This window comes from Peromyscus maniculatus, chromosome 18 (genome assembly GCF_049852395.1).
Source record: "Peromyscus maniculatus bairdii isolate BWxNUB_F1_BW_parent chromosome 18, HU_Pman_BW_mat_3.1, whole genome shotgun sequence".
NCBI lineage: Eukaryota > Metazoa > Chordata > Mammalia > Rodentia > Cricetidae > Peromyscus > Peromyscus maniculatus.
In genome coordinates, this window is record NC_134869.1 from 18,404,746 (window position 1) to 18,548,924 (window position 144,179).

Here is a 144,179-nt window from a genome sequence, read left to right on the forward strand (position 1 = left end):
AAAGCGACGCGCACGCAGACGAACGAGAGCGGCGGCTGCGGGTCTCTCCCGAGCGTCGTCGTCGTCCTCCCCCTCCGCACCCCCGCGATCCAGCCGCCCCGGCTCGGGGGAGACCCGGTTGGGACTGAGCCGTCCGTGCGGCTCCCGGCGGCCCGGGGAGCCATGTTGAGCGGGGGGCTCGGCCACGCGTGAGGCGGCCGGCGGCCCTCGCGGAGCGGAAGGCGCGAGGAGGAGGCGGAGGGCGCGCAGGGAGGAGGGGGGGTGGTGGTGGTGGAAGGCGGAGAGGCCTGAGCCGGAGGCGCCTCCTCTGCGCGGCCGCCGCCACCGGACCTGCATCCGCTCGCCCTGCGCGCCTGCCCCGGAGTCCGGGTCCCCCCGCACTTGCTGGTGAGTTGGCGGCCGGGGGTGGGGTGGGGTGGGGTGGGGGATCGGCCGGGGATCGCGACGCCTGTCAAGCCGGCGGCTCGGGCGGGCGGCTCGGGCGGGCGGGGACGGTGCCGATCGCGAGTCCGCGCGCCGCGGCGTGGGCTGCGGGAGTGGCGAGCTGGGGGAGGCGGAGGGTGCGGTGCGGTGGGGTAGGGTAGGGTAGGGGGGCGATCCCGTCGCCGCCGGAGGTCGCTGCCGCTCGGGACTCTGCCTGGGCGGCCGGTGGCCCCCGCCGCGGAGCGAGGGGAGAGGCGGAAAGTCCCCCCCCACCCCCCAGCTTAAGACACAAAGGTCCCCGGGGGGCCCCCGGGTGGAGGAGGCGCGGGGAGGCGGGAGTGGGCGAGGACGCGGCGGCGCTGCGGGCTCCTTGGAGACGCGGAGGCTGCGCGCCGGTGGGCAAGCCAGCTCCGCGGGGGAGGAGGAGCCCTCGCGTGGGGATGGGGGGCGCGGGGGGGCGGGGAGCGGGCCGACACAAAGCTCCCCCGGGCAGCCCTCCGGCGGCGGCGGCGGGGCGGGTCACACCCCTGAGTGTCGCTCCAACCGGAGGCGGAGAGGGACTGTGGGAAACCCGGAGGACCCGGGATGGAGGAGGGGGCCGGGGTGTGTGTGTGCGTCGGGGGGCGCGCGGGGGGGGGTGTTGTTCCACCGTTGTCTCGGGCTGCAGTCGCTTTTGCTCCGTGTGTTTTATGTCCCGTTGCTTCTGCTCCCCATCTCGGCTGGGTGGTAGTGGTGGTGGTGGTGGGGAGCCCAGGTTTTTGTCTCCCACGTAACCCCCCTCCCCCGCGCACTGCCACATCGCGCCTTCTTTTTCTTCTTCTTCCCGGGTGGTTTCCCATCTCCCCCCACTTTTCACCCACTCCTCCTGGGGTAAGCGGTATTTTGCCTTCAGCTAGGAAGGAGAGCCTTTGCTAATGACAGGATGCCTGACTCGTTCTGACCCTGAACTGCCTTGAACTCTACTCTTTCTCCCTCCCCCCCCCCCACACACACACCCTTTCCTTTCTGGGATCTTTTCTGTGTCACATGGCCATTAACAATTAGCTTTTCTTCTTCTTCTTCAAACATGGCAAAAGCGTTGAGCTGGAATCCGCGGTGCCTCTCCCTTATGGAGAGGCCCTCCGGAGGGGCCACATTACCGTCCCTGGTCCCGTGTTATCGCCTCCCCGGCCAAATTCGTTTTCAAGAGACAAGTGGCAAAATTTGTTTTGAGTCTTGGCCGCTGCTGCTTTGGCCAGCAGAGTGTATTCCTGGTAGCAGACCTGTCTGTCACTTGACAGGAAATGCTTGACTGAAAGGCAGACAATTCTTGCCTCCCAACTTCACTGTTTTCTTTTTCCTGAACCTTTGTTGGCTTTCTTTAAAACGACATTTGTGCAAGAATATCGTTGTAATAAATCTGAGTGACTGTGTTGAGATTCACTTTGTTAACCCCAGAGCAGATGAAAATGAATGAGACCTCTGATCAGTGGCATCGGACCTAAACCTTTGAATCTAGAAATACATGTAAACTAAATTTTATGAGAAAAAATTGCTAGCGATAATGTAATTGGTTTTATTTATTTATTTTTATGAACCTAAGGAGTTGGCTTATAGACTAAATGTAGTGTCGCCTTGTTAATGAAGTCATCTTATTTTTTGTCGTTCTAACATCTGCATTTATCAGTGGGTTCAAACAAAAGAAGACAATATGACTGAGGACTTGTCTTTTTTTTTTTATGTTTTGAGAGTGGATATAGGAATGTGAAGAGTGTTGTTCTTTTATCTGGCAAACCATCTCATAGGCCAGAAGTATTAACTGTTTGAATGCTGGGCTTCAAAGAAACGCTGCTGAGCCTTTGAATTTAAGCTGCTTTAAAATTTTAATGCAAGGGCTGGCAAGATGGGTCAGTGGGTGAGGGCGCCTGCCCCAGGGCCTGGATTCAGTCCCTGGCACACAGGCAAAGATCGAAAGAGAGAACTAACTCCACGAAGTTGCCCTCGGACGTCCCCCACACATCATGCAAATAATAATAATAATAGCAGTCATAATACGTATTTTAAAGTTCCTATGCAAATGGGAGCTTTAACTATTTTTACAGAGAAAATGAAAACCTCGCTGAAACTATGAATGAGAAGAAAGTAAAAATAAACCTGTTTAGTGTAGGTGCAAAAATGTTACTGTTACCATAAGAATCATCGTATCTTACAATTTGCTGTCTTTAAAGTATTGACATTAAAATTTTAGGTATTTCAGCTAGGGATTAGTCTGCATTTTTCAACTTCCTATTCCCACCCCCGCCACCAAAATGTTTTAGAAACCTTTGTGAAATTAACAGGTCACATTATTAATTGATGCTTAATATACTTATCAAGCTGGGCGGTGGTGGCGAATGCCTTTAATCCCAGCACTGGGGAGGCAGAGCCAGGCGGATCTCTGTGAGTTTGAGGCCAGCCTGGTCTACCAAGTGAGTTCCAGGAAAGGCGCAAAGCTACACAAAGAAACCCTGTCTCGAAAAAACCAAATATATATATAATTTGTCAAAAAAAATGTACATTTTTTCCTGCACACTTAATACCTACTTAGATAATTAAAAAATTATGTTGCTACAAGGAAATATATCAAAAACCTAGTAAGTGTTTCTGGATTGTGGGTTGTTGTTGGTTTTTTGCCTCCACTTTTTAAAATTTTCACATTACTTTTGCAGCCTGGGAAAATGCCGAATTAAAGTCTTGTTAATATCATAATTTTCCTATTACTAAAATGGAGTTTTGTAAAATAGTTTATCCCCCTACTGGGATTTGGGCCTAAGAAAGTAACTTGATGTTAACTATGTAACATAGTATATAACCTGCCCTATACAAGTTGGTTATCAGAAGGACATAGTAAGGAAAGATGGAATTGGAGGAATTAACTAGATATGTTTATGAGCTTTGATGGTGCTAATGGCTTATAAGTCACCTGGTTCTGCAAAAACTAGAAAACGGAAAATCTTTTTGTCCTGTATCATAGCTTAGCTGTGTTGACTGCAGGGATCTTAGTGTATGTTTTGCTACATTGAGTTTTCAGATACTGTCTTAGGATGCTGCTTGCAGGTGTGGTGTATAAGATCATCGCTTTGCTCCGGGAAGGCTTGACTTCCGCCCGCTTTCAGCTTTCCAGTTTCCTTTTCCTGCACCGCTGAACTAGGGCTGTGAACCAAAGCAGCGAGGTACCTTACCGTGAACCGTGCGAACAGTGCCGTGGCCGCAGAGGAAGATGCTCAAAAGGGGAGGCGATGACGTCTCCTGATAGTCAAGAGCTATCTGAACACAATAGTTTTTGCCCTTTCCCTTTATTATTGTCTCGTAGTCTTGGCTATTTAAAAGTTGTTACATTCTGAATCTTTATTGTTGTTCTTCAGTCTTTGTAGTTTTTGCCCTTTCCCTTTATTATTGTCTCGTAGTCTTGGCTATTTAAAAGTTGTTACATTCTGAATCTTTATTGTTGTTCTTCAGTCTTTGTACAGTTACAGCTCTGTGTTCTGACAGTCTTCTACATGGGTTTTCTACTTCCAGGGTGGATAACTACTGAATAAATATGCTTCTGTGTTGGTGGGAAAGGGCCAGTATATCTTAAACCCTACTCACACAGATAGTCTCTATTGTGTTTTAGAAACGATCTCTCCTTTTGTGCATGTACAGGAACAGCAATTTTGGATTCTTTTGAATTGGAAGTGAGTAGTTTTGCTCAAAACTTTTCAGTGCTCATTTGAAGTATATTTTATAAGATGATTATGGTATTTTTCGTTTTCAGTGCTGATATAATGGTATTTAAAATGTGCTTTCCATGGCACTTGTAAATACTAGAAGACCCATCCCGCAGCTTGCCATCGAGTTTAACCTGTCAGGTGGCCAGTTTCTTTGAACTAGAGAAAGGACTGATTAGACTGGCCTTCCAGGGCCCTTCTTGTCCTTAGTGGATTTGTTGTAATTTTGCTCAGTATAATTAATTCGTGTTTAGTGGTGTGTGTGTGTTTACTTTTGATGTCTGCAAGATATTGACCCGGAAAAAGGAATAGTCAAGGGCCTGAAGAAATGTCTTGTGCATAACTTTCCCTTTCTGCCGTGTTTTGCTCTCCCTAGGCCACCTTGGAAAATCAATAAACATCTACCAGTGAATCTAATGTTTTATGGTCCACAGTAACAGACCATCATAAACACTTGTTTTCACGAGGTAGATTTACAGATCCACAGCGTATCAGCATAGCTTGCCTAGCAGAGGGCACAATTAATATTTATTTTTTTTTCTCATAGATCATCTTGTGTACTGAATGATTGCATGGCCCCCCAATTCATGTGTTGAGACCCTTAACCTACCAGTTAAATGGTTTGGAGATAGGTTTGGGGGAGCTAATTTAGATTTAGTGAAAATGATCTTGCTTTCTAAAAATATTTTTTGATAGACCTTATTTTAGTCTGTTTCATCTTCCATAACAAAATATCACCCATCGGGTGGCTTTTTAAAACAGTATTTTCTCTCTCTTCTGCAGTCCAGAAGTTTGAAGTCAGAGTGCTCCGTTGGTCAGATTCTGGTGAGGCTCTTCTCTTTGTTTCTAGACGCCTCACTCAACTGTGTGGTTGTGGTTTTCTGGCCTCTTGGTTGATGCCTGCAGGTGGAGAGGAAGGATGAGAGAAGCAGGGGGGGGGGTGTGAGAAAAGGAGGGAGGAAAAGAAACATGGGAGAAAGAGGTTCAACTACTGTTATAAGGCCCACCCTCTGGACCCTGCTTAAATCTAATTAGAGCCCCCAAACCCACCTCCGCCGGTAGGGGAGAGTCAAAACGTGCATTTGAAGCCACTTAAACATTCAGTATGTAATGTAAACTATGAGAAAGAGATTATCATTCGCTGTTGTGTTCTGGTAGACACTATTGTTTTGTTAAATCCTCACAGGAAACCTATTCTATTAGGTAAACTTTTTTTTTTTTCTTAATAAGGAAGCAAAGGTCTTAGGTTAAGTCATTTTCTTCAGCGTCCGACTACTACAGCGACCCGGGATTCAAGTTTAAGCATTCAGAAAGGCTGTAGTCACAGTGTGTCTACTGGGTGGTGGGGGATGCTAACAACAGCTCACGGACAGCCCTGTGAGCAGGCGTAAGTCAGAGAAAAGCACTTTCAGTGTCTGGAGATCTATTCCACCATCCCCCCCACCCTGCTTTCTGTTTTGGATGTTTGAGACAGTTCTGCTGTGTAGCCCACGCTAGTGTGAACTGCCATGGCTAGTTTGTAGATTTATTTCCAATCATGAATTTATCCATGTTTTCACACACAGAAGGAATTATGAATGCTGAAAAAAAGCAACACAAAAGAACCTCCCCCTGAATTACACTTGACATACACTCACTTTCTTTTCAAAATGTCTGTTCCTTTACTTTGATTTTACATGTATTAAAATGATTGAATTTGAATCATTTAAATGATAATGTGTAGATGTAACCAACCGTCTTATTAAAATAAGAAACACAGAACCAATGTAAAAGAGAAAGGCGAGAGGTCAGAACACAGAGCTAAAATCATACCTCCTGCAGTGCTCCTAGCTTCCCGGAAAGAGAGCTACTTCCTGTTTGTCTGTCTTTAAATAGTCTTTCTGTTCTGCCTTCTCATTGGTTGTAAACCCAAACACATGACTGCCTCGTCACTGCCTGTAAGTACCGCCCTCTAGGTCTTAAAGGCATATGTTTCCAATGCTGGCTGTATCCCTGAACACACAGAAATCTACCTAGCTCTTCTAACCACCATGCTCTTGCTATGGCTCTAATACCTCTGACCCCAGGGCAACTTTATTTATTAACATAAAATTAAAATCACATTTCAGTACAAATAAAATACCACCATAATAATGCTTTCATTATTTGAGCGTATGCCATCTGTGTTGGCCAGTGTTACAGTGCTGTGACAGAATATGGGAGAAAAATCACCTTCTAAGAGGAGACAGTTACGTGGACTCCTGGGTCAGGGGCCTCAGTCCATGGTTATTTGGCTCCGTAGCGCATGGGCCTGTGGTCAGGCAGAACAGCACAGTGAGGAGCATGTGTGTGGTGGAGCAGAGCAGATAACCTCCTGGCGTCTGGGAGCAGAAAGAAGACAGAAGGGCCGGGTGGTGGTGCACACCTTTAATCCCAGCACTCGGGAGGCAGAGGCAGGTGGATCTCTGTGAGTTCGAGGCCAGCCTGGTCTACAGAGCGAGATCCAGGACAGGTACCAAAAACTACACGGAGAAACCCTGTCTTGAAAAACGAAAAAAAAAAAAAGAAAAAAAAAAAGAAGAAGAAGAAGAAGACGACAGAAGGAGGAGCGAGATAGATTATATCCCTCATGGTCATGTCTTCCAGAACCTACTTCCTTACCTAGACCTTCCTCCTGAAGTTTCCACTGCCTCCCAGCAGCTCGCTAGGTTATTAATTCATAAATAGATTAATCTGTTCATGAGATCAGCGCTTTCATGATCTAGTCACCATCCGAAGGGCTCACTGTCTGAACACTGCTGCTTTGGGAACTGAGCTTTTAATGCTTGGACTTCTGGGAATGTTTGGGAGCCAATCCATGATACCATCAAAGGGATCCTTTGACTGGTATTGGTAAAAACTTTAACACACACCTACACACACACACCCTACACAAACCCCATCTATTGGTTTTTGATCTTGATATATCTTATAAGCAAGGTATAAATTTTGCATATTTTTTATTCAGCGATCCACTAAAAATAGAAATATGATATTTTTCATATTGAAAATTGATCTTTAGGATAGAAAACTGTAAGTTAGTATTGTTAACAGATGTGGTCCATTAAGATGAAAAGGAATTTTCCCCCGTAAAGGTTAATAATAAGAACCATTTGGCTGGTCATCTTGGCACATACCTGTAATCCCAGTGCTGGGGTGAGTGAGGCAAGAGGATTGCAAGCAATTTTAAAGCCATTCTGAGTTACATAGTGAGATTCTGTCTCAAAAAAAAAAAGAAGGAAAGAAAGAGAAACTAAATGAAAAAGACAAGGTTGGTTGGTTTGTTTTTTGGTGTGTGTTCTATGTATATGTACGTGTGACTCTGATGCATGTACCAAGGACAGAGGTTGGTGTGGCGGGCGTGTGCTATTGATCTCCACCTTTTTTCTTTAATTTTTTTTCCCCCCAAAGAGTCTGTCATTGAACCTGGAGAGTTCCGTGTTCAGGGAGACTGGCTAGGCAGTGAGCTGAGCGCCAGGGATGCTGTCTGTACCTCTCCAGCACTGGGATGCAGGCAGGTGGCACCAGGCGCGGCTTTTTTGCCTGGTTCTGGAAACCTGCACTCAGGTCCTTATGCTTACGTAAGCATTTCGCCGACAGCTCTCTCTCTATCGTTCTTCGTAGCGTGTTCTTCATTTTACGTTCTTGCTACACTTGTAAGATTTTTTCGGTTCTCTGCGTATGTTTGTAAACAGCGAAGCAAATACCCAAAGGTGTTTTGTCACTATATCATCCTAGATTATTTACTCACTTGATTATTTTTTTCAAAGCATGTTTTTAATGGTGCAGTATTTTTCATTGTCAGCAAATACTTGTTTTTAGTATATGTTAATGTTCAGTAGTAAAACAAAGGTTGGTAAAAGCTCTATATTTGTGAGAAATTACCAACTAACAAACCAGAGACAGTTCTCCTTTTTAAATGAATGCATGGTTTTTCATGGTTATTTTTTTCCCCAAAGGATCAGAGGAAAATGGAAATGGATATTAGAGCTGGGGTTCAAAGATGAGGAAACTTGGGTGCTGATATTTTAATGCCGTGGTGCTTACTTGGAGAGGACTTCTCAGTTTTGAGGCCCAAACGTCATTTCCTCCGACGTCTTCCTTATTCTGCTCTGACAGCGTTATGGTGTTTATGTTATTTTTAACATTTATGTCCGCTGTGGTGCTGAAGATATTCTGCTGTGGGGAGCGTCTGCGTCTCTCTCTTTGACTTTGTGCTCTGTTTTTCCTTTCCGTGACCTCATCTGCCCACCCCATTTATGTATCGTCCTGTTCAGGGGACGGGTGGGACTTAGGCAACACCACACCAGGCTTGTAAAGTCCAATCAGGGTTGGTGGCCTAGACACAGTGAACAGTAATTTCAGGTTTCGAATACTGGAGAATACCATGTTGTCAGTGTTTGTGGGAGAGTGATCTAGAAGCCGGTCATGGAGGGGTAGTGATTTGGCATTGTTGAGACTTTTTAATTACGTGCGAGCTGCACAGACTTGTTAGAGAAAGTGAGGAGAAAAGCCTGTGGCCCTCAAACATGGTTGTCTTTTAGACAAATGAAAAATACAAAAGTAGCCTGTATACATTGAATACTCACTTCTAAAGGCCTGAAACCAGTGGTCAGGATCAGAGTAATTTTGCTTCACTGAAAACCTTTCGTTTCTTTTGAAATCTAGCTGTTCAGCTGGGTAATACCTGAATGCACGTAGGACGTACAGAATTGTATCGGAAGGGTTGGACAGGGTTTTTAGTGTTGTTCCTGCAACCCAGTAGTCAGTGTTTATAATTGATCGAGAATTTGTTTCCCAATATAATTAAAAATGTTTCACTTTCAAAATTAAAACTGAATCTTATATTATACCTGTGCTGGTGTAAGGTCTGTTATAATTAATGCATTTACTTTACAAACCAGGGGTTATAGCTTTGTACTATCATGTTTAAAATGTTAGCATTTACAAGTGAACTTTCACAGTTCATGAGATTTAGAGCTTTTCAAACATCTCAACTTGTAGTTGTAGATGGTCTTAATCCATTAATTTTTCTGTGTCGCATTTTGAGAATAAAATTACCTACATGTGTTATTTCACAAATGATGGAGTAAGCATTGTATTTTATAACATAATGGAGATCTGATCTGTTTTTTCAGGTTGATCAGTGATTCATAAGGACAAAAGAATCAAAATAGTATGGATTTTTAAATTGTACATGCTTCTTGGATTTTCTTTTCTTTTTCTTTTTCTTTTTTTTTTTTTTTTTTGGTTTTTCGAGACAGGGTTTCCCTGTGTAGCTTTGTGCCTTTCCTGGAACTCACTTGGTAGCCCAGGCTGGCCTTGAACTCACAGAGATCCGCCTGGCTCTGCCTCCCGAGTGCTGGGATTAAAGGCGTGCGCCACCACTGCCCGGCACTTCTCAGATTTTCTAAAATGCCTCACTGCTCTTGCCCAGTGTGGAAATCACTGTGGTAGTGAGCATGTGTATAAGACTAAATCACGTGGGACACTCAGTGTTGTTTCTTATCTAGCAGTCTTTAGGAATAAAGAGGACATTGACCTCATGTATGCTTGAAATCTTCATAAGCATTTCTGTAGGGCCAGGCAAATTTTCCTTACAGTAATTTCCAGCCTTGTGGGTGGCCTCCTGTTTGGCATCTACACATTTGAGACAGTGTGTATTATCCTTCTTAAAGACCCTTGTATGTGACTCTCAAGGTGGTGGTGGTGGTGGTGGTGGTGGTGGTGGTGGTGGTGGTGGTGGTGGTTTTTAAATAGAATAATTGCTCATGAAACCTTTTTTTTTTTTAAAAAAAAAAGCCTGACCTTTTATTCTTTGTCATGAAATCTTCTTGGATGGTGCTGCCTTTTGTACTCTTGTTTATTATCTTTTGCTCTAGGCCAGCGGACTTAACCTGAACTTCAAAAATCTTCTTGTTGTTTAGAAACAAAAAGTCCGTGTGTGTGTGTGTGTGTGTGTGTGTGTGTGTGTGTGTGTGTGTGTGTGTATGTGTGTGTGTGTGTGTGTGTCTGTCTGTCTGTCTGTCTGTCTGTCTTGCCTGCTGCCCTTCATCTGTCTGTCTTTATCTCGAGGGCAATCGCCAGCTCTGCTCCAGAACAACTGAGTCCAAATTCCGGCTTGGATTTCTAGTGGTCTATGTAATTCTTGGCGAGTCATGAATTTTAGCATTGTGCTAAAATTAATAGAACAACTACTAATATACAAATTAAATTTAAAGACAACATGATTTAAACGGCACTTTTCAGTCGTTTATTTTCTCAAAACTTCCAGTTTTGCCAGTTTTGGGGGCAGCGAGAAGAGTTAGGATCCTTGTTTATGTATGAAACTGTTCCGTTTATTTTATCTCGCATTCTTTTAGTGGACAGGCCCTTGCTCACTTAAGTTTGTTTCTTATCAGTGTCCTTCTGTTTCTAGCTGCATGATCTTAATGACTACAGTTTTGAAATTTGTTTTTAAAATGTACGGTAATGTAAAAACTAGGTAATCTAAATTCCCTCATGCACTGTTTATCATCTTCAGATATTCCCAATTGCCGTCTGTTCACAAATAGTTTCATATTTTTAAGATAATTTTTGTAATGTAACATTTTTTAAGGTAGCAAATAATTCTGAAGACTGTGATTTTTACTGTTTGCATTGACCTATCAAAAGAGGTCTAACCATTTTATAGGGTGTGACAATGCTTACTTTTACTTTTCCTATTTTACTATTTTAGATTTCGCTATGATAAACTTGAATGAGTGACACCCCCTCCTCCCCCCCACACACACATTTCCTTAGAGCATGTAAATATCCAGAAGTGGGATTCTCAAATGAAAATTTATTAAATCTTTTTTCAGGTATTTCCTTTTTTGTTTTTGTTTTTTTTCCTCTGGAGCTGAGGACCGAACCCAGGGCCTTGCACTAGCAAGGGCTCTGCCACTGAGCTAAATCCCCAACTCCTCTGGTATTTCCTATTGTACCAGTATCACCGGTGATAAGCCATATTAGTGATACAAATGTTGCGGTTAATCTTGTTTAGATTGAGAGCTATCAAGAACATCGGTAGTGTGTCTGTCAGTGTTTCCAGAGATGGTTAGATCTTGAAGGCTTTGACTTAATGAATGAGTTGAATCCCTTGATAGATTTAAAACATTGGGAGGTAGTGGAACTGGCAAGTCGTGCCTAGTTGGAAGAAGCAGGCCACTGGGGGCATAATTTAGGGTACCCTCTTTTCCCTGACCACTTCCTGTTACGTGTGTACTCAGCTTCTAGTGGACCTCGATGTGAGCTGTGCTCCATTACACCCTTCCTGTTGAGATCTAAACTTCTGAAACCACGGTTTTAACTCTTCACTCTCCTTGGTTGTTTATGTCAAGTCTTTGGTCACAGTGATGCACAGTCTATCATTAATATAGCAGGTGGTTTTTATTGAATAAAGCACACGCCATGTAAGCGTGAGGACCTGAGTATGAGTCCTCAGACTCCATGGGAAGCTTGGCCCTGGAGCTTGCTTCTGTGATCTCACTACTGCGAGGTGAAGTGGGAGGTGGAAACAGGAGTCCCTTGGAAGCTGGCAGAGTAGCCAATCTGTTTACTTCTTACCCATGTCACACAGGGAAAAGGTGAGGATGACCCCTGAGGGCCTCTGACCTCCACACAGGTAACATGGCACCCCACAAACCTAGGAATCCACCGACACACATCACACACACATTTGTTTCTCACAATTGGCGAATAGCAAGGGATCATTGATGTTGGGATGTTGAAATTTTTTCCCTTCTTCAATCCTTGAATTTACTTTTTTTTAAAAAAATTACTCTGTATTTTGCTTTGTTTCAAACGGTGGCATATATATATATCTTTTTAATTGGAGGCAATTATTTTAGGGGATTCATCTACTTTTTAAAAAATTTATTTCACCTTTTAAAGTTATTGCCACCTTAAATCTTCCTATCTGGTATGGCAAGACACTTCATTTTATTCCACCTGATCTTTTGATGTTCTTATTGTTTTTATTCCACTTTTATAAATGGTAGACAAAAAATGTAGCCTGGGGAGTGGTATGAAAGTTTATGGAAGGGAAACTGCAGTTGACTCCTTAGCTCCCTAGAATATTGATCTCTATTGTTTTTCTCAAAACTGTCTCTATTATAAAATTTGAACTCTAAATATGTCATCCTGTCAGTAAGAGTTGCTTCAGGATTGGAATATATTTTCTAGGTATTACTACTTAAAGAGCATCCCAGTCAAATATCAGTAGTTTATTTAGAGAAAAGAAGCCCTAAGTAGGAAGAAGGAAAGTAATTTGTGAGATGATCGGTGGATGAGGTCAAAGAGAGACCTTGCCCTTTGTGTTACTTGGTTGCAGAGATAAAATACCAAGAACAAGGCACTAGAGAAGAAGAGTTCATCTGGGTTTATGGTTCCAGAAGGAGAGTCCATAGTGAGGGAGGAGGCATGGTGGAGGAGGCCAGAGCAGGGAGCTGAGAGATCACATCTTCAGCCACACAGAGCAAGCAGAGAGTAAACTAGACCTGCAAAACTATAAACTCGGGAAGCTCACCTCCAGTGACATACTGCCTCCAGCGAGGCTGCACTTGGTAAAGGCCCCATCACCCCCTGAACGACCACCAGCAGGAGACCACGTGTTCAGATACCTGAGCCCGTGGGAGACAGTTTCAGTTTAAACCACCACACCCAGTAAGGAACTTAGATTGTACTCATTGGTTGAAGTGAGCTCCATATTAACATTCTTCGACAGTGAAAGTCTTGGGCCACTTGCTGGCCGAATGGATAATGTTTGTAGTATGTTGATGTTCAGAAGCAGCTTCAGCCGTTGGCATTTTGTGTGGAGAATGCTGTTTGCTTCACCTCAGAGACACGAAGACTGTTAACTGTCTCTCGGGAACACTAGGGAAAGAGAATTTAGTTTGCAAACACGGCCATTCTTATCTTCCAGTAAGATAATGTTTCTCTGTGTTGGAAGTTGCTGTTGCCATGGGTGGGGGGGGGGCAGATAAGAGATATAAATAATAGGTTTACAAAATATAGAAATTGTGGGTCCTTCTCTTCAACTATAAACGGCCTACTTTATAAGTAAGAATACACATACTGTGTCTCTGTGAATGCTTTTGCAGTCCTTAAAACTTTGCCTCCCGGCTAATGCAGATGGTCGAGCAATACTATTCATTTAGGAGTTGCTCACTTAAATTGTATGCAGGGTCTGAGAATCAGCTAATTATACCATCTGTGTGCATGCCAGTATTTAAAACTCAGTTTGAGTTTTCCTTGAAATGCCTCTGCCGTGTTCAAGTTTGTGAGGAATGTTTTGGGCACACGGCATAAACAAATGAATAATTTACGCTGGAGATCTTTGCATATTAGATAATTTTTTATGTTTAATAGCGCTGTAGTATTTCATTACGTAGCTGTGCTATGGTTTTGTCCTTTGTACTTCATGATTCTGAGCTGTTCCCATTTTTACTTCTGTAGGGTCAAGAAAGCAGCTCTGTATGTATGCGTTAATCTTTGAAAGAGGCTTCAGGGGGCTGGAGAGATGGCTCAGTGGTTAAGAGCACTGGCTGTTCTTCCAGAGGTTCAATTCCCAGCAACCACAGGGTGGCTCACAACTCTCTGTAATGAGATCTGGCGCCCTCTTCTGGCCTGCAGGTGTACATGCAGACAGAACACTGTATACATAATAAATAAATCTTTTTTTTTTTTTTTTTTGGTTTTTCGAGACAGGGTTTCTCTGTGTAGCTTTGCGCCTTTCCTGGAGCTCACTTGGTAGCCCAGGCTGGCCTCGAACTCAAGAGATCCGCCTGGCTCTGCCTCCCGAGTGCTGGGATTAAAGGCGTGCGCCACCAACGCCCGGCATAATAAATAAATCTTAAAAAAAAAAAAAGAAACTTCAGAAGGTTGCGTTCCATATTGAGAAGGCTGTTTTTACTCTAGATCTCTCTCTCTCTCTCTCTCTCTCTCTCTCTCTCTCTCTCACACACACACACACACACACACACACACACATACACACACACACACACACACACTCACCCCCAGGGAATGTGTTTGAGAAAGAGAACCCATGTATTCCTTTGCCCTGTCGGTTGAAATGATGTAAGAGACAGTGACACTCAGGATGAATGGGCGCACTCAACTAATAACTCGCTCTCAGTTCTTAAGACCTGGCCAGTAAAAGGACCCAGGCCTGTTTGGAGAAATGGCTGAATTCTTGGGCTAGGGGAAGAAGTGAAAATTTCAGGTGACCCTGTGGCATTATAGTGCTGACCTGACATGACAGTAGTTTGTCACAACCTGCTAGAAGAGTGCATGGTGGCTCGTACCAGGATAATGGGGGCACCAAAATAAATTAGATGCAGTTAATCAGAATATAAAACAATACTGTGAGTTCATACTGATGTAGATCTCTAGAGCAAAATGGAGTTATGCATGTGTAACATCTTCTTCTTCTTCTTCTTCTTTTTTTTTTTTTTTTTTTGAGACAGGGTTTCTCAGTGTATCCTGGCTGTCTTGGAACTTGCTCTGTAGATCAGAGTAGCCTCAAACTCAGAGGTCCACCTGCCTCTGCCTACCAAGGGCTAGAATTAAAGGCATACACCAGCATGTCTGGCCTAATTCCTTACTTCTTAAGTGTAAACTACACATAGCAATTTCCTTCTAAAGAGTGCAAGTGTAAAAATTTGGGGAAAGAATTTTAATTTGACTAGGAAAAACCTGAGAAACACTACCGTAGTCATGTGGTCAAGATTAGCATCAGTAATGATAAATGTGTTGATATTTAGTTGTGAGAATGCACTTCATGTTTGTGGTTTTCTGCCCTGTAAATTATGACCCTGGTTTAGCCGTGAGAAAGTGTTAGTCAGATCCTAATTGAGGAACATTCTACACAGACTGGAGTGGTACTGGTCAGATTGTCTGTGTCATCAACAACAGGGAAGTCAGACCCTGCCATGGCCAAGAGTAACCTAAGGATATGTTATTATTGCAGAACAGCGTAAACTGGACAGGATCCCGGGACACAAAGAGTACATTAGATTAAAACTAAGGAAATGGAATTAAATGGTGGACTTCATTTGATAATAATGTATTACTATTGGTTCATTAACTGTGACAAAGGTGCCACTCGAATGTAAGATGTAAAAAGTAGGAACCTGAGTGTGGGGTGTAGGGGAACGCTGTGTCTTGTATTTGTAACTTTTCTGTGAATCTACATTCTAAAAAGTTTATTTAAGAATGATAAATTCGCGGGGCGGTGGTGGTGTAAGCCTTCAATCCCAGCACTTGGGAGGCAGAGCCAGGCAGATCTCTGTGAGTTCGAGGCCAGCCTGGGCTACAGAGCGAGATCCAGGACAGGCACCAAAATGACACAGAGAAACCTTGTCTGAATTTGAATTCTTGCGTATTTTTGGTGGGTATTGCTTTATTGCCATTTCGTACTTCTGCCTACGAGTGCCAAAGTCCTGATCTGTCTGTAGCCGCCATACTTTCTGGAATTTTACCAGTTGGGTAGATGAGAACAGGTGGAATTCAGGCTATTGTAGTTTTCATCTTATCAGTGATGTTGACTAGTTTATTTCGTAGGCTTATGGGTTGTTTTGCCCCCTCCCCCGCCCATGAACCCTTATGATCTTTAGTTTTCTTCTTGGTCATTTGTCTGTTTCTTTTTGGTTCAGTACTCTAGAAGATTAGTCCCTTGTATCTGATCTCAGCTTTAGTTTTTGGGGTTGTTGTGGGTTTTTTTTTTGTTTGTTTGTTTTTTTAAAGATTGTTTATGGTCTTTTTAAAAATTGAGATTTTTTTTTGTTTTCCTGTACTTTATATGGTAATGTTTTTCTTTCATGTTTGATTTGTAAATACAGTTAGAAGACCTTCCATCACAGCCAGTTCTTAGGTGAATTCTATGTCTTTGTCCTAGATAGTGAGGTTTCTGTTTTCTTTTTTTTTTTTTTTTTTTTTTTTTTTTTTTTTTTTTTTTGGTTTTGGTTTTTCGAGACAGGGTTTCTCTGTGTAGCTTTGCGCCTTTCCTGGAGCTCACTTGGTAGCCCAGGCTGGCCTCGAACTCACAGAGATCCGCCTGCCTCTGCCTCCCGAGTGCTGGGATTAAAGGCGTGCGCCACCAACGCCCGGCTTTCTGTTTTCTTTTTAAAGTACACTTTCTATTATGGAGGGTTTGAAAAGTACGTAGACTATAGTTTGGTCATAGCCACCTCCACCTACCTCTTCCTTCCCCAATCCCTTGTTTCTCTCTCTCTCTCTCTCTCTGTCTCAATAGCGCACTGAGGCCGGCTTGTGCTGCCCTTTTAAGCATGGGTGTGGCCCATCCACTGCGGTAGGGTGGACCTCCCAGGGGCCACACCCTTAAAGTAAACCAACTGCGGGTCGTGTGTCCGGTGTCGTGTCATGTCGTCCGTGTCCTGTCCCCCGTCCCCCCGTGTCCCCCCCCCCCCCCAGCAGGCTTCACCTGTTAGCGGCCCTTCAGCTAACAGTGGGGACCGTTTCTGTTTTCACATTTAAGTTCTAAATACTTCATTTAGCACGTTGTAGCACGTTGTAGTCCTCGCGGTGTTTTCATTTTGTTATTATTACAGTTGTGTGTTTGTGGTGGTATGGGGGAAAGAGGGGCGTGTGTGGAGGTCAGAGGACAACCGGGAAGCTGTTTTCTCCTCCCATCATGTGAGTCCCTGGGCTATAGCTTAGGCTTGGTGCTAAGTTCTTATTGCATTTTAAATACTCGGGCATTGACTCTTTGCTTTTATTTTTAAACTATGTGTATGTTTGTGTGTGTGGGGGGGGCGCGGCGGGTATGTGCATGTGAGTGCAGGTGTCCAGGGAGGCCAGAGACATTAGATACCCCTGAGGTTGTAGTGACAGCCAGCCACCTCACTAAACTTGGATCCTCTGCAAAAGCAGTATGTACTCTTGACCAGCGAGTCTGTCTAGCCTCATGGTTTGGTTTTTGAGATAAAGTCTCCTGTAGTAGCTCAGGCTGGCCTCATGGCGGTCCCCCTGCCTCAGCCTCCCAAGTGGGGTTACAGGTGTGTAACTCACCACAGCCGGTTCTGTTTCCTCTCGATGGGTAAGAATTGTTAGCATCTGTGGAGATTTAAGGGGGACCACTCTGAGTTGTGAGTCAGTTTTTACAGTTTCTTTCACTGTTAAATTGTACCCTATTTCCTAGGATTTTTCTTCTGTTGACTATTATGATTGATGATTATTTCTTTTTTAAAAAATTTTATGATTTATTTTTATTTTATATGCACTAGTATCTCATCTGCATGTGTTTCTGTGTGTGGGAATCCGATCTCCTGGAACTGGAGTTGTATAGACGGTTGTGAGCTGCCATGTGGGTGCTGGGAATTGAACCCAGGTCCTCTGGAAGAGCAGCCAGTGCTCTTAACCGCTGAGCCATCTCTCCAGCCCCTGGTGATTATTTCTGGATTCAGTTTTCCCTATTGTGTCTCACAGATTATTTTTCCTTAGATGAGTAAACTTGTCTCTGATGTATTTCTCATCTTTCTTGTAATTTCTCACTATACATCATATCCATTCTTGGTAGTGTATTTGATAATTAGAAATTTAATCGGTGGACCAGTTAACTCATTTATCAAGACACTGAAGCTAGTTGTGTGAGTGGATGCCATCTACGTTCGTAGGGTGGTGATTTAGCATAAACTTTTACAAAGGCGTTCATATTTTCTGACAGGGCTTGTCATGAATCTGGTATCGCTGAACTGAATGTTTAATAGACATTTGGGAAATTGTCCAGTAGTGCAGTACAATGCTTGCTCCTGGAAAATGTTACCAAAACTAAGCTATTGAGTTTATTACTTACACCAGTAAAGGAGTGCCATCTTTCCAGGGCTGGAAGTGTCTGTGTGGCTGGGGTGGAGCAGGTCAGAAGATGATGGGGAGATAGTGGTCGTAGTGACCCGATTGGTTTTTTTGTTTATTTTTTTGGTTTTTCGAGACAGGGTTTCTCTGTGTAGCTTTGTGCCTTTCCTGGAACTCGCCATGGAGACCAGGCTGGCCTCGAACTCACAGAGATCCACCTGGCTCTGCCTCCCGAGTGCTGGGATTAAAGGCATGCGCCACCACCGCCCGGCTTTAGTGACCCAATTGGAAGGGACAGCAGAATTGGAGTGTTGACTGTTGGGAGGCTGGTTACAGTGTGGACTGACCAGATTGGGTAGATAATGGAATATTTTCTCTGGATTTGTCAAATGCAAATGGACTAGACATTGTTTAGATATTTATTACTTGTATGTATTGTATATAGTTATTGTACTTATTGTATATAGTTTTTCTTATATTAGTTATAACTTTTTTCTTTTTATAAGAATAAAAAGGGAAATATGGCGATGTTTTATTTGTGCTGAAATGTGATTTTATTTGTATGTTAATAAATAAAGTTGCCTGGAGATCAGAGCTAAGAGCAAGCCATTTAGCAGAAGTCTGGCAGTGGTAGCACCTGCCCTTAATCCAATCACATGGCAGGCAGAGTCTCTGTGTGTTCAAGGACACAGCCAGCATGGAGATACATGCCTTTAATCACTGTACCAACCATAGAGACCTGGAGGTCTGCATAGACAGGCAGTGACGAGGAGGTCATGTGGTTGGGTTTAGAACCAATGAGAAGGCAGAACAGAAAGGCAATTAAAAAGACGGGTCACACAAGAGAAGGTCTGTCTCTCGGGCAGGACGGCAGCATCTACAGAGGCTGGTTACAGTGTGGAGTTCAATGCTCGGCTTGATGGAGGTAGTGTAAGGCTCATGATGGAGTTTAAAGGTTAGCGGACGCAGCAAGGCAAGCCTTTTTGGGTAAGACAGTCCAACAGTTGGAAAGTGAACAATCATTTACTGCTATTTATTGAAACATGGGGTAGTCTGATGTTAGTTTATATGAGTTTTTTGGGAAGTTCCTGAAGTGAACAATGAAGTTATTTGAAACCCTTATCTTCCTGTCAGGAGTTTCCTGGAATAGTGAAGTCATTTTTCTGCAGACAGCCGACTAGCTGGTTCATGTAGACTGTGAACTTAGTGTAGACAGTGGCGATTCTTAGCACCCATTCTGAACGGCTACACTCTTGAAAAATGTGTTTATAAAAAGTTAAAATCTTGGTCCCTTCTGTAAAGACAATATATTCTTTGTTTTTTGTGGTTTTCTTTTTGCTTGTTTGCTTTATGTTCATTGGTGGTTGCCTGCATGTATGTCTGTGTGAGGGTGTCAGATCTTGGAGTTACAGACAGCTGTGAGCTGCCATGTGGATGATGGGAATTGAACCCCAGTCCTCTGGAAGGGCAGTCAGTGCTCTTAACCGCTGAGCCATCTCTCCAGCCCTGACAATACAATACATTTTCTTTTGTTTTTCAAGACAGGGTTTCTCTGTGTAGTTTTGGTGCCTTTCCTGGATCTCGCTCTGTAGATCAGGCTGGCCTCGAACTCACAGAGATCCGCCTGGCTCTGCCTCCCGAGTGCTGGGATTGCAGGCGTGCGCCACCACTGCCTGGCTCACTCTAGCTCTTCTGGGCTTTGTCACTTGGCGGGAACCCCACCCTGGATTCGGACTTTGCATAGAAATGGTTCTCTGACTAAACACTTTTGCCCCTCTGTCACTCCTGGACACAAACACACCCCGATGGGAGCCTCGGCCCTTTGACCACTGCCCAGCATACAATACATTCTGTGAGGGAGTAATTTGATACTGAATCCCCCCCTTCCCCCCAGCAACAGGGTCCAACTTTAACCTTCTACTTAAGACCCCCTAGTAGGCAGTTGAATATGAGTTTGTAGCCAGAAAAGAGTTCAGAATCAGAGAAAAAAATCATGAGTTATTACATGGATGCTTTTGAAGCATCATATGCCTAGATGAGTTTGTCTAAGGAGGAAACAAGGTAAGAAAAATGTGAGGGCTAAGAGTTCTGATATTTGGGCCAGGCAGCGGTGGCGCATGCCTTTGATCTCAGCACTTGGGAGGCAGAGGCAGGCGGATCTCTGAGTTCGAGGCCAGCCTGGGCTACAGAGTGAATTCCAGGAAAGGCACAAAGCTACACAGAGAAACCCTGTCTCGAAAAACAAAAACAACAACAGAGTTCTGATATTTGATGGTTCGTGCGTGTGTGGCTAGCTAGTAATGAAGAGGGATTGAAAGTGCAAAACTGACGAATTAGTGGTTGGTTACTGTGTACAGGTCATAAGAGTGTTTTTCAAGTCTCCTCTTTGATGTCTATTGATGTTTTACCTGCATGCATGTCTGGGCACTACATGCTTGCACTGCCCAAGGAGGCCAGAAAGAGGGTAGGGGATCTCCTGGAGTTACAGCTACGGATGCCTGTGAGCCACCAGGTGGGTGCTGGGTCCTCTGGAGGAACTGCCAGTGTTCTTAACTGCTGAACCATCTCTCCAGTCTTCCAAAAAAAAAAAAACGTGTTTTGTTTTGTTTTCCTTTTTTTTTTTTTTTTTTTTTTTTGGTTTTTCGAGACAGGGTTTCTCTGTGTAGCTTTGAACCCTTCCTGGAACTCACTTGGTAGCCCAGGCTGGCCTCGAACTCACAGAGATCCACCTGCCTCTGCCTTCCAAGTGCTGGGAATAAAGGCGTGCGCCACCACCGCCCGGCCCAAAAAAAAAAACAAAAAACACGTTTTTAAGAATGAAGGAGGACTGGGGGCAGAGCTTAGTTAGTAATGCTTGCCTGCCTTGCAAACACGAGTACCTGAGTTTGATACCCAGAACCTGTGTTAGACAGATAGATAAATAGCCAGGCCTGGTGTGCTGGTGTACATGTGTAATCCTAACACTGGCAGATCTCTGGGACTCACTGGCCTCCCAATCTAGTCTACTTGGTAAGTTCCAGTCCAGTGAGAGACCCTGTCTCCAACAACAAGGTGGACAGCCCCTGAAGGAATAATGCCTAGATGGAGAAATATCTGTAGGCTCCGGGGAGAGTTTTCACTTACTAGTTCTTCTGTCCATGCACAAAACAGAGTCTGCTCATACAATTCCCCAGTCTCCTCTTAGTGCATTCCTAGTGAGAAATTCTGCTTATAGGTTAGTTACTTGAAATCGAGAATATTTTTGTAGATTAAGTAGCAAAAGTTACTTATTCAGTCACATTGGTTATGTTTGGGGACTGCAATTTCATGTGCTGTACAGACATTTGATGCTCATACTTTGTACAAGAAGCTGTTGGATGTTACATATATGTCAGCCATGAAACCCAATTCTTACTAGATCTTATATTCTTTGGAGATCATTGTTAATTGCTTTCTTTTTTAAAGGGGGAAGAAAGCATGGTTTTCTCAGCTTCATACATACTTCATTCTCCTCAGTGTCTGAATGAAGCAATCAGAAATGGAATGTAGGTTAGGTTTACTCTAAAACTTAACTCTCAATTTCTGCAGAGTACATATCCTGTATGCTATAGAGCTTTAACCATCAGTGCAAGAGTTGTTTGTAATAACATTTGACTAGGTAGCGAGAAATCATTCTGGTCTTACTTAGACAATTAAGTTGAATTCACTTAATTCTGTCTACTTAATAGAAAATTCAGCCAGCTAGATATCTTGATGAGAGTTCTGATTAATTTAAGCATTACTCCATCCATCCATCCGGGACAGGATATTCCAAGTAGTCTGGGCTGGCTTCTCATTATTTAGTTTCCAGTCTGACCTAGAATCCATGATGTTCCTGCTCTGCCTCCCCAAGTCCTGGAATTATCCATCCCTAGCTTCAAGTGTTACTTTTCTAATGTTTTCTTGTATCCTGATAGAAAACTTTTCTTTGTATATTAAAAAATTTGCGTGTAAATATTTGAACATCTTCTTGCTTTATTTTATATTAATATCTGACCCACAACTTCACTTTTCTCTGTTTAATGTTCAGAAGTTCCTTAAGCAAGTGGTAGTCCAGGCTGGCCTCGAACTCACAGAGATCTGCCTGGCTCTGCCTCCCAAGAGCTGGAATTAAAGGCGTGCGCCACCACTGCCCGGCTTGCTCTCTCTGTTTTAAGATCGATATGTGAACAATTTCTAATTTTCTGCCCAGCAGGTAATATAGAAGATTTACCTTCCCCCCAAAATCATATACAGATTTTTCTGAAGGTGATGGTCGTTGTATAGTTTTGAAGTCAATGATGCAGTCTCTGGAAGACGTTTGGGAGAGTCTTCCAGTGTCTCTAGAATCTTAAGAGTGTGCTTTTCCTTAACTGCCTTTCCTGCAGAAAAGCATCACCAGAAGATTGGGGAGGGCTGGCAGTTTTAGTGTGTCCCAGGGCTGCCACTGTTGCTGAGGAGACTTGGCCCAGGGCTGCCATCTAGCAGAGTTAGTCTTACACCGACTTTAATAAAGGGCTGGTTTAGAAAGATGTAGCAGGTCATGTTGTGTCACAAACTATACGGTGAGCAGCTAACATACATAGTTGTTCAGTTGAGAAGTGTCTTAGAGAGAGGGTAGAAAGTCGTCTACACAGTTTTCTTTTCCCCTCTCTCTGAACACAGTGAGAAAACCATATTTATGTTATGCCACAGATTCCAAATCCATTCTCATTGAAACCTATATAAGTATTCTTGAAAATAGTTTTTGTGAGACATACTTTAAAAACATAGAAAAGGAAATATATAGTGTTGTTTGGTCATAACTGAAAAATGTAGTGGATTTGAGTTTCATAGAACATGTTTTGATCAAGCTTAACCCCCTACCCCCCCAGTTCCTTCCAGATTCCCCTCTTTTCCTATCCACCTGATGTGTGTCCTCTCCATTGCTCTTCTTTGGACTAATCAAGTCCAATTTGTGCTGCCCATGTATTCTTGGGTGTGTAGTACTCCATTGGAGTGTGGGTGCATTGGGGCGACACTCTCCCAGCAGCTGTCGTTGTCAGATGCACCTTGGCGAGGGGTAGGACTTCACGTCTGCCTCCCTTCTCAGGCAGGGATTTGGTCTGGCATGGAATTAAAGTCTTATTCTCATAGCTGTAAAATGTTCTTTAAAATATGTAAATATGTAGTATTACTTAATTTTCACTATTAGAATTAGTCCCGCTTTAATTCTTACTGTTAGAGTTTAGAGGTGATTAACTCTATCCTTTTTAAAATTAATGTAATATTTTTATGGATCCTTTGGGAATTTCACATCATGCACCCCATCATACTCACTTCCCAATCCTTCCCTTGACCCCCTCAAAATATAAATAAAAATAGGAAAGATAGAAAAATAAAGAAGACAAAACCCAATTCTAATTTGTGTTATCTGTATATTCACTGGAGCCTGGTCAAACTCTTCAGAGGCCTGTCCCCTTCCACACCCCAGCCAGAAGCCGTCAATTGTAGAGAGCTCTACTTCCACATCCCGTATCACACTTTTGATGGCTTCCTGCTTAGACTGTTACTTTGGGGGCGGGGCAGTAGTTGTCACAGAATTCATCCCTCCGTGTCCCTCTTTCTCAACTGTGTCCTCAGTCATTGTTATCTCTGCAAAAGTAGCTTCCTTGCTCTTTGTAGTCAGCGGGAGCATGGGTCGTGAGCTTCCACGTGGTTTCTGACAACCGCACAGACTATGAACATGGCCCCCGTCTGCAGTAGGACCCTGGACCCAGCCAGGGCCCTCGGAGGCAGCCTAGACCATAGACACCAGCATGGCCTCAGGTGGCTGTGCAGGCTGCTCAGATCAGCATGGCCCCCATTGGCGGTATGGCCCATGGACACCAACATGGCGCCAGGTGGCAGCCCAGCCAACAGACATTTGGGTTGGCTTCAGTTGGACCATGAACCCAGACATGGCCCTTGATGGCGGCATGGAGGTGGACATCACCATGGTCTCAGGTGGCAGCGCAGGTCACTTACATCAACATGGCCACCCTGTGGCAGCGTGGCCCATGGACATGAGCATGACTTTTAGTAAGCAGCCCAGACCTTGAACAGCCACGTGGATTTCAGGCTTCATTGTGGCCTGGGGCAGCAGCATGGACCACAGACACCCACGTGGCCTCTGGTGGCATCACAGACATGGCGGTCCTTCAGGGAGGTCCAATCCAGAAAGTGAACTGTTCCTGTGGCTGGGTGGCGCGTTCTGGGGCTGCGGAAGCTCCAGGCTTCTGCACTCCGCCCCGCTGCCGCCACCTCCGCCCTCTCTCACGCCTATCACTGGCGTGGAGTCTGCCTCTCCCCACAGCACACGCACCGCTCTGTTTTTCTATCTTTCCCGCCTCTCCATGGCATATTTGGTCATCTTAGTGGTGCCCGTCTTGGGATGTGGGGTGGCCTCAAATTTAATCTATTCTTAAAAGATTTATTGATTTTGTTTTGTTTTGTTTTGTTTTTTGAGACAGGATTTCATTGTAGCTTTGGCTGGACTGGCTCTCACTTTGTATTTTAATTGTGTTTACTTGTGTGTATCCGTGTTGGTATGTGTACTTGAGTCTATGTGCCTGCAGAGGCCAGAGGTGTCAGATCCCTGAGAACTAGAATTGCAGTTGGTTGTGAACCGTCAGATATAGGTGCTGGGAACTGAACTCAGGTCCTGGAAGAGCAGTACCTGCTCTTGACCACTGATCAATTTCTCTAGTTCCTTACAAGGTCATTTAAAGGATAGATGATTAGCTAGATTTGATAGGATATGCTTACAACATTATGATCTTAAACTTATCTTTTCATCTTTGTAGATTGCTGTACTTCTTTAGTTTGTCTTAATGAGATAGATATGTTTTTAGAAGATAGATACAGTGTGAGAGTTCAGACTTGCTGTGAATGAAAGGGCCTGGTGGCAAAGACTATTTAGGAGCTGAGTCAGGCTCATCACAAGTTCAAGGCCTGCCTAGGTTTAGAGAGAGATCAAGGCCAACCTGGGTAACTCAGTAAGACTCTGTCTTGGGGAAAAACAAAAAAAGAAGATAAAATGAGAGCTGGGGATGTATAATGTAGTGCTTCCCTAGACTGTCCAAGAGTCACTGCTCAAGAGACAGTGGCACCTAGGAGAATGGAGCCGAGAAAGGAGACAGATTAAAGTTGCACGCACTAGCCAACTTAATTCAGAGCCTAGACAGTTTATACTCTGAGGGTTAAATAGTAACCTGAGTAACGTTCTCATGAGTTCAAGCTGTATACAGTCACAAGGACAAGCCACATGTGGCAAAAACCATGCTCTTCCATACAGGCATGTAAAGGATAGTTTAAACGTTTAATTGAATACCAATGGCAAGCAATAGTGAGTGATCAGGGGTAAACTCGGTCCTATCCACTGCACCCGGAGGAGCACAAACACTCCGAGGTCACAGGACTCTTGTCTTGTTTTCTTGTCCTGTTCTCATAGAACTCAGAACTCTCCTCAAATGACTCCATTCCTGGACCATGTTCCAACAACTAAGATCCAGGTTTGCCATCCAGCACTACCAAATACATATGTATATACACACATATATGTGTATATACAGATATACACACATGCATATATAGTGAGAAAGAGTCTAGCTTGATGACTTGGTATTCCTTTTTTGTTGTTGTTGTTGAGTAACTAGAGGAGACACAAGGATTTATTTTTAAACGTTTCTGTCCTTAAGATACTGTAACAGTTTTCATTTATACAGCACATTTAAATCTTGGCAAATGAATTCAGAAGACCAGATTTTGGATTTGAAGATTCGTTGGGAATAGTCTTTAGAGAAGTGGATTTTCAGTGTCTTTTAGTTGGGGACTTTCTTTATATATACTCTTTATATAAACTTTCTTTATATAGACTATATAGACCATTTAAATATTTGTTACTAATTTAAAAAAAATATTTTTAAAACTTTCATGAAATATATTTTCCCCTTCCCCAACTCTTTCCAGATCCCATACCTAGCTCCCCGCTTCATATTCTTTCTGTTTTTTAAAATAAAAAACAAAAACACACATAAAACCAAAGCAAAAACAGAGAAAAAAGTGAGAAGATAAAGCACAGAGTTCCTTTGTGTTGGCCAGCTCATCCTGAGCATGCGGCTTGCCTAGCACGTGGTTGACGTACCCAGCGTCACTCTGTTGGAGAAAGCTGAGTTCTCCTCCCCCAGAAGCTGTCAATTACAAATAGCTTCTTGGTTGGGGTAGGTGTTTGTGGCTCTTCCTCTTCTCCTTGTGGATGTCATGTGCATGCCGTCACAATCTCTGTGAGTTCATGTGTGTGTCAGCCCTGTTGTGAGTGGAACAACTTGTTTCCTGGAGTTGTCTACCACCTCTGGCTCCTAAAACGTTTCTGTTCCTTCTTCCCCATAGATCTCTGATCCTTGAGGGGAGAGGCGTTATCTACACATCCCATTTAGGACTGAGTTCTCTAAAGCCTCTGCCTGCATGTTGTCCGGTCTCTGTTAATTGCCATCTAGTACAAGAAGCAGCTTCTCTGCTGACGGTTCAGTATATACTGATCAATAGATAAGGCAGTGTGTTGTTAGGAGACACTCCTACACATATTTGAAGACCCTCAAGAGCTTTGGTTTATGTGGTTTGTATCTATCTGCCTATTATAAATGAAAACAAAATTTAAGTGATAAAGAAATGCAATTTATTGAAAAATAACAAATATTACAAGTTAACGTGTTTTAAAAGAGAGGTAACTTTTTAAAATAATGAGAAGAGTCCCATTATTTACATATATGAAAAACTCATTAAAATGCAAAAACAGCTGAATTGTTACATCATAGTGCATACTTTTGCACTTAGTCGGCTGAAATAGTTTATGAAACACAGCCTGTGGAAAATCCTGCTGCGTATGTGTGGGAGAAGTGTGGGAAAGCCAATGAATTCTTTGCATTATTCTGAGAATTGCTTGACCCCCTTGCAAAGGTCCCCTAGTCTTTGCTTTAGAGCACAATGAGGTTGGGTCCTAACCCTTGACCTCTGGAGTTGCACACTCTCACGGGCCTTTTCTGCCCTGTAGTAGTCACTCACCAGATTTCTTTTCTGGAATTGACTGTCATTGGATAAATTCACTTAGGTCTGTATAGACTTGGTTTGGAAGTGGTAAGGTCTCCTCACTTGTGATTGTAATCTCAGGCACATTCTTTGATTTGGATGTCTTTCCTCCTGAAAGATGGGAAGAGCAATAACAAAGAAGGTTTTCATGGCAATCAAATCAAGTAATTAATACACAGTTTCTAGTCATATCTCTTTGGTAATACTACTACCTGAAATACGTTATAATTTTGTCACATGTTTTGTGGCTATGTGATGGCTATTCTAGCTTGTCAACTTACATTTGGGACTAAAACCCCCAAATGGAGGATACACCTATGAGGGATTTTTGCTTAATTTGAAGTAGGAAGATCCACTTCTAATCCAGATCTTTGAGGTAAGAGGACAGACCTTTAATCTAGATCTTGAGGCAGGAAGACACACCTTTAATCTGGGCTACACCGTCTGCTAGAAGCCTATAGAAGGACATGGAAGAAGGAAGCTTTTGCTCTGCCTGCTTGTCCTCCACCTTGCCTGCAAGTCCATTCCTTCATTCCTTCACTGGCATTACAACCTACTTCTTCAGATTCCAGTGTCTACTGAAGATCAGCTGAGACGTCCAGCCTTGTGGACTGAGCAACTTCTGGATTCTTGGATTTTCTGTTCATAGGCAGCCATTGTTGGATTATCTGGACTGCAGCCTGTAATTCATTCTAATGAATCCCCTTTCAATATATATAAAGAGAGATTCATTCTAAAAGTTCTGCTTCAGAACCCTAACTAATACAGGCTAATTTGGTTACATTTACAAAATATACTAAGCAGTGATTGTACTGTGTCTCTTAAATACAAGTTATTTCAGGGAAGTGTTGGGTTTTTGTTTTGTTTTATTTAAAGTTACTCCTTTTCTGTCTTTGTGTGTAGTACTTATATGGTCCCTCCAGCAATGTCTTCCTTCTTCAAGGCACTCAGAATGTATGGTTAGTAATTAGAGACAGTTAGGAACTTACCGTGTGCTGGGATTAAAGGCAAGTGCCACCACCATGCCTGAACTATGCTGATTTTTATAACTCTCAGCAGAAGGAAAAAGTTATGAAGGGCCCATCTAATTCATGTTTGTTCATGCATGTGAGCAGAGGCATGTGCTCGTTCTATTCTGGATTATACTATGGAATGGTTGAGAGAATGGACAAGCGTTTTTAAACTACTGGGGTTTCAAGTGGCTTCTCTGCTAACTTGTTGTAACTTGTTCCAGATTTTTAACTCCATGCTTGGTAAGTTTCTTATGTATAAAATGAGGCCAATTTCAGTAATGTGTCGGGAACACTCTGGCATATAATACTGCCCAGCTGCTTTCCCCGTTACCGAAGACACTGAGAAGGGAAGAGACCTCATTTCTTCGATAGTGCTAACCCTAGTACCCCCAGAGAGATCACATTTTTTAGAGTGACTACTGGAAATTTGTAAGAGGAAAAGTTCCTTTGTTCACCTCTCTACTGCTTAAGTTGGATTTTATTACTTTGAATTACACCAGACCTTACAGTACTTACTTAGAATGTGTTTTACCTAAATATATGCCTTTGAAATGCCTCTTTCTTTGAATCTGTAGTTATTGTTTCAAGAGAAATCGATGACTGAGGAAGTTCTTCAATTTAAGCAAAAATTATTAACATATTAATTGTACAAAATAATGGACTCCATTTATTTACTTATTTCCTATTTAGTTTGGGGGAGTTTGCATGGAGTGACAAGTGCCGTGTATATGAGGACAGTTTAGGGATCAGTTCTTTCCACTCCAGGTTTTGAGGATCAAATTCGGGTTGTCAAGCTTGATAGCAGGTGGTGGTGGTGGTGTGTGAGTGTGTGTGAGTGAGAGTGTATGTGTGTGTGTGTGTGTGAGTATGTGTGTGTGTGTGTATGTGAGTGTGTGTATGTGTGTGTGAGTGTGTGTGAGTGAGAGTGTGTGTGTGTATGTGAGAGTGTGTGTGTGAGAGTGTGTGTGTGTATGTGAGAGTGTGTGTGTGAGAGTGTGTGTGTGTGTGTGTGTGTAAGTGTAAAACCCTCTGAACCATTTTCACCTGCCCCATGATGTGTTTCACGACGACATAGTTTTTCTTTTGTTTTCTTCGAGACAGTTTCTCCGTGTCGCCCTGGCTGCCTGGAATTCGCTCTGTAGACCAGGCTGGCCTCGAACTCAGAGATCTGCTTACCTCTTCTGGGACTAAAGGCGTGCGCCACCTCACCTGGCCTCGTGATGACATTTTCATACACCAGCTCCCTCCTGCCAATCCTCATTTATGTATTAATTTTGTTTTTGGGGGACAGGGTTTCTCTGTGTAGCCCTTGCTTGTTTAGGACTTTGTAAATTCCCACTTGATTTGTCATTGTCCTACTGATCATTCAGACATTTTATTGTTCATTTCTCATGTTTCTGTTGTTACTTCTGCTGACTTTTATCCCTTATAACCTGATGACAAATATGTCAGTCCTTTTATATTTGAAGACTTGCTTTATGGCCTAAGGTGGGATCTATTTTGGAGAAGGTTCCATGGGCCGCCATGAAGAATGTGTATGCTTCAGCTTTGGGGTGGAATATCCTGTAGGTCATCTGTTAACGTTTTGGTTTGTGCTCTAGTTTTAACTGAAATTTTTTGTTGTTTTTTCAGTCTGTCTTGATCTGTCTTTTGAGGAGAGTGGAGTATTGAAGTCACCTGCATTACTGTATATGGACCTATATGTCCTTCTGTGTCCAGTAATGTTTGTCTTATAAAATTGGGTATGCTAATATTCAGTGCATATGTATCCACAGTCATTGCATCTTCATAGTGGAGTATTCCTGTCATTAATAGTGACCTTGAGCTCTTCTGACTTAGTTTGCCTTTGAAGTTGCCCTGTAGGATAGCAGTATAGTTACTTGTGCTTACTTTTGGTTTTCATTTGCCTCAGATATTTCCTCTCCTTTCACTTTTGGTCTGAGTATCTTTGCCAGTGGGCCGATGTATTTTTTTAGTGACATCAAAAGACTTTTGCTTGTAGTTCAGTTAGCAGTCTTTGTCTTTTAATTGGAGTGTTAAGACCATTTACAGTTAGTCATTTGTCAAACTTTGTACCTATTTCTTTCTTTCTTTTCTTTTTTTTTCTTTTTCCAGATCAGAGGACCGAACCCAGGGCCTTGTGCTTGCTAGGCAAGCACTCTACCACTGAGCTGAATCCCCAAACCCAAATTCTTTTTTTTTTTTTTTTGAGACAGGGTTTCTCTGTGTAGCTTTGCGCCTTTCCTGGGACTCACTCTGTAGCCCAGGCTGGCCTTGAACTCACAGAGATCTGCCTGGCTCTGCCTCCCGAGTGCGGGGATTAAAGGCGTGCGCCAACACTGCCCTATTTCTTTCTTCTTTACCTTAGAACTTGGCTGGCTTACATTATTAATAATCTTTGATTTTTTTTCCCCTCCCCAATTCAATACAACTTATTTCCTCAGCACTCAAGTGCTGGCTTGATGGTCATGAACTACTTTACACTCATGGAAGGTCTGTTTCTCCTTTCATTTTAAAGGTTGCCTTTATTTGATATAGTATGGGTGACAGTTTAGTTCATGGCTTGAAATAACATTGGTCCATGCTCTCGTGGCCCTTGGGTTTCTGCTGAGAGGTGTTATTCTGATTGTTGCCTTTATAAGGAATTTGACACTTGCTTGTGGCTTCAGCGTTCTTTCTTGTCCTGTACTCTTGGCATTTTGACTACAGGAGGACATAGAGGGGGTTAAATACGTCTGGATTTGGAGATCTGTTTCATTCCTGAGGTGTCTGACATTTTCTGCTATCATTTCGTTGACTAGGTTTACTGAGCAGCTAGTCCGCATCTTTAGTTCGCTGTTACCGATTACTGATGGATAGGTTTATTTTCTTTATGTTGTCCTGAATGTCTTAGTCTTGAATGTTGTGCCCTTACTGCTCACTTGCTTTCTTGTCCTCTCTTATGCTCACTCTGTCTCCCTCTCCTTCTCCATCTCCTCTCTTCGTCTCCCTGTCCCTCCCTCTTCCTATTTATGTTTCCGTGTTAAAATTATTCGACCTTTTGTCCATCCCTGGAACTTCTACAAGGTCTACCTAATTGGTGGTTCCTTTAATTGAGTTTCAGATTGATTTTATTGATTTCATATTTTCCCTGCAGAACCTCCCTTTTGGTTGACTATCTCATCCAAATTGTTCAATTTCTCATCTCAGTCTTGTATTGACATCTTTACTTCATTTATTGGTTTATGAGTCTTCTTTAAATTTTAGAATTCTTTGTCTGACATTTCATCTATTTCAGTACTCTTGGGTTAAAGAATCTTTGTAGGTGTAAAATTGCTTTGCTTTTTCATTTTTATCACCCTTTTTGTGTTGTGATTTGTGCATATGTTGAAATATACATCTTTTCCATTTTATATTGTGGTCTTGTTGTGGGTTTTGAATGAGAATGGCCCCTGTAGGTTCATATTTGGATTCTTGGTCCCTAGTTGGTGGAACTGTTTTGGGAAGGATTGGGAGGTGTGGCCTTGTTAGAGGAAGTGTGTCACTAGGGGTTGGCTTTTTGAAGTTTCAAAGGCTCCTACCAGGCCCAGTCATAGTCTCTGTTCGTCTTGTCTGTCTGTAAGTACCCCCTACCCTCCTCCCTCTTGGCTTGTGGATCACATGTAAGCTCTCAGTTACTGCCCCAGCGCCATGCCTGCCTGTTGCCATGTTCTCAGTCATGATAGCATGGACTCACCTTCTGAAACTATAAGTAAGCCCCTAATTAAATGCTTCCTTTTATAAGTTGCATTGGTCATGCTGTCTCTTCACAGCAAAAGAACAGTAACTAAGACAGATCTTAGATAGCATCCTCTCAGAAGGGCTCAGTCCTCAGTCCTCCTCAGAAAGGAGAAAACACAACCACAATCACAGTAACAACAAAAAGAAACCTGATAGAGAAATATTGTAAAAACAAAGTCACTTATCACTCTACCCATAACCATAGGAAAGAAAATGGCAAGAATAATGCAACATAAGCTCTGATGTTAAAAATTTATTACAAAAGTAAAGTCGATCAAAGGAGGGGAAAGTGAGATACAGTTAAGGAAAAGAAGAGAAAGAAAAGAGGCAGTTGAGGAAGCAGAAGAGAATGCTGAGAGGCTTCAAAACCACTGTCAAAGAGTAGTGGGGTGGAGCTGGAGAGAAGTCAGTCTCCCTCAGGAGTTACCCTGGCTGCACCCACACTCTGGGCAGAACCCTGTGCAGGAGTAGTCAACCAGCACGAAGCGTTCTCCACGTTTGTTGTTTTGTTTTTAAAAGAGAAAGAACATGAAGTTGGGAGAGTGGGAAAGTGAGGAAGAGAAAAGAATATAATAAAAACATGAAATTCTCAAAAATAAATAAACAATATACAAACAAAAATTGAAATGCTAAAATTATAGCAAAAGGAAGACACGCGATTAAAGACTTTGTCTTCCAAATCCTCTAGCATCGGAGTAAGCCATGACTGGGAACTGGGGACGGATTGGGTTGTGGCTGCAGTCTGGCGCCTTTCCGCTTTGTTCTCATTGTAGGTAGAGGTTGGTGCTGTGGTCTGAGGGCTGGGCCATCAAGGGGATGCTGCCAGCCTCACTGCTCCGTCCGCCGTAGACACTTCCCTTCTTTGTGGACTCCTCCCGCCCTTCCTCATCCATAACCGCTCCTTTTGTGACTTCTCCCATCCAGATGCTGTGCCAGGCTCCCTGGCTTGTGGCTGTTCTGTAGTGTTCAGGTACCTGGAGTAGCTAGTCTCCAACAACAGACCTTGTGGTTGCAGCCTCAGCTTCTACCCCCTGGGAACCCATGTTGGAGCTGGGACTGTTCGCAGCTTTTCTGTGTGCCACCTCTGTTCTGCTGTGCCTTTTCAATATCTGGTCACCTCTTCTTGATCCCCAGCACTCTGTTCTCTCCTCAGAATACAGCCCTTCTCATTTACACAGTGGCACTGAGGAAACTTAGTCTTCCATCAGACTTCTGAAGACAATAACAATATTCAGAGTACCTCAACTCCATTCCCACTTACTGAGAGAAAAATTGTCTGTTGATGGCTCTAAATACTAATAATTTCCCATAAACTTTTAAATAACTCTTGAAGGCTATGGTGATTGCTGTGTATCCTGGAAGTTGTCTGGTTAACTCAAGAATATTGCCTATATATAGTCCAAGTACTGAGATTGATTTTGCTGTCTTTGGTATATTGTTTTGGGTCAAGTGTCAGGATAGTACACTTTAACATTATTTCTTTCCAAGTCCATAGCATCTTTGGAAAATGTCATTGCATTTAATTCTTCTGATTATAGGAAAGAATAAACAAGAGTAGACACCTTTTTCTATATTTTATATCATTGGGGATATTGAGAAAAAAGGAATGATGATGAAATGCTTACATAGAAGGCAAATAGGTATCAGAGCTCTAGTTTAAGCTTAGTTAGAAAGAGATGCCCAAAGCAAGGAGATGCTGTTACTTTCCCATGTCTAGGCTTAATTTTTTAAAAAAGGGTGAAGTCTGTGTATCAGGAGAAAAAAGTCATATTTTCTCTTTGCTTAAAAAAAAATCTGTGTTTTTGAAAGCAATTACAACCACAAAAAGAGGTTGACTTTGGACTCTTTGGGAGGCATTTTCATGATTCAAGCACTTTTGAGATCTGCTTAATTGAGTATTAAATGTTTATTATATGCTTAACTGTGATTAAATGATGGGTTTTCTTCTAATATTTGCATAAAGTAAAACACCTCTGGTCTTACTGCTCATGAGTGCTGGAGAACCTTGGTGTTGTGCTTAGATTTTCATTTCCATGCATGTGCTTGTGAACCCATTGGCTTGTATCTGATCACATTTAAATCACGCTCTTTAAAAACAATTATCTCAGACAACACGATAAAGACAGAAACTGATTTTATAGCGTCAGATCAGACTTACATTATTTTTTATTTTTATGATAAGCAGTAAATCTTAATAAATACCATATTTCAAAGATAACCGTTGTAAGCATAAGCATAAGAAAACTCTTGAGATTCATAAGTGAATTTATTTTTTGAAAAAGAAATGTCATGGACAGAGAGGAACATTGTAATTGCAAAGAATATTGGATTTTTTTCCTGTTTACCCTTTTTCCATTATATCATTTAAAATTGCAAGGATCTTTATACTGTCTATCAGCATTGCATTAGAAAGTTTAAGTTAAGCTTGTTCTTCAGTTAAGAGATTTGTCACATGTTTAATAATTTAAGTATTTTAGGTAGCATTAGTGACAAAGTGCAGTGGTCACTGGGGGCATTGCTTTAGAAATGAGTAAGGGCTAGTGAGATAAACGGACGACCCAGTGGGTGAAGAAGAACCTTGCTATCAAGCTGGTGGCCTAAGTTCAGTCCGTGAAACGTGGTGGGAGGCGAGGACATCCATAATTGTTCTCTTACCTATATGCATGCATATAGAAATAAGCAAAGGGAATAAAAATATTTATGTGAGTGAGGTGTGGGAGAAACTCTTCTGGCGGTCTCTGGTCTAGTGTGTGGCTTTTCCTCTGTAAGTGGTGGCCCTGGTGTGTTTAATGCTAACCCCTGGAGAGACTTCTGTCTAGTTTGACCTGAATTTTTTTTCCCCATCAGTTTGTCAGCTTTACTTATGATTATGTGTACATAGTTTAATCAGACACTACCTAAACTAATGAAACGTTAATGCATAAAGAGTAACTTCTGTGAGAAAAGTCTTGGAATTAGATGTGAGGAAGAGAACTAAGAGTCTGGAGAGGTTATAAATATCCATGTGAGTTGGCCATGGTTGCTTCACGCCTGTTTTCAAGTTTGCCTTCACTTGTTCGTAATGAAACCAGCTAGAAATGGTGTTTGTTGGTGTGTGGTTTAGTTATATAAGGAATTTTTATTGGGGATCCAGGCTTTCATCTAGGAATGGACTGGTAAGTGCATTTGAATGCTTTATGTTAAAAGGTTTAGGCTCTCTCTCTCTCTCTCTCTCTCTCTCTCTCTCTCCCTCCCTCCCTCCCTCCCTCCCTCCCTCCCTCCTTCCTCCTTCTCCCCAAATGTGTTTCCCTGAACTACTAACTAGATTAGGCTAAGTTAATCTGTTCACTAAATTCTTTTTCTTTTCTTTCTTTTCTTTTCTTTTCTTTTCTTTTCTTTTCTTTTCTTTTCTTTTCTTTTCTCTTCTCTTCTCTTCTCTTCTCTTCTCTTCTCTTCTCTTCTCTTCTCTTCTCTTCTCTTCTCCCCTCCCCTCCCCTCCCCTCCCCTCCCCTCCCCTCCCCTCCCCTCCCCTCCCCTCCCCTTCCCCCCCCCTCTCTCTCTCTTTGTTTTCCGAGACAGGGTTTCTCTATGTAGCTTTGGCACCTTTCTTGGAACTCACTCTGTAGTCCAGGCTGGCCTTGAACTCACAGATATCAGCCTGGCTCTGCCTCCCACGTGCTGGGGTTAAAGGCGTGCGCCATCACCACCTGGCCTCACTAAATTCTTATCTTGAGCATATTTCTCTTGGATTCTAACTTAGAAGAACGTTAATGGTAAGAGTGAAGTACTTTGTCAAACACAGATTTAATAACAGAATTGGAGTAATACACTGATTTTGTAGTTAGTGCGCCTTGTCGGGTCTAGCACCTGTTGTAACACTTTATATCCATGCTGCTTTTTGTTTTGTTTTTGAAGGACTGTAGTTATCTAGGAGTTGGAGGCTCTTCTGTTCCTCTCCAGCAGCCTTCTGAATTTTTTTTGGGGGGGGGATAGAGGGGAGATAGGCTTCCTCATATATTTCCTTCAGCTGCTGTTTCTAGGGTAGACCCTTGGACTCTTGACCAAGTGCAGCGGCTTTATCCAGAGGTGTCAAAACACTTTGTTTTCGAGTGCATATTAAAGCATGAAATACTGCCACAACTGGAATATAAAAGGCGGCTATTTTCTGTTTTTTTCTTCATAACTGAGGAGTGGAAAATAGCCTTCAGGAATAAGCAGTAATGGGATTGGCTTGCACTCAGATTTCTGAGGCACGGTGCCCAGAGAAGGCTGCAAAGCTGTTTTGCTGGCTGCCTGCTCTGGAGCAGCTGACTAAGCCCCGCCGAGCACGTTGATCTGTCCTGATTGCTCCCCTCCTAGAGCAGAGCAAGTTAACACAGTTTAAATCCAGAGCCGCGGGAGATGCTCCTGACCGCAGGGGGACCTCTTCCCTACCTTTGAAAGGAGGCATGTTCTTGTCATTTCCAAGTCTAGTCACAAGGTGCTTGGGAAGAGATAGCCACATAAAAAGAATGACATTTCAGTGATTTCTCACACAGGCAGATCTTTTTGGGGGTTTGGTTTTTTGAGACAGGGTTTCTCTGTGTAGATTTGGAGCCTTTCCTGGAACTCGCTCTGTAGCCCAGGCTCGAACTCACAGAGATCCACCTGCCTCTGCCTCCCGAGTGCTGGGATCAAAGGCGTGTGCCACCACCGCCCAGCTGTGAACCAGTGTTTCTTGATATACATATTTGCGTGCGTGCGTGCGTGCGTGCGTGCGTGCGTGTATCTGTATAGACCAGAAGTTGACATTTGGTTTCTAACTTACTTACCCTCTCCACTTTACTTCTGGGGAGGAGATCCCTCACGGAATCTGAAGCTCCCAATTTTGGTCACCCTGTCTCTGCATCCTCATCACGAGGGTTACAGATGCCTGCTTTTGTAGCTGGCCTTTATGTGGGCACTGCGGGTCCAAACTCAGATCTCCACATTTGCTCAGCAAAGTTACCACTGAGCGCTTTACCCCAGCCGAGACGTATACATTCTTAAACCCATGCTTCTCATGGATAAGTCTAGGTCTCTCGTTCTCTGAACATCCCACTAGTCACTATAAAGATTTAATTTAGTTTTTCTTCGTTTGCTTACTTTTTGAGACAATTAATCGTAGAGTTGGTTAAGTTTTCCTGCTACCAAAGAAACTACCATTATGCCAGAGATCTGTGCTTGACTCTAGAAGGGCATATCTCGAGCAAAATAAGAGTAGAAATCATTAAAAATATCATGAAATAAGGAAGGAAGGGAAATAAGATTAAAAAATACATGTATGTGATTTTGTGAAGTTAGAATATTTATCTGAAGTTATATGTACTTGAACTGTACCTTCCTGCTAGTTGGTGGTGTCTTAGTTTGGTTTCTAGTGCTGTGATAAAACACTGACCGAAAGCAATTTTGGGAGGAAAGGATTTAATTCATCTTGCATTTCCAGAAAGGAGTAGAGCAATAAGGCAGGAGCCTGGAGGCAGGAGCTGCAGGAGAGGTCCTGGAGGAATGCCACCTTGCTCTCCATGCCTTGCTCAACCTGCTTCCTTATAGAACCCCAAACCACCTGCTCAGAGGTGACCACAGCAGGCTGGGCCCTCCTACAGCGATCATTAATCAAGAAAATGCCCCCATAGACTTGGCTTGCAGTCCATTCTGATAGAGGCCTTTTCTCAGTTGATAACCTGAGTTTATGTCAAGTTGACCAAAACCCAACCGGAACAGATGGTATTTGGTCACCTATAACTTTGGCTAGGTACTCATAAGGTTAGTGATATGGTACTTAATGTTTCTGGTTGTTCAAAATTATGATTCCTTATACCTGGTTGAAATTCTGATTTTTTTTAAAAATATGTTTATGTGTGTATCTGTGTGTATATGCACATGCATGTGAGTGCCCACAGAGTCAAGAAGAGGGCACTGGGTCCCCTAAAGTTGATGTGGGTGGTGGGAACAGAATTCAGCTCCTCTGTAGGATCACTAAGCATTCTTTTTTTTTAAAAGATTTATTTATTTATTTATTTATTTATTTATTTATTTATTTATTTTATATGCATTGGTGTTTTGCCTGCATGTATGTCTTTGTGAGGGTGTTGGATCCCCTGGGACTGGAGTTACAGACAGTTGTGAGCTGCCATGTGGGTGCTGGGGACTGAACCCAGGTCCTCTGGAAGAGCAGTCAGTGCTCTTAACCACGGAGCCATCTCTCCAGCCCCTCACTAAACACTCTTAACCATCAAGCCATCTTTCCAATCCCCTGCTTTTTATAAAGAACAAAAGTTAAATCCTAGCCTTCGCCAATTAACTTTAAAGAAGCATAAGTTACTATTACTTTTGGTGCGCAGTACAATTTAAATGTTCTGTAAACCTAGTGTGTGTTAATGCGTGCCTGTAATCTCAGCATTTGGGAGACTGAGGAAGAAGGGTTGTGAGTTTAAGGCCAACCTGGGCTACATAGCAAGATGTTAACCTTAGAAAAGATGGGAAATGAAGGTTTTTTTGTGTGTCTTCTACAGTAATCGCTAATGTTGAAAGATAGTACAAGCTTATAAAATGTGTAGCAACACTGAAGTACTCTATTAGTACAAAAGAATGAAGACAGAGGTCAAAGAATGGGACAAACCGCAAGTAGGAAAATACGGTAGACAGCCATGTACAGTTAATGCAGATGGACGGAACACTCTCCTGAGGAGGAGGATTAGGGCTAGGGATATAATAGCTCATTAGAGTACACACTTAATGTATATGAGTTTAGCTGGATAAAAAAAAGCATAAATAGAGACTTTATAGGAAAAGAGGTAAAATTATACCATGTAAATGTTAACCCAGAGAAGGCTAACTAACCTAAGTGGCCGTACTAGTGTGAGAAGGAAATGGGGCATATTCATAGAATGGACTCCAGGTAAGCAGTGAAAAGCCACACAACATGAATAGTAGCCTCAGAGTTACGCCCAGGAAAAAAGTTACATATAGCAAAAGTATGCTTTTACCCCGTGGTTCAGTGTGGCAGTCTAAAGAAGTTGTTGATAGGGTCTCAGGCAGCCCCTGGCCGGCCTATAGACGCTCGCTCTGTAGCAAGACTAGCTTTGAATTCTGGGTCCTCCTGCCTCCCTCTTGTGCGTTTTGGGTTTACAGGCCTGTTACCACTCCATGGTACCTTCTGTTGTTGGTGCTGACGTTTTATTCAGCCTGGAACTTCACTATGTAGCCCAGACTGGCCTGCCTCTCCGATCCCCACTCCCCACTCCTGCCCCCCCCCCCCCCCCCCCCCCCGCCTTCTAGACAGGGTTTCTCTGTGTAGCCCTGGCTGTCCTGGAACACATTCTGGGTGATCTTTTGCCTCAGCCTTCCGAGTGCTGGGACTACATTGGCACGAGCCACCTTCTTAGAGGTTACTGTCTTCAAGGAGTTGCTGTAATAAGACTGCTTGGCCGCCTCGCTCGGTGAGATGCAGCATTGTTCAGATGTGCCAAGCTGAAACAGTGTCCTGTATTTTTCAGTTAAAATAGCTCACGTAGGTAGCATTTCATGGAACCCTTGACTTACTGTGTGGAACCCCGCTTGAATCACTTGTCTTGGAATTCTGATTATAATAATGCTAGTTGGTGACATTTATTTAAACTCAGAGCTGGAGGGTTATGAACTTTGACTGTGTATAAGGGGGTGTATCTGTGAGCCAGTCTGTGATTGCCTTTTCATATAAGCCTATCCTGAGGTGATGTTCCTTTAGCACTGCAGTAGTTGATTAAGGGGCGGGGGTGGGGTAGGGTGGGGTGGGGGGCGACGGGACAGCTTCTTCACTGACTTCTAAACTGTGAAGGACCCACAAAAACGGACTTTAACTTACAGCAGTTTTTCCTTGCTAGTTTGCAGTGATGCTGTGATCTGTAGTTGGTGATACCTTATGAGGTATTTTTAAAACGACAAACATTAAATGTTAACAGAGAAAGACAACCTTTCAGCCAGTTCGGACACAAGGATGAATAAGGCTTAGTTTAAGGGGACAGTGACTTATGTTTAAAAGTAATGGACTAGGATTCATCTAAGGTTTTAACAGTCTGGCTGTTCACTAATCCGTATCAATCTTTTCCTCTGAATGCTGCACAGATGGGAATGTACAGTTCCCATGTGGGTGCCAGATTGAGACTGAGGCCTTTCTTCCAGCTCTTGAATTTCTGATTTTGTTTTCTAAGATCTATACTTCATTTTTACTATGAAGCAGAAAAGGTTATTTTTTTTTAAGTTTGGTTTTATTAAGGTAGTTACCTTTATGTTGGCATATATTATTTATGTAATTACTTCAGAATTCATAAGAGAAATATCTAACATCCCTAACTAGGTCGGCTTTTATGACCAGATATTTGCATAGTGATACCATAAGTACGTAAGTGGAGAAATAAAATCATCAGGTGGTTCTGACTGCTAATCCATGTTTTCGTGGCCTCAGACACACATGCTAAGTTGGTGGTGTTGGAGAGCAGGGGTCCTAGAGACTGTGTTGAAACTGTTTCTCTTCCGCTGAAGTCCTTTGTTACATTCTGCCTAGAGAAAGAACGGCTGAGTGAAGGAAGAGGAACATGGGGGAGCAGAGATTGTTCTGGTCACGTCTTTCCTTACACCCCCCCCCAGCTCTGGCCTGGCAGGAGCAGCGTGGCCAGTGGTCCCAGTGTGCGTGTTCTTAGAACCACCCTCGCCATCTTAGATACAGTGAGCATCACCTAGGCACGGCCCCTTCAGGGTCGGCGCGTGGCCATTGCTGGGCCCCCCTTCCTGCAGCTCTTGGCTTCTGGCGTCTGGGAACAACTGACTCTTTTCAGAGGTTCAGTTTTTGCAGTTTTTGTTTCAAGGCTCTGAGTTGTAATAATTCCAGCTGCTTCCTCTCTGTTTCCTTCAGCTGTGTTGATTTTTGCTTCCGTAAAAACCTGTCTTTCTTTTTCCTTTTCAGTCCTCCAGTTCCTGGTTAGCAATTACATTAAATTCTTGGGGCTGATGAGCTGGCTCAGTAGGTCAAGGTTCTTGCCACCCAGGCTGATGACCTGAGTTTAATCCCAGAGATCCAGTGGTGGAGGGAGAGAACCGACTTCTACAAGTTGTCCTCTGACCTCCACACATGTGTTCATACATACATATACACATACACAAATAAATAAATGTAATAAAATATGGAAAAAATCTATTAAAATTATACGTGTGATATTTGTTCTTTTATCATAGCCTGTCTAATACACTTGTCAAAGTAATAGGCCATTACCAACCCAGGTGCTGGGGATGATAACTAGTCCATCTTTCCTGTGGTAGTTATTGAGCCTCTGCAGTGTGGGCAGCTTCTGCTGTCTGTGTGTCCTGTTAGGTGGCCTCTTCTGTGGTCCCAGAGGTGTCTGAGCAAATGTCGTCATACTTGTGTTATTTTTCATCTCAAGGGCAATGATACTGTTTTGTTTTGTTTTCTCTACCTAGTCATTAACATAAGTAAGATCTATATACATGAGGTGCACAATGACTGTTAACGAATGCGCATGCTCGCAGATCACTGTGGAGGGCAGAAGTCATGGTAAACAATATCTGCTAAAGGGGGAGGACCTTGCTGTGGTGATACATTGTGTACCCCAATAAAGCTTGCCAGAGATCAGAGGACAGAGCCAGCCAGTAGATTAGACATAGAGGTCAGGCAGTGGACACCTTTAATCCCAGAAAGTAATATGGCAGGAGAAAACAGGAACTCGCTCTCTTGAGGCTGAGGATTTCGTAGAGGTAAGCTAGTCGTTGGCTGTTCTGCTTCTCTGATCTTTCAGCTTTCACCCCAATACGGTTTTTATTATTATTATTATTATAAGACATTTTAAGATTTATGATTCGTGCTACATCTTATTTTAACAGCTGGCATCTAAACTTCCTCAGAACTTGGAACTGGATCCTCATGTCGTAACTTACATGAAACCCCCCCAGAAGCCACATACCCAAGGCTTCACTAGGCCTTTCCACCCCAGTTATCCTGAGATCGAACCTGCTCATTCTTTTCTGTTGGCTTGTGTTTTGAGACAGGGTTTCTCCATGTAGCCCTGACTGCCCGGGAACTTGTTCTGTAGACCAGGCTGACCTTGAACTCAGAGGTTCTCCTGCCTCTGCCTCTCAGAACCTCACATTCTTACTGGCATATCTTCACCAGTCCTTTGAAGGTATTCCAGAGAAGGGTGAAAGTCAGTCTGAGGTGATACTGTATAGTTTCTCAGCTTTTTGTGCATTATACTCCACTTTGAAGTCTTTCAAGTAAGTCTTCAAGCTTCCCTTGCCCTTCCTGCTCACGGGGCCCACAAATTAACCCAACGTTCCTTGATGTGCTTCCATCATTGGTACTTTTTGATGTGGGAACACCCCCCCAACACACACACTCTCGAATGTGCACACACACACACACACACACACACACGCACGCACGCACGCACGCACGCACGCACGCACGTGCACATGTGGTTTCCAGGTCTTGAAGTTACAGTAATTACAATGTAACACACACTCCTTTGCTGAGTCCTTCACCATCATCTGTGTTATAGACCTTAATGTCATTTCTGTTGGACTCTCCATTAATATAGGTTACCTCCATCTAACTATAAATTAACACATTTATAATTACTGTGTTAGCTCTCTGGTACTGTTGCAGAATACTTGAGCTACTTAAGTGTGTCGGCTCCCAGTTTGGGTGGTCTCTGTCTGTCACTGGCTGCCCTCTTCTTGTTAGGGCTCCATGGTGAGGAGGGAGCACTTGGTGGAGGCCCAGTGTGAGAGAGAGAGAAAGAATGATTGGTGCCACCTTTTTGATAACCCATCTCTAGTGACTTAAGTCGCTCACTAGGTCCCACCTCTTCTCAGTTCTGCCACCTCCCAGCAGCCCCGGTGACTGGAGAGAAACCCTTGAATTACCAGGCTGGGGCACATTTAACAAGCAAGCTAAGAGAGTGCTGTCTCAGTTCCTGCTGTTACTTCTCCTCTTTAATCTGGTCCCCTACTAACTAGATGACTTGACTGACATCTGTGGGAGTGTAGGATTCAAAGGGGGACTTCTTTGAAACTTTGTATGTCTGAACGGTATGATCTCAGCTCCCCGAGGAGCAGACAAGGGCCTTCCCTATCCTGATGGCTCACAGCCCCCTGTGCGCCAATAGCACCTGGGGATCTGATGTCTCTGACCTCTGCCAGCGTGTGCACATGCTCCCTCGACAGACACAGGGATTGCACATAATTAAAAACAACAACAAAATCAACTCGTAAAGGGGAAGAACACCATAGATGAATCAGTAGCCTGAGATTATAGTTACTCAGCCGCAGGCTTGGAGACAATAAGCCAGTCCTTTGACCTTAGGCTTCTTTTTATTATTAAACTGTGTCACTGAGTCCCTTCAGAGTTTTGATCTCATGTTAGTTGTTAATTAACCTGCCCATTCATTCCTAGTATGTTCTAAGTATGTTATCACTTTTTCGATAATTTGCCCAGAATTATGGTAGTCTTGACCTAGCCTTACTGATCCCTTCATGTTATGCATATCTTTATGTGTATTTAAACGGCAATAGCTAATATCTGTGAACCCAGCTTCATAAACATTGACAGTAACTTTCTGTGTGTTCTTCTTGCTTTTGCCTAATCAGTAACTATAACGAATGTGTCCTTTAGTCTTTGGGATTCGATAAAAAATGTTGTGTACAATTACCTAAGCCAGTGGTTCTGAACCTTCCTAATGCTGCGACCCTTTAATAGAGTTCTTTGTGTTGACGTCACCCCCAACCATGACATTATTTTCATTGCTATTTCATAACTGTAATTTCGATGCTGTTAGGAGTCGTAATCCACAAGTTAAGGATTGCTGATCTAAGTAATACTTTTATTTTTAGTTTTGTAAAAGTATTACCAATCCAAGGCTCTGTTTTGATTAAAAAAATATCAATCTTGGACAGGGGTATAACTCAATAGTGGAGTACATTTGATGCTAAATACCAAAAAAAGGAGAGATTTTTTAATTATAGTTCAGGAATTTAAATTTTTATCAGATAGTAGTGTTTAACCATCCACCACAGGTGGTGACTGGTTTTAAAGTTCAGGAGATAATCATCAGAGCAAGTATTTTAAAAAAAGATTCTTTATCTTTCAGTGAAGTTCTGGTTTTATGATTTAAAGTTACTTATTAAAATTAATCTTACTTATGTGTATTGGGTTTTTTTTTTTTTTTGCATATATGTCTGTGTACCATGTGTACCTAGTGCCCTTGGAGGCCAGAAAAGGGCATTGGATCCTAGGAACTGGAGTTACGGATGGTTGTGAGCCCAGCCATGTGGGTGCTGGGAATTGAACTCGGGTCCTCTGGAAGAGCAGCCAGTGCTCCTAACCTCTGAGCCATCTCTCCAGCCCCTAAAGTCACATTAAAAAAAAAAAAATCAACGGGGGTTTGGCAAAATAAGTGTAGCTGGAGTACATAATTTAAAAGAGAAGTTGTTTTATTTGTAAAACGATACTGCTATGGTCTTTGTCTTGTGCTTTCGTTTGCTGGGCTTTTCCCATGTTGTCTGTAGCTGTGTGTCAGGCCGGGACACCACCTCACATAGTTACAGTTGCTCTGGTGGTTCTGGCGAGTGAGACGATGACCTTCTGAACTCACTGAAACGGGACAGCTGTTTAAAATAAAACCCCCTTTGTGGGGACTTACCACCTGCAAATCAATTATTCGCAATGAGAAAGTATGTGCATTTTGATGATTTTAAAGTCAGGTTTTAATTACATTTTAAGTTTTAACCTACTGACTAGTAACAAATACATTTGAAAATACGCTTAAAGAAAACAATAAACTTCTTGTAGAAAAAAATTATCGTTTAAAATCCTGACTATTTGGGGTTGTGATTTACTTAACTTACTAGGGGCTACACTTTCAGATGAGAGTGACCCTTCTTCTCCCAGCAGCTAAGAATTGCCCTTGGCTAGGGGGGAAACTGCCCAGCGCCCCTCCCCACCCGGTCTTGGTGTGTTTCAGGCCTGTACGGTTTTGTACATGGTGTTACAACCGTTAGGATACCGTATGTGTAGCTGCTCTGCTGTGTCCAGAAGACACTGTTTCCCACCTCCGCTGGCTCGTACCCTCTTTCTGCCCCCTCTTCCACCGCGAGCGACCCCTGAGCCTGGGGAGGAGCAAGCGCAGCATGTGTTCTTCTTCAGGACTGCTCTCTGCAGTCTCTTTATACCTTACCTGCTTGCTTGGCTGGTTGTGGGCATCTACTGAAAACAGAGGCTTGTCTGATACGTGGAGCTGCTTCCATCTATGGTTATAATGATAGGTCGTTGGGAGTGTTAGTGTCCAATACTGTGTCCATTTAACAGAATAATAGTAGTAAGTTCTCTCCCAGGGTCTATGATCTGGCTAGCCATAGATTCTTAGCCAGGGAGGAGTTTCATCCTGGGGGGCAGGCCTTAAATCCAACCATGGTTATGCCCATGACATTCATGGCACTATTGGACCAGTGGACATGTCTTACCAGGCTGGTGGTTGTAATCCAGAGGTTACACCTGGGCAATATTGGTCATTACTTCTCTGTTCTCATGAAAGCTAACCAGTAAACATGGAGCTCCCACCCAGGTCAGTAACCGCTTGCTTTCTCCAATAAGGTCTTATCTCGAGTTGTGGAGGATATCCAAGAACATTGGTGATAGGCTGTAATGTTTGAGGACTTTGTGACCTGGGGGTGGGGAGTGGGACGGGACACATGCCATGGTACATGTGTAAAGGTCAGAGGACTTAGGTCTTTTCCTTCTACCACATGAGCACTGGAGATCAAGTTCAGGTCGTCAGGCTTGGCTTGGTGGCAGGTCCCCCTTAGCAGCTGAGCCATCTCACTAGCCCCAAGAATTGTTTGGTTTTTGTTACATAGTTTTAATGCTTAGGTTTAGATCCATCTATTTTCTTTCATCTGTTTTAAGTTAACTCTTGCATATGGCATGCAAGTCCAACTCCACTGTATTCCATTAGAATATCCAATTTTCCCAGCACTGTGGTTGGAAGATTGTCTTGGCAGTTTGTATGGACTCCTCCTCCTACTGCTTAGATGTCCGTGTTAACTTGTGATGCAAGGGCTACAATGTTTGGTGTTAACTTGTGATGCAAGGGCTACCATGTTTGGATTACATTGTGTTTCAGCAGACTTTGTAGTAAAGAAAATAGGAGCCCGATAGTTTACTTCCGTTTCAAGATTATTGTGATTATTCACGTCTCTTTGGAATACCATATACATTTTAGGGTATGTTCTCCTGTTGCTTGAAATAAACACTGTTGGGCTTTTGATCGGGGCTGTATTGAATAGGTAGAGCCCCTTTGAGTAATAGTCAGTCTTAACAGATTTGTCATAGAGTCCATGAAAAGAGGGTATATTTTCATTTACATACATGTTTTCTAACTTTATTCAACAATAATTTTTAGTTTTTGTTTTTTGGGTTTTTTGTTTTTTTTGAGACAGTTTCTCTGTGTGGCCATGACAATCTGTAGACCAGGCTGGCCTTGAACTCAGATTGACCTGCATCTGCCTCCCAAGTACTGGGATTAAAGGTGTACGCCACCACCACTGGCTGTTTTTTAGTTTTTAGCATATGTCTGTCATCTCATTGGATAACTCCTAAGGATTGATGTTATTTTTAATACTGTTTGGTTGCTGTTGTAAGTGTATTATTCTTTGTGTGTGTGAGTACATGTGTGCAGTGTACATGCATGTGTGTGCACATACATGGGTTGTGGAGGTGTTGCTCCTGAGGAGTTACCGACCTTGCTTTTTGAGAAGAATCTCTCACCAGTAAATATATCCTGTGCTGGACTTTTCCTTTATCACACTAATTCGTTCTCCTTGGATGTTAGATATCTCCTTAAATTGTGCTTTTTCATGAGCCATTGTTGGTGTTTTGCATGTTTTTGAGATATTTGTTCATTTTATTAGGTTATTCACTTTCTGGTGCATAAATCATAGATTTTTCTTATTTATTGTTTTAGCTAGAGTTTTCTGGCCTGGCCCACAGTCAGGACAAATCTCTGTCACTCTCCAGTCCCACAGCCGCTCAGACCCAACCAAGTAAACACAGAGACTTATATTGCTTACAAACTGTATGGCCGTGGCAGGCTTCTAGCTATCTAGTTCTTACATCTTAAATTAATCCATTTTAATAAATCTATACCTTGCCACGTGGCTTGTGGCTTACCGGCGTCTTCACATGCTGCTTGTCCTGGCGGTGGCTGGCAGTGCCTCCTCCCACCTTCCTGTTCTCTCTATTCTCCTCTCTGTTAGTCCCGCCTATACTTCCTGACTGGCCACTGGCCAATCAGTGTTTTATTTATTGACCAACCAGAGCATTTGACATACAGACCATCCCACAGCATATTGTCTACTTAAATAGGTACTAATATCCACATTTTTTAAATTGTATTTATTTACTTGTGTTTGTGGCTCTTGAATGCCAGTGTGTGTGTGTGTGTGTGTGTGTGTGTGTGTGTGTGTGTGTGTGTGTGTGTGTGTGTGTGTAAGGACAACTTTTAGAGTCTCTTCTTCCTCACCATGTGTATTTGGAGGATAAAATTCAGTCACCAGGCTTGGCAGCAAGTCCCTACCTACTGATCCATGTCATCTTCTCATTGGTATTTTTTTCTAGGTCAGTGTAACATTTTCAAAGAACCAAATTCTTGTCTTGTTTATCCCCACTCTGTTCTTATTGTATACTTCTTTTTTCTAGTTTTGGATTTCATTGGCTCTTTGTTTTCTAATTATTATTTTGTTGTTGTTGTTTTGAGACAGGGTTTCTGTGTGTAGCTGTGGTTGTCCTGGGACTTGCTCTGTAGACCAGGCTGGCCTTGAAGAGATTTACCTGCCTCTGCCTCTCAAGTGCTAAGATTAAAGGTGTGCACCACCACCACCACCTGGAGTTTTCTGATCCCATGAAGTGTACTATTTGCCTATTTGAGATTTTCTTTTTGATGTAGACAGTACAGCTAGAACTTTCCTCAACACCTTTGACTGAACTCTCAAAGTTTTAGGGTATCAGTGTTTTGACTTGTTTCAAGGTGTATTCTGTGGTCTGTTGTGAGTTCTGTGGCCCATTAGTTAAGATTGTATTATGTTATCTTCACATATTTGTAAACTTTCCTTGTTTGATGCTTACTTTCATTTTATTGTAATCAGAAAAAGACACACACACACACACACACACACACACACACACACACACACACACACACACACACACTTACTTCTGCCAGGGCTGTAGCTCAGTAGTAGAGCATTTGCCAAGCATGTTCATGTCCTGGGTTTAACCTAAAAAGAGAAAACAATGTATTCGAGTTTGTCTTGTGACCTTGTGGTCTGGGCTGCCATGTGTCCTCTGTGACCTAAGAGGAGGTGTGCACTATGGTTAAATGAAGTATCCTGCATCTGCCTCTAGGTCTAATACATTAATCTTTCAAGTCCTCTCTTTCTTCTTGTCTGTTTTTTCTAATTATTATTGTAAGTTGGCTGTCAAAATTTCCAGTTTATTGTAATCCTCTTAGCTATATTCCTTCTTCTTTTACTTTGCCCTGAAAGCCTTCTTACATCATGTTTTGTTGGGCAAGTCTGTTGGAAACAAATATCTTAATTTCAGTTTCATTTTTGAAGTATAGTTTTGCTGACTATAGTATTCTTGGTTAGCATTTTCTTTTTCCTTCCAGTGTTTAAATATGCTATTCTGGCCTTTAATCTCTAACGTGTCATTGGTTTTTAACCGTGTTGAAGGACCTTGTGTAGATTAAATAGCTTCCCTCTGGCTGCTTCAAGGCTCCTCGCTTTGGGATTTGTACACTTTTAATAAAAAGGTGTCTTGGTGGATTTCTTTGTGTTTATTCTTAGTAGGTCTTGTATACTTGTGTCTTTGGCATCTGAGCTAGGAGTTTGGGGCCAACATTTACTGTTTTTTAAATGTAATTATTTCCATTTTGCTGTCCTGAAGGAATTCTCACGATGCTGAATTCATGTGTGTACTTGGTGGGGTCCCAAATGTCCCTGGTGCTCAGCTTATTTATTTACCAGAATATTTTTCATTGTTTGATGGCAAAGTAAGTATTTATTTGTACTGTTGTAAATTATGAACAAAGGAGCCCTTCCCGAATGTACATGGTTACTCAGATGTACTACGGTAAGAAGTCATTTTTATCCCCTCTTGCATCTACTTAAACCCACCAGGATCTCTTTAATGTTCTCTGTTAGCAGGCAGCTTCCACTGTTTTCCATCTCGAGAGTTCCTTTTCTTGAAAATCCAGAATTCTGTCTATATTATTTCCTACTTTCTACTCTTTCCCCAGGTTCAGGAACTTCCATTTTAGTTATTTTTATATGACTTTGTTTGCAGTTATGAAGATATCTTTACATTCTTGTTTTCGTGCCAGATTTATATTTTGCATTTGCAGCGTAACTCAGTTTGGACTGAACCACTTTTTAGGTGCTCATTGGCCACATTGGCTTATATTTTGGATAGCTGACCTCCATGCTATAATACAGAATCCATATATAATTGATTATTTTATGGTTTATTATGTTATCCTTATTCTAGAGCAATAGGCAAGAACCATGGTCAGCAAACTTTAGAATACGCTGTGTTCAGGTTCTGTAGTAATGCTATGTAGTGAGATAGACATTAGGGACCATATGGCTGTGTTAGAGAGAGTAGGGTCTGAAGCGTTGGTAGAGCGTGTGTTGATCTTGCTTGGGAGCTGGATTATGAGCACCTGCCTCGCATGCATGAGATGCTGCATTTCATCCTTAGCATTGAAAAGAATTATCTAGTATGACTTAGTTTCAAGTGTATAGAGACACTCGCGTCAAGTGGAGTATTCCAAGGGCTTACAGGTTCTCTTCCAGGAGCCTCTCCCAGGTGAGCTTTGGTGAGGTTAGTTTCTCCTCTGCTGGACATGGTGCTTCCTGAGCCTTCTCGAAAGGAGGGCTTCTGTAGTGTGAAGTCTTTTTGTTGTTCTTGGGCTTCTGAGATAAGGTCTCACCCAGTGTCTCCAGTCCAGCTGGGAATTCACTGTATAGCCCATACTGCCCTGACATCAATCAGCCTTTCCAGGGGCTGGGGTTACAGGTGTGAGCCACCATGCCTAGCTCTAGCGTACGGTCTTAGGGAACACAATGATAGTTGAGAGCGACTCACTTAATTCACTTCGATGTCTAAGATGTTGAAACAGATGTCCTGAATTGCTACTGACGGCCATGGTGGATCTGTGTCCAAAGGTGCAGCTATCAGAAGTGAAGCGGAGAGCATTTAGGACGTCTACAGTTAGCACACGTAGGGCATGTCTACAGTTAGCGTGTTCTTTGGAATCAGCTTAAGCTTGCTGGGCTGCCTCCTGTTGACATCTGTGTATTATCTTGTCTAACCCATACCAGAGCTTCCATTTTGCCTGTGAGGGGGTAACTTTATAAGTGAACTGAAGTCCTTCGGAAATGCTAGGGGCGTGAGACCATTTTGAAGGGATGTAAGGCTCTCCGTCAGTCCAAACTTGAGTAGATTCAGGAGGGAAGGGAGAGAAACGCTGTCTTTCTACTGTTTGTGAGCGAATTGACTTTCACACAGCCTTTAACCTGTTCTCAGTGGGAGGATACAGGGTGAGCAGGGCATAGAGAAGAGCAGAAAGCAGCTGGTGACGTCGACAGAGCCTCTCCTGTATTGTGCCGCTGCTGTTACTCTGGCCCTAGATTACAGTCGGAGACCCTTGAAGGACTTTCCCAAGTGACGATGCAGGAGAGGGTCGAACTCCCTGTCTGAGGTTCAGTCTCCAGCAGTCTCTGTCCATCCGTCATCGGATTGCGATCATCTGCTGATCTGCTTCTGCTTGGATATCCAGCTAGGAAAAATGAATAAAGCCTCTGTGGAGGGAGACAGCAGCATCTGGAGCCTGTACATTGCTCCAGTCGCACATCCTCATTCGCATAGAATGTCTGGTATTTAGTAAAATACCGCTACCCACACAGCAAAAGGAGGAAAACCCAACACCAGAAACATATCAACGGGTTATCCAGACTAGGGGGTTATAGACAGACAGTAGCTTTAACATATGGTGATTAATACGTTCACGAAAATAGATGCTCAGCTGAGAATTTCACTAGCGAACTGGAATCTATAGAAAAGAATCAAATGGGGGTTCTATAACTGAAGAGATGAACAGCACAAGTGGGTGGATTTCATCCCAGGTCAGCACAGGCGGAAGGAAGGATGATGGTGAGTTACAGGGCACTGCTCCACACCACTTTGTCTGTCTTGGTATCAGGCCAAACCCAGCTATCCTCTGGTTGCTTTTTAGACTGATTAGTCAACATGTCTTAAAATTTTAGAGCTTGGAGATGAAGAGAAACCGTATTGGATTATAGTTGCAATACTTGCCTTTTAATGTGTATAGTTTCGTATTTTATTCTGGCGGTGTTGTTCAAATTAGAGTAAATACATAGCAGAGAATGGCCAGATAGGAAGTTATCAGTTATAGATTTGTATTTGTGTTTCCCAGCCTTTGAGCAAACAAAAAATTTTCCGTAAGTCACCTGTTCAGCAAACCTAGAGTATACCCTTAGAATGGGAAATTAAGTAGAACACATATGGAAAACATATAAACAGCTGGATTTATTTTAGCACCGGGGTGTTGTAAAGGCTCTTTGTTTTATTTAGGTATACTTCATAGCTTGCAAGGTGATCTGGTAAATTTGGTTATTATGGGTCATAAAGAGCAATTAGAAAAGAAGGTGCAGGTCTTGGGGAGTTGATTAAGGGAGCAAGTTCCTTGTTTTTCACTTATTAGGCTCTGCTGATTCCAGTAAGATGGGAAAAAATATTGCCAGTTACATTTGACATCCTGTAAATTGTAACATGCACCCCGACTTCAGAAATGTTATAATTTAGAAGACAAGGCAAACGTTGATCTCACCTCCAAGTCTTAGTTCTGTTTCCTAGTATTTGATGATTTGCTCAGGGGAGGTCTCTGAGTGTTTTCCCTACCGCGAAAATGGGATAGGATGGATCTGACTCTTTCCTGAATGATAGTTGAGACTTGTGATGGAACCTAGCATCAAAATAATAGTCCGTTTCACTCTAGGAGTTTTCAGAGGGTACTGTATAGGGGATTTTCATTCCTTCAGATCTCATCATTCTTGTCTCTCTGCGGACTTCAGTAAAAATGTTTCCCTTCTATTGATGCCAACTGAATATAGCATTAATCAAATTACATCTTTTTGAACAAAAAGTGTAGATTCTGTGATGTTTGCTGGAATTGAGGACTCCTTAATATATTCCTATTTTGAAGATTCACTGTAAGCCCAGAATGACAGTTTTCTTGAGCAATAAAATACTTAAAACTTCAATTTTTGCTTGTTCTTCCCTTTCAGAAGTTTTCACGCTGCATCCAGCTGGTAGGATGAAAAAGTTCAAGAGGAGACTGTCCCTCACGCTCAGGGGAAGCCAGACGATCGACGAGTCGCTGTCGGAGCTGGCTGAGCAGATGACGGTGGAGGAGAGCAGCAGCAAAGACAACGGTAATACCGGGCGGGAGACGGTGATGCCGGGCGGGAGATGGTAATGCCGGGCGGGAGACGTCTGACTGCTTCCTGAACACCGCTGAGGCCTTCCGTGTAGAGAAGCCGAACGTGGCGCTCGGCTAAATCCTTCTTTGGTGTTTTGGAAGCAAAAGCCTAACTTGAATATTGGCTAATATATTCTGTTCTCATCCCAAATGAGATGGACTGCCCATGTACTTGGTCTCCTACTCCTGTGAATACCTTTCTGTTTTTTTTTTTTTTTTTTTGTCGGAGCTGAGGATCGAACCCAGGGCCTTGCACTTGCTAGGCAAGCGCTCTACCACTGAGCTAAATCCCCAACCCCATTAGTTCTTAAATATAAATATAGTATTTAATATAATATATAATATTATATATAACATATAATATACAATTATAGTAATTGTTAAATAAATTAACATTTAAATATTTTATAACTTGAGCAAGTTTATACAATTCTTGTTTGTAGCTTTATCATGGTTTATAGCATTCTGGATGTGCACTGACTCTCTATAGATTACAAGGTTCATTGGATGAGTGAGTTTACTATTTTCTTATTTAATGTACCACAGTGTGTTCATAATATTGAGAACACTTATAACAAAGACAGAAACATGATGTTTCATTTGACAGTGCTTTTACAATACAAAGTAATAGTGCCCAAAGTGTAATGTAAAAGATTGAAGGATTTGATAAGTTGAATGATTTAAAATGTAAACTTTGTGAAAATCTTAGAACAAGGTTGTACAATCAAAGCCAAAATAGCCCTAGGAATGTGCTAGAGACCAGGAAGGAGCTCATAAAAATGGCTACTAACGCGCCATGGTTTGCAGCGCAGCGTCTGGAGAGCTTCCTTTCCTGTGCACTTGAAATTCTGGTTGGAGATCTCAGGCAGTGATTGAAAGCCTGAATGCCTGCCCCATTGCAGGTAAATGCTTGTGGTGTGAGGCAGACAGAGGGTTCTGTAGGTCAGCAGTCATGGTGTGGGGCTGCGGACGCACTAACTCACTGAAATACTGCCTCGGTGACATCAAGAAGTCAGCTTTTCCTCCTAGGCCTCAGAGACGTGGCTTTTCTACTCAGACAGATCATTCTCTGCTGAAGGTTTTCCCTCTTGTCGGCAGAGCCGAGACCCTCGCTTCACGCCTGCAGCCTTGCTTGGTTTGGGAATGCTTTCCTTGATGGCTTGGTTTCTGACAGAAGGGGGGAAAAATGAGCTCCAGAAGAAATTTAAGACAATAATTTGGATTTCATTCTATATGGGTGGTAAAATTTGTTATTTAGCTTAAATCTTGAAGGTGATTTTGTAATATTTATCCCTCTTATAGAGGGATCTGTGAGCTACGTGGAGCAGAATCCTACTGTCCTCCCAGGCCCCCATTGACTTCTTGGTGATAGTGGTTGAGTCCAGCTTGCTCATTCTTGCAGCTAGAAAGGTCTGGCCAGGGTATTTGCAGTGATGCTCAGGGGTGAAAGAGGCACAATGTCCATCATGGTACCTGGCTTCTAGAATGCATTCCTAATGAATATTTGATTACCAAACTGTTGTGTTAAAATCGAGTCATGGAAAATGCACTGACTTTATTTAGATAGGTAATTAATAATTTAGACTAATTGATTATTTTCTGAAATACTTTAGTAATTGTCTTAAAATCTGATTAGTTTGTAACAAATGGTGATGTCATAGTTAGGGTTTCTGTTTCTATATAGAGACACCATGACCACAGCAACTCTTGGTTTTTTTTGAGATAGGGTTTCTCTGTGTAGTTTTGGTGCCTGTCCTGGATCTTGCTCTGTAGACCAGGCTGGCCTCACATTCACAGAGATCCACCTGGCTCTGCCTCCCAAGTGCTGGGATTAAAGGCGTGCGCCACCACTGCCCGGCCACGGCAATTCTTATAAAGGAACACATTTAATTGGGGCTAGTTTACAGCTTAGGGATTTAGTCCATTATCTCAGTGGTAGCATGTAGGCAGACATGGTGCTGGAGAAGGAGCTGAGAGTTCTATATCTTGATTTCCAGGGAGCAGAAGCATCTGTGTGTCACACTGAGCATAGCTTGAGTAAAGGAAACCTCAAAGCCCACCCCCACAGTGACACACTTCCCCCAACAAGGCCACACCTCCTAATGGTGCCACTCCCTTGGGGGTGGGCATGCATTTTCTTTCAAACCATCACAGGTGAAATGTTAAAAGTACCTAATATTTTAAAAATAGTATAAGTTGTTTATTTGTAACAGACAGTGAAGAAGGAAAAATAGGGACGCTGTTGGAACTCCTCCTCATCAGAGTGACTTGATATCATACCTGAAGACATAGGTAGACATTGATTCCTCTTTGGCATGACTACCATAGTCGGTTGCTGCTTATTTTCTGTGTATAACGTGGATTTCACCTACAGTTTTGACAGGAATTCTAAGTCTGTTGTTGACCTTGTCAGTGCCTACTTGCTAGAGTAAATACCTTTTTCCCCCCTTAGAGAGTTTTTTCCTTCCTCTCTTGTTTTTAGCATAAGAACTACACAAGATAGGTGCACACAGAGATAGAGTTCATGTGAAAATACTGCATAAGAATGTGTGTGGACTGTACTATTTAAAAATCTCACACGTAACATAATAAATTTATAAAGCAAAAGCGATCTTTGTCTAGTTTGAAACAGTGGCAGTCTGGCTTAAGGAAAATCATTTGTAACTTCTCTGAATAAACTGCCCCAGACCAATTTTTGATTTCCTGTCTCTAGTTTGATCACGAGCATGGTCGAGAGCCCTGTTATTCTGTCATTATGTATAGGCATGTAGCTGTCATGTATACTAACAAAATGGAGAAGTTCACACTTGTAGGGTTGTAATTATATAAATACCTTAGAAAAATTCTAATGTACATGGCACCTTCGGTCATCATCTGTGGTATTCCTCTCAACCAGAATTGGAGAGATTTCTGCAGTTTTAATAACTGTATCACACTTGGAAGGCTTAAACTCAGTTGAAGATGTTTTGCTCTAATTGTAATTCACAGTATATTGCGTAGCTGGCATGTTTGCATGTTGACTGATGGACTGAATCCAGGAAAGAAGAATCTTGAATGTTATAGATGAAATTTGATTAAAGTTGTTAATCTTGGCCACTTCACACATACTGGCCCTAACTTAGAACAGCTTTATTCAAATATAAATTAAAAATCATAAATGGAGGTGTAAGCTATTATTTCTAAAATACCTACTGTGAAAGATAACAGAGAAAAATTATATGTCTCGTTTTATTTATGTGTTTGCTCCTGTAACACCAAGAATTGGACTTGGCCTCACACCTGCTGGGCAATCACTGTACCACTGAGCTATATTCCCAGCCCTAAGAGTTTAGTTTTTAAAAATTGTCAAAAATTATTTTTTTTCATTTTCTTTAAAAGTTCAGCATAGAATATGGACCAGCAGTTCCATTTTTGGGGATATTCTTAATAGAATTGAAATAGGTGTTCAAACAAAATACCACTAAGATTCTCCCTCACGTATAGCTAACTGATTCTGATGTACTATATTGTCAGATGTTTCTGCTCGGTAATGACTCTTGGCTTATTTAAAGATTATTTATATAACAAAATACCAAATTTGGAGCCAATATCTCTGCCTCCATATTGATATGCATTTAAGTATTTCTGCTTTATTCACTAATTGACTTACCTTTCTGAATGTCTACCAATAGAGGTATAAATTTCTTTAGATAAGGATTATGTGTGTTATATTATATAGCATATTTAACCATGAGACACATGTATGATAGCACATGGAATAGAATCAAAGTAATTTTAAGATGTAGGTAATTTGATAATAAAAAACTTGGTGGGGTATATTAGTGATAGTTAACCAGTTTTGGTCATTGAAACAACTTAAAATATTAAGGTATTTTCTATAAATATATTTTTCATAGAAGTTATTTTACTCTAGCACTTTGAATAAATAGCCAAAGAAGTGAGCTTACATGTAAATGATCTCCATTAAAACCTTCTGTTTTGTTTTGTTTTCTTAATCCTTCTCATCTGATCCCGACTCTTGCGTTGACTGTGGAATGACTCCTGGATGCCGTGAACACAGAGCCTATTGTGAAGAATGGCAGACCTCCCACGTCCCACAGTGTACATTCCTTCCTTCATCAGTACACAGGGTCCTTCAAGAAGCCGCCATTGCGAAGACCCCACAGTGTTATCGGAGGAAGCCTTGGTTCCTTCATGGCAATGCCCAGAAATGGAAGCCGATTAGGTAATGTGGTTCTGTTGCATTTGACTTTCTGGTTGTAGGACATCTACACTGGGTGTTAGTTGTATGGAGAAAAAAGATGGAGGAGTGCTAATACCATAGAGAAATAATGTTTGCATATCTATTCACCCAGAAGAACCTCCATAAAAAAGCAGACAAAAGATTTCAAACTGTGGCTTAACTGTCATACTGTATCATAGTATGTAGTCATACTTCAGCAGCTCTTTATTTAAATCATTACCACATAATGGACCAGTACAAGAAATAGATTATCACCTGATCTGTTGTTCTTTTGCCTTTATGTCCTTAGGAATATCCAGGAAAAATATCTGCAAGTCTCTGATCTTTTTTGATACTGGTGTATTATGTTTTAATTTTAAAGATAATTTTAAACATTGCTGTTTCACTGTCCCATTAGATGATTGTATTTTCTAACATTCCTGAATATGTTATTCTACTGTTTGCTTTATTTCTTACCACTGTAGGTTACTCCCTGGTTCATTTTAGTAATTTTAAGACTGAGCCTCCCTACAATGTGGTTTCGTCTGTAAGAAATGTGCTGTTATCCCTGTCAGTACCGCACAAAGAATGGTGTGCTGAAAACATCTTGAGCTGGTTCATGAGAGATGATTACGATAGTTGGTTGTTAAGGTTTATAGTTAAGCAGCTAAATTTAAAAAACAAAGGCAATTAGAACTCCAAAGCCATCCCCTGTAACTGCTTTACTCCTGTCCACGATTATCGACTCTCGGAGGGTTATTTGCATTGTGTGTTGGTAGTGATAATACTACATAATGGTGTGTCATTGCACATTTCTCCCAGCATCCCATGTCCAATAATACTATCCCAATACTTTGAAGTCAGCCGTGAAGGGAATATTTATCTTCAAGAAATCCGGTATTGGCTTGTAATTATCGGTTGTGTAGACAAGAGGTTGATTAGTAAATGTTTTAGGTTTTATGGGCTGTAGTCTCTGTTGAATATTCTTTTGCTGTGGGTAGAAATCCTTAAAAATGTAACAAACATTTTTAGTTCAGGAGCAATATAAAAAACGTCTGTTCTGGTGCATGCCTTTAATCCCAGTGTTCAGGAGACAGAGGCAGGCAGATCTCTGAGAGTTCAAGGCCAACCTGGTCCACAGAGTGAGTTCTAGGATAGCTAGGGCTACACAGAGAAACTCTGTCCCAAAAAAACAAAACAAAATAAATAAAAATAAAAATGAGACGCTTGGTCTAGTTAAGGTAGTAATATTGAAAACGTTAGTAATGTACATGGAATTTAAAGTGTATTATGCCTTGTCAGCTTAATGGTAAGTGGCACAAAAGTTGACTAAGCAAATATTCTCTAGTTCTTGATATTCTTCACATTTCAGCGAAGTCCTTTAACCCACTAAGAGATTAGTGAAGTTCTGACCACAGCCTTCATCATTTCCCTCCACTTGCATCTTGAAGGAGACAGAACATCTGTGCTTGTTTGTTGATGTGAATACTCTCTTGATTGAATCAGATGGTGCTCACGTGTCTGTTCATGTCTGAGGTCAATACCTTTGCTGTGTAGTCCTTCACAAGTGTAGTCCTTCACAACAGGAGCGGTTGGCTTCTTGTTTGCCTGTGGCTTGGTTGGTTGGTAGTACCGGGGAACTGAATCTCTGCCCCACAAAGACATGCTGTGCAGATGCTGTGTCACTGAGCGTACATGGCCTTGCTGCACTTGGAGCTCTCAGCAGATGTTTGATACTTTGGAGGCCACAAGCTTCATTTTGTAGTGATGCTCGGCGAATAATGCTTAGAACACTCAATCGAGATAGCATCTTGCTATGTAGCCTCAGCCGGCATCTTCTGTTCCATCCTCCTGCCCTTAGTTCTGGAGTTCTGGGACTACAGGCATGTGCCTCCACATCCTTCTTGCTACTGGTGGGTAGCAGCTTTTGAAAAAGACTAGTCTGTGAGTTGGCTCCATTTTATTGTTGACCTAATGACATTTAATGAAAGGATCGTCACAAGAAGCAAAAGGCCAGGTTTCTTGTCTGCAGCTGTGTGTCTCAGCTCTCCGATCTGAAAGTCAGTTATCCTTGGAAGACTCTGATTCCTAGAATTTGGAAAATGAATACTTCTCAAGAACTATTTTGAGTCTGTAATTTTATTCAATTCTTGATAATTTGAATGGTTTTTCTTGTAAATTTTTTCATAATTTGAAACTATACAGAGATTCTCCCCCTCTCCTGCCCCTGCCCCCCTAGTGCTGGGATTAAAGGCATGTGCCACAATGCCTGAAGGCCTAGTGTGCTTTCTGCTGCTGTGAGAAATACCATGATCAAAAGCAACTTGGAGAGAGGGGGATTTTTGTTTTTTTTTTTTTTTTTGACTTCTACATCCCAAATCACAATCCATTGTTGAGGGATGCCAAGGCAGGAACTCAGGAATGGCAGGAACCTGGAGACAGGAATTGAAGCAGAGACCATGGAGGGACTCTGCTTACCGCTTGGCTCCATGTGGCTTGTTGAGCTTGCTTTTACATACAGCCTAGGGCCACCTGCCTGCAGCTGCACCACCCACAGTGGGCTGGCTCCTCCTGTGTCAATTATTAATCAAGAAAACTCACTGCAAGCTTTTCCTACACAACAGTCTGATGGAGGCGTTTTCTCAATTGACTTTCTCTTTTCCCAAGTGACTCTAACTTGAGTCAAGTTGGCAAAAAAAAAAAAAAAAAAAACCATGAGTACAATTAAACCCTTGTCATCTTGACAAACACATCATCATCAAGCCCCAACCGTTCCTTTCTTTTTTTGTCCCCAAGATATCATACTAATATTATTATTATATAACTATAAAGCATAATACATTTTTAAAAGTCCCATAGTTTTAAAAATATTTAAACACTTTTGAAAAATCCAGCCTCTTTAAAATATCCATCATATCTTTTAAGTCCAAGGTCTCTCAATTTGAGCTTATGTAAAATGAAAAGGGTTACATACTTCTTATTCCAAGAGGGAAGAATCCTCCATCTAAGAGTGGAAATCAAAGCTTTTAGCTAAATGTCCAGCATCTAGGATCCAGTCACCCGTGATCCTCTGGCGCTAAGGGACTTGAGTCGCTTCACCTCTCCTACTGTGCCATCCACGGCACATGCAGCTCATCTCACAGGCTCAGGTTGGCTCCGCTGCACACCCGCCTCTGCCCGGGTGCTTGTCCACAGCCGGGGACTCTAGTGTGTTCGGGTCTCCACTGTAACTGTATATATCCGCCAATGGCGTCATCTGGCCTCTCTCCAGGGACTCTGTAGCCTGCTACGTGGCACCGAGCCTTAGCCTCTCTCCAGGCTCTCCAGACTCCTTCAGTCTTGGGCTTTCCACTGCAACTGAGACTACACAGTGGCCGCTCCTGGCCTCTCACAGGGCCAGGTGCTCTCAGCTGCTCCCCATGACCCCTTCAGTCCCACACCTCCCCTGCTGCCAACACCTGTAACACAGGGGAGACTCTTACACATCGCCAACATTGGCTGCCAGCTTGAAATGCACCTTTGCCACCTTCTGGACCACGGCTCTGTGTGTGTGGTGACCCCGAAGAAACACTTGCCAGAAGATTTCACCTCAGTGGTGCTGGTCTCTTCATAACCACCCCTGCTTTTCACCCCCAGCTGGCCAGAAACCACAGGTTCTAAATTCAGAATATATGAAAAGCTTGATCGAATGCTTCCCTCCCCTGAACGTCACAAGCCACGCCTCCCATCATCTGTTGCTCTCAGCCTTCTTCCGACTCCAAGGGTCAATGGTTCTTCCAGCCCAAAGTTTCAAACGTTCCCACTCTCTTTCTCCATAACAGCACATAACAGTTCTGTCTGAACAAGAGCCCACAGTCCTGGTTCCTCTTGCTTAGTTTGCTTTGTGTTGCTGTGATAAACATCATGATCCAAAGCAGCTGGGGAGAAAGGGCTTCTTTGGCTCACCCATCTTAGTCACGGTACATCTTTGAGGGAAGCCTGGGCAGGAACTCAAGCCGGGCAGGAACTCAAGCCGGGCAGGAACCTGGAGCCAGGAACTGAGGCAGAGACCACAGAGAGGGAACCTTACTGACTGGCTCGCCCAGCCGGGTTTATTATACAAGTAAGGACCCACAGTGGGCGGGGCTCACCCATCCATCATTAATCAAGAAAACTCCCCACAAGCTGGCCCAGAGGGCAGTCTGATGGAGACCTTGTCTCGGTTGACCATAGCTTGTGTCAAGTGGCCTAAAAACTAATGAGCACACCTGGCCTGAGATTCTTATAAGGAATTTCTGTTTCGATCTGTCAACTGCGTATCTATGTATCCAGAATAGAGATGACTTTCAATACTGTGATTTCTGATTGTTGACTGTAATGATAATCAATTATACTATATAAGGATCTGTATTTTAAAGGTAAACAGTGCCTCCTTTTCTGTTACAGATATCGTTCATGAAAACCTGAAAATGGGATCGGACGGCGAGAGTGACCAGGCCTCTGGGACGTCATCTGATGAAGTCCAGTCCCCTACAGGGGTTTGCCTCAGAAATCGAATACACAGACGGATCTCAATGGAGGTAACCGTTTCCGACACACCTCTGTGTGAAGAGCACTGGTGTTTATGAAGGAACACGCACACAGATGGAGCAAATAGAGCTCATCTGGAACTCTTCATGAAGGCAAAGGGCACTCCCACCAGAACGGCTGCTGTGCCTGAGTGAGCCGGAGTCTGGTGTTTCTTTTTTCTAATTACCACCCTAAGACAACTGTACGTTAATTACAGTTCACATTCTGCAGAAAACATTTTCTTAATCACACCTTTTCAGTAGTCATCCGGACACTTTGTAGTTCATATATATATGTTTTGATTTTTAAGAGGTATAAATAAACCAGAGCCAGATTGTTCTCTGACTTCGTTAGTCTCTCCTAAATGGCTCACTACGTATACCTCCCTTTGGTAGATTTAAGTTAGTTCTCTATGTAAAAGAAGAAGGGGTGGGGACTGCAGAGGTGGCCCAGCACTTGTGGCCCTTGCAGAAGACCCAGGTTCAGCCACAGTGCCCACGTGGTTCCAGGGGACCTGATACTCCCTTCTGGCCTCTGAGTGCACCAGGTACACACACAGTTCACATACATAAATGCAAACAGAACATTCGTAAACGCAAATACATATTTAACCCCACACAATTTGTTTTATTTTAAAAAAAATGTATGTTATAGTGTTATGGACAGAAGTTTGTTCTGATTATTATTATTTCAGTATATCCTGTAAGTTAAAAGCTTTCTGACAAGATACTGAGCATGGGTTTTTTGTTTTTCTTTTTCTTTTTTCTGAGCATGTTTTAAAATAAAGCTTTAGGGGGCTAAAGAGAAGGTTCAGCAGGTTAACAGCGCTTGTCAGCAAGCCTGTAACCTTGAGTTCAGTCCCTGGAACCCCCATGGTGGAAGAGGAGAACTGAATCCTGCCAGTTGTCCTCTCGTTACTGAAGTGATGACATTCTGTGTTAGGCTGCTTACTTCTGCATAGAGTAATTGCAGAGTAAAGGTCAACTTAAATTTGCTACAGAAAGTACTGAGCCTTTTTTAAACCATTTCTGTAAAACCCCGTTATTTGCCTTTGGTTATAGTAAGTATTTTTGCCTTAAGTCATTTTGGACCTGCAAGAGAGCTTCAGTTACTTACCACTAAAAAACAACGTGCCTGGGCGCGTGCATCTGAAGTCTGATGCCCTGGTCTTGCTGGTCTGTGCAGGACTTGAATAAGCGGCTGTCCCTGCCTGCGGACATCAGGATACCTGATGGCTACCTGGAGAAGCTGCAGATCAGCAGCCCCCCCTTCGACCAGCCCATGAGCCGCAGGTCCAGGAGGGCTTCCTTGGTAAGTTTCTGGCCCTGCGCTCTGCCGTGAGGACGGCTTGGTGGCTTCTCTGGGGCGCAGCTCTTTTTCCTGTTTCTCCTTTTGTCCTTTTTCTCTCTGCACCTCCTCCCTGCCTCCCGCTCTTTCTTTCCATCTTTTCCCGTTTCATAACTTTCTGAAACACAGGGATCTGCTAGGCAAGTGCTCCACCATTGATTTGTACCCCCAGCCCTGAAATTGATTTTTACATGTAAATTTGGATCACTCACTCACTTTTATTACATTATTGTCTGCATTTTGTCATGGTGTATGGCAGCCGGACTTAGGTCCTACCTTAGTTTTGGATGTTTCTGCGGATGTATGTGCCCCATGTACTAGACATGCAGCCCGCCGTATGTAGACAGCACATTTTACAGCAGAGTACCGGACCCCAGGTACAGCGCAGTGAATTTGTGTGGTGGTGTCATACTCTGTAACCAGTACCCAGATGAATAAATGAAAGCTTTAGACACTTTTCTGTTACTTTTCTCTTTACTTAACACCCTTCTTCCTCAGCTTACCCATAACCCCTGCTTTCCGAAAACGAAGATTAGTTTTACATACTTGGTCATACATACCGTGTTGAGATTATACTCTTCATAGTGTGATTTTTCTGTCTGAGCCTTTTTAGTATTCATAAACGTGATCATACTTGTTTTTTAAAGTGCTTAATACTTTGCGACATATTTTCTTTGAGAGAGGGTCTTGCTGGTTTAGAAGTCACTGTGTAAATCAGAGTGGCCTCCTTAGCCACTTTCCTCAGCCTCCTGAAGTGTTGGGATCACAAACATGTTCTACAGTACCTGACTCTGCTTCCTGCTGCCTCTCATTTAGTCTCTTGAACTGTATGTAGTTATGACTATAGGTTATAAAATGTGTTTATACAAATATGCAAGAAATACGCGCCTTTATCATATAAAGTTGATATAATGTTACTAGAGAATCACAGCCTGGATGTAAATATACAAAACGTGTTTTTGTAGTCACTTCCTTTGTTCAGTGTTAAGTCTGTGAATTTCATCGACTTGTTGCTTGTGGTCCTAGTCTCTTCTCACAGTTGTATGGTGCACAATTGTATAAGCATACCATCTCTCTTGGTGTGTTAGACTTTATCCATTCTTGTACTTACGGTCTCTAAGCTTGTTTTTAGGCCTTGACCGTTATCTGATAGTGCTTCTGTTTCCATTCCTGTGTGCGTTTTTTGGTTATGTTACTAGATCCCAAGTAAGCTAGAAATCTCCCCTAATGCTTGCTGTCACTGTCATGTGATACTGTCGTAGGTAGACAGTATACGATATAACCTACTTTATGTATCATTTCATATTTGCATGCTTTTGTTGTAAGAGTCGTCTGGACGGTAATTGCTTAGACTGTGAAAAGTTATTTCCTGAAGTAATGAATTATTCTCTTGGAATATTACCAAAAAAAAATCTTCATTTGTATAAAGAGCACATTATGGATTCTAAATAGTGTATTAAAATACAGGCTTCTGGAACCATCTCTGACTGTTTTTATGATGCCTGTTGGTAGACGTGTGCGCACATTGTTAGCGCAGGAAAGTGTGCACGCCATCTTGTTTTCACCTTGTGCTCAGCACCTGGCATTGCCCTCCGTGAGTGTTGAATAAATGGGCTTGTCTTTTGTCTTCTGAATACTTTATACAGGGGTGGCAACAAGCTGCTAACTTCTGTTAATTATTTGTTAATTATTGTTAATCTGTGTAACAAAAAATACAGGCAAATTTTTCTAAAAATTCCACTTAAAAATTCACTAATTGCTGTTCAGATGTAATCATTGAGTCCACTTCAAGTTGAAGATTCCTTAGGGACTTGAGATTGTGTCGTCATTCTGTGCATTAGGATCTGACAGCCAGTCACTAGTGTAAGTCCTTCTGTTGAATTTCCTGGCCATCTACATGGATGGAGCTCAGGAGTGCTGTTCATCTTCTAGACTAACTAGTTATCCAAATATAACTTTAATAATAATTACAATTTTAGTCTTCAGTTCTCTTAGAGATGTATGCTTACTTTTCATTGGCACGTAGTCTACATATTTATGGGGTGCAGTGTGACATTTCAGTACATGTGCACAATGTGCTTTGATTAGCGTAAGCAGCGTATTTATCACCAAAATATCTATTTCTTTGTGAGCAGTATTTAAAATATACTAGGTATTTTGATATATTCTATTATTGTTGACTGTAGCTACTTTGTGTGTATATATGTACTTGAGTGTGTGTGTGTGTGTTTGGGCACATGTATTCATGTGTGTGATATATACTAATAATGTCACTATTTCATTCTCTAAAGAGCGACTCTTGCTATATTAATTTTTGATGCATCTGTTATATTTTATTCCATGTGTACTTAGTATTATAGTAATTCTAAAACATTTTGTTTATATAGCTCTTAGTTTGTTGTCAGTACCTTATATAATCTTTAAAGCAAACCTCAGTATTTTTGACATAGTCACTACTGGACCACAATGTATTGGGTGTTTGCAGGGTGTGGTAGCATTCATTCACCATAAAAAGAACAAGTGGGGAAAAGAAGTCACTCTTCAGAGAGAAAAAGTTCTTAGCTTACAGTTACATTTTCCCATGTGCCTTTCATTGTAGATGATGTTTTAAGATGTTTCAATGATGCTCACTGTTTTGTTCATACTAGTTTGAATTTATTCTCAATGGAGTGTTGTTCACTCTGTGAAAGCGAACAAGAAAAATTCACTACCATTTGAATTAAAACCAAATTAAGCAGTGCCATAACACGTGTTATGACATGTATGTATTGTTATAACAGAAGCCTGAGAACAGCTCCTGTGAGGGAAGTCTGCAGATTGGTTGGGGTTTCAAATGCCTGTGGCCTGCACATTTTAGAGGTTTGCATGTTCATTAACAGAAGATTAGTCATTCTTATATAGACTATTTTAATTATAAACTTTGCTATTTTTAAACTTTCTGATGTTCTAATAACAAATGTATTTTAAGGCTTGCCAGGTGTTCAACAGTTTCTACTTTTTAGAATAGAGTTACAAGTTAGAAGAGGTAAAGGTTTAAGAATAGATGCTAAATTCACAATTGTTTGCTTTCAGTCAGAAATTGGGTTTGGGAAAATGGAGACCTACATCAAATTGGAAAAGCTTGGAGAGGTGAGTACACTTTTAAAATAAGACATTTTCTTGTTATCCAGACTTGCACTACATAATTTTTGCCAGCTTAGAAAACTACAGATTTTTAGTTATTATCGTCTAAAAGATCTATATATACCTAATTCTGAAATGATAGCAGAACTAGATGGGATAAATTGTCTCAGTCCTTGAAGAACTGATAAAGATGAAGTTAATATTTCTTAGTAGACCTGTTCCCTTTTGTTGAAGCACACACAAATGCTGTGTTTTGTGAGTACTGGAACAGGCACCTACTTGTTTACTTCTTGGAGTCTGTTGTGATCTGGACATTGTGTGAATTCAGAGAACTATCTATAGAGATAAAAGTGATCAAAGGTGAGAACATTCTTTAGGCCGTAGCTTTCTTGAACTTGCTTCTAATAGCTGTACTGCTGTTAATTAGAAATGGCCTGCCATTTCCAGTAAGAAAGGGCAGGAAAAGAACGAGCAAGCCTTCAGGGGGCTTTTTAAAGGAGGACTAATTTGCACAGACTCTGAAGAGTGTGGAGGCCAGAGCAGGTTTTCATGATTGAATATTGTCATTACATTTTCATTGACAGTGCTCAGTGCCCTGTGGGTTTTATACACCATTACCTTAAGTGCCTTTGATATTAATCCATCAATCAGTTGTTAATCTGGAATAACACAAGAATGAAGGAAATGCTTTTTTATACTTTGGAAACACCACAGTGTGGTAGAAATATGGATATCATATATACAAAACTAAGGCATAGCTGTAAGAAAAACTGGATAAGATGTTTCGTTTTAAGGTAACTTTAGCATGCTTTAATTTAATTTAGAAAGCCGGGCGGTGGTGGCGCACGCCTTTAATCCCAGCACTCGGGAGGCAGAGGCAGGCGGATCTCTGTGAGTTCGAGGCCAGCCTGGGCTACCAAGTGAGTTCCAGGAAAGGCGCAAAGCTACACAGAGAAACCCTGTCTCGAAAAACCAAAAAAAAAAAAAAAAAAAAAAAAAAAAAATTTAATTTAGAAATTGAGCTTAAGGCTCTTTACTTTCTTGAGATGAAGCTTCAGTACATAGCCCCAGCTGTCCTGTAACTCACTGTATAGGCCAGGGTGGCTTCTGCCTCCCTCTGCTTCCCAAGTGCTGGAAGTAAGTCATATACTGCTATGCCTGGTGACGACCACATTTGAACAAGGACCTTCAAATATATTTTATAGGGAACGTATGCAACAGTATATAAAGGAAGAAGTAAATTGACAGAGAATTTGGTCGCATTAAAAGAGATCCGCTTGGAACATGAAGAAGGGGCGCCCTGTACAGCTATAAGAGAAGGTGCGGTATTTATATAAACAGTTAAGTCTAAGCCATATTAAGATGACTGTTTGTAAAAGGTGCTTAGGTATAAAGATAGTCAATGGCTGGAAGCCATCTTTAGGCCTTGCTAATCTCAAAATATTCAACAGAAAGCGACTAGTCAGTTGTATTACTGTATAGTTCATAATGAAATACTTACGAAGCTGTTAAAAATCTCTGACAGATAAATATTTGACCTAGGAAAACTTTATGTATTGGTATACAGAGACCATGATAACAACAAATTACTTACATCAGTAAATTTTACTAAATATAAGAATCAAATAGCATATAAACACGACCATTTTATTTTTAAAACTCAGATTTTTTATTGGTAATAGATACAACATATAGAAAATATTCTGATTAGTAGAAGGTCCTCCCTTCTACTCCTCACTTTCCCACCCACCCAAAATCTTTCTCTCTCTCTCTCTCTCTCTTTCTCTCTCTCTCTCTCTCTCTCTCTCTCTCTCTCTCATTAAAATGCCAATAGACATCTAAAAAATAATAAAATAAGATAAAATAAAAAACAAACCAGTATAGGACAAAATAAACAAGCAGAAAAGAAAAAAAGAACCAAAGAAAAAGCATAAAACACATACAGATGCTGGGACACATACAAACATACATACATACATACATACATACATACATGTGTACGTACGTACACACACATGCCATTGCAAGTCAGATTATTAAGAAAGAGCTTGAGCTGATTAATGATATGGAAGAGCGAAAGGTACCTTGTATTCTATGATCTCAGAGCCTCAAGTAGTTGATACGAAGTTAAAAGATACGGAGTTGTAGTGTTGGGGACAGTGTCAGGAATTACAGTGTCAAACTCACAATCACACAAGCAACGGAGAAATTCATACTCATTTTCTCCACTGTCAGTGTGGCTTTAAACTCTGGGCTTTATCTTAACACAGTCAGCTTATGTGCAAAACTTGGGGTTTTTATGAAGACTGACTACTGTCGACTAAATAACTTGCTTTCTTTTTTTTTTTTTTTCCAGTCTCACTGTTAAAGGATTTAAAACATGCAAATATTGTAACCTTGCATGACATTGTTCACACAGATAAATCTTTGACTCTGGTCTTTGAGTATCTGGTAAGCATTTAATAAACTTTATCATTCTGTTTTGCTTCAGTACAATAGACAATTGGACCTTTTAACAGCCCCAGGGACATTATTGTTTAATTATTGATATTTAATTACATTTATGTGTAGTGCATTCTGTTTCTTTGAATTCTACTGGGCTGGTGAGATGGTCCCATGGACAAAGGTGCTTACCAGCTTTATCCAGCTCCAGCCTCCTGACGACTTGAGTTTCATCCTTGGAACTTACAGAAAATTCAATCACTCCCTTTGTTGACCTTGGACCTCCACATACATGTCATGACACATACATGTGTGCCCTCAGACATAAATAAGTGTTTTTTGTTAAGGAAAAAAGCTCTTAGGTTGATCGGCCATCAGTTCCCAAATCTGTGTCACATGGTGAAATGTTGTCTCTTTTCAGGACAAAGACCTGAAACAGTACATGGATGACTGTGGCAACATCATGAGTATGCACAATGTAAAGGTATGTTTTACATGTCCTTTTAAACCTTAGTTAGAGCACAGCTGGACTAGATTGCCCAAGCCAGTATACTAGCCTCATACGTCATTTTCCATTTGGTATTTTTAGATTATCGCCTTCTAAGTATATTTAGTCAGACTGTTTTCTATACCATAGCTTTTAAAAATCATACCCCTTTGTAATGCTGCTTCACTTTAAAGGTCTTTTAAATTTTTTCCTTTTACAACAGTTTGTTCCTCTATATGTAGGATGGACATCTAAGTATATTCTAGATAAAAAACAAACATTTAAAATAAATAGACATGATGGGTACATCCTCTGAAAGACCCTTTTGATGATAAACTTCACTAATACATTTAAAACAGTGTTTAATTATAAAATAATCAGTTCAACAAGGTCAGAAACTTACAGGTGTCCTGAATGCTGTGCTGGACACGTAGATCTGTGTTATCAGGAGATAGTGGGTTTTCTTAGCATTAATTATCTGAGAATTCAAGGAATGCTATAGAAGTTGGCTAAGACAACCAGTGCCAGATGAAACCCAAAAGTTAGGAGTTAAGTGAGAGCATTTGACATAGCTGAGTATTAACAATAGATGTCTTTGACCTAATCGGCATACCCCAAATTTAGCAAAGATTTATTTATGCAAAATTAACAGTTCACGGAAACCTATTTTGGAAAAAGGCAGTGTGTGGTTGAGACATTTCTAATTCTGTAGCTAATAACTTGAACTTTGTTTCTTTTAAACAGTACATAGAGGAAAGCCAGTTTCTGTTCCTAACAGACAACTCTGAACACGGGCTAATCCGTTGCTAAGAGCAGGACTTTAAATGGATTTCCATGTGTTCTAGGAGGGTTTTTTTTTTCTATAATATTTTATCTTATTTTGTAATCTGTTATGAATAGCATTTGTATATTTTTATTTTTGTTTTCCCTGCTTTTATATATAGCAGTAATTTGGAAAGAAAATAAAGAGTTTAATTGGCATAGTTTGATATAGGTTTGCAAAGTCTATGCTTTTTAAGTTAGGTCCATGTGAGTGCTGTGACGTGGAAAGCATGTTATTGTCTATCTCTTAAAATTACACTTACATTTTTCAAGGCTAACATCTAATAGATATTGAGATGATAATTCCAGAGTTTTCCGAGCATATAAATATGCAAACTCTGGAAGCTGCTTTTTAGAATTCGTTCAGGCCTATCACTCATCTTCTGTAGTTTCACCTTCAGTGACCTAAAGACACTTGTGAATTCTCCGTAGGAAGGCTCCTTTTCTGCTAACCACAAAGCATCAAAATGCACTGAGTCTTTTCCTCTAAAATACACAAAAGCCCTCAGCCATTAACCTTACAGGAGTCACTCTTCTCAGTCATTCAGAGGACAATGGTGCCAGGGCCCCTCTCTGAATCACAGCGGATTTTGAAGAGTGAGTAGGAGGCACTGGAAGTCAGGTGCCCAGGAGGTGGATGAGGCACGGGGTAGGGTATTTTTATAGCAAGTCGTCTGCCAGCGCTACCCAGCACTGTTCTTTTCTGATACCTTGGCTCCTGTGCAGAACCGTCAATTCTGATGCCCCCTTTTAAACTGATGCTGCCCCTGTACAGACGTGTGTGTGTGTGTGTGTGTGTGTGTGTGTGTGTTTTTCAAGGAGGATATCAGTGGCAGGCTTTGGTTGGTTGTTACGACAGAATTTTATAATCTAATGCTAGCCTCCAGCCAGTGAACTGTTATTATTCAGAGTTTTATTTGCAGTATTTATTTTCCTGGTTAGCATTAGGTTAAAAACAAAATGATGCTTTAATTGAACAACAAACCATAAAATTTAGAAAACAACTCTAAGAGGCAAAGATGTCCTTAAATGGCTTTAATTACTTGACTTTTCCTTACAGCAAAGCCTGTTGCATTGTCTTCAAGAGTCCTTTTCATTTGTCTCTCTAGCTGTTCCTGTACCAGATTCTCCGTGGCTTGGCATATTGCCATAGAAGAAAGGTATTGCATCGGGACCTGAAACCACAGAACCTCCTCATTAATGAGAGAGGGGAGCTAAAGCTGGCTGACTTTGGTATGGAGAGATAAGATATTCATACAAACTTCCAGGTGGCTGAGTTCAAAAAAACCCACCGTTGTCACAAGGTGGCATCACTTTTGTGTGGGTGTTGTAGTTTTCTCTGTAGCTCAGAGAAGTGTGATAGAATTTAGGTGGATGGTTTATGATGGTTGTTAGTGGTCAACCCTAAGATGCACGGGTTCCCAGGCATTCTCCAGACCTCTGGGGTTTCTGAGACCTTCCAGGGTCTCTAAAGATAAACTACATGCTCAGGGCTACACTGGTGTTCTTTGCTTTGTCCCTGTGTTAATGTTGGCGCTGGTGACTCGAAACCAGTAAGAAGGAGAGTCACGGGTTCCCTGTGTAGGCTCCACTGTTCACAGTGTGAAGGGCCAAGTGTCAGTTATACTTCAGATACTTGATACCGCAGCAGTCAAATTTATTTTCCTCAACTTTCAGCCTGGGGTATAAGTCTTTACAGTATTTCTTGTGATAAAGTGAGGTACATATATAAAACACATTAACCTCACACAGAAACAACAGTAATCTAAAGAAAAGGGCTGGGGGTCCTTTTCTAAAGAATCACTGTTTTACTAGGAAATTTTGGACTAATAGATTGAATACTTAGACTTCAGTTCATTTGCTTGCTTGCTTGCTTTTTCTTCTTTCTTTCCATTCATTCATTCATTTATTATCTGTCTATCTATTTATCTATCATCTATCTACCATCTATCATCTATCTATCATCTATCTATCTATCTATCTATCTATCTATCTATCTATCTATCTATCTATCTATCTATCTATCTATCTATCTATCTATCTATCATCTATTTATTTATTTGAAACAAGGCTTCTCTGTGTAGCCTTGGCTGTCCTGGAAAGGCTGGCATCCAACTCAAAGAGATCTGCTTGCCTCTGCCTCCAGAGTTCTGGGATTAAAGGTGTGTGCCACCACCTCCCAGCCATATTTTGTTTTCTTCAGGCCTGGGTTAGTTAGCCATGTTGTTGAGATTTCACGGACGTAGCTTCCCTGGTATTTCCTGGAGACACACACAGTCCTCTCAGCCGAACAGCTTGGCATTCCTCCAGCCCTCTCCGCCTCCCGCCATCCTCTTTGGAGATGGTTCCTGAACCCGAGGTGCAGGAGTTTTGTTCTAGATGGATCAGCTGGCGTGGCTGCCACGGGATCACTTGTTCTCTGCGTTTTGACCAGCTGTGGTTTTCTGTAACAGTCTTTAGCTGTTTCAGAGAGAAGTTTCTTAGCTGAGGGGTTAGAGCTACACGTACCTGTGGGTGTGAGGATAAATATTTAGAGTGCAGTCAGGATTTGTGCGGCTAGTTTAGTGAGGCGGCAGCTGTAGGTTCTCCCCCAAACCCATATCATGCTAACACGGAAGCTGGATCTCGTGGGACTCCAACCCTAGGGGGTAAAACCAAACTACAGACCACTAAGGAATACTGAGTGTGGAAGAAATAGTCTTCCTCAGGCAAGAGCCTCGCGATAAGTTGTCCAGTACCAAGTGGTCAGCCCTAAAGTTATATATGTGTCCAAGTAACATTATGTGGACTGAGCAGATTGTATTTATATATTTAGGAATATATCTATGCAAACAATCACACACACACACACACACACACACACACACACACACACACACACACACACACACGGGTTTTTCTTGGGGCCACCAGCTCACAAAAAAATAGCATGGAGGTTTATTAATTATGAAAGCTTGGCCATTAGCTTAGGTTTGTCCCACTATCTCTTATAACTTAAATTAACCCATATTCCTATTAATCTACGTTCTACCATGTGGCTTTTACCCCTCTCCCATTCTGTGTGTCCAACTCATTCTGCATCTCAGTGGAATCTCCTGCATACCTAGATTCTCCTCCTCTTCCTTTCTCTCCCGAGAAATCCCACCTATACCTCCTGTCTAGCTATTGGCTAATTAGCTTTTTATCATACCAATTACAGCAGTACATCTTCACACAGTGTACAGCTATCCCACAACACATATACATATATAAACTCACATATGTGTATGTGCGTATATACATCATATACATATATACGTACACACACACAATGAAAGAGAAAGACGTCATGAATTTGAGATCTGAAAGCAGTTGTGGGGGAGGTAGGAAGAGTTGGAGGGAGGAGAGGGAAGGGGAAAATGATAGAATTTTAATTTCAAAAATGTTTTTAAATGAATTGCCATTTTAATAAAAACATAAATATATTTATATATCATGTGATACAATAACATATTAATAGAACACAAATAAATATGCAAATAAAATAAGGAAAAAAGGATTATTCAAGTTTTCAAACAAGTGAAAATTTGAGAATTTGGATCTGCTACTTTGGCTTTAACTCCTAACTTGCTGATGTTCAGAGACAATACAGTAGTGACATAAAATATTTTATGAACCTTTGATATATCAAAGAAATACATAGCCATTTACGTAACCCAAAGACCAGCATTCCCCAAATTACCAGGCGGTGACACTGGATAAAGATCCAGTTAAAGCGCTGGCTGGGGCACAGAGCGCCCAGGAAAGCAGCGGCAGTTCGCGCTCTCAGTTCCCACATAAGCTTTCACAAACCACGTTCTGGCTCAGCAGGGCCGCAGAAGACGGCACAGGCCTCAGAAGAGGCGCTTGGTGTTTGTGGGATTTATTCTTGTCGTATGTATGTGAGCGGTTACAAATTTGATGTGCTGCCCTGCGGAAACCGTGATTTATCAAAGCAACGTATCACAGCAGATCCAATGTAGAAGCAAATGTGGAATCCAGTTGTCCTTCATTAACGTCAAATTTAAAATAAGTAATAGAAATGTAGGGCCAGTCTTGCCCCACCTCCCACCCCCCCACCTCCCACCCCCCGCCTTTGCCATGGAAAATAGCTTTTTATAGAGATGTTATCGCAGACAGCCTGTTGTGAATGGTGGGCGCTTGAGGTTAGGATTGTTGGGTGGTTTTGGTTTTTGAGGCAGGGTATCACTGTGTTGCCCACATTGACCTCAAACTCATGATCATCTTGCCTCAGTCTCTTGAATTACGTGATTATAGGACAGCATTGCTACACCTGATTGAGTCTTGTTTTTAATCTATAAATAAGTACTTTTAAGTTTTCTCAATTTTAGATTATAAATATGGTAAATACCAACAATCCACATAAATGAAAGCACTTGGGTCCTTAATTTTGAAAAGCTTATGCCTGATCCTGAGACCTGGAAGCTGCCTCTGAAAAGCTTTTCCCCATATGCCCGCCTCCATTCGTCTGGTTTTTTGTTTGTTTGGTTGGTTTTTTATTTGCTTGGTGATTTAACTAGTAGCTGTTAATCCGTATCCCTCTAACTAATCTGATTTTAAGGGGTTTGAAAATAAAATACACTTACATACACTTCACTTTTAGCAAATTTTATATTGAAAGAATATTTTGTAGAGTAGCTTTGAATTTTTGTGTTATACAGTCAGAATTTGAATATTTTAGTAAATTTAGTTTTTAAATGCCAGTATAGTTTCTGCGATTAGCATTTGTAAGTTATAATAATTTTACTTTAGGACTTTAATACATTTCACAAATAGGAGATTTTCCAGCTTTCTGTTAGTAACAAGTTAAAAACCCATTCTTATTGAATAGTGAATTTCCCCTAGCTGTTTATGGACATTTGTATTTAGAACTTGACCATTTGTTTGAAGGGGCTCTGCTGTTTGGCTCCCTGAGTCTAAATGAGAAGCCACAGATTAATTGTGTATGCTTACACAGATTACATACCCGTTACCTCTTGGGCATCATTTATGCTATTTCCCTTAGAATTGTCCCTGCTCCTCCTTCCTCTCTCCTTGCCAAGCTAGTTTTTTCCCCTTAAGCTTAGTCCTGAAACGAATGTCAGTGGCAGAGCAGTCATGCAAAGGGTATGTCAAAGGCCATGGACAGTCTTTTATCTGAGAGTGCTCTGAATTATAGAGTTTGAGTTTTTCCTTTAATCTCCAGAGAGCAAGCAGGCAAAAACCCATGTTACAGTCATCATTGTCTCCACTTCTTGGCAGTTTTTTTTTTTTTTTTTAAATTGGTTGCATAGTAAATACACGTATGGCTTCCAGTAATGCGGGTCATTTCACTGCGAGTTGATTCTCCCTTTTTCCTCCTGTGGTGCTGGGGATCCAAGTCAGCCCTGAGTGTGGTAGCAGACAGCAGCTCTGAACTACATCTCCACCTTTGGGAGTTGTTCTTGATCCCTTTGAAAATACCATTATTTCTTTATTATCAGTGAAATTCAGACCGTTGGTAAAGTCAAGCAGAAATACATACTTCCATTACTGGTAGAACACGGCTTTAAACAAATGCTATATCACAGTTAATTTGGGACGAGATTGTTTATATAATTTCATAGAAAAGACTGAAGCTCTGATTTTGACCCCTGAGCCCAACAGGGTAAGCATCTCAGTTCAGGACAGGGGAGTAAAATGCTGTGGACGTTATAACTGCAGTTGGCTTTAATGGCTTAAGTTCCAACAGATTTACAGTCTTGCCATCCATGACTCATTCTTAATATCAAGATGTGCAAGGTGGCGCACACCTTTAATCCCAGGACTCAGGAGGCAGAGGCAAGCAATCTCTGAGTTTGAGGCCAGCCTGGTCTACATAGTGAGTTCCAGGGCTATATAGTGATAGCCTGTCTCAAACAAAACAAAACAAAAAAACAAGTGTGAGGAATGAGAAAGCTGCCCTACATCTTGCTAATTACCAAAATATGTGGAAAAATAATTTGTTGGGCATGACTATACCAAACTGGAATGTTGGGATAACAATTTATAATTAAAATAGTGTCAACATTACACCAATTTAATGAAATGTTGAGTTACCATTTTATGACATTTTTACTTAATATTTTAATAAGATACATAGTTATGCATAACAGCAGTCTTAGCCTAAGCACCCTTGTTACTTGAAATAAAATGTATGATAAAAATAACGTTATGTTTCTCAGATGTAAACTTATTAACCACAGTTTAGAAGCTTAGATCATTAACTCTCCGCCAGTGGCAGAGCAAGGAGGTTGCAGGCTTTTCTGTATTTGGGAACACACAGTAGAGTCTACAGGACGCCGACAAGGGATGGGCATTGTTTATAGCAGTTGGTATTATCCAAAAGCATCAAGGCCTCTCTTACCCTAAAGTTACCCACCTCACACAAGGCATTTAAAAAAAAGACAAAAGAGCACTGAGTTTTGTTCCAGAGAAATCTCCAAATAGACTCAAGAAAATTGCCAATAAAATTCAACTGGTCATAGACCAAATGATTTTGAGGTTTTTAATTTGTAAAAAAAGATGTAGCAAATAAATGTAGCCTTTGGGTTAAAAGGTGGTAAATAGCTTATAGCTGTAGCAAGGAAACTATATCTCAGTGTCATTGACCTATTTTGGATTAATTTCAGGAAATAATTCTGGCATCATGACTCATCAACAAACAGAAAATATCTTAAGTTTTAATTAACTTAGACACTGCGTCAGCTTAGTCTCTGGTCTGCAATTACTGTTTTTAGTTTAATTATATAATACTGACTCGGCCCAGGACTCCATACATTCAACAGAATTTGTAAAACTAATTTTTTGAAGTTTCAAGATGCTAAAGATTAGGCTTCACTGAATGAATGGGTCATGGTGAAGATAGGGACTAAGAAATTCATATATTCATGGATCTCAGTATATTTCATTCCTTGTTTTCTTTTCCCTGTGAAGGACTAGCCAGAGCCAAGTCAGTTCCCACAAAGACCTACTCAAATGAAGTTGTCACGCTGTGGTACCGGCCTCCAGATGTGCTTCTCGGCTCCTCAGAGTACTCAACCCAGATTGACATGTGGTAAATATACAGAGATGCCATTGCCATTTATAGTTTGAAGAGCATCGCCATTAACAGGGCATCCTGACAAATACTTATTTTTAAGGAGGTATTTTAAATAGTTAGTTTGTGTATGAGCAGTGATTAAGAATTGAGGTATGCCTGGTCTACAGAGTGAGTTCCAGGACAGCCAGGACTGTTACACAGAGAAACCTTATCTCGAAAAACTAAAAGAAAAAAAGGAAAAAAAGAATTGAGGCATGGAAATAGAACTATTTAGATTTAAATGTCAAGTAGACACAGTAATAATAAAGTTCAGTAGATATTAAGACTAAATGAGTTAATGCTCAGAGAGCACTTAAAAGAATATATGATATAGGAATTTCAAAAAAGTATTTTGAATATGTAGAATAGACCTACATATTTGGTCCAAAAATAATAATTAAAATTTCAAAGACCCTTTTTATACATAATTATGTGTGTTATATATGTATGTACACATATATGTGTACGGTGCATTCACCTGTACATGCACACACATATAGAGACCAGAGGTCAACATGAGGTGTGCTCACATATCACTTTCACTTAAAAAAAACGTTATTTCTTTGAGACAGTCTTTGAACCTGGAGCTTGCTGTCTGAGCTTGGCTAACTGGCCAGCCAGAGCTGGGCCCTCCCTGTCTCAGGCCTGTGGCATTTTGTACGTGGGCTCTCAAGCTGTGTGTGCAGCCAACATCGTGCCCACAGAGCCATGTCCCCGGCCTTCACATCGTTGTAACCATGGTCGATCCTCTCTGCATGTTGCTAACAGAATCATTGCCTATATATTTCCTTGATCTGATAGAGATTTTCAACTTAATTCAGCCTATTTCTCAACACCGATGTTCTCCTTTACACAATTGTTCTGCTTGCTGTTCTTTAATTGGCCTAGCTCTCCTACTCTCTGCCCAGTGTTCACCCCGGTCTGCTCATTTGATGTGCTCTCTCCACCCAGTGGGATCCGCGTGTAGAGATTCCCAACAGTTTGTTATCAGTCCTTTCCTGAGTGTGCCCCAGCTTCCAGAGGCAGTTCCTTTCTCTGAATCATGGCTGTGTTTATTACCTACTCCTTATGTCTTGTTTGTTTGTTTGTTTGTTTGTTTGTTTGTTTGTTTGTTTGAGACAGGGTTTCTCTGTGTAGCCCTGGCTGTCCTGGATCTCGCACTGTAGACCAGGCTGGCCTCGAACTCACAGAGATCCACGTGCCTCTGCTTCCTGAGTGCTGGGATTAAAGGCGTGTGCCACCACCGCCCGGCTACTCTTTAAGTCTTGATAACTTCAATGCTTATTTCTGTTATTGTCTTGTGCAATTGCATCTCGTTTTGTAGGACTTTTTTTTTTCTCTTAAATTCTAATAAGAGATGCCGAAGATAAAGTTTATAATTTTAACTAGTCTGATTGTACAGTTTCAGACACAAGTTCATTTATATGGTTAAACAACAGTCTCTACTGTCCATCTTTAGAACTTAAGAATCTTTTACTCTTTTAAACTGAAACTTGACCCATTAGCTAACCATTCAAACTTTGTATTTGGTCCCTGGTAATCAGTACTCTACTTCCTGTCTCTGAATTTACCTGTTCCAAGTACCTCATGCAAAAGAAACCATGCTACGTTTGTCCTTTTCTTACTGACTTACTCGGCTCATTTACCACGATGTCTTTAGGCTTCGTCAACACTGTGTGTGGTTTCCTCAAGTCATTGTGTACATACAGCACATCGTTTATTTGTTCATCCAATGATAGGGCCTGGAATTTCTTCCATCTTTCATCTGCCGTCCATGATGCTACTGTGAATGCGGATGTACACATGGTTTCAAGACTTTGCTTTGGGTTCTCTTGCATACATACCTAAAAGTGAAATTGCCGGTCATGGCAATTCTGTTTGCAAATGTGTGAGGAACCATCCTACTGCTTTCCATAGCAATGTGCCCTTTTCTCTTCTGCCTGGTGCTTTCAGTTTTGTGCGGTTTTACTGTCTGTGCGCCCTTCTGGAAGCACTGTGTCTTACCTTCCTTGTATAGCATGGTTCCTAATGATGATGTCTGTTCTCCGAGCCTCTGCCTTCTCCTCCTCTTTCTCATGGTCACGTCGCCACCAGCACCCGCCGGACTCGCTCCTTCCTGCGAGTCGGTCATGAATGGTGACTTCTCTCTCTTCCACACTACCATTGCCACTGTTACCGTCCAGGTGACCGTAGCGATAGTACGCTTCTGTCACTACTAAATAGTTTTTTATTCTCTGGGAATCGTATAGAAGAGAAAGCTAGACGTTTTAAGAGGAAAAACGAATTAGTAACATGGCAGTCAATACGGCAAATTTAATAAATCAGTTGGATCTAAAAATATCTTTGCAGAAAGTTTTCTGGTAGGCTGGTTTAAAATTCCCCTGAAAGGCAATCTTGAGGAAAAAAATATTCTTGTGCTTCCTAATATGTAAATGGATTGATTTCTTCTCTTTTCTTTTTCTTTCTTCTTTTTTTTTTTTTTTTAACTGATGCATTTTAAAGGGGAGTTGGCTGTATTTTCTTTGAAATGGCTTCTGGAAGACCACTGTTTCCAGGGTCAACTGTGGAAGATGAACTGCACTTAATATTTCGACTACTAGGTAAGAAAGAAGTCTTTTTCCCATGATTCACAGCTGCAGTTGGCTAGTTAAATAAGGACTGTCTGTAAGCATGTGTGTACATGCATGCATAGCTATTACGGTAACTATGGTTGGCCTCTCTGTCACAGGGTAGGTCTTCCAGGGTAGCTGCTCATTTAACTTCATTTCACAAAGATTTTATGAAAGAAGATTTGACCCTCTGCATATTATTAAGTACTGCTCCTAGTGTAGTTAGTGCATATGGGACTTTATCATATTTATGACATAATCGCATAGTTCCTAATCCACACACACATACATATATGTATGTGTAATATTTTAATTTCTATTGAAATGGTTTAATCATTTAATTAAAATATATGGTTCTTTAAGTATTTCTTAGTTATACCTGTTTATATATGTTTGTACATATATAATTTAAATGCTTATCATGAATTTATTCTTTAAATTCAGGAACTCCATCTCAGGAAACTTGGCCAGGTGTTTCTTCAAATGATGAATTCAAGAACTACAACTTCCCCAAATATAAGGCACAACCTCTAATTAACCACGCACCCAGGTATGTCTTTTTTAAGTGGAAAGGGGCAGACTCTTGTGGCTCATTAGACAGGTAGCTGTATTTACACAGTGAGGGTTCAGGACTGATGAGGAGGGTTTCTCAGTAGTATGTGACTTAAGTTGATTCCTTTCATTGACATAATTCTTTTGTAAGTCAGTGGTCAAGAATCCCCAAAGTATGTAAATAGAACTGATCTGTAAAACGAATATAGAATGCATATATCAGCATTCTGGAGCTTAGGTAGATAGATCCGCAAAGGCCATGATAACACTTCTGTTTAGGACTCTCGTTGGCTTTGTCATTGGTTTTTATAGCCTTTATTACTGAAGTTTTATATACTTTATAGTAATCGTTGCTTAGCAAGTTATTTTCTGTGATTTTGTTGATGGCTTACCTATATTCCAAATCCTTTTGATACATTTCGGGGTCACGGTCTCACTGTTTTTACCTATGTGCTAGGGGAGTGATATTCTGGTGCCTTCATTGGCACACTGGATATTGGTGTCCGGTTTAAGCTTTCCTCGTCATAGAGGATACTGTATTTGGGGGTAGAATGTTAACTTTCAAAATTCTATAAAGTTAATAATTTTTCTTGAATATTGAATATTTGAATGGCAGTCCCAATGATTTATGGTTTATTCTCAAGAAAATGGCAAGATAAGTTTTTAGGGCTAAAACAGGTTTGGGTCTTTGAAAGCAGTAAGAGTAGTTATTTTAGGGCACTTAAATTTGGCCGATGGGAACATTTGGGAAATCATTTTATCTGCAGTGTTTCAGCTAAGAGAAAGGAATAAATGGACACTTGTTTTGGTTTGTTCTTGTTTCTAGGTTAGACTCTGAAGGAATTGAGTTGATAACAAAATTTCTTCAGGTAAGTCACATCTTATTTTATAAACGTTAAATGGATCGTTAAGTGTCGCTTTCCTTATAGGAAAAATAGAATCCATAGTAACCCCCTCAAGCACTGTTAATGGCAGTAAGATTGCTCACGGGGCTTTCCAGGCTGGCGGCCGCTCAGAGCAGCGCCCTTTGCAGTTCACGCCCCTGTATTCTCCTTTCCCACACTTGTGCCTTGTAGGATGCTGCACCCCAGGTACCACTCATTCTCCTCCAGAGCAGGAAGAAGAGAGAGGACAAGGGTGCCATTGGCACATTAACTCTCTTACATCTAGAAAGCAAAGGCTTCTTCCAGGTCTCCTTGGCCAGAACATTTCATTGTAAAGAAAGAAGAAGAAAAAAAGGAGAATTGGGGATTAGTCTAAATCTATAACAGTTCATGGTTCGTCTGTTGGAGCTGGAAGCCTGAACGCCTTGAACAAATCTAGGTTGCGTCATTTAGGAGAAAAGAGCGGTGCGATTTATCGGCCAGGGATGCCGGTATAAGACATTGCGCATATCTCCACCAGTACATTGCTATTTGCAAGGAAAAGTAACATTAAAGACTGAATGTGTTCAGTTTTCATCACTTTAGAAAAATACAAAGAATCTAATTTTTTATTATGAGACTTAGCTGGGAAATGTGGAATTGAGATAGAATGATCCCCATACTCTGAGTGTATTGGGAGTACTCTAAATTGATGCTGGGAAAATTGCCATATTAAATAGTCAAGAATTTTTTAAGTATTTCTAAATACTAATGTATCCTTCTTCAGCTTTTTACAGTAATTAGAGAAAAGGTTAATGAAGAAGTTTTTTGCTCTTTCACAGTATGAGTCTAAGAAGAGGGTTCCAGCAGAAGAGGCCATGAAACATGTGTACTTCAGAAGTCTAGGACCGAGAATACATGCTTTGCCAGAAAGTAAGAAACACCCAAGTTTGTTCCCTTTGATTTCCATTTGTCTAGGATTGAGCATTGGAATGTTTGGGGGTTGAATTTGGGGATGGTTGTTGGCTTCTAAACCTAAAATTTTAGTCCTGGTTTGTAATCAGATCATGATTTTTTCCAAGCAAGGTATTATGTCTTGTTTTTCTTATTTATGTCTTACAACATTGAACACACTGTCTTGACTCACTAAGAAATCAGTAATATTTGGATGTGAATCATTAATCTTAGACTATGCTGATGATATCATCCTTATGCTTAATCTGGTTCAGTTCATTTGTTAAAAGTGGATTTCTAGGGTTGGACATGTGTAAACCTGACTTAAGATCGCCAACCTCTCTGTAAAAGTTGGCCACTTCTGTGCGCGTGTTCATCTCCAGTACTTGGCGGGGTGGGGATCCCGAGAGCCCAGGGCCAGCGTAGTCCAAATGGTGCGTTCACAGGCGCGCACACTCCGTTTTCTATAAAGACTAGTGAAGCACGATCAAAATGCAAGCTTTTCCTCATGGAGCTGTATTTCTTTCCTGAGAGGATACCAAGACAGCTTTCCTTCCTTGCCATTCTGGCTATACTATCCCTAAGAAAATAGTAAGCCTATTACCGAAATCACTAGAATAGAAAATTGCCCGGGGCTGAGGTAACGCTTTAATTTTGTTCACGCTATCTTAAATTAGTCCAGTGTTTCACTTTAAAATGGAGTGGGGGGGGGGGGGGATAGGAGACTGCCGTGGAGAGCAGCTGTGGGAGCTATCAGCACCATCCCATTCTCTTTTACTAGGTCCTTGTTACCTGAGTCCAGGGAACAGCCCGTAGCAAAGCCTGTACAAGACTTTTCACGTAGAATTTGCTTGATTTTTTTTTTTTTTAAATGAAAAACTATCTCTGACGGAGGTTAGACATGAGAGGCGATATGTTTATATTTCCTAAGTCTTTTTAAGACTGTGTCTTGCTCTATAGCCCCACCTGGCCTGGAACTCACTGTGTAAAGTAGCTGGCCTTGAGTGTATGGTACTCCACAAAACCCTGCCTTCCAAGTACTTGGATTACAGATGTGTGCTATTACACCTTCCTTTCTTTTAAGGGAGGCATTTCGTTACCATGCCAAGCTTCAGTTTGATTTAGTGATTCCTGTACAAATCTACTCCATTCTTTACTGAAAGTATCCGAAAATAATTTAAAGGTTGATGTCCTCAGGCCTTTAAGGGGACAGATGTCAGGAAGAATAAGAACCCAGTAACGCATTTTAATTAGATCTCCCAACCCTAATAAGTCCTGAAACAATGTAAAAATGTTTTAAAGGCAGAGTTAGACAGAGAATGATTCTGAAAGGAGATTTGGTTTTCTGCTTAGAACATAGGGACAAATGTGAAATCTTTAAGGGGGCCATAACCTTGGGAGTATAGAATAGATGTCTGATTTTGAGTCATCATACGTGTTTTGAATGTTTTATTACAATTGATCTAGATTTGTCGTTAATATCTGGTGATTTTTGTCTGTTTATTTTAGGCGTATCAATATTCAGTTTGAAAGAGATTCAGTTGCAAAAGGACCCGGGTTTTCGAAATTCTTCCTATCCAGAGACAGGTGTGTTTGTCATAAACCATTTCACGTGTCGATCATGAATTTTTGCGTTGGAACCAAGCTTTGGGTTTATAAGTTGATGAGTAAAATTACTGATGTAAAAACCAATGTACAGTGCATCCCACAACTCTGTATGTTTAGATTTGCACATACTTACTGTTTTGAATGATGTGGGCAGCTCAGTAAATCTTCAGAGAGCAATTGACTCAGTCAAGTCAGGGATCCTGAAAGCTGCAGCTGGCACAGAGACCTTTTACAAGAGTGACCTGCCTTGATCACTGCACACGCCATCCCTGGTACCTGAGGCAGAAGACATACCTTGTACTTGCCTAGCCATCAGGTTCGTCACTCGGAAGCCTAGAAGCGGTAGACTGACCCCGTCACCAGAGGGTCCTTTAAGACAGTGCCGAGCACTCTTACCATGGAAGATTAGCCTTTGCTGGTGGGAACATTAGCTTCCTAGAGTCACCAAATACTGTATGTGGGATGAGAACTGAACCTTGAACTGCCTCCTAAAATGACTTTATATTTTAGGACACGGGAAGAACAGAAGACAGAGCATGCTCTTTTAAGTCTGGTAACATGGTTTCAAGCCCAGCCCCAGCCTTTCTTATCAGTCATGGACTCAGAGCTGAAGGCAGTTATTTCTTGTGCTGGACTTGGAACCTCCGTTTGTCTACACTGTCCTCTTCACAGTGGAGTCTTTTTATTGCAGACCTACAGATTGTTTTTTATATTTGTTGTCACAGTGTGACAAATTTTTTTTTGTCTTGTCCAGTTGGTTTTAAGGTCGCCTCTGCCAGTAGAGCCAGTAGGTTACAGCTCTCCATGTAACTGTCTTGCTGCGGAGCGTTGTGCAGGACTGAGAAACACAGTGCATTATTTATTGTGGAATCGTTGCTGCTAAATAACTACTGTCTGTTGATTTAACACAACAGTTGAATGCCTGAAGAAGTTGCAGTGGCTTTATTATATGTGAACGCATCTGTTTCTCCTCACAAAGTGTTTTTACTGCTGCATTTTTTTTTTGTTCGTTTGTGTTTTTAAAAAAATTAAACTGCAGTGTTTTCCTGGAATGTACATTTAGCTTTGCTTAGTAGTAAAAAAAAAAAACGTGAGCCATCTTGAACACTCTTAAGTTCGTGCTACGTATAATTTCGTAGGAACGCTGGCCAATAGCGTAGCTGAGAGATTGGCAGCACAGTGTGTTTAAGAAGCATGCAATGTGAGAATTGAGTCAAGCAAGTGAATATCAGACATTTTTGGATTCTTACATTAGACACCAATAAATTAAAAACCAAGTTATTTATTTTTACCTATTCCTCATTTTAGAAATGTCTACTGCATATTCGTATGCTCCTACCCTTGGTTAACTCTTGTACACTGTGTTTTTAGTTAAATTTTAACCATAGAAGTCATTCAAACAGGAAAGGCCTTGCTGCTGTTTGTTTTAAGCACATTTCTTTTTATTAGATGATAATTCATTTTGAGGAACAGTTTCCTTCCTTCGGAGGCTGCGTGTGTTTCAGTAACATTCACTTGGAATCAGCTGAAAGCTGTACTATGTCTTTAAAATGAGCCATGATAAATTAGAAATGAGAAATAAGAACCCAGAGGACCGCTCTAAAGCATTGTGGGTATTCTCTGCTCATCAGAGACACTAACTAGTGTAACTTGAATTATGCATCTCCTTGAACATCACAGACACTTTGGTGTTGGTAACAGTGTTTTAGGCATTTGTGTTCATTTTTAAGGACTATTGGTTAGTGCATCCTATAACTATAAATCTTAATTGATATATTTTGAAATGGTCATGTGCATTTTTGCCTTATATCATGAAAATAGTTATAACTTAATTTTTTTTTGTCCTGCCATTCACTGTAAACATTCAGGGTCCTCTCATTTCTGTTCAGGAAATCCTGTAGTTTATTGTTGTTATTTAACAGTATTAAGTGAGTTTTTGTATATTTCTTTTTAACTTTATTTGTGAATAGTGATTGTGGCATGTTTGGGGATGTTATTTTAATATTTCATGATACTGAAATTTTAATTTTTTTTTAAAAAAAGAAAGTTCTGGAAGAAACAGATTCATGTATAATGGTGAATATCGGACCACTACTGCTTTTCACACCTGTCAACTGGTTTTCTGTTAAACCCTGTAGCCTAACTGCTGTTACTTCTAACTGACAGACATATGTATTAATATTGTACTTTGAAGGTTATAAATATTATGTGAAAATTCCTTCATTTTGTTTTGAAATTTATAACTAAATCTCTGTGTTATATAAAATGTGATTGTGTCGCGTCACTGTTCTTTCGTGGGGAGGAAGGCTGTGCACACTGGCACCAATTCCTTTCCCTGGTGTCATTGTCAAGTGAGGAAATGTCGCTGTGCGGAAATTGACAGCTGCCTTGTGTCTGCGCCGACCATTTGGCTAGCCGTCTCCTACGGAATCTTGCAAGAGAGCGTTCGTTACTTAAGAAATAGCAGGTTTGTTCGTTTGGTTTGCAAATTGGCTTGTAGTTAGTTGTCAGTAAGTTCGATTCTTGCCTGTAAAAAGTAAAGAGGTACGTGCAGTCATTGAAAGCTCTTTCTAGGGAGTCCGGGCACCTCTTGTTAAGGAATTCGGCAAGCAAATAGACATGTGTAGGTTGCTGTCTGTTGACCTTTCCCCCTCATTCAGCTCCTGGAAACTTCGCAGTGAAGAGAAGACTTGAGACTCGGGAGGATTGAACCTGGAACTCTCTCACAAGCCCCTCGAACTGCCGGTTCTGACGGAAGGTAAGAGGTGCTAGGTCAGTCTCACCATAAACAGGCTCACTGGGCATTGTATCAGCTTAGACTGAAAGAATGTCTAATAACATGACATGTTATAATCTATCTTTCAGACTCATGACAGTTCGTATTGGTTTTCTTTACCTCTTCATGGCATTAACTGCATTCACAATACAATAGTTACATTGATTTATTTCCAGGATTGTCTTACTGTTTCAGAAATTGAACTCATTAAAAAATAATTCCATCTAAGCCTCTCATAACTATTAACTACTTCCTGTATCTATGAATTTCCCTACTCGATATTTTCTGGTATGTGCAACCATACCATTTGGTTTATTGCTTTCAACATAATATTTTCAGAGTTTGTCTTCATGGCTGACTAATGTTCTGTTGTGACTGAACAAGTGTGAATCCTGCTGCTGTGAGCCTTGGCGTACACTGTTTGGGTTCCTGTTTCCTCTTTGTGGTGTATATACGTTAGGAGTGAGATTGCTACCCAGACCTCGTTCTGATTGTTACTTTCTGAGAAGCTGCCGCGCTTCCCACAGCAGATGCACTATTTAAACCCCTGGTGATGTATGAGAATTCGCTAGCCTTCCACTACCTGCTGTTGTCAGTACCATCATCCTGTTCATTCTGAGAGGCATGAAGACGGAGGCCATTGTAGGTTTATTTACACTTACTAACGATTACCCAGGTTGAGTGTCTTTTGTGGGAAGAAAAGCTATTCATGTAAAAATTTTGTCTGTTTTTTTTTTTTTTTTTTTTTTGGTTTTTTGTTTTTTGTTTTTTTGTTTTTTTGAGACAAGGTTTCTCTGTGTAGTTTTGGAGCCTTTCCTGGAACTCACTCTGTAGACCAGGCTGGCTTCGAACTCACAGAGATCCACCTGGCTCTGCCTCCTGAATGCTGGGATTAAAGGCAAGCGCCGCCGCCGCCGCCGCTGCTGCTGCCACCACCACCTGGCAGATTTTGCCAGTTTTAACAAGGTTGTCTTTTTGTTACTGAATTATAAGAATTCTTTATGGATTCTTATAACACTCATAATTTTCAGTTTTTTCCTCCTGTTCTATGAGTTGTCTTTCACTTTCTTGAAGATATCCTTGTAAGGCCTCAGAGCTTTCGTTTTGCATCTCACTCACCTGTCTTTAATTTTGTGGCTGGTGCTTTTGGTGTCAGATTTTAAAAACCTGTTGTTAGTTTTCCAAGATCATAAATAGTTGCCCCAATTTTTTCTTTTGAGATTCTTAAAGTTAGGTCTGTACACGTCCAGCTTCACTCTTTTGAGTGTGAAGAGTCATTTCCAATGCCATTTCTTGAAAAGGTGCCCACATCGAATGAGCCCCACAACCTCATCGACAGGCAGCTTCCGGGATAGGAAGGGTTTATTTCTGGGCCCTCTGCTCTGTTCCGTGAGCATACGTCTGTAGTCTGGCCATTCAGATAGTGCCTCCGTGTTTTGTTCACTGTGGAGTTTTCTAGACCGTGTTTGCTTTGCTTGGGGGTGGGGGGGGTGAGGTTCAAATTTGGAATCAGGAAATGTGAGTTATCCAACAGCCTTTTGACAATTATAACAGGATATCATCATCTAAAATCCATGCTTGAGAGCTGCACAACCAAGTTACATAAAATGAATTGAAAAGGAAAATCTCACCATGTTTTAAGTTGCTCATGAGTCTGTATTGGGCTGTATTCATACCATGCTTGGTTCCACATAGCTGACGGTCTGAAGCTTAGACGTGTCTAGAACTTGAGCCTATCCAGCATCACCTGAAACTCTCCATATGAGTTTTAGAGTAAGGTTTCCTATTTCCACAAAATTGGATTATAGTGGAGATTCTTCGCATTTTAATCCTATCCCTTCTGGTAGTATTTTCCTATTAACAGCATTTTTTCCAGTCCATGAGTTTGAGGTGTTTTCCACTTACTTAGGTTGTTTTTTAATTTTTCTCAGCAACATTTAGTAGTTTTTAATAGAATTATTACTCCTCCATGGTAAACTTATTCCTAAGTGTTTATTGCTACTGATGCACGTAGGATAGTTTTCCTAATTTCATTGCTAGTTCTTGAAGTACAAATGATTTTGTTGTAACCTCCAACTTTGTTGAATTTGTTGCCTTTAAAGTTTTTTGTTTTTGTCTGTTTTTTAGCCTCTTCTACATACAACATTATGTTGTCTGCAGCAAGAAATAGTTTGACTTTTTCCTTTATGATTTGGATGTTTTTTCTTTCTTTTCTTTTTTTCTTGTTTTCCCCTTGCCTAATTGGTGTTGTAGACCTCCATTATCACTGAGAAGCAGTGAAGGAAGCTGACTGACTTGTGTCCTGGTCCGGGGGAAAACCCTTCTGGGATTCACCACCCAAGGTGCTACCAGTCTCGGGTTTCCTTGTATAGCCCTCCTGCGGGACTTTCCTCCTGTTCCTACTTTGCAGACTGTTTGATCATGGGAGGTTCCTGGCTGTTCTAAAGCGTTTCCTCTGTCATTTCTGATGGTCATGTCGCTTTCTTCCTTCATTACCTTGATTGCTTTTGGTTAACTCAGCACTGCCTTTCTGGGAAGAAACCATTTGGTGATGAATTAAAATTTCAGCATCCTTTAGGAAAATGTTTGGGACCCAGAGTGTCTCAGATTTCAAGGGATTGCCCCCAGTTTGGATTATTTGCATAATCTGTGGTTGTTGAGCATCCCAGCTTCAAAATTACAAAATCTGAAATGCTACAAAATCTGAAAGGTTTTTTTTGTTTTTGTTTTTTTGCATATCGTTACTCTAAGAGCTTCAGATGTCAAGGCCTTTTAGATTTCATATTAGGGATGCAAAGTTGTGGTTCTTTAAACATGCTGCTGAATTCGGTTCGCTAGTGTTTTGTTGAGAGTTTTAGCCTGAATTCATAATGGGTTTGGCCTGTGCTCTTGTTTGCTGGCAGTATCTCTCGATTTGGTATTAGGGCTTTGCTAGCATTAGAGTGAGTGAAGGAAATGTTCTACCCTTCAGGTATTTTGTCTTAATTCTCCTAATACCATACTGTTTGTATTTAGTTGTGTTTGTTTATAGTAGGTCATTTTGATTTTCATATATATATATATATATAATAAAAAAATATATATGAGAAAGGAAGGATATATATGTATTTAGTTGTTTTGGTAATATGTTTTATCTATACTAGTTATTTTGAGTTTGTGTGGTTTTAAGAGATTTATCTCCAAATGTCATCTCTTTTTGTTTTTTTCTGTCAGTGGCTCTAGTCTTTAAATATTCTAATCTAAATTCTTCCTCCCCAACCTTCCTTGGCTTTTCGAGACAGGGTTTCACTGTGTAGCTTTGGCTGTCCTGAAACTTGCTCTGTAGACCAGTCAGGCTGGCCTCGAACTCATCTACCTGCCTCTGCCTCTCAAATGCTGGGATTAAAGGCATGCATCTAGATTTTTAAATTAATTCTTTCTTTGTTTTTCATGTTCATCCATACAGAAGTGTTAAGTGGCAATATAAAGCCCACAAGCTTGGTAGAATTCGACTTTTTTTAATGCAATACATGTTTTCGATACAAAGCAATACATGTTTTCCTTCTGGAACTTTTGCTAATGCTGAGTTCGGGCCCTGGATTTACAATGGTCAGGAGCTGTTACCATCATTCCTAGACCCTGGACTTACAGAGATCAGGAGCCGTTACTATTCCTAGTCAAGAGTTCTTCCTTCTGACCTAAAAAACTACAGACAACATCTGTCCATCTAAAACAGGAGAGTATAAGCAAATTACCGCTTATTAAACTACTTTAATGTGAAAGGAATGAAATCTTGACCTGTGATGGTTGGAAGACATTTTCATTTGTGGCTTCTCCCTACGAGAAATAAGTGTATTGGAAAAACTAACATTTTTTTTGGAAAGCCACCTCTTTAGAGACGGGACAAAACTAAACATTTTTTGCATACCTAGCCCCTAGGTGTGCGAGTGTACACATGTTAAAAAGACAGACAGACAAGACTGGCACAGGACAGTGGTGGCTGTCCCTGCCGCCCTCCTCCACCGGTCCTACTGAAGCATAGAGAAGTGGTAGACACGCACCAGAAGATGAGCACCTGGGTGTACCACTTCCGCCTGCGAAAGCTCTGGTCTGAAAGATGTTCAGCTGGGCTCCGGGGAGGAGACCGCTCCTGCCAGACTGAATTCCTAGAAGAGCATTGGTGAAGAGCTACAGATGTGTCGGTCCCTGCTCCAGCTGTGGTGACGGTTCTCACCACCCGGTCTTTAATTTCCCCCAGGCTGTTAATAATGAATGAGTGAGGTGGTGGTGGTGTGGACTGTGTGGGTCATTTTGGGATAATGTTCATGCACCATTTTTTTTTTTTTCTGGAAACATTAGAACTCTTAGATTGCTTTGGAAGCAATCCACCTGTTTGGCTCTTCCAGACCCCTAATCAACCAATCTTTCATTACGTCTCAGCTACCTGGAAACTGCCCCTCTCTTTTGAACTCAGGCTTCATCGCTACTAATTATTCCACCTTACATCTCTTATCACGATGTGTCCTTTGATCTCTGAGCTCCTCAAGTGTCTCTTCTCTTGCATATTTGTCAGACTCCCACTTTCTTCCACTTTGTGTTTTCTCCTTTCTCTTGTCTTCTAAGACTTGGGTCTCAACTCTTTCTTCTGGAGGTCCTTCTCTGTACCCCTCCCTACCCTACCACAGACGGCTATGTGTCCTTCTGTTTAAAGAAATACTAGTATTTGTTAAGACACAGAGTGAAGAGATCCTTCTTTGTAAGTAAACCGTATCACTTACATTAACTTGGCCTGGTCTCTTCTCTATGAATGAACTAAAGATAAATGCAGCAGTCAAAAATTATCTAAAAAACCTAAGAACTAACCCATAATCAAGCTATCAAATTGTTCTAGATCTCTCTCTCTCTCTCTCTCTCTCTCTCTCTCTCTCTCTCTCTCTCTCTCTCCACACACACACACACACACACACACACACACACACACACACACACACGAGGGGAAAGGCAGAGATCACACACAGGACTAGAAATAAAATCAAGTCCAGACAGGGCACGTTATAATAACTGGGACTCTCCCAGACAACAGTGGTGTGTGCCAGGTACTGTGTCAAGATGTAAGAGTTACTGACCAACATCATGGCCTCTACAATCAAAGTATAAGTTTGAAAGCTGATCAGCTGTTTCTTGGAGTCAACTATTTAACTACAAAAGGCCTCACTTTCCTTATAAAATTATATATAATAGCACTTCCCTCCTAGGGCCTCGTGAGTGGTCTGGATCAATAAACTCCCCACAGAGTACATCTTAAGTAATTTGGAGATAGTTATTCTCACTAACTAAAACTGTCACGTGATGGAACGGAAATGGGTCTTAGGATCCAGACTCATTTGAAAGAGGGTACCGGAACTCGGTGTCAGTCTTCTAGAGTCAGAGCCACACAAGCCAGGGGGGTGTGCCAAGAGGGAGTATGGGTGCACAGAAAAGATGCCTGAGGATTAAGACAGAAGGGGCACTTTGTACCACTGACTGCGGTGGCCTGCTGTGTATAAGCAGGACCACACACATACGATCTTCTTGGGTAGAAGGGGCGTTTCTGCAGCACTTCCTGGACCAGTTATTTTCAGGTGTTTCTTAGTGACTGATCTCCTACCGTAACTACAGATACGTTATACCATACGTAGCTACGAACGTGTGTCCCTTCTGAAACTGTAGTGACACTGTACATGTCAGTCCTGCTTATCAACTGTTTCTCCTCCCCTCCCTCCCCCACACAGACACACTCACACACTCAAACACACACATCATCTCGGAAGTAAACAAGGAGGAATAATAACCTTTGCAATAAGTCTGTAGTTCATTTGCCCTCTGTAAACAGAATGGCTAAAAGGAAAAACTGTAGCTTAGCGTTCCCTTTATTTCCCATTTCCCTGTTCCTCGGGGCAGAGAACAATGGACAGAACTTGTTTACTTTTGTTGCTGCTGCTGGTGGTGGTGGTGGTGGTGGTGGTGGTGTGTGTGTCAGTGAGTGTGTGAGAGTGACGTACACAGGTGGACATGCACAAGCTCAGAGACCAGATGACATGGGATGCTCCATTCGGCACCCTGCCCTACTTCCTTGAGACAGGGTCTCTCCCTGAATCGCATCTTCCCCATATCAGCAAGACTGCTGGCCAGCAGGCCCCAGGTCTGTCCCTTACCCCCGCCCCTCCAGCAGTGCTGGACTTACCGGGACATGCAGTCATGCCCTACTTTTCACGTGGGTGCTGGGCATGAGTTTTGGTCCTCGTATGCCCTTATTCACTAAGCTATCTTCTCAGCCCCACACCCATTTCAGTCTTCCACCCAATTCAACCTCAGTGGTGAGGGTGTGTGTGTGTGTGTGTGTGTGTGTGTGTGTGTGTGTGTGTGTGTGTGTGTACGTACAGCCCTGGCATTAGGAGACAAAGTGCTCTTCTACTGTGCTATAACCCTTATGGATATATAAAGCATTTGTTGTGCCATAGTTACAGGTAGGAAACAGAGTGTATTGATCCAACTTGTCTACGTAGACAGTGATATTTGAGTCATTGTAAGTAAATGCAAGTACACCAACCCAATTGCCTTGTCACACTCTTGATTACAAAGTCTTTATTCACCAAAACAGTATTACAGTAAAGACAACAAAACCCCCACGTGGAAGTGGATGAAACTTAGCAGTCCTGGAAGCTGCCTACAGAGACTGAGTTCGGGTCCCACCATCAGGTCCTAGAGCTCCGACTTCAGCCACAGCAGTTCAGCATTGATTAGGCAAGCATAAAAAAAAAGAAATGTTAACGTTCTTTGGAATCTGTTTTCTGGCTAAATTAATCCTGTTAAAAACACTAGAAAGATGGGGAAGCTGATTATTCTCCAAACCTCCAGTTCCCTTCACTACAGTGAGTATTTGGATTCCCCCAAGAATTAGAGCGTTTTCCCCATTTCTAATCAACGAATCTATAATATAGGATAATCACGGTGGTTGGAAGAAAGTCATTGGACCATTTCCAACCAACATTTAGAGTTGAACATCGCACATCGGATGCAATTCTCATGGAGCAGGTTAGACACCCAGCCTCGTTTCTTCACCTGAACTCTGGGCCAGCCTTCCTCTGTCTTCGGCGTCCCAGCTTCTCCCAGCTGGAGGAAAGCATTCTCAAAGCCTCTCCTGGCTCTGACATTGTATGCAGTAATTGCAGCTCCCTGAAACAGCTCCTTTTTATTTTATGGAGATTCGCTGTGAGGGAATGGCAGGACAGTCTATTTATGGGTTCGGAGCTATTTCCATGGCTTTACAGTCAGAGGCCCCCCACCCCCGCCCCTCAGTAAAGACACACCCCCCTTAGAAACATGGTCAGTTTTGGTACAAAGTCTCATTTATAAGTATCTAAACAGAATTTTAGATTTTTTAAAATTCAAATGTTTTTCCACAAGCTTTAAAAAAAAAAAGAACAAACCATATAATCCTCTTATTTAGTACCTAGTTTGGAGCAGCTGTTGAGGCACATTTCAGATTCGGTTTTTCCTACTTGTAGATGAGTATTACAGCACGCCCGAGCTTATATTGGCCGTACTCTGAGTTCGTAGTCTTGCATCAGCATTTCCGCCCATTCCTAGTGTCTGACCAGCTGAGGGGCTGCTGCCTTCCCAGCCCTCACCCACCCCTCACACAATGCTTGTCCCGCAGAGCATCCAAATGGCCGCACAGTCACGTCCACAGTGAGCCTCCTGAAGAGTTTCCTCTTACCCCATTGCCTTTATTCTCCTCCTCAATGGAATACAGAGAGCATGTCTCCTAGGGGCTCCTCTCCAGCAAAGCCTCCAGCTCCCCCCATTCTCCATAGTACAGTTTGCTGAACCCATCAAAAGTTGTGGTATCTGTACCCAGGAAGATACCTGGTGTAAGGTAATCATTTCTTTGGGGTATGAGTTCATCACTGTCTGTGAGCATGTTCCACTCTTGGTTTTTGTCTCATCTTCTCCCCCCGCCCTTTTCTAGGAGGGACCAGGAGTAGATTGCTGGGGATTGCACCCAGGACCTACCACATGCTGAACACACACCCTATGGAGTACACCCTCAGCCCTAAAACATTCGATTTTTAAATATTAGTTGTCATGCCAGGATTCTAAAGAAACCCTAACTCCCAGAAGCAATAAAGATACCAGATGGTTGTGGTTACAGGAAATCAAGAGAACAGAGATAACAACATGTAAACCTGGGAAGTACTTCTAAGAGTTCTGCCGGTGTGGACCTAGTGTGGTTTCAGTATCCCAGGGCAGAAAGGCTACTTCAAATGGCTAAGCAGCTGGCCCCTCGCAAGCTCGTCTTTTAAAAAATGCACTTTGGAACGTGTTCTTTAAAGAATGTTTATTGTCTAAATATGGCTTCGTTCATTCTTATAAAAACATTACTTGGACATTTGTATTTACTGATTTTCATTTCAAAAGAGGGTCTAAGGCAGTTCTTACAGTGATAGGAGCACACTTTTCATGGTTTCTACTTGTGAAAATAACATTCTTCAGAGAGCTGTTTGATGCTGTTTTGTCTTTCAGACATTTCCTCTTAACACTAGAAATACATAACTCATGTACATAAAACTAAATGCAAAGGAAGGCACAGCTGGTTATATTGTGTATACAAGCAGAGTTCAGCATATGCAGAATTAAAGCAATAAAAAGCTTCACATCCTTATTAGTTATATAGAAAACATTAAGAAAGGTTCTTCACCGTCAGTGCTCAACACTTCAGAGCCAAAAGGATAGAAAAACAGAAACATTAAAATCCACTTAATGCAGAACAGACTTCCATATATAGCTGCATATATAAAAATGGTTCTTAAAATGCTAACATACATCTAGATTATCCGTGTTATGAAAAGTGCAAACCAAATTAACAGGGTTTCACAATGTCCTTCTCATGACACAGGTAAACTAGCCCCTGGGGACAAGCTGGCGTCATCAGCTTTGAGTCCTTCCTTGCCGCCGCTGCTGCCGCCGCCGCCGCCGCCACCACCACCACCGGTCATCATGATTTCTGAGAGCTGGAGGAGAGGAGGACTGGAGACGGGGCTCTGTCCAGACTGGGCAGTGGCACCGGCATGTGACCATTGAGCAGTGTGGGGAACTGGAAGGGATGAGAGGCATTCAGTAATCAATCGTGGCAGATGTATCAAGGAGTGTGCATTCTTTTCACACACAGACACACCGGTGGAGGCAGCCCTCGGCACCGAGAGATGGGAGTTGGTCGCTGCTCTGTTTTACAAAGGTTACCTAGAGCCACAGAGGATGGCCCGGAAAATATCTCTATTCTGTGTGCCTGAGATCCCAAAGCATGCTTTACATGTTGCTGTAAAACTTACTCTGCTACTGTCTTTAAAGGTTCTCAGTATATACCCTGCTGATTTGCTTTAAATATTGGGGGGGTAGGGGGGGCGGTGTGTGTGTGTGTATGTGTGTGTGTGTGTGTGTGTGAGAGAGAGAGAGAAACTGGAAACCAAGATTCTTTACGTAGGAGTCAGTCATCTCGAGTTTTGAAACCCGCTGTCCGTTTTCCATAGCACAGCAAAACTGTCCGGCAGTACTTGTTTAAAATGAGGACCAGGGAGCCGGACAAACAGCCCAGCAGTTAACAGTGCTGGCTGCTCCCTTAACAGAGGGCCCGAGCTTGGTTCCAGCACCCACACGTGGCTCAACACTTAATTCCTATGCCAGAGATCTTGTTGTCCTGGCCTCTGTGGGCACGCACACACACAAACACGTAATTAAAACCAAGATGACTCTTTCTGTCAAAGAAAGACTGTCTTAATTTTGGAGACGAGAAAGTAGTTTCTCTGACTTAATATCAATGCCTTCAATGACAGCCAGAGAAGGAGACAGTGAGACTTTTGTACTGTTGGTTAACTAGAATGGTAAATGCAGAATGGAAGCATTATGGTTTGACCTCATGACCCGAACAAATCCTTCAGCTATAATCCTAAATGAAGAAGACCGAGGAAAAGCATCTTTTGAGCATGTGACTGCTCACAGCTCGAGTTCTGCCTTGCCAAAGATGAAATGTGTCCAGTTGATCCACCAGGTGCTCTCCTAGCCTAATCCCTATTTAGTCCGGGAAAGTTAAATATTAAACTTCAACACCAAATATCAAACTACAGAGCCTGGCACATGTTAGAAGTCCAATAAATATTTGTAGAATGAGTAAATACTTTTTTTTTTAATTTTTCAAACTATTTTAGTAACACATCCAACACCACCATCTCAGGAGCTGCCATTTCATTGGGTGTTTAGGAATAGAAAGTAAGCTTCTTAGGCTCACTTTATAAATGAGAAAAACAACCCAAAGAGGTTCTGATTAACTAAAAGTCATAGCTCATAAGCAAAACTAAGTTTTATCTCCAGCTCTACTAAGCTGCCCAGTTCTTTAGTGGTAAACTGGCACACAGAAGTTTTCTGTCTTTCCGGCAGCTTTGGGATCTTTACATTTTGTAGGACTCTGTTTCACGTATATGCGGTTTACACCGTCTAAGCCACCGTCCATGTCCTGGTTACCCCTCCCATGGTGACTGCAGGTGAACAGCAGAACTGGCCTTGAGCGTTCCTTCTCTCTCTTTTATAACCTCTTTATAGGTGGCTGTAAAAGCATTGTCTTTAGTTTTAGTTTCTTCCATGTGTTAGAAATTCCTGTGTATGCACTCGGTTGTTATACTTCTTGATTGGCTTTTGGGTTTGTTTGTTTTCCTGACATGTTTATTTGCTTTTCTTCCACCACAGCCTTTCTTAAATTGCAACGCTCCCCAGACCTCCCTCTCTCTTCTCCAGTCCATACCCTGAACTTGCTAGCTACACTCACTTTTAGATGTTTGAATCCGAAGCCTCACAGATCCTGCTCTTTGGCACTCTGAATCTGTGAGAGGCATGGTTAGGAATACAGGCCAACTGGAACCAGAATATACTATTGTGTGACCTTGGGTAAATCTCATCTTTGAAGTGCAGACACACAGAAAGAAACGTGACTTGGGCTGAAGTCTGGCACGCAGTAAGCAAAGTGTAACTTAGCACACTGATGCATGCCAGCCGGTATTAATAGCATCCCCGCCTTCTAAGAACCCACCAGCTTTGTTCATACGTGATTTTTAGTCCTCAAACCCAACTCCAAGTCTTTCTCTTACCCCTGAACCGTCTGCTAAACACATGCCTGCTACAATTCGGATCTATCTGACGTACTGTTGTTTTATATTCTGTTCCTTAACTGGCTCTCACTTTTCCTCCACACGCACATCAGTGGGATTTTTCCTAACATACTCTCATATCTACGATGTATGAAATATTAACAGGGGAGGGCGGCAGCTCCCGAGCACACAGTTCGAGGCCTGGAGCTGCTTTTCCCACCTGATCCATCACCAGCCACGCAAACGTGTTAAGACCTAACTCCATTCTCTCTGTCGAAGCCCTGACCCCTCTCTCTGTCTCAGCTCAGGTGGAGCTTCTTGCTTGGGGCCTTTCTACGTGGTCTCCAGCTGGGAAGAGCTCTGCCGTCCCCTGCTGATCCAGCTCCAGCTCTTCATCGGCTGCCTCGGCTACAGGCCCTGCCACGGAGGACTGTAAAAAAACGTGCCAAGCTAAAAAGTGACAGGACACGTTCTCAGTTGGGGATTGCGTCACTTGTCTCCACGTGTACCCGCCTGTGAGGTGCAGTCCTGATCTGATAACCTGACCAGCTGAAACCGAGCTGCGCTGTATCTGTAGATCAGGCTCTCAAGTCATGCGAGGCCCTGTCTTTGGTCCTCTCTCTCCACTAAAACATACTGCAGATAGAAAGCCTACCTCTGTCTTTCTCTCGTCTTTGCTGAAACCCTGCCAGATCTCCCCTAATCGTGGTCTACGTATGCTAGCGCACACCTGTAATCCCAACATCCAGGAGGCTGAGGCAGGAGGACTACTGTGAGTATAAGGCCAGCCTGGGCTACAAAGTGAGTTCCAGGCTAGCCAGAGGTGCAGTGTATGACCCTGTGCCTGTCCCTTTCCCTCTTAAGATAGACGGGAAGATACATAATTGTCTCAGGAGATCTTCTGTGGCGGACAAGTCTTTCCCTAAGGATTTCCATTTGCTTTTCCAGAGATCACACAGGAAACTTGTATTTTCTCTTCCATTTATTAACACCTATTATATGTAAATGAGGCTTGTTAATTTTATTCATTTGGAAGGGGCACAGTAACAACCTGAATTCTGAGAAATCCATTTTGATGCCTATTATTTTTAGTTGGAAATCTCATTCCTGTTAGCATGGTTGTTGTTGTTTACCATTTTTAAAACTGCCACCTCTGACTTTTACCCTACTCCATTGCTCTTTTTGTATGAAAAGAGTAATGATATTTTAAAAGGTACAAAGTTGTTTTCCCTTGTCTCATGGATGCAGCCATAACTTAGGAACGTCAGGCCATGCAACCTGTCAGTCATCCAGGCTAAGTTGTAGCCCCGCCCCCAACCTCCCCACTTGTTTTCTGAATGGCTCTTGGAGTGAAAACAAGTTTGTTTGGTAAAATTAAAACTGAAATTCTTTGCAGATGGCCTTTATATGCAGTAAGCTGCAGAACTTGAAGTATAAATTAGGAATGAACACCTAGTCCACAACAGTTCTCAGAATATGGTTCCTACACTATAGCGTCATTAGAAATGTGAATAAAATGTTTTTATCAGGCCGGGTGGTGGTGGCCCGCACCTTTACTCCCAGGACTTGGGAGGCAGGGGCAGGTGGATCTCTGTGAGTTTGAGGCCAGCTTGATCTACACAGAGAGATCCAGGAAAGGAACAAAACCACACAGAGAAACCCTGTCTCTAAAAAAATGTTTTATCAGACCCTATCCAAGAACTCACGAATCAGAAGCCCCAGCGTGGCATCTTTACTTGACACACTATCCATGTGACTCGGGTGCATGCTGACTTTACAGAACCACGGGTATATGTTATGGGCAGCTCCCAGCTCCTAGAGGTCCTGGCTATCTATGGACTATGGACATGAGCTATATTTACTGTTAGGGAGACTAGAATAGGAACATAAGACTCCATGGGTTCCTTGTGGCTTTCCGAGGAGGTCTCCAAGCCTCCCAATAGAACAGAAATGAGAGACTGCTTGTTATTTAGATGTTTACTGAACTCTACAAAAGCTCCATGTTAGAGTCTTTAATATAGTATCGCAGTCTTACTCCCAAGGAGCTGCTGTATTCCTGCACCTCCTTCCCACTCCGCTTCTACGTGAACATGCCACTTCCGGCTAAAATCGTTAACAATCACCGTGTTCACTGTGCCTGACTGGAACTGAGCTGTGATGGGGCTGAGGGCCAGGGAGAGAAGGAAACCCGAGTACTCCAGGGAACAGTCACATCATGACACCCTACTCCAAGCCTGCTAGGAAACCAGGGGCAACATGATAGCAATCGAAACCTCTGTGGCTCCCCTGCTCTTCCAAGGAGACCCTACATCCTATCGTGTAGACATTGTGCTCTTGCAGAGAGGCACAATGACCAACTGAGGAGACTTGAGCTCTTCACACCTTCTCTTGGCATCTGCGCTTTGGTGACTTGTCACTAGGTCATCAGTAATGACTGACATTCGTGCACCTGTTGATATCCTAGATGCTGGGAAGTGGCACAGTGACCAGACTATGATTCCCGTCATTTGGAGACCAGTAGAGTTGGCCAGATCAACAGGCAGTCATAATACAACCTGCTAAATGCAGTGTTAGCAAGGAGCTACGGTCGGTTTGGGGTGAGCCATACTAGGGCAGGGGAAGCAGGCCAGATAAGATGATGGAGCCAGAACTGGGGAACGAAGAGCTGGCAGGCACCCTGTCCACCAACCTTTGCTTCGCGCCTGGCCCTGCCTGTGTTCACATACAACAGTCACCCCTTGAGAGGGTGAGTAGCTGTCTTTGGGAAATACTGACCTCCACGTGATGATGAGAAAGAAGATTCCAGAACCTGAATGAATAATGAATGTGCTCCTCTAACTCAGGGAGGTCCTTCATTATTCTTTAACCATATGCTGCATGGTATTGTATTACAAAATTAGAGTTTGGTTATAATTTATAGACTGGTGCAGGCAACTTCTACTCCAGCTTGGAAGAACTGTTCACTCTTTTTATTTTTTAATATTTTCTATGTGAATATGTTGACTCGTTGGATTCATATTCTTTTTTTTTTTTTTTTTTTTTTTTTTTGGTTTTTTTTTCGAGACAGGGTTTCTCTGTGTAGCTTTGCGCCTTTCCTGGAACTCACTTGGTAGCCCAGGCTGGCCTCGAACTCACAGAGATCCACCTGGCTCTGCCTCCCGAGTGCTGGGATTAAAGGCGTGCGCCACCACCGCCCGGCCTGGATTCATATTCTAAAGTCCTTTATTGAGCATTTGTGAAAACTGTTTATTTTATTTTAAATAATTCCTGTAGTAGATTTCCAGTTTTCCTAGTCATGTACAAATATCCAGAACACTTGAACAATCCATGTTTGGATTCCTGACATGAGCACATCTTTTCTGCCTCAGTGACATTGTCTGTCTCTAAAAGGCTGTGCAGCCCAATCCTTACGAATCCCCCTTGGAAACTTAACATAGTAACTAAGTATATATGGAATGTAGAGGAAAAGCCACGGGTGAGCCATGTTGAAAAGTCAGTTGCAAACCCTTACCTGGAAGAGTGTGTTTGGCCCTTGCAGCCTGGCAGGACTCAATGGAGCTACAGGACTAAGGCTGCTCCAGAAATGTATGCTGGAGAGCAGCGGACTTGGGGTCAGCAGCAGTCCATTTGGTGTCTAGAAGACAAGCAACAGGCAGGTCTTGTTAGGGCTTCACCTAACGCCAGCCATGACCAAAAGGAGCCCAGTAACCGGTTAGGTGCACTGGCCGTGGAGAGTGAACCAAACCTTGCCTTCTCAGGAAAACTGGGCAACTTGAGTTCCATCTGCACGGCTATGAGCAGTTTTAAGTTTCTTTTCTTTTTTTTTTGGGGGGGGGGGTTTCGAGACAGGGTTTCTCTGTGTAGCTTTGCGCCTTTCCTGGAACTCACTTGGTAGCCCAGGCTGGCCTCGAACTCACAGAGACTCCCGAGTGCTGGGATTAAAGGCGTGCGCCACCACCGCCCCGGCTAAGTTTTAAGTTTCTTAATGCTCATTTTATCCACACTTCTTAGGCAAGTCCCCCTGCCTAAACATTCTGGTGGAAAAGTCAGGTTTATAGCAGCTTGTCAGAACAGTTCCTTCCAGCCTCTTCCTCCGTTCCCAGTCAACAAAGAAATGTACAGACAAAACAGCATCCCTGGGAGGGCTTCATTTCTTATCACACTATTAGCCACAGTGGACACCTATTAGGTTACATGGGCACACACATGTTTGTAAAAGTCTTCTCAAGCTTCACGGACTGTTATCAACAGCCCTTTAATAATTGACATTCTATCAGCAGAGTCTGCAGCAGCTTGTTCAGAACCTCTGAGCTGAATTTGCAGACTTCCTCTGGACGTGGGGCTGGGAAGAATTCATCACCCTGGCAATGGAAAGTAGAGCTGTAGGGCCAGAACTTAGCATTTCTTAGAAGTGACAGGATTGGCATTTGCTTGCCCACACTCGGCAGGAGTCCTGGCCCACAAGCCAGCTAAAGGGCAGGAGAAACAAACCCGCCCAAGCCAGGAAATGTGCACAGCTTTTATTCTCCGCAGAGGCCCGCTCCCTGGCCCAGGGTGTCTGCACCTCTGGTGACCAGAAGGAGCCCCTCAATAAGACTCTTTGTGTAAGAACTCGGCAAAGGCGCCAGCGTTTCAGATTGCATCACGCTGGATGCTGCCGTGTTGTTTTTTCCTAGAACTGGCCTCAGCAGCTTCAGTAACTATCAGGAACATTTCAGCTTAAACCCAAATTGAAAGGTTTGCCCTGTTCGGCGGGAGAGACAAACATCCAACCGAAGTGCTGACAGGTAAACAAATTCAAACCAACTTATTGGAGTCTTTGTTTCCACGGCATTTCCTTCTAGGTAGTGAATGGCCTACGAGGTTAAAGGGATAAATTCGTGTTTTGAATCAGCGCTCCATTTTTTTTTTTCCTAGTCGTAGGCAATTTCACAAGTATGCTAGGCCAGCTGGCCTCACAGTTAAAAATTAACGAGCTCTGCCAAGGTTCCCATGTCAGAACCTCCACTCACTAGCTAGACAACGAAGACAAGAAATCTAGCCTCTCTGGACCTCGATCTTAATCTGTTAGATGGTAAGAATGAAAATGCATGCTATTATGGGAGGGTTGCTGGGAAGATAATACAACCCATCTGAAACTCTTAATCTATAATACAACCAACACACAGAAATATCAAGTCTAAGAGACTCAAGTCATGCCAAGTCCTAGTATTTTTGTGAACTAGTGAATCAGTATTAACGATAAGATGTACCTGACATACTCATTGAATGGGCTTTATCTATTCATGGGAGAAATTCTCAACTGTGTGGAGAAGAGTTCTGTGAAAGCCGCTGCAGGTGGGTTGGGCACCAGTCCAGAGACTCGGGTGATCTGAGAACTAATTTACATGATACTCCAGAGCCAGGTTCGAACCACAGTGTGTCGCATTAACATTTAATACCCAATGTTAGGGCTTTTTGGTTCACCCTCAATGAAGACTTCTCCAAGTCTACACAGTCTTCTAAACCATACAGGACAGCTACAAGTTTCTCACCCAAGACCACAAACTCACACCTCTGGGCAATATGTAAAACAGAGGATTTCTGTTTCCGTAGTCTACAATTTACATGCCCCTCTGGATTGGAGGTGTTTGCGCATTTGTTCCCAAGGAATACAGGATGTACTTAGACTGCAGGGGCCTTCTGTTTCTCATGGTAATACAGTTGAAATGTCTTCTATAATTTATGCAAATAAACATTGTGAAATGACTTCATTCACTCCTCCTCCGATCGCTGCTCTCCCTGGAGATCCTGTGGCCTTAAAAGAAGAACTACTTGGGAACATTGAAGGGGAACTTGCTCAAGAGCCTTGCCTGGGTTATCTCAGGACATGGCAGACAGAGCCCTGCATCTCTGCCTGCCCTCCTGGAGGGAGAGTACCTGCAAAGAAGGACCTGGGGGGGCTTGGGGAGAGGAGAGCTACAGGAAGAACCCATACTGCTTCTTCCGGTCCACCTGGGTATATCTGTCTTAACAAATGGCCATAGGAGTCCCTGACCCAAGTGAAAGCCACCCAAGGTCAATGGGCACCCATTTACAAGGGAAAAGGGGTTCCCCACAAGGATCTCCTTCCTCTTCCTCACCATTCAGCTTCACTTAGACACGTGACCTCTAACCACAGAAGCTGGCCTCATCCAGATGTGTTGCACCTGTGTGTCCTGGTCCACGCTCCTTTGTCTGTGTCATATCCTTCAGCCATTTCTACCCGTCTCCCTCTGCCCATCAAAAAACCACGCCACCTTCTCAAAGTAGACCCCTGGCCTCTCCTCAAGCAAGTGGAATTCCTTCCCACAGCCATTGGGGCATTTCATTGTTTTCCTCCCCATTCCTCAGTCCCCACGTGCTTGATGAGCTGGAGGACTTTGCAGCACTGTGCTCTCCCACCGGAACCCAGGACAAGTCTCACTTGGTACCGGTAGCTCCACCCAGCTCTTCTCACCCCGCCCCCTGCCCTAAATCCCTCCCTCCAAGGGGCGGGACTTTGCTTCCCCTTCCCCAGCTTGATCCCTGTATCTTTCAGCCATTTTGGCCATGCTGGTCTCTTGGCCCAGGTCACCTCTCTTCACAGGCAGTTCCTCTATTCCTCTCCCTCTCCTCGCATGGTCCAGTTTAGTCTGCTGACCATGTTCAGCCTGGACTCTTGCCTCTGCCTCCTTTCTCCCTCATATCCTCAATAAAAATCTTCTCCATACTTGAGGGGTAGTCAGGCCTCATCCTCTTAATTCAGTTTTTTTTTTTTTTTCATTTAGCTTCTCTGCCTGGAATGACCTACATGTTCAAAATTGAACTCATCTTTCACACCCGCTGCTTCTTAAGACTTCCATTTCAGCAGGCAGTACCATCAGTCCTGTATCTCAATGTATACCCTGACTGACACGGGAAATATTTGCAGAAGCAAGAAAAAGACAAGACATGATGTCTGCACACATGGCCCTTCCTTCAGCATCCAGTCAAGAAGGCACAAATACACTTTCTATCTCTTTGCTTCATCTGCATTCAAGACTCAGCCAGAACGTCACTCAACCAGTGATAATCTACAACGGCCACCTAGACCAGTCCACCTGCCTCACACGACCCCCACCCCCACCCCCATCTATTCTGTACATACTGCCAACTTAGTCACTCTGAAATACCATTCATTCAAAATCCATTCCGTTTCAGGACAAAAAAAGGCCTCCTTAGTCATAATGCTACGTCCCCTAAAACCTAATACGTACCTCGTAAATCCCCTCTGTGAACCCTCCTCCTTGGCTTTATGTGTCCTGGGCTTATCACACAGAGGTTCCTAGATGACTCTCTCACCAACCTTCCCACACTCAGCTTCCCTCACTACCCAGCTTGGATCCCATGATTTTAACCGTCCCTCGCATGTTGGTGATGCCTTAACTCCGTCCCCTGGTTCTCTGAGCGGGTACATCTTGACCTGAGTGTATCCTCTGATTTATCACAGTTCACACTTGATACCTTTTCTCCAGTAGCTTCCTGTGGTCTTTGTGTTCAGCCTCCAGCTCTCTCTTACCCCTCCAGTCACCACGGCCTGTGGCCAGTACTCTCCAAATGTCTCCCAGATCCAGCTCCTCTGGCTGTGCCTGTCATAGCCTGACAGTTTCACTGTCCTTTCACTGGTGTGTTTATTACAAAGTATCCTACCTGGATACAGCGGCCCCTTCTAGATGTATGCAGTCAGGGTCATTTCCCCAACACAGTTAATACCGTCGTCACTCAGACCCCTCCGGCTTCCTTCGCCGCCCCGCCCCCCACCACCACCACTGCTGCCTTTACCTTTGAGGATACCTTCCTATCTGACTAAGCTACAGCTCTTCCTGATACCCAGAGCTTTCCCACATTCTCGTCTCACGCTCTCCTCAGCCCACAGCGCTCCCATCCTGTGTGCCGGAAAGGTTCCTACTGCTTCTTCAATGCCTGCCCCAAGTGTGACCACCCATCCCTTAGCAATTACGTCTCCATGTTCTTCTACTCCTCTGGGCAAATTAATCCCCTCTTCCTAAACATCCCTTTTGTGCCTCCCAGCTCTCAGGGGACTGTTCCACCCAGGCGTGTATCCCTAGCTCCAACCACAGCAGCTTACACAGGGATGATGCTCCCCCTTCATGGTTAGGAACGGAGCCCAATCTTCTTGTTTCCTGTGCTCTTCGGGTCTCCTCTGCAGGTCCTAACTCTCTCGTGTGCGTGTGTGCATGCACATGTGTGCACTTCATCATGGCTAGGTGAAGAGGTTAATGCCGTCACAGGCTGATGACGCAATAAGGACAGAATCCTTACAGTAGGTCCCAAGGTTGTAAAACTAGTCACTTAGGTCCTTTTTACGTCTTGCAAAATTAATGTTCAGTGGTTATTTATTTACTCTAATGAGGAATCTGTGTTCCACTTGGCTTATGCCTCTAGAAGCTGTTGATGTCCTGTCAACTCATGTCTCAGCCTCTTAGGCAGTTTTCGTGACCCTAAATTATATATTGGCCCATATTCTTGACCTTGTGAGCAGCATCTGTAAGCTCGTGAGAACGAGAACCGTGTCTCTCTGCTAACCCTGGGCAAGCAAGGAAGCGTCTGGGTGTTCAGTGACCAGCTCCATTCGAGCTGATTAAAAAGAGGAGGCATTCGCTACCTTACAGGATGCAGGATCTCCCCAGTGGCAAGTATCTGCAGACGTCTTGAGTGGGCACTTGAGACAACAGGAAAGTCATTCAGACTTTAGGAAAAGTCAAGGAGGAACCCCAGCACATGCACCTTAAAACTGATGCAGGAGGCAAACGGACTCCGTGATAGTAGCACCCCAGTTAAACATTTTAGAAAAGTGGGGTCAGTGGTAAAGGCACTTGCCACCAGGCGGAAGTTCGATCTCTGGGTCTCACATAGTGAAGGAAAGAACCAACTATTACATGTTGTCCTCTGAACTCCACACGTGCACTGTAGCACACACCCCGCCATCACACATACAGTGTGCGTGTGTGCTTGTGTGTGTGTGTGTGTGTGTGTGTGTGTGTGTGTGTGTGTGTGTATCACTTTCAGAAGTGATGATCTCTAGAAAGCCACAAGGTTGTCTTAATTCAATAAAAACATAGTTTCAAAGACTTGAAAGAAGAGGACTGGAATCCCATAAGAGTTTGTGCGGCTCCGATCTGAAGGAAAGGGTTAAGGAGAATCTCACGCATCGGGAAGAAGTATTGAACGCGGTGGAGAAGACAGATGAGAAGAAAGAGCCATGAGCCGTCAATGGCAGAGAAGCAACAAGGGGACCCAGGGCACAAGGAGGGAGGCACTCTCTTGGGGTGTTTGTCGGGGGCAACCCACAACGCGGGAGCCAAGAACCTTCGCACCTACCTACCGCAGAGACCTCCTACAAGGAAGTTCTCCGCCCGTAGGAAAGGTCATGGTAAACAAAGCTGGAGACTTGGCTGGGGAAGTGTTAACTGAGTAAGAAGGAAGTTGAACAACCCTTGAGAGAAGGGAGAGAGAAAAGACCCTGTTTTTCTTCTGAGGATGGTACAGGAGACAGGAGGGTGGAAAGCATCCCTAGAAGGGGGAGCCCGCAGGATGCCTGCACTCTGGTTGCTCTCCCTGGCTCCAGACTCTCACTTTCTGACTCCAGATCAAAGCCGTCTGGCCACCCCATAATAAAGGAAGTCGAGTTTAGCATTTCAGACCTAGCAGGCTGTCTCCACTCAGTCAGCACTAATCCGGGGCGGCTGCTGAGCAAACACCCTGGGGCATGCATACTCAGACTCTGAGGGTGAATGCCTGCCCCGTGCTAGAACGGATCTGATTTCAGCATCTTGCACAGTGCAGGTGAGATGAACATGAGTCTTGGCATAAACGAGAAACGTAGGGCATCGGCCTTGGAGCCTGAGTTAACTTCGCCTCGGGGAGACAGGAATAATGGGACGTCGGCCTGCCAAGGTATCTGGTTAGAGGCCAGGGGGGCTTCACACCCCAGCTCCTCCCCCTCTGCCTTCAATTTGGTAGCTTGTGCCAACAGGGACAGTAAGCAGCCTTGCTTCTCGGGCGACATTCGGATAGGACCTCTGTGGCTGAGCTCTGACGCCTCCCATCTCTATACCTATTTGACTTTTGTTTGAGTTTCTCAGTCCCTTGCTGGAGACGTTCTTGACTGTCTGCTCTGGCAACTGTTGTTTATTATAAACTTAAAACCCAGGGTGACACCCCTGGCTCTCTATAGCTCCTGTTAAAGGCATCACAAGTGTTCCTGCCATGAGGTGGCCCCGGGGCCCCGAGGGGTTGGCAGAATAATCAGGCTGGTTTTCTCCTCTGCACATCACGCGGGAGGTGAAAAGTTCAAATCTGGATTTGGATCTAACGACGTGATGTGGAAAAGGACAGTAATCACGTGACGCGGCTTGCGTCAAGGCGCCTCACTTTTAGGGGCCTGGGTTAGTGCAGCACACGTTTCCTCTCTTGTAACGAAAGTTTCCCCTCCGGGCAAAGGTTTAGAGGGTGTTCTCACGGGTGACCAAATGCCATGTGCCACTTCATGAAGCCACCCCACAGGGGGTGAGGGGAAGTGCTAAGGTGAGCAAGGAAGCCCATGAGCCAGGGAGTAAACCCTCCCATAAGAAGGGTTCAACCAGACGTTGTTCATCCTGGTTCTGAACCCTGCCTGTCCTCCAAGAGGGAGAGCCCAGGGTGGGTGGGAGAGCCGAGGGTGGGTGGGTAAGCTCCTGGAGCAACCTGTTGGAGGGAGCTTCTCTACAAATCTAAATCTTACACCGACTTCAAGCACAGCCAGTCCTGAAGGACCTAAGGCTGGTCAGGATAAGCCAGAGAGGCCCGTCTGGTCCCAGAGAAACCACCAAAGGCTGGGAGAAGGCAGGTGTGGCTGAGTTTTACCTTATCTCTGCCCTTCCCCCCATCTCTGTTGCCCACCACCACACCAGGAGCAGGGACCCACACTCCAGGAACATAAAGGAACCTCTGGTGGCGTTTAGGTCCCGAGGCTCCACTGTGTCCCCAAGCACCCTCCTTCCATTCCAAACTCTCTCATTCTGTCTGTGTCTGTCTGTCTGTCTGTCTGTCTGTCTCTCTCTCTCCCAGAAAGCTTGGGCCCATTTCTGAATGTCTTAGTACTCACTCAATGAAGGTGGAGACCCCTCAGCCTGACTCCCAGATGGCTGAGGCCCACAGGCCTCCCTTACAGAAGCCTGGCTTCCCTAAGCATTCTCTCCAGGCTCTAGGGCAAAGGTTCTATCTCCTGGGATTAATGCTTTGTCTACATGCTAGGATCCCTATCTCAGGTCAAGGTCCCCAGCCCTGCCTCCCTCAGCCCCTCTGAGAGGTCCACCCCACCAAGTTCAGAGCAGCTAGGCTCAAAGCCACACTAGAAACCGGATCGATTCTCCCCCCACCCCCACCCCACCCCCGAGATAGCCAGGGCTACTTCGAGCACGCGGAGTAGGTGATCCAGGCTCACAGAGAACATAAACACTAAGACAGGAGGTGACCTGGCCTGTTTCCAGACCCACTCTCAACCTTACAGTCATAAACACAGAGGCCAGACTGTCCACCTGGTAGCTCTGGTCCCTGACTCGCCTGAGCCTAAGCATGAGGCAGCCCTGCTTTGTTAGGGAATGCTAATGGAGGAGTGCATGTGCCCGTCCCAGCCTATCACAAGAGTCCTGGGTGTCTCTCTCTCTCTCTCTCTCTCTCTCTCTCTCTCTCTCTCTCTCTCTCTCTCTCTCTCTCTCTCTCTCAGCTCAGTCATGAATGCCGCCACTGCCACTTCCCAAGAGCGAAAGAGCGAGCCATCCTGTCACCCCTGCCTGGGAAGCCTTGCCAAGCAAAGTAGCAAAGACTTGTCAGTCAGGGTCCCACAGCTGCTCGCCCAGCCCCACCCCCATCCCCGTAGGATGGCAGCAGCGAGTGTGTGGCTTCTGAGTGGATGCTGGAGGCCGACAAAACAGGTCCAAAGTCATTCCTCCTACGTACAGCCATGGGACCGAGTTTAGGCACATCACCCCCGTACCCCGGGTCACCTCAGCTGGTCAGTGGCAATGACAACGGTATCCACACCAGGGGGCTGCTGTGGCATGGATGGCAAGGTGTGCCACCGGTGTGTGGCGAATCTCTGGCACATGCCAAGAGAATTGGGTGTCTACTGTTGGGGGCCAACCAAGACCGCCATGACCATGCCAAGAGGCGGGGCCCAGAATTCCAGCCCACCTACAGTGTGATCCCACCTGGAGCCACAAGGCTCCAGGATGATGATGCCGGGCAGCTAGCTAGTTGGGGCAAGCTAGGTAGGGCAGCATGGTCACCCTCCCAATGTACTGTCACTACATGGCGTCACTCAGAGAGCACTATCCCTCTGTCCCACCTAGGAAGCTGGGGAGGCAGAAGCAGATGCTAAGCCAATGCTAACCTCTACCACTACCTACCACGCTGTGGTCCGGGACCACCTCTTCTTTCTGTCCTGCAGCGGAACCACACACCACTATGGCACTGTGCCAGGGGGTGGGGGGGATGGGGGGTGGGGGGCACCTTCTCCGGGGACTCACAGCAGCTAAGACCTTCACACTGTGTGAGCTGGCTCACCTCTCCCCATGGAACTTCCCCCCAGCACCCCTGCTTTTGGTGGGGACTTTCCTTCTGCGTGGAACCCTTGACTTTCTTGTTCAAGGTCAACATGACACACGCAGCTCCACACTGTTACCCGTGAACACGGATCTTCTTATCAGGACGCACGTGACTTCTACGTGCCTTCAGAAAATCATGCCATTAAAAACTTCCCAAGGCCTAAAATGCCCCCCCAAAAGTGCAAATGTCCCCAGAGATCTCCCCACCCTCATCGCCTATGTGCATGATCCCTCTGAGGTTACTCTGAGTCACAAAGCGCAAATGTCCCCCTGTTGCCAGGATACCGAGCCTTTCCTGGGGGGGGGGGCGCCTCTCAGTATACACAGTGACTCTGGGACACTGGCCAAGGGAGAACTCTTGAGGACTATGGGGGTGGCTCCTCCCTCTCCCCACGAGGACCCTGGGAAGAGTGTTTACCTGTGCCGTGAAAAAGGCTGGAGTGAGGGATCCTGAGGGGAGGGCTGGGCTGTTGAGGGCGATGGAGCCGATGTCGGAGCCGGAGAGCAACAACTGAGGTGCAGAGATTTCCAAGCCTTTGGGTTTTTTGCCTTTTGGGGGAAGAGACGGAGACTTGGTTTTGGAGCCCGATGACAGATTCAGGGGTTCCAGAGAATCCGAGTCATGGCAGGCTGCCTCGAGGAAGAGGCTTCTGTGTTCGGAAGGGAGGGGAGAGTTGGGGGACAGGGATGGGGACCGCGATGAGGAGGGTGACGCAGACGAGACGCTGGCAGCATTTGGCAACATTAAAGAGGAGATCTTGGCCGAGACAGACGAAGCCAGGAAAGCGGACGCTGCCGCGGCCTCGGATGTGGAAGGCAGGGACACCACAGGTCTGGTGATGTGCTTGTCGGTTTTATTGGTCACAAACCTGATCACAGTCCTGACTTCTTCCACAGGGGGGCTGTCGTCACACGGCTCCTCCTCCAGCTTCTCCGTCTTGATGGCCTTGAAGGCCTCAGGAGGGTTCTGCAGGGAATTGATGGTGAAGGAGGAGTACAGGCCGGAGTGGATGTATTCGTTTCGGCTTGTGCTTTTGAGGGCGGACAAGCCATGCTTGTGGGCCTCTCGGCCTTCGGGGGACACCTTACAGTCGCTGTCCTGCAGCAGGAGGCTCTCCCGGCTGATCTCCACCGCGTGAGGATCCATTTTTAGGATATCCGGGAAAGAGACGAACTTGTACACAAACTTCTGCCCGATCACTTTCTTGATGATGTTCTGTGAAGACAAAAGCAGACACTTAAAATGGGTGAGCCGGAGACAAAGAAGGATGAAAGGTTGAAAGCCGAAGCCCCCAAAATATTCCTGATGTCCACAGGGTAGCTAAGAGGAGTGACGTCAGAGGTGGAAGGTTCCATTTGCACTTTGGTCCTGCTGCCCAGGAGTGCTGTGCTCTCCAGCCTTCGGCCACTTTCTCATTTGTATTACTGGGATGATTTTGTAATAGCAAAAGCTACCCGCTGAGTTAGCAGGGTATTGTGTGGCTGGGACGATTCACACCTCCGCTCACAGAATCTGCACAGTAACCCTACAAGCAGGGTTTGTCACCCTTGTGTTACAGTGGATGAAGGGTGAGGACCGCGTTTCAGATCGTCAGCGTCCACGTAAACGCTGGCCAGCATCCGGGATACAGGGGGTCTCCAGCGCAAGAGCTGGCTAGCGAGACTAGCTTGAATCCTCGAGCTCCATGTTCAGCCAGAGTTCCCGCCTCAGTAAGTGAAGTGGAGAGTAACCAAGGAAGACATCTAATGTCAACTCTGTGCCTGCACACACATGCATGTGCCTGCACCCACATACCATGTATGCCCAGACATGCATGCACGCCACACATGCAAACACCAAAGGTTCTAAGAATTAGGAAATCAACTTTCAGCACTGCAGTGACTCATACAGCAAGAGAGAACTTCCTTCACCCTAAGACAGTACTGTCTTACCTGCCTCTGGGCGAGCACAATGAAATTGTAACAGGAAAGGACTTTGCTACAAAGCGTCAGAGAAATGTGTGTTATCGCTACCCGGCAACACAACATTCTTTTCAGTCCCGCAGCCTTTTCTGGGAAGAGAGCCACTGGAGGGAAACGAATTGCCTACTTTTGGATATTTATGGCATTCCTTTCATAGTCTTGGTTGCTAGTGTCTACATTCGGCTCTTCAGTCCCTCTAACATTAGGATGTAAATGAAAGAAATGAAAATCACTGTCAAGGCCCAAGTTTTCCCAGCCCATGAGAAAGTGGATTTTATATGGAAGGCTACGCTGTTCTTCAGGCTGACGGAGCTGGGAGAGCAGTTCTGCAGAACCGACCCAGTTCCATGTCTGTCTGGCAAACGCTGGCTGCGGGTCTTGCCCCGTGGTTGACTCTTAAGTCCTGGGTACTCCAGGGAAAAAAGATGGCTTCCCTCTGGTTCAAACAGCCAGCATTATTCTATGGAGAAAGGACCCTGAAGGTTTCCTTAAAAGCCCTTCCTCCTCAATCATGTAAGATAAATCATCTGAGGAAGAAGCACTCTACTGACTGGGTCACAAGTGCAGCTATCTGGTGTATAAATCCCACAGCAGCGCACAAGGAGGGAGGAAGGCGGCATCCTTCCCCTGTCAGAACATGGGAATGGAGCCACAGGTCCAGACTGCCAATATCTTCTGGCGCTAAAGCCAGAACCTGTCCACATTTCCACACGGGAGTGCGGGGGAGCCCAGTACCCCAACAGAGAGATCTCCATGCGTTCTGACCCTCCTTGGGTGGTCATGGCTCATTCTAAGTATGAGCATGTTAGCTTTTTGCCTGCTAGGTTTCCATTTTTTTTTCCCATCCTTTCAACAATAGGAGAGAAGCACCCCTTTGCCCGGCACTGAGATGTTCAACAAGAAAAAACCTGGGGCAGGTTTTTACAGGAGGCGTGCAAGGTCCCTATGCAGGAAATCCCAAACACATGAGCCCCAGAGGGAGACCTTGCCCGGCACAGCACACAGATGCTCCCTTGCCTAGGGACAAGTCAGATGAGCATCAACGTTGAACGGTCCCATGGCTGGTGTGCTGGTGCTCTGGCCAGCAACTCGCTACCACCACCCCCCACCCCCCAATCCCGTGACTCTGGCTGACCTCACTCCCACGTCTCACGCTGGCAAATCTTCAGAGGAATGGGGGGAACACAAAGATTCCACTAGCTGCTTGAGGTGGGGGCATCTCTACTGAGAACTGTACCAGGCTGGATAGAGGCCATGCCAGGAAAACCAGCTCCCCCCCCCCAAGAAAAGATTAAATAGGGGGAGTCCTGAGCCTGCCTGACCCAAGTCAGGTGAACAGCGTGGGGATTACGTCTGGATAAAGCTGTTTCCTAAGAAGAATGTGGAGAACCTACTGTGCGTGCTCCTTAGAAGACAGTGGGCATGATCTGCTGCTCCATGGCAACATCCTCATTTGCTAAACGTGGAAACAAGGGCTGGGCGTGGCTGGGGGAGGGGACTCCATGGGTAAAGGGCCTGGTGTGTAAGCATAAGGACCAGAGTTCAGATCCCCAGCACCCATGTGAAAAGCCAGGCATAGTGGCACATGTCTGTGACCCCAGGACCGGGGGGGGGGGGGGGGGTGTCACAGAAAAATCACTGGGGGCCTCACTGGCCAGCCAGTCTAGCCAAATGGGGGAGTTACAGGTTCTGGGAGAGACAGTGTCTCAAAAAAAATTAGGTGGGGAGCTATTGAAGAAGATGAAGAAGACATCTGAATCAGCCTCTGGCCTCCTCATGCATACACATAACCTAGCGCGTGCGCGCACAGACACACGCACACACACACTAAACCAGAAAAAGTGGTAATGGGGTGGGGGTGGGGGGCTGTGTGGACTGCTGGTCTGGAAGCTTCCCAGTAGGGCATTAGAAGGGCTTTTGAAGAAAGTTCACCAGCACTGGGGGGAGACGGGACAAGAAGCCACAAGGAGGAAGTGTGACTGCGGGGAAGAGCGAGGATGGGCTCCACCTCTTTAAAGACCAGCTGGCAAGGTGGATGCCATCTGGCTCCTCAGCCACAGGGAAGGCTGAGAATGACCCAAGGCGAGGATAGGGAAGGAAGGGCAGGGACCAGGCATCAGAGAGAGGCTTCCCAGCCTGCCAGGGGCTCAACATCTGCTCCCACCGCGGAAACTAGCAAGGAAAATCAAGTCGGCACCCACAGCTAGAGCGTGAAAAGTATGGTGGGCTAGGGAGACAGTTAAAGCAACTTGTCTTCCAGGGCAGATCCCCAGAACAGGAGAGACCCTAGCTGCAGACCTCTGTGCTGTTCCGGAAGAAGATTTCCTACCAAGTCGGCTGGGCAAACACAGCGTAGGCAGCAATAGTAGCTGAGGTGTGCTGAGCATGCATTTGCTGGGCACTGCCTGAGAACTCGAAGCTATTAACTCGTTTAGTCTTCCGTGAGATTATTACCCCATATGACAGATGAAGAAACTGAGGTTCCTGGACGACAAATCACACACCATCAGAAACTCGTACTTGGAAGCATCTGGCTCCTGAGCTCTCGGCCAGAATAGAAGGTGATTTACGTCAGCCAAAGCAGAGCAGCACTTGGGTAGGGCTCTTATTATGGTAAGTGATGGAGACATTCTGGAGAGGTCCGCTTTTCACCCCTTGAGTACCGGACTCACAAGTGTTTGTTACTCCCTGTTGCCTGGCAACCCGACAAACGCCGATGCGTGTCCAGTTGAGCCAAGGGACTTTCTGTGGCTTGAGAGAGACAGTTGCATACATCTGCCTCCTTTCTATGTGGGGAACGAGCCACCGTATCATCATCTCCCATGAAATGTGGAATGTGACTCATAGCCAGAGCCGACTCGGAGCCCTTTCTGGTGAGCCCCAGGCAGCAGGGACAAGGTCAAGGCCAACTGCAGAGAAAGGGAGACAAGATTCCCCTACAGCCGACCCACAACTGCGATACCCAGAAAAAGAAGGCTGGGCTTGGAAATGACTCCTCCGTGGAGTTTGGTCATTCAGGAAATGACACCTGAGGTGTGGCCGGTTTGACAGGTAAAGGCACAAGGCATCAGAACAGAGACGCCTCTCCCAGCTCACTTCCTCAGCAACACACTGGCCTCCGCTTCCCGCAGAACTGTCTGCAGCCCTGACAGGTCACGCTCGGACTCACCTTTGAGAACGTGTGTCCATAACTCTGCTTAAATATGTGGTGGGTGTGAACACTGCCTTCTCTCTTTGAAGAGGACAGGGCTGTGTAAATCATCCCAAATACAGTCATCTCATACCTCACTGTCTGTGGGGGTGGGGGTGGCGGTTAGCCTCGGGACCCTGCGTCTGCTCAAGTCTCTTACACAAAGTGACACAGGACTCCCAGACAGACTGTGCACACCCTCCCATATACTTTACACAATCTCCATATTCTCTCTCCTAACCTGATGTCAATGTTATGTACATGGTCAGTATACTGACTACTGGCAAGGACAGACGTGTATATGTGTGCGGGGCAGGCACATCTTTTCAAATCTTCTCCACTCTGTTTCGGCTGGATTCTCAAAATCACGTCTACGTGTAGTGGACAAGATAAGAATTTTCCTGAACTTTTACGACTTAGGGCATGTGCACGCATACTGTCTACTATGTGTGCACACACAGAGAGATGCTTCTTGGGTGGAACTTACGTTCCTAGTTCTATTAGGATAATATTCACATAAGCTCACTAAGCATTTGCTGCAGTACATGAATTTGACTCTAGAGAGCGATGACCCTTGCATGAAGCCAGAGGTCACTGACAGTTTCATACACATATCTCATACATACACACACCTACATGTGCTTTCCCCACGGCACTTTTATAATTATATATTTTTATTATTTGATGGTCTCATACATGTATCTGACGAACTTTTTAGTTCATCTCTTTCCCTATGACCCTGTTATCTCCCCTCCACCCACTTTCTCATCTCGTGTGTGTGTGTGTGTGTGTGTGTGTGTGTGTGTGTGTGTGTGTGTGTGTGTGATCGACTGAGTCTACTGAGTTTAACAGGGTTGCCTGCATAAGCAGTAGGAGGGAGGTCAGTGACTGGGCAGCGTACCAGCGGCTGTAGTACTGAAGAAAGCGACACCCTTTTCCCCAGCCAATGGCAACTGAACAGTCCCTCAGGGCGGGGTCAGGCCCCATGATCCTTTTCCCTTTCATGATGAAATGCTGACGGGTCGAGTCTTGTACAGGTCGGCTGCAGTGAGTTCTTGGAGTGCATCAGCCATGTCCAGGAGACGACTCTTTGGCAACGTCTGGCTCTTACAGCCTCTCCGCCCCCTTCTTCCACGATCCCCAACGTCTCACGGTGAAGCTCCAGCTGCTCTGGAACTCACTCTGTAGACCATGCTGGCCTGGAACTCAAGAGAGGACCCACCTGTCTCTCTGCCTCTTGAGTGCTGGGATTAAAGGTGTGCGCCACCACGCCCAGCATCCCCATGGCATTTTTTTAAGCTAAAATCTACACAGATACGGTCTACGGTCACCACACGCACATCCCTACAATGTCACACCCTTGAGAGCTCGGGAGGCTCACTGTGTGTGTGTGTGTGTGTGTGTGTGTGTGTGTGTGTGTGTGTGTGTGTGTGTGTAACATGCTTTACAGGTCTGGCACCTCAATTTTGATCTAAAGTCATGGGTCAGGCTTTGGTGTGTTCAGACTTGTGATCCAGCCAGTTTCCTCAATGGGTTTCTCATCCTGCTTCCTGGCCGCGCTCCCTTGACGCTCCATCTTCTGTGGGCTCCCTGGAATGGCAGCCTCCCCCCACCCCCCACCCCACACCCCACCCCACACCCCGCGCCCTGGGCTCAGCCCTGAGAAAGGTCAGCCGCTCCCTGGCACAGCCAAGAGGGAGAAGTACAGAAACTTCCTCCACCAGCTGGGACTTTTCTCAGGCTCGTGCGTGTGGGGAGCGCAGCTGGAGAAGGGGACAGACGACACAGTTGGGCCTTTCCCGTAAGTATCTACTTGATATGACCGCCCGGCTGCTGCTTGGATTAAGTTGGAGCGCCACCCAGTCTCATTCTCCTACCCACATGCTTTGACATCCTCAACTGTAGCATGGGACGGACCCATCCACCTAACGCTTGTAGCCAAATACCCAATAGAAGCCCCAAACATGTATTGGCCCTAGCATCACCATCCTTATTTTCCACGCCCATTTAGCCAATATTAATCTATCCGTGCTAACTGCTCTTAGCCTGGATGACAGGTTAACAGTCAAAACGAACCTCTTGGGAGGCTGTGTGTATTCTCCTTGCTTTATCCACAGTTCTGTGGCCCACGGCCCAGCAGGCAGATTACATCCAGTTTCTATACCTCAACCAAGCAGGGGACACACGGTGTTTTACTTAGTTGGATTCAGACAAGAAAGAGATGTGCGCTACATCATGCTGAACACAAGGCGTAATGTGACGTTCATCATGATAGGAAAACCTCACACGATCCAATGAATTCTAGGGGTTGGGGGAGGGAGGCGAGAGCAGTGGCCATCAGGGAGCCACTGCTAAATTGAGGACTCGTGGGATGCCCAGGGATGGGGATCACAGCCTACGGCAGAGAGGCTGCACATCCTGTGTGGACATACAGACAAGAGCCAGACACCCAGGAGATGCCAACTGCTCCTGATGCCTCTTGAGGCAGGAAATGTGCTGCCAGACAAGAAGGCCCAGCCCGGCTTCTTGACGGTGGCTGTGGCTCCAATGGGAGACCCCTGGAGGCTGCTGACCCTGGGGGCCTGTCACTCAGGTCCCTGGCAGTGGGACCCAGGAGCTTGAGTGCCAGCGGACGCGGGATGGTGGATTTCTGTGGGGGCACGTTCTCACAGTAGATGCTCTGTGAGGAAGAAGGGTAAGGCGACAGACCCAGCCAGCACACGTGCAGGCCACCACCCACCCTGAACACAGCCACCTTACAAGGTGCACGTGACCTGGCTGCTTTAAAGATGAAGTCAAGTCACTGCTCTTGTGTGGACGTGGAGGTTTCATCCAATTTTCCACCACAGAGAAGAGAATTAAATAGTGGGGCAGCCATAGAGTGGACTGTCATGCCACTATTTCCGAGAACAACAGTGTGCTTGCTCCCTTGTATCTTTACATATCACTTAAGTGAAAAATTACAGTACCCATGGGAGGTTTCATCATTTCAGTGAATTGATGTTAATATGTATGTATATATATATATGTTATATATGCACATATATATGCACATACATATGCATGCATGCTTATAGGAGAAAGAAATTAATCTTAGAAGATGGATAATGTAATGTAACCATGATTATAATATTCTTTTTTTATCTGCGTTTTCTACATGACATGTATCTAGTATGTGTTGCTTGTCAAATTGAAACTGAGCCCACGTCACATGGCTTGTAACCGTACCTGACGTCTAAACTGGGTCGTATTCACAGCTAGGCCTGAGACCTGCTCAACGACCACACCCCCTCCCAGAAGGCAGCTGCCCTGGGTTCACAGGCTGCTACTAATGTTAAACCACTGCATTCCGGAGCAGCGGTGGGCTTTTGTTGACAGGGGCCTAGGAACTGGCTCCTGGGTGCAGAAGCAAGGTCCTGGCTGAAGAAAGGCTCCTTCTTCCTCCCTGTGGGGAGGCACACTCTCCGTAGCCACAAACAGAACTGTTTCTGCCCACCCCCGGGGCATGGAGGCACCTGCTTTCGTAAGATCCCCTGGCATGAAGCACTGGGACCCAGTAATCCCATCCTTGACTAGCTATCAACAACCAACCAAGGAGTGGTATACTACCTAAGGAGAGTAACAGAAAACTAACTCCTAGTACACGTGGCTTGGTGTGCCTTCGTGGCCAGCGGTTCCCACAGTTAAAGTCAGCACTGACGAACCAAACATTGCATGAAATAACACTGGCATAGCCAGACCCGGGTTCAAATCCCAGCCTCTCTACTTGGTAGAGCCCGGAAACATTAGTCAACCTCCACAGGCCTCCGTTTGCCTTAAAAAAGGAAAAAAATAGCTCATGGGTTTGCTCTTAGAAGCTCGTAGGTGTCAGTACCCTGCTTCCAGAGTCCTTGAAACACGATTGTGCACAGCTGAATTCTGCCTGGCCAACAGTGGCCGTGGTACCACACTTTTATTATTCTGCAGTGGGGCAACCAGAATGCCTTAGATGGCACCTCACTCTAAAGCCTGTGAGGGAGCCTCACCCACCCAAATGCCCATTTCACAGATGAGGGAAACCCAGCGCTTTGCCCTGAGTTCCCACAGTCCAGCAGCTGGGGTGGCGTGTCTCCAAGTTACCGGCTTCCCAGCCAACACCCCACGTAAGTGTATCACCTGCTTCATGTACAGACTGGAGGCTGACTCACTCTGCTGAAGTATTCCCTCTCCAAAGTTAGAACACCGTGCCTACGGGAGCCACGCTCCACGTTCCCTGTCCTTAACCAGCAAACCTGCCCACAAAACCCCAAGAGACTTTCCTCTGGAAATGCCCAGGCTCCGAGAAAACCAGAAGGAGTCCCGGAAGCCTCCAAGTGTTAGGTCGGTGGGCAGTACAGGCCCTGACTCGGCTCAGTCTGGGGCCTATGGACTGCCAGGGCCGTAAGCAGTTGCTTAGTTTTATTAAGATCAGCTATCCATTTGTTTTAGGCAAGGTGCCCTCACATTTGCCCCCAAGGAGCAGGTATCAGTGGCTCCTCGACCCCATCCACCAGAGCTGCTTCTAACTAGGCAGCCTCCTCTACCCCCACAGTCTGGTGGGTGAATGGTATTCCCCTGAGAACTCATGCCTACTCAGAACCTTAGACGGCAACCTTATTTGGCAATAAGGTCTCTGCTGATGAACCTGGCCAAGGGGGTCAAGACTCGGGGTCAGCAGGAAGTGCTGTGACTAGTGTCCTATAAGAGGACAGCGAGGGACACTTGGGAAGGATGCCCGCGTCAAGGCGGAGGCAGACAATGGAGGGTACAGCTATGGAGCACCAAGGACTGCTGGGAACCGCCAGGGCTGGAAGAGGTGGGGGGGTCTTCCCTGAAACCGGCCAAGGGTCCAGCTGAAACCTAACTTTAGACTTTTGGTTTCCTAGTGGGGGGCAGGAAAGTTCTGCTGCTTTGAGCTACCAAGTCGGGGGGGAATATCTGTTACAGCAGCCTTGAGGGGCTTCTTAAATTACCTGTGCTCAGCAGAGCCACTGAATCTGTGGAGTGCCCAGCCTACGTCTTTCGCGCTGGATGCTGGTCTAGGCACCAGGCTAGGCAGAGCTGGGACACCCTTTGTCTAGATCTTACATCTGGAGCGTGGGCACGCATGCATGTCCGCACACCATCGCAAACTTCTAAGAATAACACACCCTAACTTGGGCTCGGAGTTGGCCTGCTCCGCCAGCTCCCGGCTGGGAGATTTTTTTTTTTTTCTTCTTGTGGTTTGGGTTAAGGTTTCTTTATTTTTCTGGCATTAGTGAACTGCCGTGTGAATCAGCTCGCCCCATGCCGCGACATAACGTTGGGAGGGCTCCTCAGACTCACTGCCTGAGCCACCGGGGCACCCCGAGGATCCCTCTTCCCGTTGGTCCGGCAGGACACCCCTCCCTGGGAGACGCAAGCTGGATGCTGAGGGCATCTTTCTCCCATGCTCTCTCTCTCTGCAGCTGCTTCTTGCTAGGTTCAGCCCTAACTCCACCTTGGCTCCTTTAAACACCCCTCTAAGGGTGTCTGTCCTGAAAAATAAATAGAACCGTGACTGCTCCGCCAGCAGAGCCCTTCCCTGGCTGGGCTGGGGACCCGCTACAACCGTTCTCCATTTTGAGTTGGACAGCTCTAATGAGGACAGTTGTCATGGGGACGTCAGGGCCACAGGTGGACAGAAGTACACCCTTACCCCCAGCTTTGAAAGATTTTGGACACTCCATGCTGGAGACAGAGCCTTGACACTGGCCTGGTTTGCTTTTTTTGTCTATTTGACACAAGCTAGAGTCATCTGGAAAAGGAGCCTCGATTGAGAAAAACCTCCATCAGACTGCCTGTCGAAATTCCGTGGGGCGTTTTCTTGATTGATGATTGACAGTGGGAGGGCCCCGCCCACTGTGGGTGGTGCCACCCTTGGGCAGGTGGTCGTGAGCAGCCGGATAAGACAGCAAGCCAGTGAGCAGCACCCCTCCATGGTCTGTGCATCAGCTCCTGCCTCCAGGGTCCTGCCCTGACTTCCCCTCGTGATAGAAATACATCGTTTTCCTCCCCAGGCTGCTTTTGATGCATGGCGCTTTATCACGGGGAACAGAAAGCTAACTAAGGCAAGCACCAAACAAAAGAGGCGTTTAAAAGAAAACTAAGAATACTTTGCGTTGAGGCTCCTCATTGGTTAGAGGTCCAGCAGGCGGGGTGAGGCGGTTTCTTCGGTTCTTACCCGGGGGCTGACATTTCACAATGACAGATTTCCCCCGATGCTGTGGAAGAGGCCAGCTCACTCCTCACTCACACTTCTCCGGTGACAGGAAGCCACCACAGCCCACACTGTGGAGATGATGGCAAATTGGGGGGGGGGGAAACAGGCGGGGGCCCAAATAAAGTGGATGCAGTGATGGGCGAGGGAAGGGGAGCCCGGGACATGACAGCCAAGCACAGGCTGCTGAGGAGCAGTCAGAAGTTCAGCTGGAGAGGTGGCCTGGGGCAGACAGGCCAGGTGGGCGGGGCTCATGGTGAGGCCCAGAGGGAGGAAGGTTCAAAACCGGTAGAGTGAGGCCAGATGGTAAAGAGAGGAGTGTGGGGATTTCCCAGGGCCACTGGGTGGCCAGGGAGGTAAGAAGGCAGATGGGTAAGGAATGCCACCATGGCTTCCTGCCTGCCCCCATCACACACACACACACACACACACCCAAGACAGGGTCTCATTATGCAGCTCTGGCTGGCCTGGGACTCACGATGTCCGCTAGACTGGCTTTAAACTAATGTCTGCCTCTACTCCCTGTACACTGGGTAAGGGTGTACATTACTATGTCCGGCTTCAATAATTTCTTGTATTGTTTTTGAAGACTTATTTATTTTGATTTTATGTGCAGGAGTATTTTTTTTTACCTGCCTGTATGCACGGGCCCCACGTGAGTGCCTAGTGTCCACAGAGACCAGACGAGGGTCTCAGATGCCCTGAGACTGAAGTTATAGATGGCTGTGAGCGCCCCATCTGGGTGCTGGAAACCAATCCTGGGTCCTCTGGAAGAGCAGCAAGTGGTCTTAGCCACTGGGCCATCTCCCCAGCCCTCATCCTGGCTCCTTAAGGAAGCATGTTCTAGAAGCAGGGGTTCTCTGGGGCTTCCTCCCTTTCTCAGCTCGCTCAGGGCACCCTAGCACGCAGCACTCACGGCTCAGAGCAGTCTTTCCATTGGCCACTTGATCAGTCAGTGTTAGGACCTCTCTGTCTCTCGGCCGGCCCCAGATCAGCCACAGGAAGGATGGGAAGACTCCAGCCTGGGCCCCCAGCAACCTGCACCTGTGGGACCCACAAGTACCCGTATCCCAACTCCGGCCTGGAAGCTAAAACTTACAGGCTGAATGCCTGACCCTAAGCAACTACTTCATCTTGGGTGCGCGCTACTCAAACCTCCCCGCCCCCGAGACTCAGTATCTCCATCTCTAGAATGGGTCCATCACGGGTCACAAGGCCGAATGCCTTGGGAGTCAGACATGGGTTAGCAAATGTGCGATGCCTAGCACAGAGCCTCGCACAGCATGCCCGCCCCCACACGTGAGCTTCCCTCCTGGTATTACCATCTGGGGTAGGAGCTGAGCCTGTGAGCAAAGTGGGGGGAGAGCCCGCCCAGAGGAGCAGCTGGTGGCTGGTGGGTGGTGGGAGGTGCGATGTGAATGTTAGCATTTGGTTTTTTGTTTTTGTTTTTTGGGTTTTTTTTGGTCAGTTTGACTACACAATCCCTAAATTTCCCTGCAGCTAAGAGCCCGGAGCAGGAATGCTGGTGCCTGCCAAGGGGGACTCGGTGTGGGCAAGTGCCTGGTGAGGCAGTTTGGCAAGGCTGTGCGAGCCTCTAGCAGCTGAGTCCCCCCCACACACTCCGTCCCCCCCTCCCTCCCTCCCCCCTCTTGCAGCCGCCGCCGCCGCCGCCGCCCCCTCCACATGCTAACTGTACTCTCAAGACCGGCTTCTCATCCTGTTTCTTAGCAACCGCCCTATTTGGGGGAATGTGGAGTGCCACAGGGACACCGGGCAAGGCAGAAAGCACCCCCAAATTTAACGCGTGGTATCCGGTCTCTTGCACTCCCACCGCCTGCCTTCTCATGCCGGCTGCCATCTCGGGGGGGGGGGGGGGTGGAGGGGGGGGGGGGGGAGCAAGGTGACCAGCTTGGAAGTCCTCCAAAAAGGAGCTCAGCTGCACACAGGTCTCCAGGCAGCTTCCAGGGCCAAATTCACGCAGGGGAGTCCTGGTTACCCTCCTTGGCCCCTGGACAAAAGCCAAGGTGCCATCTGCTGTGGCCCCCACCATCGGAGCAGCTGACGTGGCGTGGGGGGGGCACCCAGCAGCAGGGCTCTCAGGCTCCCCGATACTCAGGGCTAGGGCCAGGCAGGAAGGATCTCAGCCATATGCAGAACGCCATCACAACAGCCCAGACAGGCATTCTAGAAAGTTCCAGGACAGGAACACTCGCGGGACTGAAGATATATCCATCCTTTTGTCTTCTCAAAATTTGTTTTTTGGGGGGTCTTAAAGGATTCCACCAGAGCCAAGCTTTCCGGCACAGGCAGCTGACTTCAGATACAGGCTATTAATACTAACATTTTCTCGTCATGATTGAACACCCCATTTAAAATGAATTACCCAATTAAGCTAAGAAGGTGATGCATCCAACTTCCTGGGATCTGTTGCCAGTGGCTCTTGCCCTGACTGCTCCCCCTAATTTCCTTCCAATTAGGTGAAGATCACTCGGTGCCCTGTGAGGATCGGCTGGGACGTTGCTGTGGAGACCAGAGGGCGGTTCAGCCTATCACCATTTGCATCTGTGGATGAGAAGGGAGCTGGCAGAGTTCCCCGTCTCCCCCTGGGATGAACCTTCTCTGCCAACAACAACAGACAAAAGGTCTGTTGGACGGGGAAGGATAAGGGATTGAGTAAGCTTCCGGGTCTTCTCGTGGAGCAACCCGAGCTGGATGGCATCAGCTTCCCATGAGCAGCTGCACCCACGAGGGTGCCGGGCAGTGTGTCTCTCGCTTCCCCTGCCTCTGTGTGCTGGAGACTGGGGCTGCAGGCCCTGGTTCTGATGTCATGACGAGGCCAATTCACCCAGTGTGGAAAATGCCTCCTCAGGAAATGGCCAGAAAAGATCAGAGCCGAGTGTCAAACCACCAACGCCAAGGAGCACAGGAGAAGATGAGGATTTTGTTTGTTTGTTTTTGTTTTTGAGACAGGGTTTCTCTGTGTAGCTTTGTGCCTTTCCTGGAACTCACTTGGTAGCCCAGGCTGGCCTCGAACTCACAAAGATCCGCCTGGCTCTGCCTCCCGAGTGCTGGGATTAAAATCGTGCGCCACCACCGCCGCCCGGCCAGATGAGGATTTTTATTTCTAAAATGCGAATCGAATCGTGGCTCCTTCTTGGTTTCCATCCTTTACTGGCTCTCATCAGAAAGTACCAAGAGCAACCTGAGATGATGCCCCATGCTTCTCTCCCCTGCCTCCTCATCTCAACCTCATTCCCTGAATAAATACTCTGCACTAGGAAAGGTCAAACATACACGCTTCCCACATGCTGTTCCCTGCTTAGTCTTCTTCTCCCAGCCTGGCACCAGCTGGACTCGGGTTCAGCCCAGGAGCCTTAGGTCAAATATCTTGACCCCCCCAGAAGTCTTCCCTCCATCCCTACTTCCCTACCCCCCCTCTTCTGGAAGGCCTGGCGCCACGTCTATGCTAGCACTTTTTACAGTTTTGGGGGGTGGGGTGGGGATGATTTGGTTGTCTCTGTCCCCGGTCCCATAGCTGCTGAACCATGTAAGTGGAGGGAGGGACATTTTCAAAGAAAGAGCTGAGGGACTTGGGAGCCTGAGAACAGAGGTGGCAGAGAAGGATGTAACTGTCAATGCAAAGGAGTCATTAAAGAGTGAACGAACGGAGCTTGGGAGGTGGCTCAGTGGTTAAGAGCACTAGTTGCTTTTCTAGAGGACCCGAGTTCAATTCCCAGCACCATAAGGCAGCTCACAACCACCTGTAACTCCAGTCCTGGGGATCTAGTGCCCTCTTGTGGCCACCCTGGGGACCAGGCATGTACGTGGCTCACAGATACACATGCACATCAAACACCTATACACATGAAATAAATGAATTTTTTTGTAATTAATTAATTTATTTACATCCTGGTCACAGTTTCCCCTCTTTCTTCTCCCCCCAGTCCCCACGCACGCACGCACGCACGCACGCACGCACGCACGCACGCACCCCTCCGTCCCAACCCCCACATCCACTCCTCCTCCATTTCTGCTCAGGAAAGGGCAGGCATCCCATGGATATCAACAAACCATAGTGTATCTAGTTGCAGTGAGACTAACTAAGCTCCTCCCCATGTATTAAGGCTGGGCAAGGCGACCCAGTACGAGGAGGAAATAAATTAATGTTCTAAGTGAATGAGGGCAGCACACCCCTTGGTCTACAGGGGAAGCAGTTACAGACATTAACTGTCCGTCAGTCCTTCCCTCCTCTGCCCTAAGATGAAAGATTTTAAACCAAATGTGAATGAAGGAGTGGAGGAAACAGTTAGCTTATTAAGAAAATCTCCAAAAGGCGTCCCTATAATTACATCATCCCGTCTACCTTCTGGAAGCATTGGTTTAAAACTAAGGCTGGGGGAGCCTACTGAAACCTTCCACTCAGCAGAGCTGCAGCTGTATGGGGCAGTTTACCCAGGGCTAACACAACACCTGGGAAAGCAGGCCGTCTGTCAGAAGAGGGTGAGTGCCACTCAGTGCCTTGCTCAGGTCGCTGCCACCTCGACCTTCCCCTGCCCAGGACTCAGACAGTGTTCTCTCAATGCCCGAGAGCTCCTTAGGCTGGCCAGAGGCCGCTCAGCCCTCACCCACCTACCCTACCCCAAACCCCCTTCCTCCTGAAAGCAAAGCATAGACTGAGTGACCTCCTTCCTAGAATGCAAGTGGGGCCTGCTCAGTTGCCTCTTCCAAAGCTTTGGGGAGGCCTAGGGGTTCTTTGTTGGAGGTCATCGTTGCAAACCCTGACACTCACCCCCCCGACACACCAGATTTTCCTAAAATAATGGGTATGTGCATGAGGAAACCCATAGATAGGCAGGTGGAGGCTGTGGCCACCCCAGAACCTGAGCCCTCAGGAGCAGCTTACATCTCAGCCCCAGTCACCTCTTCAAGCCCTTGGTGTCAGAGATCAGGGACCTCTTAAGTCCCATCGACTCCGAGGCTCCCAAGGCAGGGCTCAGCTCCCTCACCTCTGGCCTGGCCTGGGTGGCGGCTGATGGTGGGCACACTGACACGCATGCTGTTGAATCTAGACGTCACAGAATCTAGCATTATATTTGTTGTGGGCTACGTGACTAGACCCAACCTCCACAGCAAATAGTAACAGTAACGTGGGGTTCGTGGAGGAAGACATTTATATAAATCGGCCTCTGTTACCTAACGCACTAAGATTCGCAAACATGGACGGTGACATGGCATGCCCTTCCAAGCATGTACATCCTCTGCAGAGGCTAACACTGCTGAGAACCACACATACATCCTCAACCCCAGATCCTCATGTGGCCCGGTGAGGGGAGCCGGGGCCGCCGAGATCATGCTTTGTGATGGTGGAAGTGAAAACGGTTGGCTTCCAACCTCCACGGCCCTAAACTCAAAACCTGGACGCTAAGGGGACTTGGAGACGGATGTTCACTCCCTCCGAATGCACAGGGAAGTGTGCAGGCTTTGACTCAGAGGGACAGGGAGGGCTTTGAAATGTGGGAGAGTTTTCAGAACAGCCTAACTATGCAGAAACAGGCAGCTGATACAGTTGCTGGCCACTCTCCGTTAAGAAACAGCAGGGCCCAGGGCTCCTGATACTGTATAGACGAAAGCATCCCATCTCCGCACACCTATTCTGGAGGCTGGTACAAGGCTTCACTTTCTTACTCTGCAATCACCCAAAGCTTTCAAATTAGTGCTAGGGAAAGAGGATTGCCCGCCTTACGACTCTGGCCAAGGCTTCGTCATATCCATCAAGTACTGAGCACTGTGTCGGGAGGGTCCGGGTGCCACTGAGCCTATCCGCCACGACGCTTCGGAAGTTTCTGCTGTCATTCCCATTTTACATAAAAAGGAGGGTGTACTCGCCTAGCATGTGAGGGCCCTGGACCCGATTCTCAGTACCACAGGGCGGGAAAATGGGGTAGAGGAACAGTGTGGACACTGCTCAGTCAGTAAAGTGGACCTCAGTTCTGATTTCTGGTGTGCATTCATAGTATGGATAAGGTAGGGTCAGGAGGGCTAGAGAGTGATCCAGGTAGAGCCCAGATGTTGACCTCTAGCTCCCACAAGCACCCACACACATGCGCACACAAAACTAATACATGCAAACCTACTCACACATACAAAGATCAATTTATAAAGAAGGAGGCTGAGGCAGGCCCAGAGAGACTGACCCGAACATCTAATCCCAAGCCCACACCATGCTCGCCTCTCCATTCCAACCGGTGGGCTGGAGGGCACGTGTATTGAAGGGACATTGATTACAGCTCTTCACTCTGCCAGATGTCATGAACACATACAATATTTTCCCCTTTAGTGTCTCGTGTATAGCTTTATACACATTTCCACATTTCTCCTCTGCCCACTTTTAATCTGCTGGAACAAGCCAAAAATACAACATATACCATATAAAAATAATGCTAGTCACAGGCTTGTCTGCTCTGGCAGAGAAACTTCCCTATTAGGACAAACCGAAGGATGTGCATTTTCAGCCACCAAGGAAAGGATGCTAGCTAGCTAGAGAAGGCCAGAAAAGACGACAACAACAACAACAAAAAAAAACCGGTCACGGCTGCTGAGCGAGACAGCCACAGGTTGACGCCACTCACAGGCTCAGTGTGAGGGAGGACAGGGGAGAGGAGGTCAAGGACCATCACAAGGACACCGAGAAGCAGAGGGGACCAGCCTGTGTCTGGGATCACTCTCCCATCCTCGCCTGAAAAAGCAGAGCAGGGCAGGAGACATCACACCATGCCCGTGTGGCCCAAGGGCGCCACCCCCACAGAGACCCTGATCCAAGCTGCCCTTCCGTGAGAAGTCTGGCATTTACGTCGGCCGGGGTTGCCAGGCCAGTGCTGCCAGACACTAGAGATTTGAACCAGTCTAACTAACTGATGCAGCCCATCAGGGTGCTGCTGGCGAAACCGGAAGGGTTAGCCAGAAAACGCCAAATAAATGGTCTCGGTGAAGGAATGGCGGTTCTCTTCCTGCTCTTCCCTCTCGGCTCTTCTGCTCCTCTGCATCTTCCTTCACCTCCTTCCTTTCTCCCCTCCCATCATCCTCCCCTTCCTCCTCCCTCCTCCTCCTCTTTTCTTTTTAAACTGTAGTGGGAGTCTGTGGCCATGGCTGGAGCGGGTCCCCAGAGTCCGGAAGGTGGAAGCCAAATCCTCAGCATGGCATTGCTGCAATATTAAGAGTTGGGGACCGGGCTGGGTGGCAGTGGCACACACCTTTAATCCAGCACTCGGGAGGCAGAGGCAGGAGGATCTCTGTGACTTAGAAGCCAGCCTGGTCTACAGAGCGAGATCCAGGACAGGCACCAAAACTACACAGAGAAACCCTGTCTCGAAAAACCAAAACCAAAACCAAAAACAAAACAAAAACCCAACTCCTGAGGTCAGAAGAGCTTATGGGTGGCCGACCTGAGCTCCAAGGTTCCAAAGTAAAGTCAAGGTTTGTGTTGTAAAGAACACGCAGCAGCCGGGCCCCAGGCCCTGCCACTCACCGGCTGCGTGGGCTAGCCTGGTCTTCCTGTTCTGCTTTGTATAAGAGGCTGGGGAAGGACCTGTCTCATGGGGTGTCATTCTGTTTAAAGTCATCTAGTTCAACAGGAACTGCCTGGGCCAGGTCCCTAGACACCTAACAAAAAGCAGCAATACACCCCCTGACTGACAGCTATGAAACACCTTTAAAAAAAAAGTGTGTGTGCATGTATGTGTTTGTATGTATGAGAACTGTACTTGTGTATACATGTGTGTGCATATATATGTGTGCTTATGTGTAGTATATTGTACTTGTATGTACATGTGTATGTGCCTATGTGTGTGTGCTTGTATGTATACTGCACCCGTGTGTATGTGTGTGTGCATATGTATGTGTGCATATGTATGTGTGCTTGTGTGTATGTATATTGTATTTGTGTGTACATGTATGTGCTTGTGCACGTGCATATATGTGCACTTGTGTGTGCACTTGTGAGTATGTATACTGTACTTGTGTGTATGTGTGTGTGCGTACGTGTATGTATGTGTGAACATGTGTGTATGTGTGTGCGTGCACTCATATACACGCACATGGAGGCCAGAGGACTTCAGGTGTCATCCTTAGGAATGCCAGTCACCTCCTTGGAGACAGGGTCTCTTTGGCCTGGAGCTCACCGGTTAAGTTGGGCTAGCTGTCCGGTGAGCCCCGAGGATTTCCTGTCTCTGTCTTCCCAGTGCTGGGGTGACACAGACACCATCACACCGGGGTCTCACCGTGGGAGGGAGGCACTTGACTCTCCCCCCGCCCCCCCCCCCGGGCTGAAGCTGCTCCCCCTTGACAGCGGCGCTGGCGGCCACCAGCAGCCACTCCCCAGCCCTGACACAGACCCCTCCATGCTGACAGGACAAACCCTCTCCCACACCTTGATTTAAAACCATGGAGAGGCCAAGCTCGGGAGCTCTCCGCCAGCAGGCGAGGCAGACTGTTTTCCTGAAGGGCCCCCAATTCCCACGGCAGAACAGGGAACCCAGGGGGAAAAGGCAAAGCAAGACGCCATCTGCTTGGCTTCCAGACAGTGCAATTAGCCGAGACGTGCCTTCACATCTTCGGAGGGCTCTGCGCTAAGCCGGGATTAATTAATTGTCACATTAATGGGATGCACCTTGAGCTCTCCAATGACATAATCACATGCAATTAGGGGCAAGCAGAAAGGAGCGCTTTATAGCTAATGACGTCCTCGCTTCCTGGAACGTGTGATCCTTCTGTCTGCAATCCCAAAGGGGTTTGCAGACAGAAGGCGCTAAATATAGATCGGGAACTAATATTTAAATCAGTTTGAATTCACCTTTTCACAGCAAGAGTGAACCCAGAACAAAAGCTCACAGGGCTTACTAGGATTCTAAGCCTTTGTGTTCAAGAAGGTAAACAGTCAGCGAACAGGGATTCAAACGGAAATGCCCGATAATTACGGACCGGATACGTTGATACTAAAGAGAAGGAATTTTGCCCTACGAAGCACGCTAACTAATTTGTGAGAAATGAATTAGACTCACACCAATCATCCAGGCTTCGGCAACTGTGCTGTGATTCACTTCTAAAAGCACTCTGCGAGCTGCAGAGATGGCCCAGTGGTGAAGAGCACTGGCTGCTCTTCCGGAGGACCTGGGTTCAATTTCCAGCACCCACACGGCAGCTCACAACTGTCTGTAACTCCAGTCTTAGGGGACTCAACGCCCTCTTCTGGCCTCCGTGGGTACTGCACACATGTGGTGCACAGACACATGCAAGTGAAACACCCATATACATAAAATTAATTTTTTAAAATTATAGAATTTTAAAGGGGGGGGACAAATACTGCATCCCCCAAACTGCCCTTTCCCAGGGAAGGTTCTTCCGACTGCACCCCCATCCAGAAAGACTCTAATTCTTATTCTGCCCCCAGAGCAGCATCTGGAAAGCCCCACACCCACCTGACACCCCTGCCGCCATCAGCAAATTACACATGAAAAGGCGGGGGGGGGGGGGGGGGAGGGGGATGGGGGGAACACAAGATCTGAGCCCCAGTAACACACTAAAGGTTTCCACAGGAGGGAAATTTTTTTTCTCAAAATTAAAGGTATAAATAACGTCCATTTTCTTGGGCTTTCTGTGTGTTGTTTGTACACATGGTCATGGGTATACACGTGGCCATCACACCTCAGGTTCCATACATCAGTCTTTTTTTTTTTTTTGAAACAGGGTCTCTAAGTGGCTTGGAATTGACAAGTAGGCAAGGCTGGCTGGCCAGTGAGTCTCTGGTATTCTCCCGTCTCCACCCATCTGGCTCTGGAATAGCATATTCCACAACACTAGACCTTTTTTGTTGGTGAATTGGATTTAGATCCTGTGTCTACAGGACACACATTTGACTGACTGAACTGCCTCTGGGCCACCACTCGGTCTTTTAACTTGATAACTTGATCCACGGTACCCACTCACCTGCCCTCATCGGTGAGCTAGGAGAGGAGTGTGTCCCCCCCCCACCTCCGCCTCCCCCCACCCCCTCCCTATGAGGCTGAGGATGGCTTTACCTTGTCGTAATAGTATCTCAGGGCTCTGCTCAGCTTGTCGTAGTTCATGTTTGTCTTATTCTTGCGGAGACCCCACAGCTTGGCCACTTCCTCCGCCTTGAGGAGCTTGAACTCGCCGTCGTTAGACGTCCAGCAGATGAGGTGTTCATGTTTCTGGTCCAGCAGCAGGTGCAACAGGAACTGCCACAACGTGATTGCACTCTCCATTACCTGGGGGGTGGGGGGGTGGGGGAGGCAGGCAGGTCAGAGCTGGGGCCCGCAGGCCAGGGGCGCTACACATGGGTCTGCTCCGTAGACCACAGCGCTTCCCACCCCATCCCGGTGGACCGCCTCGCCACACACAGACTCTCTGGATGCTTTGATCCAGAAACACGACGGCAGTGCTCTGGGATCCTGGAATTCATGACATACAAACCAGCAGCGGGCCGGGTGGTGGTGGTGGCGGCGGCGGCGGCGGCGGCGGCGGCGGCGGCGGCGGCGGCGGCGGCGCACGCCTTTAATCCCAGCACTTGGGAGGCAGAGGCGGGCGGATCTCTGTGAGTTTGAGGCCAGCCTGGGCTACCAAGTGAGTTCCAAGAAAGGCGCAAAGCTACGCAGAGAAACCCTGTCTCGAAAAACCAAAAAAAACCAGCAGCGGTCACCCTGCACTGGGAACTATGTGGCATTAAACTGACTAAAGGGACGACCACCTGTACAGTGATCCCCCACCCAACTCTTCCTTGGCTTGGCTTTATTCCCGCCCATCACATCAACTGTGTTTTGGTTATTCTCTGGCCATTACTTGCTGAAATGTGGCCATGAGCACTTGCTGGGGCTGACTGAGTTTAAACAGAGGGCCCGGGGTAAGGAAGACGCAGCATCCCTTGGTCGCACGGTCCTTTCACACTACACAGCCAGCATGGCATTGGCCGGGAAGGGACTGGGTTACAAGTGATGTCAGAACCCAGGACAATGCTTGCAGAGAGCAGATGCGGGAGACGCTGGTGAATTTAAAGAACCGGTCATGGCCAACAGAAGAGGACTTCAATTCCCCAGGCACTTATCAGGCAGCCACTCCAACCGCACAGCCTCAAGCACACAAGTGTGTTTGTCCCACCAGGAGAGGAAATCCCACAGAATACGTTAGCCTCCGCCTCTGCCTGTAGCATCAACTCTGGCGTTCATTCCTCCTAACACGCTGCTCTCTCGTTCTTGGAACCTAGTGAACTCTTAACTCACCCACACGGACGCAGTTCAGGTGGGATCGTTGGAGGTTCCAAATTTTGTTCACTTGAGTATATTCATAAGAGATTAACCTTATGTTTTTATTACACTTATTCATCGTGTGTGTGTGTGTGTGTGTGCACGCGCGCGCGTGTGCGTGCATGTATGTGTGTGTGTGTGTTACACATGTGCACCCATGCACACCGTGGCATGTGTGTGGAGGTCAGAGGACAACTTGCAGTGGTCAGTTCTTTCCTTCCGCCAGGTCCTGGGAATTGAACTTGGGGTCTCACGCTTGCTGGCAGGCACCATTCATTAGACCCGCTGAGCCAGCTTGCGAGTCCTACCCATTTATTTTATTATCATCCATGTAATTAGGAAAAGCTTTCCTCCAGTCAATTGTCATGAGCAAACGCCGAGGGTGTTCTGATCTGGGCAGATGGAGCTGGGGTTTTTGAGGCTGAGCTGAGAAAGCTCAGGAAAGGTCCCAAGGTGGAGGCCAGGCTTCTACCTCACGATGCACAAGAGTCAAGCTGTGAGGTGCAGACGAGCCAACAGAATGAGGGGACACTGGAGTCTCTGGGACAGCCATGAGGGACAGTGACGAAGATGCCCAGAAGACAGGGCAATGGCCTTGAGTTCTCTATGGTGAGTCTCCTGCCTCCTCTTCTCCATTGCTCCTTCATAGAGCAGCTTCTAGGTGGCCAAGGAGCCAGAGAGAGAGGCAGGCCCTTCGGTCAGGCCTTCCAACTGGTTGGCATCTTTCCGCCTCTTCCGGCAAGTTCCAGAGGACAGAAGTATTGCTCAGTGGCCCGGGCCCTGGGTTCCACAGCGGCACCACAAGAATCAGCTTTGGGATCCTAACAGCAGTCATTACGCCCACCCCACCCCCCCTTGCCATATGAAAGCCCCCAGTCACCCCTTATAAGCATTCACTTCCTGTTTCCTCCGACCGGCCCAGCCAGAAGAAAGAATCTCATTGTTCCTCTGGGCAACATGGGTGCCACGCGGGGGTCTCTGTTAGAGAAAAATCCAGACTAAGAACGTGCTACACACACCCACAGGGGGTGTTATTTATAACTCTTTAAAGGGGGGTATTCTTAAAGCGATCCGCCTTCACCGCAGTGGTCACCGGGTTTGTTAGGAGTCAACCCCTGGCTTCTGACTTCAAACCACACCAGCAACTCCTGACCCCTGCAAGGGCTTCTGGCAGGATGGGCGGTGTTACGGCTCCCGCTCCTAATGAGCTCGAATCAGCCACACACGTCTCAAATTCTTGGGTGTCTCTGGCCAAACCCTTCTGGCAGTGAGTTTTTAAGTATCTCTGAAACTTCGTGGCCACTCAGAGGAACCTTCCTGGAGAGGCAGAGAGATGCCAGCCAGTTCCAGGTTTTGCAGAAAGGAAAGGTCTAGGCCTGCCTCTCTCTCTCTCTCAGGCTCCCAGGCCAGGTGGGAACATACCCAGGAACCCCGAATCTTTAACTGCCAGGAACCAGTACTGTTCCACAAGAGACAGGAAGAAAGCAGACGTGCCTGCGCATTCTATACCCATGGTCTCACCAGGTTCCTGGGGGGGGGGATGTTTCTAGAATCCCTTCTGTGGGCTCCAACCTGTGCACGGGGAACAGGGACTCAGTACAACCTGTGGGGTCCCATGTGGCTTCCTCGGTCCCTGTGGCTCTGTCTGTGAGGACCTCCACGCTGGCAGCCTCTTTCTGCACCTACAAGCAGAGCCCTTCACATGGCTACCAAAAGTTTCCAACGTATTTCAAATAAGCTATTGTCCAAAGGTTTGGCCAGAATTTGGACACCAAGAATATGATGGAATTTCTTCCCAATTTTTCCCTGCTTTGCTCCTTGGGGGGGGGGATGCGGTCCAGGCGGCACTACATGGCAAGGGGTCCCTACATCTTCAGCACCCTGAGAGCTGGGCTTGGCCATGGGTCTTTATCCAGCCAGTGAAATACTGGGTTGGAGTGATGATGAGATACTCGGAGTTTACTTGAACTTTATCAAAGGCTGGCATGGACCCAGTCTGAAGAAACAGACACGTTGTAAAATAAAGGCCACAGTGAGCAGGGCAAGGATCTTTTGGGGGAGTTTGTTACATGGCACCGGCTGCTACAGCCAAAGTCGATGGCTGTAAGATCATAACATCATAGCATCATTGTTGCTCCTTTCACTAGGATGCCCTCTGGAGCTCAAAGAGGCGGGAAAGAGCAGACAGGGGACAGACCAGGGAGTGGATGGTGGAGATGAGGCGCCCAGCTGCAGGGACTCCCAGATTCCTGAAATGGGGGAAACGGTCCCACAGAAGGCAAGAGTGGGAGATTAGGACCTCAGAGCCACCCAGCTACCCTCAGTCTGGAAGGCAGCAAGCCGGAGCCTTGGAAGATCACTCAGAGTTGCGGTGAGCATCTGGGCTCCCTGGGTGTGACTCAGGGCTCAGGCTTCGTGTGTGGAAAGCGTCCCACCCAGCACAGACTTGCTCCTCTTCAAAACTCACTCCAGCCGCTGCTTTGCCCTAGTGGGTGCCCCAGTTTTGATGACTGAGTCACACAAAGTTCTACGTTGTGCTGGAAGTCCAAACCACACACATTGCTCGGTGGTGAGTGTCAGATATATTTCCCTTTCAGTCACCTCCTAGTCCCACCACTGTGGAAGTCATTCTGGGGGTGGAGGGGTGTGTGTGTGTGTGTGTGTGTGTGTGTGTGTGTGTGTGTGTGTGTGTGTGTGTGACCGAGGCACAAGGCGGCTCTGGACCCCCACCATCAAGCCATGTAGCAGGGAGCCAAGACCAGGCACAGGTGAGTCACCTGTGGAGGACACTACCCTTGCCCTCTCCCCCAAGGACACAAGCTATATTTCTTTGACTCCATTTCTTCTCTTCATCTTAACGATGACAACATCGAGTTGTGTAACTTGCAGTTGTCACACGCGGCCATGTGTCACGTGGCCCCACCCGCTAGCTACAGTACCTGTCATTTGGAATGTCCGGGGAAGAGAAAGGTTCTGACGTCCGTACCTGGGGGGTATGCTCTAAGAATTGTGGGGGCTGTACTTAGCTTCCGGTGGGACTTACTAGGGAAGAATTCAAGAAAGCATTGCCGCTTGGGCTGGATGTTGGCTGCATTATCACAGCAAGCACTTACATGGATACATCGTATCCATGAGACTGTATCATATTGTAACGCGGCATCTCGACACAAGGTCCTGGCAGCCAAGTCTGCTTTAAGTTACAATATGTTATCAGCTGACATTCATTTGGCTGGTCGCCCAGCCCTGCGAGCTCCCAATGAACAGAACACTTGAAAGAAATGTGACAAACCCTCCCACATCCATTCCCGGGCAGTCTAGGCTTTTAAATGTTTTAAATGCTGCCCCCCCCACACACACACACTTTGGTTTTTGTTAGTTCAGGATATGTCAGCACACACAAAAGGCAGCGAGGTGAATTCTTTCCTCTTTATTTTTGGAGCCTCGGACTTCTCTGTCTTTAGATCCTCGTAAGGCACCCCGAACCTTCCCAGCCTCCAGTAAGGACGACTTTACACTCAAACCACACACTGAAGGGAACACACAACACACTTTGCTGCTCTTGTTGGTGTGTTTGTTTGGTGGCTGATTAGAAAATGCTTCTCTTAGCCGGGCGTTGGTGGCCCATGCCTTTAATCCCAGCACTCGGGAGGCAGAGCCAGGTGGATCTCTGTGAGTTCAAGGCTAGCCTGGGCTACCAAGTGAGCTCCAGGAAAGGTGCAAAGCTACACAGAGAAACCCTGTCTCGAAAAAACCAAAAAAAAAAAAAAAAAAAAATGCTTCTCTTGCCCTGCCCAGACCTTATTTTGAATATATGGAATATTATCAGGCATGTTAGCACCACCCTGTAAAAAAAAAAATGACTGGGGGGCGGGGCTGGGATACACAGGCACGCTGTAGCGTAAGAATGTGTGAACGGAAGCCAGAGGAAGGCTTCGTGCGGTTGGTTCTCAGGGACAGAACTCAGGTCTCCAGGCTTGCGAGCAAGCACCTCATCCGCTATTCCACCTCACCAGCCCGCCAGTGCCTTCTATGCCCTTCCTGCTACCCAGCACCATCCAGCTTTAGACAGTTCACTGCTCTCACAGGACTTGCGCTGCCCTGACTTGCCAAACTCCTTGGCGCTCACCTCCAGCCTGCTGCCTACAGGGCCCTTCCCGCTCAAGGCTCTTCCTTCTCTCCACTTCTACAGAGAGAGTCGGTGCCGGAGCCACTGAGCTCACCAGCCCGCTCCAGGGCCCCTTTTACTCTGGAATGTCCAGGCTGGATCTTGTTGGGGTGGAGTACAGTTAGATCACCTTTGTCCAGTGCTGGTGAGGGGTGCGCGGAAATGACCAGCCCTACAATTAGCACAGCTACAGAAGAATAACCCACGGAGAAGCCGAAACACCCCAATTCAGCCACCCCACGACGAGGCACACATCCACAGGAAATGGCATCAGCATGTTAAAGAGACAGACAGACATCTGCATGTCTGTGTTTATAGCAGCCTTAGTCACCGTCAACAAGACATGGAATCAACCGCCTTGTCAATCAACAGATGGGGAGATACATTAGATAGGTTACAAGCATCATGCAATGCTATTCGGTTATTAAAATGATAAAACCCTCATCAGGGACCTGGAGGGCATTATGTCAGGTGGATACGCCAGGTTCAGAAAGCCAAGCGCTGCACACAGTCTTAAGAAGCCTGTCTCCAGGAAGTGGAGCCCAGAAGAACAGTTCCCAGAGCCTGGGGACAACGGAGAGGACAGAGGGGCAGAGGCCAGGCAGAATGGTTACTAAGTCACAAGACGCCCGAGGACTAAGTCCTGGGTCTGCTGCACAGCGGGGGCGGGGGGGGGGGGGGTGGCTAAGCCAGTAGCAATGGATTGCATATTTCCAGGTAGCTGGAAGATGGGGTTCGAGTCTCGCCGCACAGGGACGATGAACGTTTGATGTACTGAATGGACTAATGTTGCTGATTCAACCATCACACAGTACACAAGCATCAAAACACATCACACCTCATAAACACATGCCATTACCATGCCAATCAAATGATTAAAATGACAAAACAAAACGCTTATCAGATCTGAACAGCCTCCTTTGAAAAGGCAGGCAGACGGCCGGGCGGTGGTGGCGCACGCCTTTAATCCCAGCACTCGGGAGGCAGAGCCAGGTGGATCTCTGTGAGTTCGAGGCCAGCCTGGACTACCAAGTGAGCTCCAGGAAAGGCGCAAAGCTACACAGAGAAACCCTGTCTCGAAAAACCAAAAAAAAAAATAAAAATAAAAATAAATGAAAAGGCAGGCAGCCGACAGATTCACCGGCTCTTTACCGCACTGCCTGCCGACGGATTCACCGGCAGTGGTGACAACCTATCTCTCTTTACCACACTCCTTACTGTGGTTTTCCACACGGGTAAAGGGGCAAAGCGGTGCCTAAAAGGCTCAGGACAGGCAGTTCTCGAAGGATGATATGAAATTCAGAGGCAGAAGCCACCCCTCTCCCAGCCTATTCAAATGAACAGTTAGCTTCACACGTGGCAGATGATGTTTGTGGAAACCTGTCCACATCTCGCAAAACAAAACAAAACAAGACAAGACAGGGCCAGCGAGACAGCTCGGATAAAGGCACTTTACCCAACAGCCTGGCGTCCTGATTTCTCTCCTCGAGATCCACACAGTGGAAGGAGAGAACCCAGCTCCAACCAATTCCCACCAGACCTCCACACGCATGCCATGGCATGTGTTCCCAGACACACACACACAAGCGCATGTACACACACACAAACACACACACACACACAGCGCATGTACACACACACACACAGAGCACATGTACACACACACACAGCGCATGTACACACACACACAGCGCATGTACACACACAGAGCGCATGTACACACACACACACACACACAAGCGCATGTACACACACACACACACGTACACGCACGCGCGCGCAGCAAGAATAAATAAATGTAATAAAAGGAAAACAAAATTAATTGAAAGCTATGATTCTGTGTTCATCACTGTAGGTTCTTTTAAATACGATGTACATATGCTACACCCAACCAACAACATCACTCTCTAGCTCTTCCTCTCTCTCTTTTTAAGTATCTGTCTTGTGCCAAGGTGCTGTCTGGTTATTTGGAATACATCGGTAGACCAAAGGACTTGTGTCCTTACTGAGCTCACACACCCGTGGAAAGAGACAGGCTGTGAACAACAAAACACACGATGAATTAAATTCTGCAGTGTGCCGGAAGACAGGGGCCCCGGAAAATCACTATGGTGGGACCAGGGAGCGGGGGGTGGGGGTGGGGGGCAGGCTGGACTGGGGCGGGGGTGCGGGCTCCAGAGAAGAGCTTGCTGAGACGGTGACAGGGAAGAAATGTCTTGGTCATGGGATTTTCAAACAAGGATCAAATCGCAGTTGCACAACGGACACAGGCCAGAGACGATCTTCCACTCACTGACCGACAAGGGGAACTCGGGAGATGCTCTAATGATAACAAAAACCTGAAAAATGGGGCATTTACAGCGGGGAATACTGAAATGAATAAGCAAATGGGGACGAAAAGCGGGGGCTGGAGGGAAACAGTGAAGCGTTGTAGGCAGCACTGAGTGCCAGTGACAGGTTATTTTACGTCAGCTCTCTACAACAAACAAAGCCGTAAGTGAGCCTCCACAAAGTCTGAATCCCGCCAGCCAGAGGGGTCTTCTCCAGAACCTAGACACCGCGCGGCTTTATCGGAGCAGGGCTCCTTTCTACCCCTCCAAGATGCTAGTGAAGGAGTGCACATGCGCGTGCATGCGTGCCTGGAAAGCCCTCGGTGCGTGACAAGATTCTAGAGCATCTGCCCCACCTGCCTGTGAGACTTTGGGGATGTGACTTCACCTTTCTGTACATCTATATGCTCACAGGTGAAGTGGGGATGGTGACCATGGTGTTTATAATGGTGGTTATAATGGTGATGGCGGTGTTATAATGGAGGTGGTGGTGTTATAATGGTGATAGTGGTGTTATAATGGTGACAGTGGTATTATAATGTTGACGGTGGTGTTATAATGGTGATGGTGGTGTTATAATAGTGGTGGTGGTGGTTATAATGGTGATGATGGTGGTTATAATGGTGATGGCGGTGTTATAATGGAGGTGGTGGTGTTATAATGGTGATAGTGATGTTATAATGGTGATGGTGGTGTTATAATGGTGATAGTGGTGTTATAATGGTGATGGTGGTGTTATAATGGTAATAGTGGTGTTATAATGGTGGTGGTGGTGTTATAATGGTGGTGATGGTGGTTTTAATGGTGATGGCGGTGTTATAATGGTGACGGTGGTGTTATAATGGTGGTGGTGGTGTTATAATGGTGGTGGTGGTGTTATAATGGTAGTGGTGGTGGTTATAGTGGTGGTGTTATAATGGTGACGGTGGTGTTATAATGGTGATGGTGGTGTTATAATGGTGGTGGTGGTGTTATAATGGTGATGGTGGTGTTATAATGGTGGTGGTGGTGTTATAATGGTAGTGGTGGTGGTTATAGTGGTGGTGTTATAATGGTGGTGGTGGTGGTTTTAATGGTGATGGTGGTGTTATAATGGTGACGGCGGTGTTATAATGGTGACGGCGGTGTTATAATGGTGACGGCGGTGTTATAATGGTGATGGTGGTGTTATAATGGTGATGGCGGTGGTTATAATGGTGATGGTGGTGTTATAATGGTGATGGCGGTGTTATAATGGTGATGGTGGTGTTATAATGGTGATGGTGGCGGTGGTTATAATGGTGATGGTGGTGGTTTTAATGGTGATGGTGGTGTTATAATGGTGGTGGTGGTGTTATAATGGTGTTGGTGGTGGTGGTTATAATGGTGGTGATGGTGGTGGTTATAATGGTGATGGTGGTGTTATAATGGTGGTGATGGTGGTTTTAATGGTGACGGTGGTGTTATAATGGTGATGGCGGTGGTTATAATGGTGATGGTGGTGTTATAATGGTGATAGTGGTGTTATAATGGTGATGGTGGTGTTATAATGGTGACGGTGGTGTTATAATGGTAACAAGAGGGTAAAAACACCTGTCTTGCAGATTACTGTTAAATATTACAACATTACTAATAATAATAGGGACATAGTAAGTACTAAACACTAGTGGAAAGCTCTTCACAGTGAGGCCGTGACCTCAGATGGCCTCTGCCCGGCTCAAAGGCGTCATTCAGATCCTGTATGTACTTTGGTCTCTATCATTAGGCAATGGCTTCGATACAGTCACTGAAGTCCAGGTGAACGTCCGGCTACACCGTGCCCGTGGGCTGAAAAGGTGACTCAGGGTATAACTGTGTACACTGTTATCGTCCGGTGTCCTTGGAGGTAACACAGCACCAATCCTTTCCACTAGCCTAAGACCCTAACTCCTGAGGCCTCCAGGCTGGGCAGTTCAGCAGAGAGCCACCCGGCTGGTCAGGCTGGCCCTGGGAACACTTTTGCTCCCGTGGATCTTGTGTTCCGAAAGAAGGCCAGGGAGTTAAGTGGATGAGATGTGCGGAGGGGGGAAGGGGAAAGGGGGTTCTCTAAAACAACAACTCTCTGTCTGTGGGTGACGTACTCCATGGGGGTTCCCTAGGCCAGAGGGGGCACGGGGGTGGGGGTGTTTGTACACTCTGAGTATTCACTGCCTTGGTGTCCCAACACCAAGGTTGTTGTTGTTTTTATGTAAACACGACATGGTTTTTATTCTTCCTGGTCGACGCTCTTGCTTAAAAAAACTTAGGGCGGGATCACAAAGTGAAAGATGCTGCAGACAGAACAGGCTGACCACGTCTTGCTGTCGTCCCAAACACACCCAGGCGAGACTGACTGCTTGGGACATCTGTCTCCTCGCCACCCCACCCTCTCCCCCGCCCCTCCAAAGCTCAGGTCCGCCCGTCGGAGGGCGCGCTACTCCCCATCTGCCACAAGGTGGCGCCAGACGTCCTCCTGTGAACTGGCGGCCGGCGCCTCGCTCAAAGCCGGGTTTGGGCTGCCGCTCTTAGAAATCCCAAACCCCACTTGATTTGTTCTCGTTTGCTTTGTTTTGTTGGTTGGTTTGTTTCTGCTGCCTGATACCTGATTCTCCCAGCATGTCCGCTCTGCTGCTGCCGTGGACCAGAAGTGGCAGCCGGGAGGGTAAAGGGAGGATGCTCTTTGATTTCCTTTCTTGCCTTTTGCTTTGATTTGAGACAGGGTCTCACTCCGTAGCCCTGGCTGTCCTGGAACTCCCTAGGTAGACCAGGCTGGCCTCGAACTCACGAAGGTCCACCTGCTTCTGCCTCCCGAGGGTTGGGATTAAAGGTGTGTGCCGCCCGCCCTACCTACTGTTTTTGACTTCCTTACCTGTGGTAACTAAAGAAAAGAGCCAAGAAGACACAGACATGGGGAGCTAAAGAAAAGAAGGGACACTCCCGTGCGGAGGACTCTCAGAGGAGAGGCTGTCTTTTTGTTAAAATGTGTGTGGATCCAGAAAGGAGAAAGAACAGGGGCTCTTGCTGGCATTTCTCCTGGACGCAGCTCCTTGTCCACTAAGGAAGGGCTCAGGGCTGTCGCATCACCCCGGCCCGAGGGGACAGACAGAAACCACAAACCCACTGAAGTCAAGGAACAGGAAAACATCTGGGGTCTGCCTGAAGCCTGGACAGGCCACTTCAAGGTGTGAAGGAGTCACTTGGTAAGTCCGTGAACACACAACCCCTACAAACTCTGAAGTCTTTTTTTGTCTCAGGCCATGGTTCTCAACCTTCCTGATGGATGCTGCCACCCTCATGTGGTGGAGATCCCCAGCCAGACAACTGTTTCATTGCTACTTCATAACTGTAATTCCGCTGGTATTATGAATCGTATCTGTGCTTTCAGATGGCCTTTGGCGACCCCTGTGAAAGGGTCGGTTGACCCCCTAAAGGGTCACAACCCACAGGCTGAGAACTGCTGGTGGGTGAGTATTTTTTTCTGAGATGAGCCTAAGATTATTACAATTTTTTTGTTTGTTTGTTTTTGTTTTTCAAGACGGAGTTCCCCTGTGTAGTTTTGGTGCCTGGATCTCCCTCTGTAGCCCAGGCTGGCCTCATACTCACAGAGATCCGCCTGGCTCTGCCTCCCGAGTGCTGGGATTAAAGGTGTGCGCCACCACCGCCCAGCACAATTCATTTCCAAGAAACATTTTAGTCATTGCCGACCATCACAAATGAAAAATAAACACATGAAGCCAAGGGGTTCATGTTCCCCAAAGCTCTTCCCACGGGATAGCCAATGTCTGTGTTCTCCTTTTGTTCCATGAATAAGCTATAGATTGTGGATGTTTTTAAAAGGAACGGGAGAAAAGCACAGAGAGGCGAGTACTGTTCACCCGAGGAATTTATCCTCTAGACTATGCCCGGCAGTTTGCCGTGTTTTAAAAATGGTTCTCCCGTCTGAGGAGAGAATTTTCAGGAGAAATCACTGACAGCCGCTGTCCTAACAGGATTCCAATTCACTGTCTACACAAACTGCCCAACTCTTCTGGAACTCTGTCATCTGTGGGTAAATTAGAAGTGACTGGCCTGGCCTGCTGGTGGATCCCATACAAGGCTGTTTTCTTTGGAAACTAAATGGATGTCTACACCGTCTCCACTGTCCTTCTACTTCCTCCAACATCCGCAAATTCATCCACTTCCCACCCCACCCCGGCGGGGCACAGCCCAACCCTATCTTATCCCACGTTTTCAGACCTTTCTAGCCCGCCTCATACAGACCCTCTTTGATCTCTCATATGGCAACGCCCCAAAGCTTCTTCCTAAGGTTCATGTTGTTCTTTCTGGGCCTAGAGAAGAGGGGGGCCATCTACAGGATAAATAAATCTCTCGTGTCCCAGAAGCACACACCTTCCATGGACCTCAAAGATGCAATTTTCAGTTCTACCTGGGACAGCCCTGGAGCTCAGAATAATATCCTGCGTGCTAGCAGGCGGCAGCAAAGCTTATGTGCAGCCGCCAAAGCTGCCTTATAAGAAGCAAGGATTCTACAAACTGGCTAAATATTTTTAGCCAGTATTTTATTAGCATCCCCAGCATCCCCAGTGACTCCAACACACAACGAAAGACAAGCACCCACTAAACAGGTGTGTAATGATCCCAATTTTTTTTTATCCCATTTCCTTTGGGGCGGGGGCAAGTATTTGGCTTCATAGATGCTTAATAAAAGCTAAAGATCCCACAAACATTTAGTAATCACTCTCTTGGAAAAATAAGGCATTATTCACTTCGCCGGTGTCTTCTGTTCATCTGAACCCTACATGCACTATCCGGGGACCCAGCCACACCAACAGAGCATGCAAGGTATCTTCAACCTACAAACCTCCACCTTCCTTGCTTATTTGAAAACAACAGACCACAGTGTTGTGGAGCAGCTAGATCAAAGAAAGAAACCCAGATTTCGCAAGGGAGGCTGCAGTCACTGGTCTGTCTATGTCTACCTCTCTGGGTATCCATAGGTCCAGGGGACGGAATGAGAAACCATAGCACTATGGAGGAGGGAAAAAAAAATCTTTCCAGATAACCAGCTGGGCTCACAAAGCAGACCATGTCTTGAAAGAGGAGGAGGAGGAGGGCCGTAAAACACAGAGGTTCCGGCATGGTGGGTACAGCTGCCCCGCCCCCACCCCGTACCCCAGGGATGCAGAGCATGTTTTTCTTTCAGCAA

General features: G+C 44.9%; 2 protein-coding genes and 1 long non-coding RNA gene across 5 annotated transcripts in view; 1 reads left to right on the forward strand and 2 right to left on the reverse strand.

The window, feature by feature from the left end:
* Nucleotides 1-228: 228 nt before the first annotated feature.
* Nucleotides 229-85,445, forward strand: Cdk17 (cyclin dependent kinase 17). 2 transcript variants are annotated; one of them, XM_006988462.4, is made up of 17 exons: nucleotides 229-387; nucleotides 52,292-52,438; nucleotides 56,546-56,710; nucleotides 61,133-61,266; nucleotides 62,441-62,566; nucleotides 65,675-65,731; nucleotides 66,931-67,045; nucleotides 68,082-68,176; nucleotides 68,589-68,651; nucleotides 70,586-70,709; nucleotides 76,449-76,569; nucleotides 79,096-79,193; nucleotides 79,647-79,752; nucleotides 80,581-80,623; nucleotides 81,460-81,550; nucleotides 83,081-83,158; nucleotides 83,690-85,445. In XM_006988462.4, exons 2-17 carry the CDS (start codon nucleotides 52,321-52,323, stop codon nucleotides 83,725-83,727), a joined length of 1,572 nt encoding a protein of 523 aa, XP_006988524.1. In that variant the 5' UTR covers nucleotides 229-387; nucleotides 52,292-52,320; the 3' UTR covers nucleotides 83,728-85,445. The 2 variants fall into 2 exon arrangements, with proteins under 2 accessions (XP_006988524.1, XP_076410742.1); XM_076554627.1 differs by lacking the exon at nucleotides 229-387 and adding an exon at nucleotides 4,940-4,976.
* On the reverse strand, nucleotides 44,438-45,482 carry LOC121823804 (uncharacterized). The gene is made up of 3 exons (XR_006065409.2): nucleotides 45,389-45,482; nucleotides 45,103-45,172; nucleotides 44,438-44,571 (listed from the first exon to the last, which is right to left on the reverse strand). It is a non-coding gene; the product is annotated as an uncharacterized LOC121823804 (long non-coding RNA).
* Nucleotides 85,446-94,299: 8,854 nt separating the features above from the next.
* The window catches only part of Elk3 (ETS transcription factor ELK3), a 64,763-nt gene continuing 14,883 nt past the window's right edge, over nucleotides 94,300-144,179 (reverse strand). The window contains exons 2-5 of one of the 2 annotated variants that reach the window (XM_076554628.1): nucleotides 131,240-131,449; nucleotides 110,177-110,974; nucleotides 100,623-100,745; nucleotides 94,300-95,070 (exon numbers count right to left, since the gene is read on the reverse strand). In XM_076554628.1, coding sequence (XP_076410743.1) covers nucleotides 94,972-95,070; nucleotides 100,623-100,745; nucleotides 110,177-110,974; nucleotides 131,240-131,446 — 1,227 coding nt within the window. In that variant the 5' untranslated portion in view covers nucleotides 131,447-131,449 and the 3' untranslated portion in view covers nucleotides 94,300-94,971. The remainder of the gene's footprint in view (nucleotides 95,071-100,622; nucleotides 100,746-110,176; nucleotides 110,975-131,239; nucleotides 131,450-144,179) is intronic. The other variant, XM_076554629.1, reaches the window with a different exon arrangement.

Coding starts and splice junctions, on each gene's coding strand:
- Cdk17 (XM_006988462.4), top strand. CDS start 52,321: ATGAAAAAGTTCAAGAGGAGACTGTCCCTCACGCTCAGGGGAAGCCAG. Junction 52,439..56,545: donor GAGCAGCAGCAAAGACAACG/GTAATACCGGGC, acceptor CCGTGAACACAG/AGCCTATTGTGAAGAATGGC. Junction 79,194..79,646: donor CTTAATATTTCGACTACTAG/GTAAGAAAGAAG, acceptor CTTTAAATTCAG/GAACTCCATCTCAGGAAACT.